This window comes from Diuraphis noxia, unplaced genomic scaffold, assembly GCF_037042655.1.
Source record: "Diuraphis noxia isolate RWA-SAM2 unplaced genomic scaffold, SU_Dnox_SAM2 contig0001, whole genome shotgun sequence".
NCBI lineage: Eukaryota > Metazoa > Arthropoda > Insecta > Hemiptera > Aphididae > Diuraphis > Diuraphis noxia.
The window spans coordinates 62,126,243-62,270,421 of NW_028301711.1; the positions used below are offsets into that span (position 1 = coordinate 62,126,243).

Consider the following 144,179-nt stretch of genomic DNA (forward strand, 5'->3'; position numbering starts at 1 on the left):
AATACAACACTAAGTTTTCCTTCAAGAAGCTAAAGAGAAAACTCCAAGCATCATTATAGGAAAAATTTTAAATGCGTTTGAATTTAAAATTTTTACGAAATAGCGTAACGATAACGATTTATCCTGAAACGATTTTAAATATTTGTTAATATTTAAAAAGTATAAGTCGTAGATACTTGAAAATTTTATCAGTTATTAAGATAGGCATTTTCTTTACATGATTTAATTTTTAAAATATTTTGACTTTTTTTGAGATATTTATAGACGACTGAAATTTTCAATTTCTCTGAAAACATTTTTTTAAGTGTCGATAAAATTTTTTTGGCCCTATCAAAATACTTGAAAATATAATACAAAGTTCCTCATAAGTTATTCTTATAGTGAATAAAAAATTATAAGAATACATAGTCACAATTATAGATTCTGAAGGAAGCGATGAATGTATTGATTTTACAATGATGTGGGGTTTTTTTTTTTTTATATTTGTTTTTGTGTCTGTGTACAGCATAACTAGTCGAAATGATGCTTCAATTTCAAACTTTGGGGGTGGTTTCCGATGTAAAAGTGAATATCCTTGGTGCATTATAGAGTCAAAAGTAAACATTTTCCAACAGTTTTCAAAAAAATCGAGAAAAACAAAAAAAAATGACATAAAAACGGGAATTTTTACGCAAAACCAGTTTTTGACCAAATAGATTTTTTTATATGGTTGTAATTCAAAAACTAATCACTGTAAATACTTGAAATTTTCACCAAATGTTAATGATAGTGTTATCTATATACAGTTTAATATTCAAAAATTTTCGACTTTTTTTGAGTTATTTATAGACCACTGAAATTTTCGATTTTTTTGAGAATTTTTTTTTGAAGTGTCGGTAAAAAAATGCTGGACAACCAAAAAAACATGAAAATTTAATACAAGTTTCCGTATGAGTTGTTCCAATTGTAACTAAAAAAAATTAAAAATCGTTAGAAATAATTTTTTTAGAAGCGTTTATAGTTAAAAAAAAAAACGAAATCTGTCGAAAACGCGAATATTTGCAAGTAATTTTTAAGTTGAAAAATCTTAAATTTTTTTTTGTTTATAGCTAAGAATTAAAAATACAACACTAAGTTTTCCATAAGTTTTCCTTCAAATAGCTACAGATAAAACTCGAAACTTCATTATAGGAAAAACTTTAAATGCGTTTGAATTTTAAATTTTTTCGAAATAGCGTAACGATAACGATTTATCGTCAAAAGAATTTAAATATTTGTTTTATTCAAAAAGTATAAGTCGTAGACACATGAAAATTTTACCACCTATTTAGATTGGCATTTTCTTTACATGATTAATTTTCAAAATATTTTGACTTTTTTCAGATATTTATAGACAACTGAAATTTTCGATTTTTTTGAGCATTTTTTTTTTGAAGTGTCGGTAAAAAAATGTTGGACAACCAAAAAAACGTGAAAATTTAATACAAGGTTCCTTATGAGTTGTTCTAATTGTAGCTAAAAAAAATTAAAAATCGATAGTCACAATTTTTTTTTATAAGCGTTCAAATTTTTACGAAATCTGTCGAAAACGCGAAGTTGAAAAATCATAATACTTTTGCGTTTGTTACTAAGGTTTGAAAATACAACACTAAGTTTTCCTTCAAGAAGCTAAAGAGAAAACTCCAAGCATCATTATAGGAAAAATTTTAAATGCGTTTGAATTTAAAATTTTTACGAAATAGCGTAACGATAACGATTTATCCTGAAACGATTTTAAATATTTGTTAATATTTAAAAAGTATAAGTCGTAGATACTTGAAAATTTTATCAGTTATTAAGATAGGCATTTTCTTTACATGATTTAATTTTTAAAATATTTTGACTTTTTTTGAGATATTTATAGACGACTGAAATTTTCAATTTCTCTGAAAACATTTTTTTAAGTGTCGATAAAATTTTTTTGGCCCTATCAAAATACTTGAAAATATAATACAAAGTTCCTCATAAGTTATTCTTATAGTGAATAAAAAATTATAAGAATACATAGTCACAATTATAGATTCTGAAGGAAGCGATGAATGTATTGATTTTACAATGATGTGGGGTTTTTTTTTTTTTATATTTGTTTTTGTGTCTGTGTACAGCATAACTAGTCGAAATGATGCTTCAATTTCAAACTTTGGGGGTGGTTTCCGATGTAAAAGTGAATATCCTTGGTGCATTATAGAGTCAAAAGTAAACATTTTCCAACAGTTTTCAAAAAAATCGAGAAAAACAAAAAAAAATGACATAAAAACGGGAATTTTTACGCAAAACCAGTTTTTGACCAAATAGATTTTTTTATATGGTTGTAATTCAAAAACTAATCACTGTAAATACTTGAAATTTTCACCAAATGTTAATGATAGTGTTATCTATATACACTTTAATATTCAAAAATTTTCGACTTTTTTTGAGTTATTTATAGACCACTGAAATTTTCGATTTTTTTTGAGAATTTTTTTTTTGAAGTGTCGGTAAAAAAATGCTGGACAACCAAAAAAACATGAAAATTTAATACAAGTTTCCGTATGAGTTGTTCTAATTGTAACTAAAAAAAATTAAAAATCGTTAGAAATAATTTTTTTTAGAAGCGTTTATAGTTAAAAAAAAAAACGAAATCTGTCGAAAACGCGAATATTTGCAAGTAATTTTTAAGTTGAAAAATCATAAAATTTTTTTTGTTTATAGCTAAGAATTAAAAATACAACACTAAGTTTTCCATAAGTTTTCCTTCAAATAGCTACAGATAAAACTCGAAACTTCATTATAGGAAAAACTTTAAATGCGTTTGAATTTTAAATTTTTTCGAAATAGCGTAACGATAACGATTTATCGTCAAAAGAATTTAAATATTTGTTTTATTCAAAAAGTATAAGTCGTAGACACATGAAAATTTTACCACCTATTTAGATTGGCATTTTCTTTACATGATTAATTTTCAAAATATTTTGACTTTTTTCAGATATTTATAGACAACTGAAATTTTCGATTTTTTTGAGCATTTTTTTTTTGAAGTGTCGGTAAAAAAATGTTGGACAACCAAAAAAACGTGAAAATTTAATACAAGGTTCCTTATGAGTTGTTCTAATTGTAGCTAAAAAAAATTAAAAATCGATAGTCACAATTTTTTTTTATAAGCGTTCAAATTTTTACGAAATCTGTCGAAAACGCGAAGTTGAAAAATCATAATACTTTTGCGTTTGTTACTAAGGTTTGAAAATACAACACTAAGTTTTCCTTCAAGAAGCTAAAGAGAAAACTCCAAGCATCATTATAGGAAAAATTTTAAATGCGTTTGAATTTAAAATTTTTACGAAATAGCGTAACGATAACGATTTATCCTGAAACGATTTTAAATATTTGTTAATATTTAAAAAGTATAAGTCGTAGATACTTGAAAATTTTATCAGTTATTAAGATAGGCATTTTCTTTACATGATTTAATTTTTAAAATATTTTGACTTTTTTTGAGATATTTATAGACGACTGAAATTTTCAATTTCTCTGAAAACATTTTTTTAAGTGTCGATAAAATTTTTTTGGCCCTATCAAAATACTTGAAAATATAATACAAAGTTCCTCATAAGTTATTCTTATAGTGAATAAAAAATTATAAGAATACATAGTCACAATTATAGATTCTGAAGGAAGCGATGAATGTATTGATTTTACAATGATGTGGGGTTTTTTTTTTTTTATATTTGTTTTTGTGTCTGTGTACAGCATAACTAGTCGAAATGATGCTTCAATTTCAAACTTTGGGGGTGGTTTCCGATGTAAAAGTGAATATCCTTGGTGCATTATAGAGTCAAAAGTAAACATTTTCCAACAGTTTTCAAAAAAATCGAGAAAAACAAAAAAAAATGACATAAAAACGGGAATTTTTACGCAAAACCAGTTTTTGACCAAATAGATTTTTTTATATGGTTGTAATTCAAAAACTAATCACTGTAAATACTTGAAATTTTCACCAAATGTTAATGATAGTGTTATCTATATACAGTTTAATATTCAAAAATTTTCGACTTTTTTTGAGTTATTTATAGACCACTGAAATTTTCGATTTTTTTGAGAATTTTTTTTTGAAGTGTCGGTAAAAAAATGCTGGACAACCAAAAAAACATGAAAATTTAATACAAGTTTCCGTATGAGTTGTTCCAATTGTAACTAAAAAAAATTAAAAATCGTTAGAAATAATTTTTTTAGAAGCGTTTATAGTTAAAAAAAAAAACGAAATCTGTCGAAAACGCGAATATTTGCAAGTAATTTTTAAGTTGAAAAATCTTAAATTTTTTTTTGTTTATAGCTAAGAATTAAAAATACAACACTAAGTTTTCCATAAGTTTTCCTTCAAATAGCTACAGATAAAACTCGAAACTTCATTATAGGAAAAACTTTAAATGCGTTTGAATTTTAAATTTTTTCGAAATAGCGTAACGATAACGATTTATCGTCAAAAGAATTTAAATATTTGTTTTATTCAAAAAGTATAAGTCGTAGACACATGAAAATTTTACCACCTATTTAGATTGGCATTTTCTTTACATGATTAATTTTCAAAATATTTTGACTTTTTTCAGATATTTATAGACAACTGAAATTTTCGATTTTTTTGAGCATTTTTTTTTTGAAGTGTCGGTAAAAAAATGTTGGACAACCAAAAAAACGTGAAAATTTAATACAAGGTTCCTTATGAGTTGTTCTAATTGTAGCTAAAAAAAATTAAAAATCGATAGTCACAATTTTTTTTTATAAGCGTTCAAATTTTTACGAAATCTGTCGAAAACGCGAAGTTGAAAAATCATAATACTTTTGCGTTTGTTACTAAGGTTTGAAAATACAACACTAAGTTTTCCTTCAAGAAGCTAAAGAGAAAACTCCAAGCATCATTATAGGAAAAATTTTAAATGCGTTTGAATTTAAAATTTTTACGAAATAGCGTAACGATAACGATTTATCCTGAAACGATTTTAAATATTTGTTAATATTTAAAAAGTATAAGTCGTAGATACTTGAAAATTTTATCAGTTATTAAGATAGGCATTTTCTTTACATGATTTAATTTTTAAAATATTTTGACTTTTTTTGAGATATTTATAGACGACTGAAATTTTCAATTTCTCTGAAAACATTTTTTTAAGTGTCGATAAAATTTTTTTGGCCCTATCAAAATACTTGAAAATATAATACAAAGTTCCTCATAAGTTATTCTTATAGTGAATAAAAAATTATAAGAATACATAGTCACAATTATAGATTCTGAAGGAAGCGATGAATGTATTGATTTTACAATGATGTGGGGTTTTTTTTTTTTTATATTTGTTTTTGTGTCTGTGTACAGCATAACTAGTCGAAATGATGCTTCAATTTCAAACTTTGGGGGTGGTTTCCGATGTAAAAGTGAATATCCTTGGTGCATTATAGAGTCAAAAGTAAACATTTTCCAACAGTTTTCAAAAAAATCGAGAAAAACAAAAAAAAATGACATAAAAACGGGAATTTTTACGCAAAACCAGTTTTTGACCAAATAGATTTTTTTATATGGTTGTAATTCAAAAACTAATCACTGTAAATACTTGAAATTTTCACCAAATGTTAATGATAGTGTTATCTATATACACTTTAATATTCAAAAATTTTCGACTTTTTTTGAGTTATTTATAGACCACTGAAATTTTCGATTTTTTTTGAGAATTTTTTTTTTGAAGTGTCGGTAAAAAAATGCTGGACAACCAAAAAAACATGAAAATTTAATACAAGTTTCCGTATGAGTTGTTCTAATTGTAACTAAAAAAAATTAAAAATCGTTAGAAATAATTTTTTTTAGAAGCGTTTATAGTTAAAAAAAAAAACGAAATCTGTCGAAAACGCGAATATTTGCAAGTAATTTTTAAGTTGAAAAATCATAAAATTTTTTTTGTTTATAGCTAAGAATTAAAAATACAACACTAAGTTTTCCATAAGTTTTCCTTCAAATAGCTACAGATAAAACTCGAAACTTCATTATAGGAAAAACTTTAAATGCGTTTGAATTTTAAATTTTTTCGAAATAGCGTAACGATAACGATTTATCGTCAAAAGAATTTAAATATTTGTTTTATTCAAAAAGTATAAGTCGTAGACACATGAAAATTTTACCACCTATTTAGATTGGCATTTTCTTTACATGATTAATTTTCAAAATATTTTGACTTTTTTCAGATATTTATAGACAACTGAAATTTTCGATTTTTTTGAGCATTTTTTTTTTGAAGTGTCGGTAAAAAAATGTTGGACAACCAAAAAAACGTGAAAATTTAATACAAGGTTCCTTATGAGTTGTTCTAATTGTAGCTAAAAAAAATTAAAAATCGATAGTCACAATTTTTTTTTATAAGCGTTCAAATTTTTACGAAATCTGTCGAAAACGCGAAGTTGAAAAATCATAATACTTTTGCGTTTGTTACTAAGGTTTGAAAATACAACACTAAGTTTTCCTTCAAGAAGCTAAAGAGAAAACTCCAAGCATCATTATAGGAAAAATTTTAAATGCGTTTGAATTTAAAATTTTTACGAAATAGCGTAACGATAACGATTTATCCTGAAACGATTTTAAATATTTGTTAATATTTAAAAAGTATAAGTCGTAGATACTTGAAAATTTTATCAGTTATTAAGATAGGCATTTTCTTTACATGATTTAATTTTTAAAATATTTTGACTTTTTTTGAGATATTTATAGACGACTGAAATTTTCAATTTCTCTGAAAACATTTTTTTAAGTGTCGATAAAATTTTTTTGGCCCTATCAAAATACTTGAAAATATAATACAAAGTTCCTCATAAGTTATTCTTATAGTGAATAAAAAATTATAAGAATACATAGTCACAATTATAGATTCTGAAGGAAGCGATGAATGTATTGATTTTACAATGATGTGGGGTTTTTTTTTTTTTATATTTGTTTTTGTGTCTGTGTACAGCATAACTAGTCGAAATGATGCTTCAATTTCAAACTTTGGGGGTGGTTTCCGATGTAAAAGTGAATATCCTTGGTGCATTATAGAGTCAAAAGTAAACATTTTCCAACAGTTTTCAAAAAAATCGAGAAAAACAAAAAAAAATGACATAAAAACGGGAATTTTTACGCAAAACCAGTTTTTGACCAAATAGATTTTTTTATATGGTTGTAATTCAAAAACTAATCACTGTAAATACTTGAAATTTTCACCAAATGTTAATGATAGTGTTATCTATATACAGTTTAATATTCAAAAATTTTCGACTTTTTTTGAGTTATTTATAGACCACTGAAATTTTCGATTTTTTTGAGAATTTTTTTTTGAAGTGTCGGTAAAAAAATGCTGGACAACCAAAAAAACATGAAAATTTAATACAAGTTTCCGTATGAGTTGTTCCAATTGTAACTAAAAAAAATTAAAAATCGTTAGAAATAATTTTTTTAGAAGCGTTTATAGTTAAAAAAAAAAACGAAATCTGTCGAAAACGCGAATATTTGCAAGTAATTTTTAAGTTGAAAAATCTTAAATTTTTTTTTGTTTATAGCTAAGAATTAAAAATACAACACTAAGTTTTCCATAAGTTTTCCTTCAAATAGCTACAGATAAAACTCGAAACTTCATTATAGGAAAAACTTTAAATGCGTTTGAATTTTAAATTTTTTCGAAATAGCGTAACGATAACGATTTATCGTCAAAAGAATTTAAATATTTGTTTTATTCAAAAAGTATAAGTCGTAGACACATGAAAATTTTACCACCTATTTAGATTGGCATTTTCTTTACATGATTAATTTTCAAAATATTTTGACTTTTTTCAGATATTTATAGACAACTGAAATTTTCGATTTTTTTGAGCATTTTTTTTTTGAAGTGTCGGTAAAAAAATGTTGGACAACCAAAAAAACGTGAAAATTTAATACAAGGTTCCTTATGAGTTGTTCTAATTGTAGCTAAAAAAAATTAAAAATCGATAGTCACAATTTTTTTTTATAAGCGTTCAAATTTTTACGAAATCTGTCGAAAACGCGAAGTTGAAAAATCATAATACTTTTGCGTTTGTTACTAAGGTTTGAAAATACAACACTAAGTTTTCCTTCAAGAAGCTAAAGAGAAAACTCCAAGCATCATTATAGGAAAAATTTTAAATGCGTTTGAATTTAAAATTTTTACGAAATAGCGTAACGATAACGATTTATCCTGAAACGATTTTAAATATTTGTTAATATTTAAAAAGTATAAGTCGTAGATACTTGAAAATTTTATCAGTTATTAAGATAGGCATTTTCTTTACATGATTTAATTTTTAAAATATTTTGACTTTTTTTGAGATATTTATAGACGACTGAAATTTTCAATTTCTCTGAAAACATTTTTTTAAGTGTCGATAAAATTTTTTTGGCCCTATCAAAATACTTGAAAATATAATACAAAGTTCCTCATAAGTTATTCTTATAGTGAATAAAAAATTATAAGAATACATAGTCACAATTATAGATTCTGAAGGAAGCGATGAATGTATTGATTTTACAATGATGTGGGGTTTTTTTTTTTTTATATTTGTTTTTGTGTCTGTGTACAGCATAACTAGTCGAAATGATGCTTCAATTTCAAACTTTGGGGGTGGTTTCCGATGTAAAAGTGAATATCCTTGGTGCATTATAGAGTCAAAAGTAAACATTTTCCAACAGTTTTCAAAAAAATCGAGAAAAACAAAAAAAAATGACATAAAAACGGGAATTTTTACGCAAAACCAGTTTTTGACCAAATAGATTTTTTTATATGGTTGTAATTCAAAAACTAATCACTGTAAATACTTGAAATTTTCACCAAATGTTAATGATAGTGTTATCTATATACAGTTTAATATTCAAAAATTTTCGACTTTTTTTGAGTTATTTATAGACCACTGAAATTTTCGATTTTTTTGAGAATTTTTTTTTGAAGTGTCGGTAAAAAAATGCTGGACAACCAAAAAAACATGAAAATTTAATACAAGTTTCCGTATGAGTTGTTCCAATTGTAACTAAAAAAAATTAAAAATCGTTAGAAATAATTTTTTTAGAAGCGTTTATAGTTAAAAAAAAAAACGAAATCTGTCGAAAACGCGAATATTTGCAAGTAATTTTTAAGTTGAAAAATCTTAAATTTTTTTTTGTTTATAGCTAAGAATTAAAAATACAACACTAAGTTTTCCATAAGTTTTCCTTCAAATAGCTACAGATAAAACTCGAAACTTCATTATAGGAAAAACTTTAAATGCGTTTGAATTTTAAATTTTTTCGAAATAGCGTAACGATAACGATTTATCGTCAAAAGAATTTAAATATTTGTTTTATTCAAAAAGTATAAGTCGTAGACACATGAAAATTTTACCACCTATTTAGATTGGCATTTTCTTTACATGATTAATTTTCAAAATATTTTGACTTTTTTCAGATATTTATAGACAACTGAAATTTTCGATTTTTTTGAGCATTTTTTTTTTGAAGTGTCGGTAAAAAAATGTTGGACAACCAAAAAAACGTGAAAATTTAATACAAGGTTCCTTATGAGTTGTTCTAATTGTAGCTAAAAAAAATTAAAAATCGATAGTCACAATTTTTTTTTATAAGCGTTCAAATTTTTACGAAATCTGTCGAAAACGCGAAGTTGAAAAATCATAATACTTTTGCGTTTGTTACTAAGGTTTGAAAATACAACACTAAGTTTTCCTTCAAGAAGCTAAAGAGAAAACTCCAAGCATCATTATAGGAAAAATTTTAAATGCGTTTGAATTTAAAATTTTTACGAAATAGCGTAACGATAACGATTTATCCTGAAACGATTTTAAATATTTGTTAATATTTAAAAAGTATAAGTCGTAGATACTTGAAAATTTTATCAGTTATTAAGATAGGCATTTTCTTTACATGATTTAATTTTTAAAATATTTTGACTTTTTTTGAGATATTTATAGACGACTGAAATTTTCAATTTCTCTGAAAACATTTTTTTAAGTGTCGATAAAATTTTTTTGGCCCTATCAAAATACTTGAAAATATAATACAAAGTTCCTCATAAGTTATTCTTATAGTGAATAAAAAATTATAAGAATACATAGTCACAATTATAGATTCTGAAGGAAGCGATGAATGTATTGATTTTACAATGATGTGGGGTTTTTTTTTTTTTATATTTGTTTTTGTGTCTGTGTACAGCATAACTAGTCGAAATGATGCTTCAATTTCAAACTTTGGGGGTGGTTTCCGATGTAAAAGTGAATATCCTTGGTGCATTATAGAGTCAAAAGTAAACATTTTCCAACAGTTTTCAAAAAAATCGAGAAAAACAAAAAAAAATGACATAAAAACGGGAATTTTTACGCAAAACCAGTTTTTGACCAAATAGATTTTTTTATATGGTTGTAATTCAAAAACTAATCACTGTAAATACTTGAAATTTTCACCAAATGTTAATGATAGTGTTATCTATATACACTTTAATATTCAAAAATTTTCGACTTTTTTTGAGTTATTTATAGACCACTGAAATTTTCGATTTTTTTTGAGAATTTTTTTTTTGAAGTGTCGGTAAAAAAATGCTGGACAACCAAAAAAACATGAAAATTTAATACAAGTTTCCGTATGAGTTGTTCTAATTGTAACTAAAAAAAATTAAAAATCGTTAGAAATAATTTTTTTTAGAAGCGTTTATAGTTAAAAAAAAAAACGAAATCTGTCGAAAACGCGAATATTTGCAAGTAATTTTTAAGTTGAAAAATCATAAAATTTTTTTTGTTTATAGCTAAGAATTAAAAATACAACACTAAGTTTTCCATAAGTTTTCCTTCAAATAGCTACAGATAAAACTCGAAACTTCATTATAGGAAAAACTTTAAATGCGTTTGAATTTTAAATTTTTTCGAAATAGCGTAACGATAACGATTTATCGTCAAAAGAATTTAAATATTTGTTTTATTCAAAAAGTATAAGTCGTAGACACATGAAAATTTTACCACCTATTTAGATTGGCATTTTCTTTACATGATTAATTTTCAAAATATTTTGACTTTTTTCAGATATTTATAGACAACTGAAATTTTCGATTTTTTTGAGCATTTTTTTTTTGAAGTGTCGGTAAAAAAATGTTGGACAACCAAAAAAACGTGAAAATTTAATACAAGGTTCCTTATGAGTTGTTCTAATTGTAGCTAAAAAAAATTAAAAATCGATAGTCACAATTTTTTTTTATAAGCGTTCAAATTTTTACGAAATCTGTCGAAAACGCGAAGTTGAAAAATCATAATACTTTTGCGTTTGTTACTAAGGTTTGAAAATACAACACTAAGTTTTCCTTCAAGAAGCTAAAGAGAAAACTCCAAGCATCATTATAGGAAAAATTTTAAATGCGTTTGAATTTAAAATTTTTACGAAATAGCGTAACGATAACGATTTATCCTGAAACGATTTTAAATATTTGTTAATATTTAAAAAGTATAAGTCGTAGATACTTGAAAATTTTATCAGTTATTAAGATAGGCATTTTCTTTACATGATTTAATTTTTAAAATATTTTGACTTTTTTTGAGATATTTATAGACGACTGAAATTTTCAATTTCTCTGAAAACATTTTTTTAAGTGTCGATAAAATTTTTTTGGCCCTATCAAAATACTTGAAAATATAATACAAAGTTCCTCATAAGTTATTCTTATAGTGAATAAAAAATTATAAGAATACATAGTCACAATTATAGATTCTGAAGGAAGCGATGAATGTATTGATTTTACAATGATGTGGGGTTTTTTTTTTTTTATATTTGTTTTTGTGTCTGTGTACAGCATAACTAGTCGAAATGATGCTTCAATTTCAAACTTTGGGGGTGGTTTCCGATGTAAAAGTGAATATCCTTGGTGCATTATAGAGTCAAAAGTAAACATTTTCCAACAGTTTTCAAAAAAATCGAGAAAAACAAAAAAAAATGACATAAAAACGGGAATTTTTACGCAAAACCAGTTTTTGACCAAATAGATTTTTTTATATGGTTGTAATTCAAAAACTAATCACTGTAAATACTTGAAATTTTCACCAAATGTTAATGATAGTGTTATCTATATACAGTTTAATATTCAAAAATTTTCGACTTTTTTTGAGTTATTTATAGACCACTGAAATTTTCGATTTTTTTGAGAATTTTTTTTTGAAGTGTCCGTATGAGTTGTTCTAATTGTAACTAAAAAAAATTAAAAATCGTTAGAAATAATTTTTTTTAGAAGCGTTTATAGTTAAAAAAAAAAAACGAAATCTGTCGAAAACGCGAATATTTGCAAGTAATTTTTAAGTTGAAAAATCATAAAATTTTTTTTGTTTATAGCTAAGAATTAAAAATACAACACTAAGTTTTCCATAAGTTTTCCTTCAAATAGCTACAGATAAAACTCGAAACTTCATTATAGGAAAAACTTTAAATGCGTTTGAATTTTAAATTTTTTCGAAATAGCGTAACGATAACGATTTATCGTCAAAAGAATTTAAATATTTGTTTTATTCAAAAAGTATAAGTCGTAGACACATGAAAATTTTACCACCTATTTAGATTGGCATTTTCTTTACATGATTAATTTTCAAAATATTTTGACTTTTTTTCAGATATTTATAGACCACTGAAATTTTCGATTTTTTTTGAAGTGTCGGTAAAAAAATGCTGGACAACTTGGAAAATTAAATTTTTATTAACATTTGAATTTCAAATATTGACAAAAATTCGTCAAAACCATGAATATTTGCAAATTATTTTGTAGTTCATAATTCATAAAATTGTTTGTATTTATACCAAACATTTCGATCGATTTATCCTCAAACGAGTCAAACAAATCATCTCCGTTCAAATTGTAGACATGCCAATCACTGAATATGAAAAAAAGTAGATTTTCTCAGTAAATTAAAGCTCACTTCAGAAGAAATCCATGTATTAGAAAGGAGAACTGTAGTAGACCAACCTAGTAGTGATGAATGGAGAAGACAACGTAAAATGCATCTCACAGCTTCTAATTTCGGAAAAATTGTAAAACTTAGAGCTACTTCCTCTCGGGCAAATACTGTCAAATATATATTGTATGAGCTATTTTCCGGCAATGTTGCTACTAGGTTATTTATTTTTTATTAAATTTATCAGTTATAAACACGAGTATACGTATAATATGGTAATAAATAAATAAGTTTAAATATTATTTACTTATAATTTACTTCTAAATAATAATTATTAATTGATATTTTTCGTTTAGATATGGAATTGAAAATGAGCCGATTGCGAAAAAAAAATATTCATGGTTTTGACGAATTTTTGTCAATATTTGATCTTCAAATGCTAATAAAAAAAATTGTGACTTTGTATTCTTATAATTTTTTATTCACTATAAGAATAACTTATGAGGAACTTTATATTAAACTTTCAAGTATTTTGATAGGGCCAAAAAAATTTTATCGACACTTAAAAAAATGTTTTCAGAAGAATTGAAAATTTCAGTTGTCTATAAATACCTCAAAAAAAGTCAAAATATTTTGAAAATTAAATCGTGTAAATAAAATGCCAATCTAAATAACTGGTACAATTTTTCAAGTATCTATGACTTATACTTTTTGAATAATAACAAATGTTTAAAATCATTTGAGGATAAATCGTTATCGTAACGCTATTTCGTAAAAATTTAAAATTCAAACGCACTTAAAATTTTTCCTATAATGATGCTTCGAATTTTCTCTATAGCTACTTGAAGGAAAACTTATGGAAAACTTAGTGTTGTATTTTTAATCCTTAGTTTTAAACGCAAAAAATTTTATGATTTTTTAACTTCAAAATTACTTGCAAATTTTCGCGTTTTTGACAGATTTCGTAAAAATTTGAACTATAAACGCTTATAAAAAAAATTGTAACTATCGATTTTTAATTTTTTTTAGCTACAATTAGAACAATTCATAAGGAACCTTGTATTAAATTTTCACGTTTTTTTGGTTGTCCAACATTTTTTTACCGACACTTCAAAATAAATGCTCAAAAAAATCGAAAATTTCAGTGGTCTATAAATAACTCAAAAAAAGTCGAAAATTTTTGAAAATTAAACTGTATATAGATATCACTATCATTAAAATTTGGTGAAAATTTCAAGTATTTACAGTGATTAGTTTTTGAATTACATTCATATAAAAATATCGATTTTTTTGAAAACTGTTGGAAAATGTTTACTTTTGATCTCACAGACACAAAAACACACATCATTGTAAAATCAATACATTCATCATTTTGTTCAGAATCTAAAATAACTATAAGTAATACAATGATATAAACATTTAATTATATAGTTGATGTGTACTGGGTAGTCAGATTATATGTAGGTATGTTTTTTTTTTTTTAAGTAACTAAAGTAAGTCCTTAGAAAACACAAATTTAAGAGAGACTCCTTTTCCTAACACTTGGAATGTGTATTCCCAATAATAAATAACAAAGTAAAATATAATGTGTTATAATAATAAATTAATAAGTAATACACGTCACAAGATAATTGTATAGTGCAGGATAGAAAAAGTATCGTCGAATAATTTATTATTATTAGGTGTACCTATATCGTAATAATTATTTACAAATAAAAGTTTCAAATGCATTAATTTTATTATCATTGGCAAAGAATGCTAGCGAAATCAGTTGATAGCGAATTCTATATTATTATAGTTTATGTATTTAATATTTTACGAGGATAAGAGGTGTAGAATTAACTGTATTAATTAAATATGTTTATAGTAAAATAGTATTTCCAACGTAATGGTACCAAGTATAATTATAAGATACATAAAATAAAATATAGTATTTTATAGAACACGACAAAATAATAAAAAAAAAACTTACAGTGTGATCACGATATTTGGTACTACTGGATATCTCAGCTGGGTAACTTTGTATTGAAATGGGATTTTCGGGAGGTGATAGGGAGTATTTAATTACATATTTTCAGATCAATTAAATATTTTTAACTCTCTCGATATACGCGCAGGGTTGGGCAGTATCTTCGATACCTACAAGTATCGTAGATACGTATCTTAGATTCAATTGTATCTTGTATCTTGTATCTCGATACAATTATATGAAGTGTCGAGTATCTTGCATCGCGATACATTTTTAGTCAATGTATCTAGTATTTCATAAAATAATTTATGATGCGATACCTACGAGATACACTACAATTCTGGTTTTATTATCAAAATTATAATTAATAAGAAATAATTATAATTATAATAATTAATGATCCAGAAATTAATATTTTTTATTTAATATTGAACCTAGGTTGTTAGAAATAATTTTTCAACCCAGTATCGATAAATCAAAAAATATAGTTATATGTGTGATGTATATTGTATGTATCTGTGACACACACACATTGAATAGGACTTTACGTCTGTACTTTATTAGTAGGGCTAGGATTTATATGCAATAATAAATTGTAAAATATGCATTTTATTTACCAAAATATGCAAAAACAAATTTTAATTATTATTTATTATAATTCACAATTTAATATTACCTACTTATTACTATTAGATTATATTATTACATTAAATTAGTTTAATTAGACGTAACTTGGCAATTTCACTTTGAACTTTCGGTATGCTGGACACTGTTATTAAAACCATTTAAATTATTAAGTATAAACGTCCGCGCATTTACGCAACACACGACGTACTAATACAATTATTCTATGCTGTCTCACTGTATAACAATGTGTAAGTAATTCTACCAGTCGTCCGACCAATGATAAGGTAACGAACGGATATTATCCGACCAGGGACGTAATTAAGGGGGGTGAGGGGGATATATCCCCCCCCCAGAGACTATATAATGTGTATATTTATATATTAATTTGAAGCTTATGGAATTATATGTTTTATCGTGCTGACATCACGACGAATTAAATATAATTAACATCAGGAAATCTATAAATTATTATTTAATTTAAAAGTAAATTTTAATTCTAATATATTCAAAATTTACCTACATTCTGAAGAAATTATTATAATATTGTATAGGTACTAAATTGTGTAGAATTTTAAAGCACATTTATTAATACATTTTGTGTACATATATATTATAGTTTAAGAATTTTTGATGAAATAGTTTTCCCAGATATTGTACTTGAAAATCTAAGTATTTTGTGTGGAAAAAAATGTTTATCCCCCCCTAAGACGAATTCCTAATTACGCCACTGTATCCGACCTAAGATAAAATAAGTAGTATTTATGCTATATATTTACGAAAATTCAACGGATAAACCATTTTTTTTTTTTTTTCGTTAGTATCGAGAACCGGAGGAGAACCGGTCTGTCGTGTGACAAACTTCCATAGAAGCCGTATGGCGTCCGGAAAAATGCTTCAACATGTGAATTATCATACAACGGATAAACCAAAAACTATCGGTTTCGTGAAGTACCATTTAAAATTAACAATAACTTATAAAAATTAAAAAATGTATATATATCAAATTCTAAAAAAAATTCGCGAATATGCAGTTATATGCATTATGTTAAAAATATGCAAAAAAAAATTGGTCCCATTTAAACGAGAATAAGCCAACTCGTGGACAAATCTGACAACCAATCAATTTGGACTTAAGGAAAAAAACATGCAAAAGCATATAAATCCTAGCCCTGCTTATTAGGTACCTATCCATAATTTTATATAATGGTGTACCTAATAGTTACTACGTTATAGTGTACCTTTCACGATAAAGTAGGTAATGAATACTATTGATTTGTTTTATTACTAATATGTATTATTATTACTGAATAAGTGTCAGTTTTAATTATTTTATTTGTCATTCTAGTTACTTAATGAAGTAGGTCCCCATAATTTTTAAAAATCCAGTGACTAATTTTATTTAAATGTATCGACTATCGAGTATCTAGTATCGCGATATTCCAAAGCCAAGTATCTAGTATCTTGTATCGCGATACTCCAAAGCAAAGTATCTTGTATCTAGTATCTCAATACTCCTTTTTGAGTATCTTGCCCAACCCTGTATACGCGCATGCACAATGCTACCTTAAATGGCAGCCCAATTTTTTTTTCTGAAGATTCGGGTATGGTATTTTTTTTAAACGTTTATTGTACAAAAAGTTTTTTCTATTTACAAAACCGACCAACGTAGAGCAAGTCAAAAATTGGATTTATGCATATTTCGTGTTTAAATAATATTTTCATTTATAACCATTGAAAATAATGTGAAATAAAAGTGTGAAATAATTAAACATTATTTTTAGTGTATATTCGTCAACATTATTAATTAAATGTACAAAAAAAAATAGTTATAACGATTATAGTAGTATTAATATTATAATAAAGAATAATATGTATCAAATAAATTTATTGTATGAATTGTTTGAAGTTTTTGCGATCATGTTCTGAACATGATTTCAGTCGTCTCAAAAATTCAATCGATGTTGACACCATTATTTGATCCTCAATTAAAATATCTACCTGTATTTTGTTCCATTTTATAGGTAAAACATACGTTTTCGAATTTCTAATGAAACATCATCCAACCGTCTTGGAAGTTCTTTGGTTAAAAAATTAAGATATCGTCTGCATTAAGCGTAACATCATAAAAGAACGGTCCTATTAGCTTTCTACCAATCTAACCACACCATAAAATAACAACCTTGACTGAATTTTTAAACGAATAGGTTTGATATTTCGCACTTATTTTATTATTTGCAGTGGTTATAAATTAAAATATCACTAAACAAGAATTATGCTTAAATCCAATTTTTGTCTGTCTCGATTTGGTCAGTTTTGAAAATAGAAAAAAACTTTTTACATACAATAAATGTTTAAAAAAATACTCTACCCGAATCTGGGGAAAAAAATTTGGGTTCCCATTTAAAAAAAGTAAGTTGTATTGCGCATGCGAGTATCGAGAGAACTCAACATTTGAAATTAATCTGAAAATATGTATTAAAGTATCACCTCCCGAAAACCCCATTTCAATACAAGGTTGCCCAGCTAAGATATTCAGTGGTACCTAATACCGTGATCACACTGTATACGTAAGTAGGTACCTAGCACTTTTACAATTTTGTGGTCAGTTGTCCGCTCGGACCAGTTACAACATGAACATTAAGTAACATTAAAATATATAAATTGGTATATTAAATTTTTTTTAAATTGTTTAGAAACAGTAAGAATATACCAATAAAAATAACAATTACAATGTATTTAAAACAGATAAGCAAGTAGATAGGTCGTACTTCCCGATTAATCGAATAAAATAATGTTATTGAACAAAGCGGCATTAATAACAATATTATAAACGATATTATATTTTTTGGTCCAACAACAAAATCATCAGAACAAAGTATCATAATAAATAAAATAAATCAACCACGATAGGCGAGGTGCTTTTCGCCATCTTGTTGTCACCACCGGAAATGGGTATAAAAGTTATTCGTCGCGGGGCATGTGAGCACCTGGTAACCGTTGTCACAATCGTCGTGGCCAGCCGCCGAGGTGTCATTGTCGTCCTGGTCGTCCTGTTGCCATATTTCACTCATCCGACGGTGCTGTTTGGCTTTCCAATTATTTTCGTCATCGCCGTGATGATGATCGTAATCGGCAGACGTCGGCTGTCGATATCGACGGTCAGAGGTCGTCAGGTCTTTAAAACCGTCATCATAATCGTGGAAGTTTTTCGACTTCATGACCTCGGCCTTAAACCTTCTACGGTTCATGGACTCAAACTGTTTGTCACTGTCACCATCGCCATCCCTGTTTCCGTTATGGTCGTCATCGATACTGGCGTCTTCATCGTCCTGCAGTTGATCGTCCGTCTGATAAATCGCCAGTGGTCGTGACGACGGCGGTGACGGTATAGGAGCCGGCGGTTGTAGCGAATCCATCGTCGGTGGTCTACCTGAGATTACGTCTGCAGCCGCTGTGGGTTTATGATGATCGTTTTTGAACTGCGGCCTTTGATCTTCGTGCGCTTGTTGAGTCCAATAGATGCTGCTCTCATCCACGGTGAAACTGTGACCACTTGCCGAGCTGCCGTTCTCTCCCGTCACGGAGTCTTTTACTGGGACGAAGAAAAAGTAAAAAAAAACGAAGTGAAAAAGAGTTTACATATATTTGTATGATTTTTTTAAATAGTTTTATTTATCACTTTATCAGTTATCACATCATAAATCTACCTACATTCTTAATGAAATTTCCTACTTTATACTTATATTAGGTGTAAACTTATAGAATGCTAAAACAAATTCAGGTACCAAAATATATTTAAAAAATATTGTCCATAAACAAGTATCATGCAATTAATGTTAGTTATAATATATAAATACATGTTATGCTTATTTGTTTTTAGGAAAATCTACATTTTATAGAATAAAAAAACTACGGTTAATTCGTTAAACTGACTTGCTAATACCGTCAATTTTAGCTTAAAAAAACATTGGGTAGAAAAATATGGGTAGTTTGTGTTTTCCGATTTAAATTATTCAAAATAATTCTAGAAATAAAAGATTTTAATTCATCACAAAAATATCTATAGTTCATACGGAACACTTTGAAAAATTCAATCTAACATAATTTTGAACTATACCTAGTTGAGAACTTGAAAACATGGTTCTAATAGAATCATTATTCAATTATTGAAAATAAAATAAAAATGGAAATTCTATAAGTAGACATTTTTCAGCTGAATTCAAATCATTTCTTAAGAAATAAAATCAGACAACGTTGAATCATTCATTTAAATCTTATCAAAATAATCAATATTTAGTATAGAGAATCTTATACAAATATGCGTCGAGTAATTGACATTTGCATATGCGTATGAGAGTGGAATTCATGGGAACACGCGACATCATTGATACCATGATATATGATTTAACCCACGTACGCAATATGGTCATTTACGAATAAAATATAGATACATACCGAGTGGTCACGTAAATGTTCTATTTGTTGCCCCTTAAATAAAAGGTATAGCGAGGCCCTTAAAGGCATAGCATATGTTCAGGAGTAATATTTAGGCAATCTATAAGACATGTAATTTGCGTTGTGTCAATGTTTCTCAGTAAATGGACATTTGTGTATGTAATCTATTATAACTTTAAACCGTGGCAATGTCAATATGTCGTGGAAGGTTAAATATATTCTTTGATTGCATAATTATAGAAACTATTTAAAGTAGTAGTAAATAAACATACTTCTGATTCAATTAAAATTTCGAAAAATAATTGAATTTATAAAATTCTATTTGGAAACAATTTTTCTATTTATAATATCAGATGACTAAAATTAATAAAAATGAAATGCAATTAGCTAACGAAATTTTAAAAATAATTTCTTAATTTTAACGTTCAAAAATTAATTTGCTCAAATAGCTTAGATATTTTTTCAAAGAATATATACATATATTTAAAAAAATAAATAAAATGGGACGTTGCAAATTATTTGTAATTGGTCAGTGGTCTAAAACGCATGAAAAATGCGTGTGCCGCAATCCACAAAAATCTATATCGACTGTTTCTAAGGAATTCAATACAGGCATTTTTCTAATTAATTGAGAGCGTGTCATGTAAAATATTATGCGCGTATTATAATGCACGCATAACTTAATAACACGCTGTCATATTAAACAATAATTTTGTACAACGCTTTAAGTGTGAAAAAAAAATGTTAGATTTTTTGCAACTAATCAAATAAGGAAAATTAATAATCAAATATTTAGAATATCATTAAATCTATAAGTGTAGTATGTTAAACAAATATTTTTGTTGTATCAAGAGGACGGACGTTTCACTGTAACATACAGAAGTAGAACTGTAGACATACAACGATCAACGTTTAAGAGGACGCCACGTCCGCATGTGTTGCTTCCGTCTTACAAGTGTGTAGCGCAATGGGAAATTTTACGCTCAGTAGTTCTAATTTAACTCCGTTAGTTTAAACTTTAGAGTGAATTGACCTCTAATAAAACTTAAAGGTGACATTGTTATCTAGATTATCATATAGGATTTTTATTATAATTACATTTTAAAGCGAGTTATGAGTATTTTTAAAATTGTAAATTGTATGTCTTTAAATACACCTAACTCACTTTAACATTTAAGTAGGTATAATATAAATCTTCGGTAATAACCTTGATAAAAATGTTACCTTTAAGTTATATAAGAAGTCGATTCACTCTAAATTTTAAGCTAACGGAGCTTAATTGGAAATGCTAATCGTTAAATTTGCTATGTTACGTACTTGTAAGACAGTGACGACACATGAGGGTGTGGCGTCCTCTTAAAAGATAGCGTTGTTACTTTGTTAGCTATATCGCCTCCGTCACGTCAGGCCGTAATTTTCTACGCGTAGAAAAAAATATAAAACCGCGGTTTTCTCATAAAACATACTTAGCACGTTAAGTAATATGGGTTACTAAGAGGTTTTATTGTAAAAACACCTATGAACAAAATTTAATAAATAATTCATATCTGGTTCTTTAAGTCCGATTTTTGATACCAGTAAAACTTTGTGTAATGTTTACTTCATGTTTAATCATGTCCGTTTTTTCGAAAGTTATATTTAAGACTTAAAATCAAAAAATTAAAAATCGAATCGGACTTCTTACGAAATTAGATATTAATCTCCTCTTAAATTTTATTAATAGGGGTTTTTACAATAATACCACTCGGTAACCTATATTCTTTGAACTCGCAAATGTGTTTTTAAAGGACATTTTTCGCAAACATATTTTGATGAGACATCCTCTTAAATTAAAAATTAATCGAAAGAATAAACAAAGATTAGAAAAATAATGGCTGAACATTCAATATGACTAAAACAAAGTATATGTTTATATTTGTAAATATATTTATATTTTCTATAAATTTTCTATATTTTCTATAAATTTTCTATAAATTTTCTATAAATTTGTGTGACACCGAAAGTGTCAACTATCACGTCATTTTGTGAGATGCTGGGAGGGTAAAATATTATTGTATTTTTCTGACCAATTTCACGTAATTGTTGACAAGACAATCAAACAATAACAAATATAACAACAATAACAATAAAATAAAACAATAACAATGATAAGATTAATGTTATTAACAAGGTGGATATATATATATATATATATATATATTTATCCACCTTGGTTATTAAGCTAGGTTAACCCTAGCAACAGACGATTAATAATAACAAAATTACTTTTCCATAACAACCTCATTATACTTTTTAGATTCTAAGCGTTACAATAATAATTCATGTTAAAATTATATTCATAACTTATTATTTCCTATATAAAACGAAACCAGTACCTAACCACAGAACATATACATGTACTGATGTATTTGTATGGAGTGTGAATACTCTCTCTTCTTTTTTTTTATACATACCTTGATTGATTGATTCTTTTTTTTTGCCAGCTTCCATTGACAATTTCATAAAGCGTTGGTATTTAGGCTGTTGACGATGCGACCAATGGTTTTTGTCAGCCATGTAACAACAGTGCAAAATTCCAGGATCTATAGGATGAGCCTCTAAATACATCATAAATATATATTTTATAAAAATTACAGAAAAAAAAAATTAATAGTACTAATTAAACTGAATGGTTACAATAACATAAACAAACCTATATAAATTAAACTTTCAACTAAAAACGAAATGTACAAACTCGTGTATTGATTGGATAACTGTAAAGGGTTTGTTAAATTTGAGATTAACAATAAATTATTGTAAACGGAAATACTATTCTGACCACAATATAAGGCTATCAAATAATTGAGCATACTTAAAAGTTAACAAACAACTCAAAATCTATCAACAAAAACTTATACTAATTAAACATGAAACTAGTATAACATTGGTACATAATTTATTTAGTAAGGGAAATTGTGTTTGACTTAGACAGAAGCACAAGTAAAAATTTATCAGTTGATAAAATAATTTTTATTCATATTTGAACATACAAACCAGGATGGTCAAGTTATTTCATTAGTTGTAAGTGATTACATATAACAGTAATGTTACAGATACAACAGTAGTCAGTAACTTAGTTATTGTTCAAAGTTGTTTAATTATTATTGTTTATTTCTTTAAGAAAATAATCACAGCACTAAATATTTATTTGAATGCACACTTAAAGAGCTCATGTAAGTTACATTTAAAAATAAAATTTAAAGCATTAATATTTAAATTTATTGAAACATTTGGTTGTACAATATAACAAAATGCAATTAACTAACAAGATGATATTACTTTTTCTCTTTTTATTTTATACATTTTTTTAAATTATTTAAAGTTATTATTGGGCATCCCATACTTTTGATTCCTTAACATATCATCTACAATATAGATCAAATTTTTTGCATGAATCACTTGTAATGTGTAAGATAAAATATTCTACTTCAAATTGAAATGACAGATGAAATAAAATAAAATTATAAATAATAATAAAACTATTACAATTCATACAGTATTATTGTCACTCCATTTAGAATCTAAAAAATAAGTTTAGCAATGTTATGAGACTAAGGAAGAAAGGTTTTTACCTGTGTTAAAAACGTATCCACCTGCGTCGACTATGCATTCTCGACCACCAGCTGTGTTCCAAACTTTACCATAACTCCCATCATTATGAATGAAGTTATCGGGGTCAAAAAGTAAATATAGGTACTTGGTTGTTTCTGAAAGAAAAAATGACTCCATTCTATTTTGAAGAGAATGTTTTTTGCAACTTTTAATCTAAAAACAAATTATTTTTAATTAATAAATTGAAGTTTTACAAAGTATCATTTTTACATTGATTTCATTAATACATTAGATATACTTAAATACATAATTTTGTTTTAGATTGAATATTCAATGTTAGTTTCCAACAGATTGCGATCGACTAGTCGATCTTAAGCAGTGGTCGTAGTGGGGGGGAGGAGATACAGTGGGATGGCATCCCTTCATTTTTTATAATTCACATTTTCCATCCTTCTACTTATTTTTTCCAAAATAATGTATCTTTACTATAATTATATACATATTTATATTTGATTTATATTGGAGTTTTTCATAAACATTTTATTTTATTACAATGATTTTTCAATTTGACTTACAATAACACAATGTCGTTTTTTTATATGAATTAAGTATTTTTACTTTCATATAATTTTATATAATTATATTATTTAATGTTTATTTTGTTAGTAAATAGCAATGTAAAAATGCAATAGGCATGTTTTTATGTATTTTGTTTCTGAGTTATTACACTTATAAGTTTTATTATATTGTTTTAATTTAGTACTATGTTTTGTAACATGATAATGTCATCAGTCATTAATCATTAATTTGAAAGCTATTAATCTATTATATAGGCTATAAACTACCTATACTTAATAGTAATGTATAAAATATTTAGTTACTTTTTTTGTTTAATACAATACATACTATTAAAACTTATATTGATGAACTGCACATAGATAAATTATATATACATGTAAATATGTTGCAAGTTTTAAATAAAAATATAATTATATGTATATAAAAATTTAAATATATCAATAATTAAGACACCAAACTCAAAAACCAAAAATGAATATTAATACATACAAAATCGTATAAAAATAAGGACATAAGGTATAGGAGTACAACTCATCTCTACCTTCAATCACTTAGTGTGTCTACACCAACTAAACCATAACAATTAAGAAAATTATGAAAATTTGGGCATCCCTCAACTTATTTTAAGCAATTTCGACCATTGATCTTTAGGAAAATATTGATCTAGTATATAAAAAATTTAAATTAATTTTAAAAACCAATATTGGTTGATCTCATACATAATCTTTAACACTATTTTGTGCTTTATAGTTTATATATAAAGTAAAGTAATTATAAGCAAAGCAAAAAAAATACTTTTCCAATATAAAGATAATAGAATAACATGAATTTATTATTGTCATGTATGTAATAAAATTAAAAATAAACTAAATAAAAAGTGTTCAATCAGCAGATACTTGAAATTTTCAAAGTAGCTCAATAGTTGGAAAAGGTTGGCGTCAACCACTGATATAGAATATATTGATATATAATATAGTAGTATAATAGATGTAAGTGACAGGCGTTACTTCTTAAAATATGTGTTTAGCTTAAAAGCTAGTAAAAACTTAACTAAAAATATACACACAATTAATAGTGATATCTAGAGTTAATTAAAGGCATGCATTTTGTCTGTCAGTATTTACTATTAGTTAGTTTTTATCATTTTGTTTAATCAAAAAACCCAAAAACATTTTTAAAACATATGATATAGGTACTACAATTTCATAATCCAAACCAAGATAATTTTCTGAGGATATGTTTATGTTAAATTTAGAACAAGAAATTAATTAGTTATTATTATTTAAAATTATATAAATAATATGTACTATTTAATGAATCATATCTGAGTTAATTTAAAATAAAGCCAACAATTCAAATATAAAAATAACTATCTATGCAGCTTTATATAAAAACATAAAATAATAATGTAAATAGTAATTTTTGTTAATTTTATTATTGAATTAACATTTTTAGCTTGATAAAAAATATCATAGGATTATTATAAATCTATTAAGAATAAGAGGTTATCAGAACCTCAACAATTACTCAAGATATAGTTTGTATTAGATTTATTAGTAACTTTTATAAAATAATTCTGTCACATAAATTTAGTATATTTGAAAAATAGATATATTCAAACAAATTAATTTTAAAGTCAGAAAAATAATACTTAAGTATTTTAGGAGTGGAAGTAACTTTTGAGCATTTACTTAGTACAACTGGTGTTTTTAATAGGAAAATAAATAGATTATATATAAAAAAAATAATACTTGTTTTTTTTTTAACAAAAATATGAAATATTACCGTAGCATATCCACATCTTGTGCGGCTACTGTGTTGAATGGAACGTAGAATGTCACTGCCTATATCTAGTAAATAAGGATCTCCATTAGTTGCCTTGTATAAATACATGGCAGACTCCACTAGTTCAGGTCGCAGTGGGAATGAATCTCTAGAAGCCTCTTGATTGACAACATTGTAAACTTCAGGAGTAAAACCGTATAGTTTGAGTACATCATGATAATTTGACATCGATTTCATGGCAATATCTATATCACCTAAAATAATAGCTTATATTAAAAATATAATACAATTTTAACATATAATAATTAAAATTATAAAATCAAAGCAAATCGATAGTAGGGATTATAAAATATAAAATATCCGAATTATTAATGATATTAAGGTATAATTACCTATTAAACTTAAAAGCCCTGGCCAATATGATTCTAATGATTGAAATATGGGCATTGTTACTTGGCCCTTTTGCATGTTCACCCAAAAATACCACCCTGTAGAAGTTGCTGAGTATTTATCAATAGGCTTTCTTAACTCATCAAACATGCTTCTTAGATGAGGTAGGTTTAATAGCAAAGAGCCTTTAACTAAGTACTCAAAATATGAATCAATCCCACCACCAATGCCTGAATCATGTGCAATCCATAATCCAGAGGCTACGTCCAAATGATTCCCCATTAATCCTATTTTAGATCTATGGTTGAACAACGAATGAAGAGCTTTTAAAGCTACCTATCAAATAATAAAATATCACTTACAGTTATAATGTTTAAAATAATCAAAAGAGACATTTTTAGATATTTAAGATTACTTTTTTAATCTGGAATGTTAGCCAAGTATGTTTTAATAATTAATACATAAAAACCGTTATAATTAGGGGTTTAAAATAAAAGAACATTAACAGTCTTAACAGTTTTTTCATTTTTAAAAATATAAATGTTCTTAATCATATCTTTTTGACATGTCACATGTATATTTCTTATAGCTGAAGTCATTCTATAAATTTGTGCAACACTGACAGAGTTACTATTACGTCATCGTGTTGAAACGGGAAGCGTAAAATATTACAGTATTTTTCTGACCAATTAATAGTTGCTATAATAACTTAATAATAACAATGATTAAATTAATGTTATAGATTATTTAAAGTTAGGGCCAGTTGTACCGTCTATGGTTAAACTTTGATTATGCTTAATTAGCTGATAACTAACTTTTTGGCGTGCAAATTTGGCTGATTAAACTCCGGTTAAGTAAAAAGATGGTACAACTTTTAATGTTCCAAGGTTGACGCTAGCAACCCATGATTAATAACAATAGAATTGTGTTACCATAGCAATCTCATCATACTTTTAGATTCTAAACGTAATAATAAAAATTTTTAATTTATAATCTTATTAATAATAATAACTTCCTATGTCAACTGAGATCAGTAGCTGCAAGATATATACATGTACCGAAGTAATTGCATGGAATGTGGATGGATACTCAACATTTTATTATTGTTAGCTGATAGCTACTCAATTAAAAATGTATTCTTTATTATTAAGGTACAATCATAGGATTATGATAAAAAGGTTTTCACTGAGATTTACAATCAAACTACTATTCCAACTAAGGGATGGAAATAAAAACTGTTAATTATTTTCATAATTATAAAATATATATATTATGTGGGTTCAAAGCCTCTTGAAGTGCTATCAAAAATCTACTGACCAATGGCAGCAGTGACGGTTCTAAAAAATAATATGAATTTTCAAACTGTCCTTAGGATAACATTATTATATAGCTAAAAATGTACACAGATAGTTATTAAAATGGGGTAATATCATTGTATACAAAAAATGATTCTGAGTGAAGACGGTTTGTAAGTCTAGGATATTTTATACTATATTTATTAATTTAAAAAAAAAAATGTAGGTTCCTATAAAATAAATTACAAATTAATCCAATCAGATTCATTATATGTACTTGACTAATTCAGTCATTCATAATATATACAATATACTATAAAATGTTCAATTAATTAAAGCCATTAACAACATAAAGTATTACAATCAAAATATAAAGTATACTTAAAAAAATTTTCAAGTACCCAAGAAAAATATTTTTATATTACAATATAACTAAAATTGTTATTCTTGGTTATTTAACATGTAATTTCATCCAAATTTAAATATAAAATAACTTTATAAAAAAAAAAAAACTATGTTTGTATAGACATTAGATTCTTGTTTCAGAATGAACTACTTATGTGAAACCTTGTTTTAAATTTTCAATTCTTATCTATAAAAGTTAAACGTTTTATTAATTTTTAATAACTAAATAGTTTGTAAATTTTCAATTGAATAAATTAAAAATATTTATAATCTGAAATCAATATTATAAACTATTTATTAGTATTCAATTTGCCATGAGTTTTTTTATATGATAATAATATCATAGGTAAATAACAAGGATTCAGAAGGTGATTTAGAGTTCATATTTGCTTACAAAATTAAGTTCTTAGCAACTTTGCCTTTTTTGTGACCTTAGGCAGTTTAATACTTGGACTCTTGTGTTTACTTGAAAATTAATGGGATATACATACCAAATTAACAAAACAATGAAATTTTTATTTACAATTAACCTATTATTTTATAAAATGATATCATATTGTCAACTCTGGACAAAAGAAAATTGGGTTGAAATGGTTTAATAATAGTAATAAAACATTTCTAATTTATTATGTAAAGTTATTCCTAAAATTAATGATTAATTTTTTTTAAAACATTAAATTTCTATTAAGTATTTTATACATAATATATAAATAAATTCCTTATTAAATAAAATGTATTTTAGATGTATCTATTTTATGAATTCTTTCATAATCTATAGCTTATAACTTTCACCATAATATATCCATCATACACATAATAAATCAATGGTATATTATATATTAAATCTTACTTATTATAGGTATCAATATTAGGCATTAAAAATAATATTGATGATTTTTGACACTAAGTAGTATTATATAATAAATTATTAAAAAAATGTATGCATAATTAAATACTCTGTTTATGTCCAGAAGTATTAAAATACCTATTATATACACTTACTTACATCGGATGTAAATTAATTTTTAGTTGACCTATAATGAACTTATCTATTATACATAAGATTTATTAGGGTATTACTTATGATAGAAAATAATTTATTATGTAGTAGTAGGATTATAATATGGTGTAATTTATATACAAAATCAGAATTAGAAGTTTAATCAAACTGCTAATACTTAATTAACATTAATCAAGATAAAAATTCTAAATGTAAAAATTCATTTTAAAAATAAATATTGAAAAATATATACAATGGTTTTAAAATTATACGTTCAACATTTAATGTCTTATCATTATGTGCTAAAAAACCTCGATTATTAAATAATATTTAAATGTTTAGTATGTTTCAAAATATCTTCAATTTAGATTTATAAAAATGGGAAATATTTTTTAAATTTATCTAAAATTTTAAAAAGCTTTTTCTGAAAAATAAATTTTAAATTAAATAATATCTTACTGTATTTGTCATTGTAAACACTTTTTTCTAACTATCTTTTAATATTATTATTTTACTATTTTTTGTACTGCAACCACAGAAATGAAATTATTAATTTATGATAAGGGTTTTCGACCTATGTTGTGGCTCCCAGGAGTGTCACCAGTAATCATCAAGAAAGCTGAGAACACTTTAAATAATTTAAATTTATTCATTTTATTAAAATTATTATCTATCATTATTTTAACTTTTTTCAGTTAAGAGTACGAGTACAGTAATTTCAAAAAAAAATAAGATACAATTAAAATTCATAATCAAACAAGTATTTAGTAGAAACTAATAATTTATCTTTACAATTTATGAAAAAATTAATTATACCAGTTTAAAAATCATTAAAACAATATAAAAATATAAATAATTTCCAAAAATGAGTTATTATATAAAATACTATAAATGGCAACAAATATTGTGGAACACCCTATTTATAAATTAATTTAATACTTAATATTTTATGATCCAAATATTTTTCTAAAACATTTGTATCTAAGATACACATTTAGAAGATAAAATTGACTTAAGTTTATTATGAATTTATATGAATAGGTTCTATATATTTCTTATTTAACTTATTATTTACCACTATACTTTTTAACAGTTCACTTAAATTGTAACTTCAACTGAATTCGATAAAAATCAATCATATTTTAAAATATTGCTGAATAATAATATTATGGTAAACTTAAATTACATATGGTTTACCTGTTCAAAAATAAAATCGCCAGTTAGTCGGGACAAAGTTCCAAATTCTAATATGAATGTACCAACTCCTGCTGTACAAGTTACAGTTGTTTCACCTTCGGGTACACCAGATCTAAGATTAACTGTTCCATAAGGCATACCAGTTGGAGTATCAAATGCTGGTAAAAGTCTTCTAGCTACATCTTCAGCCATACGTAACAGTGGTCCATTACACGGCCATCCAATTTCTAATTCAGTTGTGGCTCTACAAGCAAAGAACATAATTATTAATTAAAAATAGTAATAATTACAAATAGTTGTGTACTGTAATTGATTTTGAGTTTGAAAAATAAATATATCATACCTATGAGATAACATATGAGCACTTAGCAGTCCACCAACAACTCTGATGTTTGTCTCAAAAACTGATACATTTATATCAGCATCAAATGAAACATTGTATTTTATGTAATCAACCGCCTTATTAAATTCATCATGTAGTCCCATTACAACAAGAGTATCTAGGGCATCGATCAATGATAATGAATAGCTATAAATAAATCATAACATGCGTATTAATTATTATACAATATTAATTTTTAAAACGATTCTGAAGAAATGTTATACTATACACCTGCCCCAAGTGTCCACTCCATCACATGTCAATGGTCGTAACTCATCATAAGGATAAGCATATTTCATATAGCCGTAATATGCATGTTCAAACATTTCTTTCACTTCCGATCTTTATAACACAAAAAACAAATTTAATTTTTCTATTGGCTTGAATAAAAATTAGGAAATCCTAGAGACACACCTCAACTGTAAGAGACGGTGTCTATCATAATGACGTGAACACGAGCCGTATCGAATGAGCAGTAAAATCACCAATGAGAAATGAAACGAAAACTTCATTTTTTTGCTTTAAAAATATAACATTTAAAGGTTATGTGGTAGGACGTGTCAAATACATAAGACATTATAATCGTTACTCATTTCGGTGTCATCGAAACAGATTTGTGCAGTTGTCGTATGCAAATACGAGTGAGTGTATGACTAGATTAATAAACAACATCAAACGATAATACTTGTACTATACAAATAATAAATAAATTTTAAATTTTAATCGGTAAAATATAAAACTGTTATCAGCAAACATATACTATTTCATACGTAATGTCGTAATATCTATGGGATAGTAAAATAAATAAACAATAACAATAAATTATTATAATCAAACATTACTTCTGATAAGGCGTCTACTATATCATTTTTTGTACGTGTCTTTCTTACCGCCACAACGATAAGGAATACTGTTTGACGGCCGACTGATACCGTCCGTCGCGGCGTTTCATCACCGACAGCTCGTTCTGTTACTCGCCTCATTCGGAATTTCGTATAATATGGTTTTATCGATGTTTTAAGCACTCACCTTTTCACCTCGTAAACATTAACATGACGTGTAAGTGTTAACGGCGGGGATTGCGATAATAATAACTAAATTGCATCGGTTCGTCGACGATGTTTTGTATGTGTGGCTTGTTGTCACTCCCAGTGCAAGGAATTCTCGCCGTCATAGTGAGTAGTCGTGTTTTTCGTCCGTTCTCACATTTCAATATTCCACTCCGTGTTCCAGGTGCTGTTGATGACGTTAGTGTTCTGGATGTTGTACTTTAAGGACTCTCCTTATGCACGAAAACATAGGTCTGACGATGAAAAATACTTCATGGACGAAAATGCCAGACAAGTGCCGTTCCCCAGTCTGGAGGATGAATACTCTTTGGATTTGTCAATCATAGTGCCAGCGTACAACGAACAAGACAGGAGTATGAAAGATTTATCTACCTATCTATTTTGTTTGTTTTAAAATATTTGTGTTTAGTACGGCCTATGCTCGAATCATGCTTACATTTCTTGACTGATGTCGGTCGAAAATGGACGTTTGAAGTGATTGTTGTTAGTGATGGGAGTACCGATGGAACATGTGATATTGTCATGGAATATATGCAACAATATGGTTCTGATCGTATACGCCTTTTAAAATTATACAAAAATCGTGGAAAGGGAGGTGCCGTTTGCTTGGTAGTAGAATTATTGAATTTTTACTAATTAATGATATGACAAATATCAAATTATTATCAAATGTTCTCATACAGGGAATGCAAAGTGCACGTGGACGTATTTTGTTGTTTGCTGATGCTGATGGTGCTACAAAGTTTCAAGATATAGAAAAATTAGAAACAGCATTACACTTCTTGGCAACAAGTAATTATAAGAGATATTAGAGATATTTTGTACTTATATAAATATATATATATATAAATTTAGAAGTAATAAGTATGTGAATTAGGTTTATAAAAATTAAAATACTAATAGAAAAAGAAAGTCAAAAAACCAAATAACAAATCAAATATCTATGAAATATAGTATATATAATTATATTTTAGCGTCAAAGTATGAAATAGTAATATAAAATACACATGTAGTGTTGTCTCAGTTTCATACATTTTATGTAACATAACAGATACATTTAACTTTGTTAATTTAAAATTTAGAGTAAACTGATTTCTTATGAAATTAAAAATTAACATTTTTTTCTAGTCAATATCATATAGGCTTTTTATCATGTTTTTAAATTTTACTCGAGTATTTAAAGATGCACAAACAGTTTACAATGCTATGGACTAGCGTCCCACATTGTCTAGTTCACAGTCAACTAGGTACCAGTCGAACCAAACTAGGGTAGGGTGCGACCAACTTTGTAATTGTAGGGAAGAAAGCATTTCGTGGAAATCATTAACATAAGGAAAATACGAAATCATCTGGTCATACGACTATAAAAGATTATTAATAGGTGTGCACAGGACGTGGGGTTATGCGTTAGTACAAAAGTTACAAGAACCAATGTTCAAATGTAATATCATAATATATATTTTTACATAATAATAATATAAATTATCGAGGTCTGCAGCTGCACGGGATGCGCATTTAGCTCGTATGTGGGGGAGTGGCATTTCCGTTAGTTTAGATTATTATACCACATCCGTGAGAACAGCGACAAGAGCAAGTAGACTATTGGGAGTAGAGGGTAATACTATATAAGAGACCCCGAAACGGCCTGTATTCAGACTCGACTTGACCAGACTAGCCAGAGCATCTTCACGCCAGTCTGTTCTATAATTAATTAAATTGGACTTAGGCAAATTCTCGTAAAATAATATTCTGAACTTAGAAAATATTCGAGACAAACCAAATTTATTCCAGCCATTCAGAATACTTAATTTGTTAAATAAAATTCAGTTTTCATGTTTATAAACAAATATATGTTTTGTCAAAATAAATAATAAACCAGTCTAACTAAAAAGAATTAAACGCTGTTTAAATTAACTCAAGAGTCACCTTCCAACATCATCCTTGACTACTAATACCTGTAGGCGACGTGATCGCTACAACAATAATAAAATACTCATCAATCAATTTTAAATTAAAATATGATAAAAATTCTATGAGATTGACTAGATAATAAGCTTACTTTTAAATTTTATATGAAGTCAATTCACTCAATTACTAAGTTAAATATGATTTTTTGAGCATACAATTTGATATGTTACACACTTGTAAGGCCAAGACAACGCATGCTAATTGTCGCATTCTCTTAACATGTTGTGGCCAAACAAAAATTGGTTCTTCTGCGCATCAATGTAAATATACATTTTAACTACTACTTGAATTGAAAGTCATTGTCCCGAAAAATATGTATTATTTATTTAAATGCCTGATAATACTTTTTCTAATTATTCTTAATGTATTCACCCAAGTCTATAAGTAAATTAAATTTTTAATTATCATCACATAATACAAATATCTTGTCAAATTAACAAATTAAAAATGATTTGACTTTCAAATTCAAATCCAAAAAATACCATAAATATCAATAAATGCATAATAAAAATTAATTATTTAGAATATTTAGATTTGTATTGTATGTTGTTGAAACACTTTTAGTTATACAAGTTAACAACATTCAAACCCTAGTTATTAAGATATCATTATATTTTAGATATAAATTATATAAGATAGGTAATAATGTTATATGTTAGTTATAGTGATAACGGAGTATTGATAATAATGTGCACGGATCAGGGTGGTTTTGATCAGCTCGTACAACTATTAGAGGAAGTGTGTGTTGTCTCAATCTTACATGTCATGAAAGACACTATGGCATAAAAAAATTCTGTTCACCAGTTTCTATAGCAGTGGTTCTCAAGCTTTTTTGGTTCACGGCACATCATTATACATCACAAATTTTCGTGGCACACTCAACACAAATGTAATGAAATAAATTACTGTTTTCAATATTTTTACCAGCATAATTACAAATATCAGAAACTTCTCGCAATGCACCTAGTCGATCTCTCGGCACAGTATTGTGCCACGGCACACCGGTTGAGAACCACTGTTCTATAGTATGCTTATAGTTTTGATGTTTGAGTGAATTAACCTGTTATAAAATTAAAAGCTTAAATTATTATCTACAGCCCCAATTAGGCTTTTATTGATATTATTATTTTTTAATTAATTAATAATAATTTTAAAATTTAATCAAAATAGGTCAATTCACTTAATTTCAAAACCAATAGCACACTATTAAAACTGGTTAAATGAAAATTTGGCATGTCTAAGATGGAGGCAACCTATGCTGGTGCGACTTTGATAATAACAATGATGCACACAGTTAAGTAGTTCTTTAACTCTGTAAATATGAATTAATATGTGTAACATATGAAATCCATTTTGCTTTAATTTGCATCATAATACTATTATATTTTATTAAGACTACACTTCAAGGTTACTTATCCCCGGTCATTTATATTTTTATTGAAATTAAAAATGGAAATGATCAAGATTAAAAAAAAAATATATTAATACAAGAATGGTATAGAGCAGTGGTGCCCAACCCGCGGCCTGCGGGACACATGTGGCCCGCGAAGATATTCTGTGTGGCCCGTCACAAATTTTTAAATAAAACAAAATATTCTAAAAAAAATAAAATTATATTTATTTACTTTATAAAAGTAATAATAATAATAATAAAATCAAAATAAATGTTAAAACGTTTTAAACAAAATATTCAAAAAAAAGTAAAATTATATTTATATATTTATTTTGTTACAGTAAAAATAAAAATAAAACAAAAAAATGTTTAATGTGAAATTTGAACTTGAGTTTGCTTAACTAATAATGAAAAATCTGGTTCGAATTTAGTTGTTCCAATCCTCATAATTGAATGTAGGTGTTCATTCGTGAGTCACGATCGATGAACTGATTTAATTTGTTTCATTCGCAAAAATAATTGTTCACAAATACACGTCGAGCCAAATACAGTTGTCATTTTCATTATAACGTTTCTTAAAACAGAAATCTTCGTATGGAAGTTGAGAATAAAATTTTAAAATATCATTTTTTTTTCATTTTTTGAAGTTCATCACAACAAAATGAGTTTGTTTTCAACTCAATAAATTCAAGTTGAAGAGCTATATTGACATCATTTTCATCGATATTAAATGGATTTTCAAATAAACGCAACATTTTGTGATGTAGTTAAACGTCTGAAAATTGAGATTAAACTATATACTATAGAGTTTAATTTTATTCAAAATGCCATCAATGTCAATCTTGTAATAATCAGTAATATGTATTTCATGTTTAAAATGTATGTAATTTACAAATCAAAATATATCAAAAAAATTGTAATATTATATAAAAGTTATTATTATATCTATTATTTTCATGTATCTATACACAAATTGACAATTTTTTTTTTTATGGATTTTCGTTTTGTTCTATTTACATGTGAAACATATTTCAAACATACAATTTGTTATCGTTCCTGAATACTATTAATATTTTTATGAAATTTCTAGATATTGTATTATTTTATTTTAGTTTAATTTAAATCAGTATGTTAAATTATAAAATGAGAGCTTTCTTTTTAAATGATAACATATACATGCCTGATATTTTATATTTAGTTTATTGGTTATGGAACTTCTATCTTATCCAACAACTGATTTTCTGTTGGGTTATTAAATTGTACTTGTGTTAAATTAATTATTGTTGTTAATCTATCACAAATTACTACATTGTCTAATTTTTTATAAGAAATCTTTAAAATTCCCATTTAATTTTTTGTTTATTTTTTTGATCTAACTAGATGATATTGCTGAAAGTACTAAACCGGTTTATGCAGTTGTATGTGGCTCACGTGCCCACTTGGAAACAGAATCTAAGGCTCAAAGAAGTGTATTCCGTACTTTCTTGATGATGTGCTTTCATATGCATGTCTGGTTATTTGGAGTACGTACTATCAAAGACACACAATGTGGCTTTAAACTATTCACTCGGCCAGCTGCAAAAATTTTGTTTAATAATTTACATGTTGATGGATGGTAGATATAATTAATATTATAATATTTCTAATAAAACACGTAAACTACTAAATTTTATTGTTATTTTTAACTTACATTTGTTTTGTAATTTATAAGGGCTTTTGATGTGGAAATGTTGTACATAGCTGAAAAGTTGAAATTTAAATTAGCAGAAGTACCAGTTCATTGGACTGAAATTGAAGGTAATACAATATAATTAAGTGAAATCTAATTTTTATGATATTAATTCATTTATTTTATGCAGGCTCCAAAATAGTACCTGTTTGGAGTTGGCTGGAAATGGGTTGTGATGTATTAGCAATATGGCTTAGATACCGTACTGGATCATGGAAAATACACAAATAAAGAAGAAATAACCTTACATTTCTACATCATTTATTTTTTTCTCTAAAGTTATTAGAACAATATGTAAATTGCATACTTAGTTGTGTGTAAAAAGTTAACAAATAATTTATTATAAAGAATTTTCATAAGACTATATAACAAATATTTCTTCATCAGAGTACAATTGTGATAAATGAGAAAAAATGTATTAGAGACATTAAAAGACATAAAAAACTGAATATTATTAAGTTCAATTATTATTGCTTTTTACCTTGAAGACAATATAGCACACAGATTTGAACTCTAATTTAATTATTAGATTTTGGGAATAAGTTCCTTATAATATTATGTGAATTATGAAATAGAATTAAGCTTATTGTACAAAAAATATGGAAATAAATCTGATAAATTATGAATTCCGTCCAAAATGACGGATTAATATATTTCAAAATGCATTCCATTTGTTATACTTATATTACAAACATTTTGAAGTTAAAGAATTAAATATATAATAATAATGTTTCCTATTTAATTGTTAATATAATAATATATTATATTTACATTTGTTTATATAATACACATAAAAAAAAAATGAATTAGATAAATTAATACCCTAATATTATAAAAATCTATAAATGTTTAAAAGTATTAATTCTAAATATAATATAAATATATTTATATCTTATAATCTGTTATTTTATATAGGCCATAATGAAAATTATTCTATTAACAAAAAGACTAGGATGTTTGCAAACTACTTATTATTTTATTTTGCTGTTTTATTCTTTAGACTTGCTGCATATAGACTAACAACAGATAGGCGTTTTAAGAACTTAAATTATTCTATAGTATAAGTAATAACCATTTTACTTATTTTATTTTAAATGTACTTAATTTCTTGTACAAAAAAAATAACAATAGAATTATTATAATATATTTATTAGTACATAATTTTTATATGTATAGCAAAACCAAATCTAAACCACTATAATATGAAAGAAGTCTTATTACTAAATATTTCATGTTTAGGTTAGGTTTAGATTTAAAAATATTTTGTCAAATTCTAAATAATCTAAACTTCACTATTAAGATTATATGTTATAAACTTTGCCAAATAAATAAAATAATTCTATTGCTCTTTTTATTATACAAGTAGTAAATTACCATTCAATTAAAGTAAGTAAAATTATTAATAGGAATTAATATATAATAATTGAAGTTCTTAAAACGCTTAACTGCTGTTAGTCTGTACACAATAAGCCTAAAAAAAACAGCAGACCGTTTGGAAAAATAATAAGTGGTTTGCTAACAGGCTACCCCGTTGCAAAGAACCTAGTGTTTTCGCTTAAAAGCCAATTTTCCATTTGGCCTGCGACATATACACCATAAACTATATAGAATAAGCATCTTACACCTTTAAATATTAGATGGAAATAAATGTGATACATAAATTACTTAAAAGTTAGATTTTATTTTTATGTGCATAAATGCTATTGTACAAAACCATTTCTTATAATGTATACATTTGTTCAGGTCTAAAGATTATTTATATTATTTATTGTTTATAAATGTGTGTACTTACAAATAAGTTCTAATTCTAGTTCCACATTTACCAGTATTATTATTGCCGACCAATTTCATGTAGAATATTATTGGTATCTGTGGGGTTTTAATTCGATTTCATCAATTCAATCTCCAAATAATTTTATCTTTGATTGCCAATGATGATATAAGTATTTGTTTTATTTTCAATAAAATAGTTAAATATTATTATTTAAGTATTATGTAATAATATATTTTGAAATAATTATTGCTCCATGACTACAATTTCACCCAAAGAAAATATGACGTTACTAAATTATATTATTCAATAATTATAACATTTTGTATAATTTATGCAACGTGATGGTTATAATATATAAGTACAAAGCTAGTCAAAATTAATTGAATTTAAAAATAGCTGTTATTTTGAAGATTGATTTTTTTTTTTTTTTGGTTATGTATTGTAAAACCAATCTTATTGAATTCTTATAAAATATTTAGTATTATGGGTAAATTATGTTATTGTTGACATTATTTTATTTTAAAACTGACATTTTATGTTAATGATATTTTCTGAAATGAGAGTACCAGTATAATTTATATTATTTAATAATAACAAACTTATTAATTGTGCTTAAATAATGAAATATTTTTCAATGTATTTTAAAAATTCGTTCTTAAAGTTCTACAAGTAATTAAATTATATGCTAGAAACGATTAATTACCATTTAAAATTGTTTAAAAAATACCAAGTTCAAGGCGATTTTAAATGTACATTTTATGTTTTATTTCGTAATATTATATTCAACGATTATTTTATTTGATCATAAATGTTGTTTATTATTTAACAAAGAATAACATATTGCAATTAATATATTATTATTATTATTTGGTATATGACTGTTGTATAAGTTCCTTATAATTTTTAATTATTAAGGGTTTTACATCATACAGCATATTTCATGTTTTGTGTGTGTGTGTGTGTGGAGCGCACGCGTGCGTGTGTGTGAACATGTTCAACTTCAATACTAAACACTTAACAAACATTTTTAATGATTTATAATTATTTACTTTGATTGTTTTAATTTACTTATATGTGATTAAATTATCAGAAGCATCATATAATAATTAAATTGGAATTTATGAATGTTTCACAGATTTCAAAGGTATTAGGTTGGTGTTTGTTTTAAAACAGTCTTAATCAACAATAATAATAAGTAGGTGTTGATGAGATATTAATTATTCCTAAGGGAATTAAACAGCTAATTGATGAAAGTGCAGTTGTGGCGTTGTGCAGGTAGGTAGTAGGTACCTACTCTTTCTTCTGAATATGGTCACCGTCCAGTACATAATGGCAGACAGTGCCGTCCCAAAGGAAGGGCAAACTGGGCACACGCCCAGGGCCTCGCGCTTCCAATGGCTTCGTGTATATACAATAATATAATACATCGTGTGAATGAAATATTTCCAAATATTTTAGCATATAATATTGTTGTCCAGGGCCTCTCAAACCTTGCGAACGGCACTGGAAATTTGGGATGTTATTTTAATATCAAAGGTGAATATTGTAGGATTATACAATAAATTCTAAATCACCAAAATAGTATCGAGAGTTTTTATAATTAATTTGGGGAAAATACTTGATTAATAACCTGTCATGATTGATTAATAAGTAATTACTAATTTTTTGTGTATTATGAATAAAAATATTTTACTAGTTACAAAACATAATAATGTACACTTGGTATAAATTACGAGTGTTAGGTTATACGTGGATGTATATATTTGCCAGTAGGTTAGGGGCGTCATTTTTTTTTTGGTGGGAGGGGATTGCAGGGTGTACATTTGCACCAACTTTTTTTAAAACGCCTTCTTTAGCCTGCCAGCAATAAATTTAAGCGCCGACCTGATAGTGTTATATTATATTATATATTTTTTATATTTTTTCAGGTTATAAAAAAAATATATTGTAAGAACTAATGTGTTTTATTTCCAAAAGTTATCGATGTGGTATTGTGGACTGTGGTAGTGTGGTACTGTGGCACTGTGCTAGTCTGTGCATTTGTTCCACTGTGGTCCGACCATGATAGACCATAGGTCTATGGGTTCGACAATATTATAGTTGATAAAAAGATAACAAAACCGTAATATATCATAATAATATCACAGATTATAGTATAACCTAACCTATAATCTGTGATAATATATTGCTACTGGTATTCATTTCTTATCACACTCCGGTATCTCCCTACTCGTTATATTGTGATAATTAGAAGGAAACATAATTTATAATTCCCATCAAAAGGAGAAACATTGTCTAAAATCATTACTCAAAATTATTTTTGATATTATAATTTAATAATTTATTATATCTTTAAGATATACGGTTTAATATCTACAACCGTAATTTTCTACGCTGCAAAGATACTATATAGTGTGTGATCTTATATCATATACAATGGATGGAGCTAAGTGTATATTTCTCGTATATCGAGCTGTGTCCAACATAACCCCCCGCCATCTATTTAATTTCAGGGAACAACGAATTATTGCGCATGCGTCATGTTGGTTATCAATCATTATCCATTGATAAGATATAAAAATAACTAGATGAGTGGTAAATTTGAATATTAATTACTAACGTTCAAGTACCTCCTACAACTTTGGTCTTCGAGTTAATTACTTACTTATCATAATTCATAATTAAAAATGCGTCGGCGATGTTGTTGTTTTTATCAGGTCTCGGCATTGAAAGTGCCAGGGTTAATATTGCAAAGACTAACTAATAATAATAATACCACTTATTTTCCTTATATTTATTTATAATCTCCCCCTTATTTTAAATAGTTCAGTGAAAATTTTGATGTTAAAATTTACTGTAAAATCAAAAATGTTGCTGGCCAAAATTTATTGCAATCTAATTGAAATTAGCTTGTGTAACAAGCTAAAATATAGCCTATAAACTCATTATCTAAAATAAACATTAATATTGCTATGATTATTGCTAAATGCTATTGTTGGTGTAATAACAATTTTGCATAGGTTTAGTAATTTGATCACAAGCTCTTTACTTTGAGTGGTGTTATAAACTATTTAGTTCTACTAGGTATGCTAGTATTAATATACTTATGAATAGTGTATAAATATAATCTCCAGTCTTTTATGACAGCAACGAAATCTAAACATAAAATCCATACCTAACAACACAATGAATTATGTTTTAAACTTAATTTTAATTTTAATTTTCCAAATGACTTGGCACTTCGAAACATTTGGCTAACATGTTGTGGACATACCGAAGAAGAATTTTCACCAAATAATAAATTATGCTCCCTACACTTTGATGAAAATTCTTATAAACCCACTAAATCCAGAAAGATATTAAAAAAACAATGCCATTCCAACTAAATTAAAAAAAAATTCTAAAAACAAATTTGGTAAGGAGAGATAGGAATGATTCAAATGTCTCTTTTCTAATAGATTAACTTATTTTAATTTAATTTTAGCAGACTAATAGCAGTTGAATGAGAACAGTCTTGTTTAGAGGTGGCAATGAACATGTCTGTTGAGAACATTTTAGGTACCTACTAATACTGTTATTAATATGGAATAAGTTATTTTTTTATATATTTAATTAATTTAAATGTTTTATTTAAGAAACACCAAGACGTACTAAGAGACATTGCTATATTGGTGACATAGTCACTCCTGATTTGAGTATACCTAATAGAGCAAAAAAAAATTTTAAATGGCAAAATTTAAAATCTTGAAACAAAGAAGAAAAATTAAAACGTTAAAACAGCTAGTGTATCGGCTTCAAAAAAAATTATCAAGTTTATCTTCTTTATTTCAACATTTGAAAAAACAAAATTTGATCAGTGAAGCAGCTCATGACATAATTTTGGTAACAAATGTTGTTTATCATATGTGAATGTATTGTAGACTTAAATGTACTGAAACAAAATATTATGGGGAATTATTTTTATTGTATAGTGTATACTAATGTATCTTTTTACATAAAAGTCTTATATATCTATATCTATTCTATACTACTATATAAAATGAAGTCGCTTATTTTTATTCGGGATAAACTCCGAAACTACTTATTCAATCGTCGTGCAATTTTTTTTTAAATTAAAGAGGACATCACAGAGAAGGTTTAAGACAAAAATTTAGTCCGATTAAGTTAATAAACAATTAGTTATTATTAATTAAAATAAACGTGTAAATTGTATACCTATATATTGCACATATTGTATACTGCTAATAGTGCTAATAACCAAGGCAGGTATTGTGCGCTGCGTCGCCTGGCAAATATATAAACATTGTGGTTTAATTAATTGTTGATTGTTGGCTGGTTTAATCATTTAAAGGCGTAATTGATTGTACTACTTTCATTTTTAAAATGCCTAGACGAAAGTTAAACATGGGTCGATCTCAGAATGATGCCAAAAGAATGCGCGTAGTAGGTAGAGAACGATAGTCAAATAATGATGATATTGTTAACGACAGAGGTTCATGGTCGAGAAAAGATTATTCTGCTATGAACTATGAGTTAACGGTGGACCAAAAAAAAAGAATTTTCCGCGTGGCCTGGTAATGATTTGAATGGCCTGCAAAAATGTTGGCACCAACAATAAAAAAGTTGAAATGACGCCCCTGCAGTAGGTAGCTAATAGGTTTGATATCATAATATTTTTAATTGATTTGAAACTTTGAAAGCCAATAATATAAATCAACACAAATGCCGAATGCGTATATTATTATAAAAATACAAAAACTCGTTTGATGTCAAAACCTATTACGTGCAGTATCTACCTATACAATATATTATTATGATCATATTGATTACAATAACGTTATGGCGGTGTTGTACGTGAGATTGGAAGGTTCGCAGAAACAAGCAGACAAACAGAGTCGGCAGGTACTTACCGTTTCATCAGGTGACAGGAAAACGGAATAACCCTTCTGCCAACTGAATTGTGTGAGACGATAACGAAACGCTCAAAATCCCGAGACGGCGCGGCGAGGCGAGGTCAAACGACGTTTGTCATTGCCCCGGACCGGAGCCGATGCGATTCGAATTTCGCGCCGAGCAGACCGTTGTCCGTTCATTCCGTTTCGCGCCGTCGCTCCATGAACACCGTCGTTCGTTCGGTACAAATTGTTCGCCGCTAAGACTTTGCAGGGAACGTCGTGCGGCTGTTATTAGCTGCCATCACCAGCCATTTGCGCATCAAGTCCACTGATGGTCGAGGTGGTATAATTCGGGGACGAGACAACAGCAGGTTAGCTTGGTACATAATATTATGATACAATAGGTATATAGGCGCAGTGCTCGTGTTATGGGCAGAGGGAAAATTGTTAATTATATTTCCTGAAAGACTGTAGAAATCGTATTCCATGTCTTATGTCCATCGTTAGAAGAAAATATATATCTATACTTACATATAATATCTATACTCAGATCGTGGACGGTATACCTATATCATGAAATACATTTTGTAACAGTGAAAATGAAATTATTATCACTTGATTGTTTTTCGTAAACTAGAATGGAAAATTGTTGACATGGTACCTACGCCGATTTACCGTTAATACATTAACTTTTTTCTGAAAATTAAATTACAAGCCATTTTTCCTGTATAGTGTATATATAAAATATATAATATAATTCATGACATTGATTTATATTATCAGTTTATATTTGATTATAAAATTGAAAATTTTGGCAATATTTATTTGTTTGATAATAGATCAAAAATCTTAAAACTTTGAACAAGAATCGTCTTCAATATCAAAAATAATTTTTTAATTATTTCAACCCTTAATAGGTACCTATTAAATTATTAATATTTATTGACATCGAAACGTTTTCATTATCATTCACCTTCACCAGCTAGTCATAACAGAGTTATAATTATTCCCTGTCAAATTCGAACATTCTTTATGAAACTCATCCGCACTACCAGTCTTGTTAAATAATGCCTTAACAATTGAGATATATTATATAATGTATGTATAATGCATATATTATATTTGGTTTCCTATTATAAATTTATATTATAATTTAACGACGCACAACTTTGAGTCATTGCATATCTACAACATAGACGTGTATCGAAAAATATTAAAATATCATACTTACACAAAACTTTTATTTTTGGTAAATGCATGGCTTAAAAGGTTTTTATAAGAGGACATTTTTATATTCTTAAGTTACTGTTCAATGTTTTCGTCATCATTTCCAATCCTTAATAATGACCTATTTTTTAGGTAATTATAAATACGTATACCTATACTTAAAAAGTTAAATTTGTGAACCCACATAATAAATAGGTAGGTTAGGTTTTTACCGCTGACCCCCTAATACCATAAAAACCTTATGTAAATATTACGGCTGCATCCAGGTTGGGTTCCAAATTTAAAATTGCTTCAAAATTATATAATTATAAATTATAAATTCATAATTATATAATTTAAATACAAATAAAATAATATATTTGAAAAATCACACGTGTGTTGGTAAAAATGTATACGACATTAATTTTACAAAATCAAATCGATTGATTATTCCAGCAATTTTTTTATTATATATTATATTATATATTTTAATATTTAAAAAAAACTGTAAAAAACATTTTTAAACATACCTGTGGTCAAAATAGATTATAGACAGTCTGTTAAAATGGGAATGAAAATGTTAGTATAGTGTAGAACTTACCAAAAAATATTCAAGACTAGTGAAATACCTAAAATAATTCGGAACCCAACTAGTACAGCACCAATAAAAATCCGGAATCCAACTAGTATAGTAACTTTAAAAATCTGGGACCCAACTAGTATAGTACCTGCGATTAGCCCCTAGTGCTCGGGACCCAACTCGGATGCGCCGAATATTACCACTGTAATATTATAATATCTAGTAGGTACCTACTATATGTTATTAATTATTATAAAATAATAGGTACTTTTAATTTAATATATATCATTCCCTGTACAATTTATTAGAAAGAGCTACGTTTAAAACATATTAAACATATATTTTTTTTAAATTATTTTTAAATTTTTCAATTCGTTACAATAAACTGTAATAAAAAATAAATAATTTTGATATCTCTGATAAAAAATTATATATTTTATGGCATTTAAAAATATCTAAATGATACATATTTTACGCTCTATTCGTCCTATGTATAAAATTACATTAACATTTAATAGATACAATGCGACTGCAGCAATTATTTTAGTGCAAATAAATTTAATTTTATTAATTTTCAATGCGTTCCATTTAATTTATGCAATGACGAGAGAATATTTTAGATTTGTTCGAATATTCTAATAAATAAAAGCTTAAGCGTACAAATAAAAAAACCCGTGTGAATTTTGTTCATCCATATTCACACAAATAATAATAACTAGATACAAATTTATATTTTTAACTTCACCAACAAGCGTGAAAATATACTGTGGATAACTGGTCAGTGTTTATTAATTTCGACAAATAATATCGGAGCGACCAGTCTTCAAATTATTTATTATTTATTAAATGTAAACTAAAGTATTTATAGGCTAAACGAATATTTCTTTATAAATACATACAATTACATCTGCAAGCGTAAATACTTATGTAGGAAAACTAAAAAAAAAACTTTGTGTGAATAAAACGTGTCAAACGTATAAAGGTAATTGGTGCTTAGAACACAATTAGGGATCTCATTTGTTGAGGATGCTTGAATGTCAAATCCTACAACAATAAAAAATAAACATTATTTATCTACTTATGGATTCACAGAAATGTGAATTTTTTGATACTACTTAAAGTATACAGTTTGCATCCAATTTCCAATAATTTGATTTGCATATAGTGAGTCTTTTGAAGTACTTGGACTTATTTCTATTTTTCTTCTAAAAATCTAAATTCTTCGTTTAAAAAACAATATTATAATTATAATTAATTCTTCCTTTTGTTTTCATTTTGAATGCCATTTTTTCCATAAAATTATTTTAATTTCATACTTTACAGTTAACTTTGTTTAACTCATGTATGTTGTCCCACTAAAAATATATTTTGGAAGAATGATGATTTAAAAGTAAAATAGGTATTTGTATTTATCTAAATACATTATAAATATTTCAATTTTTGGGTGAAAAATTCTTTAAAATAATAGTATTTGGTAACCAAAATATTTGTTTGATATTTTGCGCGCAATTTACGATAGTCAGTGTTGAACTATTATATTAATGGATTGTATACAGGTTAGTTAATAGGTATAATTAGTATAATTATCTAAAAAAATTTAGAAAACTCGTTACATGTGTATTATATATATTTATATCACTCTAACATTAATTGATAATCATTTTTTAATAGATGATAGGTATAGAGATTTTTTGTTTTAATAGATACCGAATAAACGTAATCAATTTATAATTTTAAATAATCTAGATATTAACATTTAATCATCATTGATCGATGATTACATTATTCATTTATTTTAAACATGTGTCATACTGATAATAATTCAATGTATAACAGAATTAAATTCAAAATTTGCTTTTTTGGGATTATATTGATGGGCGTGATACTTAAAAAAAATTTTCATTTGTAGTATGATAAATACTTAACATTTGACGAACTAAATACTTCGATAAGTACTCTATGCATTAAACACTTACTCAAAAATGTACCTACTAACGACTAATCTAATGATTATTTCAATGAAGATTATTTTAAAATGTATATATTATAACTTTGGTGTACCTTCACCACATTTTATTTAAATACCTAGTCAAAATAAAATTAACATCAATTCACCTTCTGAATTTATCAATATGTAATTATCACAAAATTGAAGTGGCAATATTCTAAGTTCATGTCAAAAGTCAGGAACCCATATACCTAATAACCTATACCCTATACCTTTATAAAAATAAATTAATTATTATACTCTTCAAAGTAAAATATTAAAAATTAAGAGGTAATAATTTTATAAAAAATAAAAATATTTTCTTAGTAAAATAAAATAAAATGTTGGCAACAACATACAACAAGATTAACACCTAAATATTTTTAAATCTTAATTTCTGGCATTGTCATATTTCGGTGAATATAATTCAGAATATAATAACCAATACCCAATGAAACTAAAATTATAATGGTAAAAAAGCATTTTAGCTAGTCAATTATTATGTTAATAAATAATGCTAAATATCACTTTATAATATTTAACTAGATAATTATCTTGAAATCTTCATAGTTTAAAAGAATAATGTTACCAAAACAGAATTTCGTCTAGGTTGACAAGGATATTTTAAAAAAAGTAATCAAAAACCTTAACAGTATTTTACAACAGGTAGGTCAGTGTCGTTGCAAGGTGGGGGAGGGGGGCTTAATTATAGTTTATACCTGTATTTATTATTTATTAAGATCGGGGTTAACGTCTAAATATGCTATAAGGGCAAAAAACCAACGAAGATAAAAAAATATACAAAATAAAATTTCACATTCTAAACTATGTAGGTACTATTGTACCTTGAAATAAAGTTCTATGTAATCTGCTCATCTAGCACTAAATACAACTCAATAAGCAAATGCATGAACTTACGACTGAGTTACGAGCCCTGATTATGATTTATAAATACCACCAAAAAAAAAATAATAATGGAAGTATTGAACACAATAGGTGAGTTGATTCCCGAGAACTATTTTTGTATTAGTTGATTCCCAGGTCATTAAGAGGTAGGTACCTATGAGTTGATTCCCTATTGTTGTATAATCTCATTACACGCAGATGCCAATTTATAAAAACAATATGATAGACATTTTTACCAAATTACTAACATTTTTTATACTTTTTACTTTTTACTAAATTACAAATTGTTTTGTATTTTTTTTTTACCTAATTACTTAATGTTTTTATTATTTTTTTTAATGAATAATAAATATAATATAATATAATACAAAAAATAATTAATAAATAAAAATTGAATGATTTTCAAAATATGAAAAAACAACATTTTTGAGAAACTTGTCAGCCAACCTCCTCTTGGTGTTTCTTGAGTTATGCTAATAGGCTAAATATTTTACTAAACATTGAAAAAATATATATAATGACCCGAGAATCAACTAGTACATACTTCTTGATAACCCGGGAATCAACTCAACGGTATCGGTGCAGTTAAAAAGGCACCCTGGAATCAACTCTTACGCAGCCGTATTGAGGTACAAATACAAGATAATGTACTCTTGTCACTGCTTTACTGGTTATCCCCTGATAAATGACAAAGTATATTAATGTTTAGAAATTTTTTATAATAGTAAATCAATATAAGTCATAATTAACATAATATGTTGAATTGTTGACTTATTTAATTTAAGAAAAAATATGTTCTAGGGAAACTACATTTTTGGGCTCAAAAAGCCTATAGGTATTTCCTGATACATAATGTTATAGCATATGCATAGCTATAAATAGGGTTGCCTTATATCCCAGTTTGTTTATGACTATACTGGTGTTTTGAATATAATATAAAGCGTTCCGTCATCTTTTAAATGAGAGTTTCAAGGCGGTTGATTTTCCCAGAATAAAATTTCAATACATTTTTTTCTTTTACCAAAAATGTTCAGCAGTAAAACAATATTGTTTTGATAAATACTAAAATAATCAAGTTGATTAACTTAGAATAACTGAGATTGATTGACTGAAGAAATCTATTTTTTCAATTATTTTCCTGGCTTGGCGACGATCTATATCAGGGATGACAAACCTTTTTGTATCAGCGTGTCAAATAAAAATGTTGGTTGGATTTTGTTTTCCAACTAGTTTGATAACCCTTCTTTAAACTTAAAAATTCCTACATCTATGGTTTAATTGATTAAAAGTTAAAACACAAGTCAAATATTATATTATCAAACAATTTAAATATATTAGATACCAAAAGTATAAGTAAGACGTAAGTATGTAAAAAAATGTAATTTATAAAAAATAAAAAATATTGAAACGTTAAAAAATACAATTTTTATACATGCATTTTTAATGAGAACTTTGTTGCTGCATTTTATTGTCTAATGAATCAATTTTTGGACCGTAACTGGTTGATTTTAGTTGAACACACGCTTCACTTAAATCTGTTCCAAGATGATTCCTTACAGTTGACTTAATAAAATTCATTTTAGAAAAAAGCTGCTCACAGGCATTTGGATAAGTAGATCCAAACATTGTCAATAAAGAAAGAGCTAGTTTTTTCATAGATGCAAATGAATATGGAAGACTTTTCTACTCATTAACAATCAAATTTTCCGATTTAATATTCCTACCAATTTCACTATGATTATTTTCCAGCTCATTCAAATTAATAAATTTATTTCTCCAAATATTACTTCCCTGAAATTCTATTAACTCCATTTCTAAATTTTCAATACTTAACCACTCAAAAAAACTAAGTTCAAGTTTGTCAAATTTAATATTATGTGGATTTATTAAAAATTCTTAAGTTGAATCTAGTTGATGAAATTGGGAAAATCTGCTTGAAAATAATTCGTATGCATTTTTAAATATTTTTATATATTTTGTCATCATTAATTTCATATCAAGCTGATTATCTTTAAAATGTTTTGAATTTATTAATTGCTTTTTCAAATAAGGAAAATATTTCAAGTTTTCATTTTGTAGATCTTTACAAAAAACTTCAATTTTTTTTTCAAAAATTTTAATATTATCAAACATAGTTAAAAATGTTTGACCTCGGCCTTGGAGTTTATAATTTAAATCATTATAAATTGCATAAACCTATAGGTTTATTATAATAAAGTTCTTATCGAATAAGATTTTCTTATCGAAAAGTAATAAAATTAATAGTTGTTGAGTAGTGTAGATATTCAATTCAATGCGTTTAGGTATAATACCATAAATTATACATATCATTTTTGTAATCTCAATATATTTTAGTTTACGTCCTAAGACCAGTGGTTTTTGATGACAAACTTTTTACACAGTTTAGTGTGTCACTAAAATAGTGTGTGCGTGTCACTCTGTGACACGCATGTCATAGGTTCGCCATATCTTATCTATATGTTGCTATATTTGTTGTTTCTATGATGCTCTCCCTCGAAAATATTCGTATTGTTTGTAATCAATCATCGCTTATTAATCGGTTAAGCCGGATTCACAGCTACGTCGTGTGTCGTGTCGTGTTGGTCAAATCGTATTCTGATTGGACGTTTAACTTTTGGTAAGTTGGTATAACCAAGTTTAAACCGAGGATAGGTTCCTAGAATTGAATACATCTCAACTTTTGTCGTTACTGGTATAAGCGGTTAAAGAGTGGTTAAAGAGTGGTTATAGATTATTAATTTACTATCACTATTATTATTGAATATTGACTAAAATGACATGATTGTGATTACTGATAACAAATTAGTAATTTCAAAACAATATAGTGGTTAATATTGTAACCATAGTTACCATGCCCACTTCTTTACATCGCATGACACGACACACGACGTAGCTGTGAATGCGCCTTTACTCATTTCGATTTGAAACCACTAACCATGGTGAATGATATTCTAGTTACGAAAAATAGTTGGTATAAGAAGAAATATCTATGTTAATATTTTATTTTTGTTGAAGATGACGTTTTGCGTAACGCATGTTCGTGTCATCAAAACGCCAATTGGTGATTGTACTATACATAGATAATTGTAAATTGTAGTCAATATAAAATGTTCCCATCCATCTTGTGTGAACTAAATTGAATTGGTTTCATTGTATTTTACGCTATATTATCCGTAATGACATTAGGTTTAGTATTCTGCCCCACACCAAACGATTTTGCGGTAAGATTAGGTTAAGTGTAGGTTGCGCAAAATAACAATATTTATAAGTGGTAGGTACCGACATGGGATTACTCTTGAATTTATTATCAAATCGAATAACACATCTTTCAAGTTTTTGATTAATAATTTATTCTGGTTCGATATAAGTAATCTACACAAAATCCTTTAAAAATTGCTACGCTGCGTATTAGTTAAGTGTTAATGTATAGCTAGATATTATTAACGTTAACGTTTGACTGCTGCTGCAGCAGCAGTATTATAAAGACGTATTGGCACGAATTCTGTAGTTCTATACCATACGACACACCCATAATATAATAATAATCCCATACTATCATTGTAGATTGAATAAAATATCTAATTATATAAATTATTCAAGTTGAAAGTTTTAGCAGAAAATTAATCTAAAAGTATAAAGTTTAGATTGTTTACACATTTACTTAATCATATTTTAGTGTCATTGACAGATATGTTCAAATCAATCTCTGCAAGTCAATTTTATGCTGCACATTTATTACGCCATATACCTATAAATTATTATGATATTATCATTTATTATCAGTGATAATTTATCACATTTTTTTCTTACCTGCTTTTTAATTTGAATTTTGAAACAGCTATACCAACCAGAGTAGAGCTTTATAATATCTTTCTGTTACTCGATGACATGATTTTATTAGGATATATATATATATATATATATATATATATATATATATATTTAACAAAGCTTACCAATATGACTTTGCCCTCATAACCTCAAACGTATAAATTATAAATTATAATAGAGTACTTTATTTCATATCTTTCTATTTATGAAATTATTAACAGGTATATGGTTAGACTAATTGAAAAATTAAAAGTATTAAAGAAAATCTTATAAAAAACAACTCAAAAAGAACAAGAAAACAAATTGAAATGTATAATGCAAACTTGACAATTAGAACAAAATTTAATTTCTGTGGTAGAATATTTGAATGTAATAGGATAACAATTTCGTGTCACAAAAAAGTGATTGGTAAATTTCCTGATTTATTGAGTTATTTTATGTATTATAAAAAAACATAATAATTTGTATTTTTCGTGATTTTCGTAATTTTTTATATGTATTTATATTTGGACAAATCGTATAATGAAAAATGAAAAATGCATCAATAGTTTTAAGTAGTGTATACTTACATAAACTAATGTCTTATTTCTCAATAAGAAGAAATTTATAATCAAGCCAATAATTTTAGTGTATTGTCATTCTTAAGACCTAAGCTTTAATTTCATCATTTTGATAATTTTCCTGCTCAATTATACCAGTTACCCTAACCTCGAACTTTTAACATCAACTTTGAGTTCTCCACTCAGATTGTTTTTGAAATATTGTATACTGGTAGAAGGGAAAGACTTATATTATTAGTTATTACATATTTTATAGGTAAAAAGGTAAAACGGGCGCAATCGTGCTAATTTTCTGGGTGTAATTATGTTACTTTTTTTTGCGGGTAAAAAGGTAAAACGAGAACAATTATGATTCACCGGATTAAACCTAATCCGGACTGTGAGGGGCAAAATTGAAACCGATCTATTTATACGATCTGAGAGGATGCTATATTTAATTTAAAACTACGAAAAATATATAGGTTTTTGGAGAAATGTCATACTCAAAATGGGGACTCTATGAATGTTACTAAAAAACTAAAAAAAAGAAAAGTTATCCTTTCAATAGAATAAATTAACTCGGCGTACAAAAGTGAATGGTGATCCATACACAGTTTTTGAAATGTCAAACGCCGATTTTTTAAATATCAAACATTTGGTCGAGGACGCCCAGTTTAATTTGTTTACGGCTGATAACAAATTAAAAATGAGAGATTATAAAAGAAGTGCCCATGCCTTTAGAAACACCTTTTAAACTTGCTATTAAGAGGACGCTACATCCGCATGTGTTGCCTTTATCTTACAAATGCATAACATAACAAATTTTAGGCTCAGCAAATCATATTTAGCTCTGTTAGTTTAAAATTTAGAGTGAATTGACCTCTTACAAAAATTAAAGGTAATATTATTATCGAGGGCTTCTAATAGGTTTTTTTATTATATTTTAATTTTAAAGCGAGTTATGAGTATTTTAAAATTGTAAATTGTTTCTATATCTTAAAACTAATTGGAAGATTACTTCCAGGTATATTATTAAATATACATTACTTATAAACCCCCATTCTTAGATACTCTACCACTTTCACACAAACAAGCTATTCAAACAGAATCGATTGCTAAAGCCCGAATACGCGTTGAAAAGGCAATATAACGCATCAAATTTTAAGATATACTAAACTTTATTTCTATTATTAATAAAACAAGCTAATTCTATGTTTCAAGTAATCACAGCTTTAACAAATTTATAGCCAACTCTTTTACAAGAAATTAAAGATAAAATTTAAAAATTTAAATAACAAATAGTATGTATAAATTCATAAAATAAAATTGTCATCAATAATAAAATAAATTTATAATTTATACAGTTCAGCACTCTATCTTTATATGCTATGTATTTATTAACTTTTGAATATATTTACATATATTTTATTGTTCTAATATAATCAAAACTAAACAATTGATACCTACTGCACTTGAAATATTTGAAGGAACTTTCAAATCTTTTCAAGAACTTGATAATATTAAGTACCTATAATTAATATGAATTGATCTAATCTAGTTTATGTAAATAATAATAATCATAATGACAGAAATTAAATCAAATATTAGAATAACAAGTGTGAGATTTCGGTCTTTTAAGGGACTTACTTTCTACCAATGTGACCAGGGGAACACTGACCACATGGCCTATAAGCCGCATCGCGTGTTGACCCTAGAGTCAAGGCGACGGAACTTATAGGTTTTTTGTACACACAGTGGTTAATGAAAACCAAAGATTTATATAAAAGGGGGAAAACATATTGGAAATAATAAAAATAGAATCTTAAAGTAATCAGGCGATTATATTTTATACGGGGCGGAGTAGTGTATAATAACAATAATATAATAATCTAAAATGGCACATGGCAGGTGCACAATACAAGAGTAATAATTTTTTTGACACATGGCAATGATAAGATAAATAATATTTTGGCACATGGCAATTACAAGATAAAGGAAACAAAAAGGGATAAAGCATGTGAACTTGTTTGGTGAATAATAACGCTACGGCTCCGGTTAGCGGTTACCGAACAGTTAATATCGTCATAATAGTCATAATATGTCGGTATGACATTCCTATACGGGCTATACGTCATATAAGACGTCTTCCATTGGCGGATATCCATCGAAAAATGTGGGGGGGCTACAATTTTTTTTTATGAACCAAAGCCGCGGGGGTGGAGACTACGCCCCCACACCCCCTCGTTAATAATTTTAAACAAAATTTTAATTTAACATTGAAATAATTATACTGAACAACTGAACGAAATATTTTGAATGAAATGACTGTCTAATTATTTTTTTCATATTTAAAATTTAATACTATAATCTTACATAACAAATAATAACATAGTTTAGGTACTGTAGAAAATAAATAGGTACTATAAAATATTTGTCTTAAATGTTTTATTTTAAAACCATCATCCTTGAGGATTTAGAAAATTCATTTAAAATACATTCAGTATCCATATTTTTTGTTACATCTTTCTCTATATGTAGAATAGAAAGATTTGTAAATCGTTCTTGATACATAAAAGTTCTCACCCACGTCTTTATTCTTCGCATAGCCGAAAAAGACCGCTCGCAAGTTGAAGAGCTGACAGGTAAAGTAAGTGCTACTTGAAGCATTTTATAGACATTTGGAAAAATGTCTTTTTTTATTGATGTTTTCAAATCGTCAATAGTCAAATCATTGTTGATTTTATTTATAAAATTTCTGGCAACAGTCATTTCAGATTTAATGTTTAATTTGTTAATATCCAATAAATCCTAAAATATAAAATAATAAAATATTATTTTTGCATTTATGGTACTTTATACATTGTTTACATTTATTTCAAAATATATATAGCTAATATAAATATAAATATTAATGTGTTTAATATAAATAAGTATTAAATATAATATAAATAGTACCTTATAATGATCAATAAATATTAAGCTTCCTTCATATTGAAGTTGCATGAATTTATCCACAGAAACAGCCAATGTTAAACTATCTGGAGAAAATCTTTTTTTTAAATTTACAATTATTGAGTCTAATATTTTATAATAGATATTGGATCTATAAAAGTCATGCACAGACTCAATTGACTCGATTGGTTCAGCTGCTGCGCTTGTTGATGTAGTTAGTATGAAATTGTTAAGATGAATTGGCTCATTTCTTTTCCTCTTACCTCGTGCTTGGTATGGAATTTCAATTGTAACATTATTTTCATCTGCAAATTTTTGTATCGACTGCCAAAGATCAGTAAAATAATCTGGAGTACGAGAAGTTTCAAAACTTGTTATAACACTATTGATTATCTTTACTGCTTTTCCCAAGGTGGCATTTTTGTCTTGCATCATGTTACTCATGACATTAATGATGCTAAGTATTTCGCGTATAACAAACAAATTTACAATAAAAGAACCTTTTTGTAAATTAGTAAGTATTCCTGTTGAAGTAAAAGTTCTATTAGGATTTTTAAATACATTAAAATGAAATGTGTGTTACAATTTATAAATATTACCTAAAGCTTCATTTACATCTTTGTCATTGTCATTTTCAATTTCTTCTTGTAATACATGAATAATTGCTTGGTAACAGTCTAAGGCAGCATCACAATTTTTGTATCTGCAATTCCACCTTGTATCACTTATTCTTCCAATTGTTTTAATTTTTAACCCTAATTTTTTTTGCATATCAATGAGCTGTTGATTTTTTGTCGGATAAGAAAAATCATAGATACTTTCTAACGTATTAAATAAACATCTTGTATCCTTAAATAAAAAAGTTAAACACAAATTAAAATTTACACATTAGTTCATACTCTTATTACACTTACTTTTACAAATTTACACATGTCAACAACAACTAGATTAACACGGTGTGCCATACAATGGCTATATACTGCGTAAGGATATTTGTTTTGAATTTTGGCTTGAACGCCGTTAAATTTTCCAGCCATAACGGAAGCTCCATCATATGACTGACCAATAATTTGTGCTTTATCACTTAAATTACAAGCTTTGAAATAATCAAAAATATGTTGACTTAGAGCTTGGGCATCTTGTTTAACAGAACAATCTATATATCCTAAAAATCTCTCATGGATATTTAAATCTTTTGTGTACCTAACACATAAAGCCATTTGTTCTTCCTTATAACAACTGAAAAAATATTTATAGAACACATTTACAACACAATTTTTATTGTTTATTATAATTTTAAGTTATTAATAAATATTAGGTTAAGTACCAACCGTGCTTCATCACACATTACACCAAACACAACATCTCCTATTTCTTGTATAATTGTGTCTCTTACACTATCAGCACACAGACTAATAAGTTGTTCTTGTATTGAATGACTAGTATAGTTAATAGAACTTTTAAATTTTTCAGCAAATTCAGGTATATGTTTTGAAAATAAAATACAAGTTTCTATGAAATTCCCTAAAAAATTTTTTTAAACATTAGGGACTTGGGTAAGGGGGATAAGTCTAAACCTTATTTTTTATATTTACTGATAAAATTGTTTTGGTGTATCTACTATAAAGCAAAATGTCTTATGTCAAACGTTAAAATTATATTTTTTTAAATGCACATAATAAATATTATAGATATACCTCGATTTAATGATGTCTTGCTCTCATCATGACCTCTATATGCTAATCCTTGAGAAGCTATATGTATAACTATGTCTATTAGCATTTTAACATATTTTCTGTTAGATTCAACCACCAATTTATGATTTGACATCAATTGTGTATGAACACTACTATGTGATTTACCAGAACTATATGCAATCCATCGGGCCATAGATGTTAAATGAGCTTCAGTCCCATTATGTGCTTCTAGCTTTGTTAACTTTTTATCTTTTTTCCTCTGGATCCGCTCAACTATGAAATTAAGTATATTATTAAAATTTGCATAATAATATGACTAAATAATATTTTATAAAATACTTACTTTTTTCCAATTTCTGAATCCTATTGATGTAAATGAAGGTTCTACTGAGCCTGTCCCAAAAATTCGGCATGCATAACAAAATATGGCATCTTCAGAAACACTATATTCAACCCATTCAAATTTGTTATAGTATGATTCACTGAAGCTCCGGTTTTGCACTCCAAACTTGCTCAAAGGAAACTATTTTATTTAATAAGAAAAACATTATTAAGATATTTATTTTTTCTGCATTTACAATTATAACTAATATCAATAGAAAAAATATTCTTAAGGTGGCCATAGGTGGTGACCACCCTGGCACCCTATTAATAACAAAAATTTATTTATTTTATTTTAAAATTTTAGTTACCTTCATTTTTGGCTGAATAGGACCTGAATTTAGGTGTCCTAAATCATCGATAGTCTGTCTGGTATTTATAGTACTGACCACATCAATGGAGCAAGACGCAGAGCTAGACGTTTCTGCCTCGACGGGCTCGACGAGCTCGACGAGCTCGACAGCCTCGACGGGCAGCACTTTTTTTGTATGTTAAAAATACTAAACATATTTTTTAGTTTAAAGTAAATACTAAAAAAGGCAATAGCCTAATAATAACAATTAACAAACTAAATACTAATATGCCGTACGGCGTACACTGCAAACAGTTGTTTGAAATAACAACCGACAAGTTACGTTATTCAACACGACAACACGACGTACTATTTACAATTGACAAACAAAACATTGCTACCTCTCACACAGTTACAGGCAGCTACGGAAACAGGCCACTCGCCAACATAATTGACACAAAAGACGACAGTTTTGGATTTCCCTCATATTTATTTTTACACAAAAGATAAGAACACGGTGTCACGGACCACGGTACCTCAATAAACTGTTGCAAATAGTTAATAACAATTTAACGGAAATCATATCATCATTCAACAGTGCTATGTATGTGTTCTAAATTATTTATATACAGAGTGATCTAACAGGTGTCACCTTGTATAGGTATATAATATAATGAAAATTGTCTCAACATTTTTAACTGAAATGTACAATATATATTTAAAAAAATGTTTCTTAATATTTTTTACTGAACTGTACAATATTTTTATAATATGGCAAACATTTTAGAGGGGGCTTTGCGGCTATCAGGGGGGGCAAAGCCCACCCAAGCCCCCCCCGGATATCCGCCAATGATATAAAGTAAACGACCCACAGCTCCGCATGACGGTTACCGGGCTGTTCTCAAGAAAATCGGAGTGTTAGAAAAAAAAAGAAGCGATGGTGATACATAATCAAAATGAAAAAGGGGGGGGGGGGGTTGGGGAAAAGTGATACTTTACGACTTGAGCAGCAGGTGATGTATTGGTTCGAACGAGGTTAGGTTCGGCCACCAACGGGCCACAGTGTTAGTTTTAGCCAGTGATCCTCAACCTTTTTTGGTTCACGACACACTATTATACATCACAAGTTTTCACGGCACACTCACGCACTTGAAATCCACAACAACTTCGGCAAGTTAGGCTTTTCGGCACTAACAAACATAAAAAACAAAAAACGGGAGAAGCTTCTTTCCGTTGATCAGGAAATGCGTATCTGCTTGTCTTCATTGATTTTTTTATCTTCTAGTAAAAAGAGTAACATTGTTTGAAGAAAATCAAAAAAATTTCCAAAAAATCGAGTTAAAAGAGTAACAATCACTAAGTTAATGTCACATTATTATGCTTTACGTACGATATTGCCATATTGGTAACTTTCGATTCTATTTTGGAAACATTAAACCATATCAAAAAAAAAAAAAAAATGGAAGGCGAAAACTAAGGTAAAATCACAGGCATATTGCTGTGAATGCTGGAGGGCTTTTAAAATATTTTACTGTAAATCATTTGTACATTTAGTATTTTAAAAATCATCTCCCAACTTTTAATGAGTTCTGATTCTGATTTATTGCACGCTTTAACTATGATAGAAATATTTTTAATTCAATTTCTGAATTACATTCTATGCAGGCATTTGATAACATGATTGAAAAATTAAATGAATTTACTAACAAAAGTAAATTTGAATTTGAACTATTACCTGTGCAGCGTAGAGAACAATAAGCATTTGCTAGGGGAACGATACAATTATCATAAATCTAATAAAAAATTTTAAAATCATAACTTACTATACTTCGATTGACTGTATCCATACACAAATTATGGAACGGTTTATTAGTCGATCTTGTTTAAAAAATTTTAAGAATCCAGATAAAATAAATTTAGGGTTGCTTAAAGATATTGGACTTTTATCGAAAACATTTGAAAACGTTTTAAAAAAACAAGGTCTTCGCATTTGATGATTTTTGTAAATTTATATGAAAAGTATGTACGGTTTATTTTTTCAAATTATTGAATATATTATTACTTAGTCAGTACTCCAAACATCAGGAGGAAGCTTTATAACAGTATAATATTAATATTATTGTGTCTGATAACATTCCCCAGTAGGTACCTATACTTATACTAGTTATAACTTTATAAGTGCTTAAAATGTTGATGCTTTTAGTGTTTTCAAGTTTTTAGGTCGTATTTTGGTGTCTCATACCAAATTAGCTTTAGCTATCAATAAATGTTAATTATTACATTCGTTAATACTTAGTTTCCACTTTTTATAATAATATACTATAAATTGAATAATGTGTGATGTAAGTCGATACTGGAACAAATTAATAAAATATGTATTTATCAAATTAAAATCATTGTTTTACATAAATTAAAATATTTAGAAAGAGTATTTATTTAGTGTGGTAAGAGCGTGAGACTTAATAATAACATAATTTGTCCACCCTTCCGCTGGTGACTGGTCCATTCCACGGGGAAATTATTTGGATACGTGCCCACTGCCACTATATGGCGTTTGTGCGTTAATCCTTAAAAAGTTATGAGATTAAATCATGCCATTGATATAATACTATGTAGTGAAATTGAACTTATCATTGAAGTATAAGTCCTTGAATTATTACATAAGTATAATACGAATTACCCCACACAGAAATTTTATATTTTTAAATTCTTTTTAAAATATTTTACAGAAAATATATAAAATTTTAAAAATATAATTATATCGGAACAAAATGTCTTAATGATATTTTGAAAAGATTTTTTGTCGTCTTAAATACATCTTCAAAATATTTCAAAGACATTTTGAAAATATATTCTTAACTATTTTTAAAATATTTTCACTCGTAATTTATAATTTATAGTTAAAATATTTTTCAGAAAATATAATTATACAACATTAAAATGTTTTAATGACGTTTTATGAATTCTTTTGTTAAAACTATATTTTTTAATTATATTTTAAAAATATATTCTAAATTAGTTTTAAAATATTTTCCTTTATTATAATAATATGCTATATAGGTATATAAAATACATTTAATCTAACAAATTTCATTTTATTTTTATCGTATTTAACAAATTATATATATACTTTTACAAAATAAATAATTAATTCGGAATTATTTTATAAAAGGTTTATACCTATTATCATTGAATATACTAGCTATACTCAATGCTATTATTTAGAAATATTATAATATAATAAATCCATACAGCATATAATATGTATTGATATAATATTGATTTTGGATTAAGAGTTTGATGTTTTGATCTATTATATTAGGAATTGAGATGACTAAAACATTATACTTTGGTTACATATAACACATATTATAATAGTATTATACTCTTAAAAATAAAATAAAATTATTCATCTGAAATGAATAGGTAATGGAATAAAAAATCCAACCAATCAAATAAATTAAGTCTTTAAAAGGTTAATATGAATCAAAGAATTTAACCCAAACAATATAAAAATAAGGAAACATGTCTTTATTATAATAAATAATTCAATAAAATAATAATCATACAAGTATATTATATAAGAATTTTAAATAAGTCGTTATATTATATAATATCTTTATATTTTAATAAACAAGATCGGGAAACATTAAGTTTAATTAAGATTCAGTCGCACTGTCTACGCATTTAAAGCAATTAAGAACTTAATAAAGAGAATAAATTCAAAAGATTAAAATAAATGATACAAATAACAAAAGTAAAGTATTTATTTTCATAAATCAATTTTTATTTAAGTATACCATAGATATCAATAGTTAACTATACTTTTAACTTAATTAGAATTAAAAAATACTTATCAGTTTAGTTATAAAATCATGTATACTTTAACTGTAAATTTCTTTTAAATTTAAATTAAAATTTTTATTGTCTGTTTATTTTTTTATAACTTAAATTAAAAATGAAATTGTTTTACTTCATGTCTTCCTTGACAAATATATACTTTAACTTACATAGTCTTATATGTTTTTAATTCTATAGCTTAATAACAACAGTAGTATTTATATAGTTATGCATTAGAGATGGATTCGTGTTTTTGCTGCTTTTTTTCTTCACGGAATTTCGCATTAGCCATGAACATTTTTAATGGGCCAACAATTTCAAGATCAGTACAATTTCTACATTTTGGTATGCTTCTTATTATAGAAATATATGAAATATTAATTTTTTTAATTGTATAACTTCTAGAGAATAAGAATTATTTTAAAATAGTCTACCAAATATTAATGAACAAAAATTAAACACAGAAAACACATTTTTCTTTTGTCCAACATAAGAATGCACAGAGAGTATATTATTATGAAAAACTTTGGCCATTATTTGTCTAGTCATATCAGCGACCTTTGGACGTTCCAATCTGGATAGATAATTTATCTGAAAATGGTTCATGAATATTAATATTTAGTTCAATAAAATATATCATTAACTTGGTTGTTTTTTTAATGAATATTTTAGTCAGCTCTAAGGGTATTGAAACCTACTCCCATAAAATTATATTAAACAATGTAAAGTGATAATTTAAATACAACAAATGTTTAATGAAATGTAATTCGCTTTAGTTATAAAGCTGTAAAACTAATAATTTAAAAAATAATAAAACTGAATAAAAAAATCAATAAATTTTATTTAAAAAAAACAATGAAAGTATTTTATCGTTAAAGATCTTTACATCTCATCACTGTAACATAGCAAGAAATATACAATATATTCTCCCCCTTCCCCCACCCCATTCACTCTTCAATAAACTTATACTTTTACAAGATATATATTAAAATAATTATGATAATATACTTACCATTTGAAGTCGAAAAGTACTATCCAATAATTTGTCTTCAAATATACTTAATTCATTCAATGTTTTTATTGGAAAATCAAATATATCATCCGTGGTATTATCATTATATTCAACTATCTTCTTGTTTAAGCAGTTATTCATTATGGTTTGTTCCAGTCTTTCAATTTTAATACCATGTTCTCTCATTTTATATTTTAAATTAGTAACAGCTCGAAGAAGTAAATCTATTTTTTCTAAATAAATGTAATGCAATTAAGATTTAAAAACTATAATATAATACATATGTAAAGAATAATATTAATATTTACCATCAGATGTGTTTTTAACTTTTTTTTCATTAGATACCTCAAAAGAATCTAAAATGTAGATGTAAAATTTTATTAGGTATACTAACAGTAAATAAAATTACCAATATTCATATATTTAAATTTAAATATACTTGGATGAGTGTTCACTATTGAATTGAAATCTATACGTTTCTTACATCTCTTTGATTTCACCAAAAAATCACTAGTATCCTGAGTAACATTCCAATTTACTGATGGTGAACTCAAACAAGATACTAAATTTGTAACTTTGCCGGACTTTTTAGAAGAATCTATGATAGAAATTAAAAGTTTCATTAAGATATGCATTATAAAATATAAATGTTTTATTGTAATTCAGTAAATAACATTGTACCTGGAGTATTTTCTATAAAGCCCAATTGTTCATTAGAATTTTTTGTATGTATATTCGTTTGACTTGTATTTCGATTTTCTAATGGTGAACTCAACCAAGATTCAGAAGTGCTATCATAATAACTAAAGACCGGATTCCCGTGCAATTGCATCTTTTTATAGCGTGTTCTAAATTCAATAGAAACAAGCTACAAATCCAAATCAAGAGATGTAGATTAATTTAAAGAAAGTTTTATGTTGCACAAAATTGCACGTTTCGGGTTTTTTTTATAAAAATGTACTTTTGTACAAATATTTTTGTATTTTTGTATTATTTTTATCGTTGCTATATTATATTGTTATACAAAGTATTGGACTTTTATATCTAACAATATAATTATATATATATATGTTACGGTTAAAGTACGAATACCGGTTAAACCTAGAATTTACCGGTAAATCCTAGGTTTCGCCGACTACTGTTGGTAAATGTCCGAAATTCGGACATTTACCAATTGATTTCGGTAAAACCTAGGATATACAACATCGTTTGGTCAAACCCCGAATGATTTTTGTAGTTCGGACTTTTACAAACGAGATTTGGTAAATCTTAGGATAAACAATCAGTGTTAGTAAAAGTCCAAACATGTTTGCCAAAGTTATTAATTATTATTATTATTTAAGTATATTATAGGTAGCTACTATATCAATGACTAATATATTAGTTAGTATATTATTTTATTATTATTATTATTAAGTACTAATGCAAAAATTGACAAATTAAATTTATTAAGTACATTTATTGCTAGTATATTATTTGTATTATAATTTAATTATTTATTTGTGCAGGCTTGACTGCTGTGACATCTCGAGTTGCATAATAAATTTTTGGATCGGCATTTACATTCAAATTTCGAACTTTAAGCACTTATAAAAAAAAATTGTGACTAACGATTTCGGATTTTTTTTTATAAAAACCTTGTATTAAATTTTTCTATTAGATTTTATCGTTATTTTAAAAAAAAATACTAAAAAAAATTAAAAATTAAATTGTCTATAAATAGCTCAAGATACTTTGAAAATTTAACTGTGTATAGAAAACGCTAATATAAACATTTGGCGAAAATTTCAAGTATTTACATTGATTATTTTTTGAGTTGTAGCAAAATAAAAAATTCGATTTTGTCGAAAACGGTTTTCACAAAAAAAAAAAAAAACACATCATTGTAAAACTATCATAAGCTAAAACTTATTAGTTTTATCTTGTCAAATACCAATTTTAGTATAATACGTACCAGAATGAAAAGCTCCGTTCTTCATAGCTTGTACGAATCTTAAGGACTCTGACCATTTCGTCGTTTTATTTGTCTCCATCCACGTCGCAATCATACTTTCTATATCCTGATTGGCACGCTCCACAGAACCTTGAGACTGACTGTGGCGAGCTATTTTGATTCTTTAACTTCGTTCAATAATACATTATACTTTTCATTAGTTATGTATAGAGTGTTTTTATTATTTTTTGCTTCAACAACACCATTTAAAAGTTCATAAAACCGTATTTTAAGTGACATATTGAAAATCGTATACTTTTCGCGACAATTGTAAAACGAATACTGCACACAATATTATTTTCAATATGCCTATTTAATCGATAATCAATCTATTATCAAACCTGTTCCATATCATAAACTAAATTATATTGTATGTGCAACACAGTATAAAGTAGGAACAACTTTTATCATATATACCTAGAGTACCTTTTTGGCTAATTTATTGATTGTATTGTGATTCTATTGATAGTGATTTGATTGTATGAGTAGGTACACGTGTCAAGGTCTTCCAGTACCTATCATAATGTATATGAAAATTGAAATGAAAATTCCCAAAATGCATACTTAAATAATAATAATTATGATAGTCAAGATAAAATCCGATCGCAGTTTAGTTGTCATAATATATAATAAAAATAAAATAACTTTGGTAAAAATGTTTGTTTATTAAAAATGTATTATGCAACTCGAGATGTCACAGCAGTCAAGCCTGCACAAATAAATAATTAAATTATAATACAAATAATATACTAGCAATAAATGTACTTAATAAATTTAATTTGTCAATTTTTGCATTAGTACTTAATAATAATAATAATAATAATAATAAAATAATATACTAACTAATATATTAGTCATTGATATAGTACCTACCTATAATATACTTAAATAATAATAATAATTAATAACTTTGGCAAACATGTTTGGACTTTTACTAACACTGATTGTTTATCCTAATCTCGTTTGTAAAAGTCCGAACTACAAAAATCATTCGGGGTTTGACCAAACGATATGTTGTATATCCTAGGTTTTACCAACAGTAGTCGGCGAAACCTAGGATTTACCGGTAAATTCTAAGTTTAACCGGTATTCGTACTTTAACCGTAACATATATATATATAACGATATAATACGAAGTAATTAAGATAATGACTAAGGTACTACGATAGTCGATAGATTATCGATTACATATACACTATACAGTAGGTATACACAATATGTACAGTACTAGGTACAGTGTATCCGCAGCCGTCGTAGTCAACTCGTGTTTTATACAATTTTGTAGTTAATTATTACTTGATATTATTTAATTTAAAATGCCGAAAATTAGTAGTAGCCATTATTCTAAAATAAAGTGTTGGATCGAAAAATATCCAGAATTGAAAACAGAAGGCAAAATTATATTTTGCACGTCGTGCAATAAGGCTATTGGTTGTGAACGTAAATCACAAGTTGATGCACACTGTAATTCAAGTCAGTGGCGTGGTGAATGTGGTCTAGAGGAGCGTCCGCTCCTCCAAATTTTGGGTTGGTGGGTATTACAATTGATCATACATGCATATACTAGAAGTAATGATGTACCTACCTATGTCCTACTATAATATAAATAAGCAACAAGATTATCTGATTTTTTGTGTATTTGATAAAATATTGGATGGGTGGCTATACCTAGACTAGAATCTTTGCTCCTTGTGTTAAAATAGCTCGCCTCGCCACTGATTCAAGTACGTACCTACGGTAACACTAATTTTCTGCTGTAATCAATAATTATTAAAAAATTTTTATATTGTTTTTGTTGTTATTAGATGTGCATCAACAAATGACTGCTGCTAAAAAAAATAAGCGTAATCCGGTACAAATGTTAATACCTGAAACCACCTCAGCCATGGCTAGTCGAAATGAATTTTTAACAGACATGTGTTATGCCTTGGTAGCCACAAATATTCCTTTCAATAAACTTCAGTCGACCCCATTTAAAAATTTTTTACAAAAATATGTTAATCAGAATATTCCAAATGAAAGTACGTTACGAAAAAATTACTTAAAAATATGTTTTGAATCTACTCTTACAAAAATACGGGAAAAATTAACTAAACGATTTCATTTACATTATGGTAGACGAAACGACTGATTCTAGAGGGCTGTATATTTGTAGTTTAATTGTTGGGATACTTCATCCAGAAATAATGCCTACTTCATTCCTGATTTCTTGCAAAGAATTGAAAAAAACCAATTATGAAACGGTTTCTCGATTTGTGATTAATAGTTTAATGGAATTTTTTGGAGACACGTTATTATTATTATTATTATTATTATTATATTTCAAGACAAAATTCTGCTGTTTATTAGCGATGCGGCGCCATATATGATAAAAACTGGAGGAGCATTAAAAATATTTTATTCTAATATGATTCATATAACTTGTGTTGCCCATGGCTTAAACCGTGTGGCCGAAACAGTTAGAGACATTTTCCCGGGTGTAAATAAACTGGTAAATAATGGAAAAAAAAATGTTTTTAAAAGCACCTCATCGTATTACTGCTTATAAAAATTTTATGGACTGTCGCCTTCCTCCAGAACCTGTAATAACAAGGTGGGGAACATGGTTAGAAGCTGCTTTGTTTTACTCTGAAAATTTCAGTAAATTTAAAGAATTGGTATCTAATATAGAAGATGACGCACAATCTGTCCAAAAAGTAAAATTCATTTTGAGTACTACATCAATTATATCTGATTTAACATTTATTCGATCACATTTGTTACCAAATTCAATTACAAAACTGGAAAAATAAAATTCAACTTTAAATTATCAAATAAATGTTGTTGAAAGAGTAAGAGATGGACTTAAGACAATTGAAAATGAAAAGGGACAAATATTATATGAAAAATTTAAATCAGTATTTGATAAAAATCCTGGATACAATATTTTAAAACTGTACAACAATTCAATAAATGGAAATGATGTAGATTTAAAAGAAGATCCTGCTATTATAAGCTGCTACAAACAATGCCCGATAACAAGTGTCGACGTAGAACGTGTGTTTTCGCAGTTAAAACATATATTAAGTGACAGAAGACATAATTTTAAAGAAAAAAACTTGGAAGTGTACATGATTATAAATTTTAATAAAATATTGTAATCAGCATGTATTCATATGTAGAATCAGTTATTAGTTATTAGTAATAACTTATTACTTATTAAAATTAAAATTTGAAGAATAATGAAAATTTTGTTTTTGCACGTTTTTGCACATTTTAACATTTTAATTGCACATTTTTTAGATTTTAGCTGCACAAAAATCCGGTCTTTAAATTAATAACAATTCTCAGATATTTTAGATGAACCTATAATTTAAATGAAAAATTATTTAAAATAGGGAATATAAAATGAGTCTTGTATTTCAGTAAATAACATCATACTTGATGTATTTGCCATAGAGTTTAAGCAAAATTGTCTATCATTAGAATTTTTTGAAAGTACTTCCTTTTGACTTACGTTCAAATTTTCTGTTGATGAAGTCAAACCACTCACTAAATTCTTTTTTGGGGTTTTTGGTGAACCTATGCAATATAAAGAATTATTCAAACAAACAATGATTATATATACAACAATGGTCAGAGAAAAGTGTATGTAATTATTCATAGTCATAGTTCCATATCACTCAAATCAATTATCATGGATCTTTTATGTATAGAAATCAAAGTTAAATAACTCGCTTTGCTTGTCCAAATTTAGTTTAATATAGGTCAATATCTTCAAAAATTATCTACTCAACAATTTATAGTAAAAAAAAAATACCCTAAAATACTGTGGTACCTACGAAAAAACTTCAAGAATTTGAAAATATGGTCTTAAAGTATAGATTTTACTAACAATTATTTAAGAAAAAAGGGTCGAGAAAGCTTCCTTTACAAATCACCCTGGATATAATATATTATTTGAAATCATAAATAATCAAAGATTAAATCATACCTTCGTCAATGTTAACATTAGAGGGGGATTATCAAGAATTGAAAAACTTCTAAAATTTTTTTTCTGACTTAATCTATTGTTTTTTTCATGGATTTCATTACATGAGATTTCCTCACTGCTTGAATTCAGTTTTTTATGTCTGATTTTTCTGGATTCCTTATCATCATTAGCAGAGGATAGTTCGGATGTTTCTTCAGCAAGTTTAGCCTTTCTTCTGGCTTCAGACAAAGTATCTAAATAATAATTTTTTTTAATAAATAGTAATAATAATTGCAGAATAATTTATTGTACTAACCAATATTTTTTGATAATATTCTTGCTTTGAAGAAATCAAATTCCAGATTATTTGGATTATAACGACGTTCAATCATTTTTGTGTGGTTTTTTACAGTTCTGTTTGGCCAAGCACATACATTATTTTTATACCAAAAATTTGGTACACACTCCACTGTGTTATCATCATCAAAACTCACTACTATCCACATTTTGCAAAACCTATAAATGTAATGTTTATAGAATATGATACATAATTTTAAATGAGTTTATAATTTATAAAATCTATAGAATAATAACTTACATAAATATCTTTTATATTATTATTTAATATTTACAAATAAATAATTTTTTATTAATTTACATATTATATACAATCATTAAATACTTTATTTACAATTAACAATTATGTGAATGTAGTATAGGCACAGATATTTTTTGATCATTCAATTTTAAAAGCATAATTTTTCTTTTAATTTCATCTAAATTAATTAATGTTAATTCATCTAAAATTATCAACTTCATAAATATTAAAAATACTTGAATTAATAGGTGTTTCATAAAAAGGTTTTTTAGATAAAAAAACGTTGCCCAATATGACTATTTTGTCCATGTCATTAACATTTACTATGTTTTTTACTTGATAAATATTTTTGTTTTCACACAACACATAACAGTCTGCAATATTATTGGTTTTTATTGTAAAATTGTCCAAGTATAAAGTTTTGTACTGAGATCCTGTTAAGTCTTCTAATACCTAGTGGTCCTTCTGAATGTTGATTTTTACATATGGAAACATAAGTTTTGTTTTTATTATTATCATCTATATTACAATCTATTTTTTCATGGTGGCGTTTAATTACTTGCTGAAGTGGCAACTCATGTTTTCTAACCATTTTCTTTAACGTCTTCATATAATTTACGAACGGGAAAGCGCTTATATTGTCAAGAGGGCCAAAATGCTTAAAGTCATCAACTATATGTGTTAGAGCATGGACATTATGGGAAAGTGCTTACCATATAGCAATTCAAAGTTGACAACAAAATAATTTAGGAGTTCCTGAGAATAGTCTTCGTAGTTAGTGAAGTCATTACTCAATAGTATTCTCATAGCAATGCTTAACGTCATAAAATGTTTATAGCAGTCTTCACTTAAATAGTTTTTAAAACATATTTGACCGGTATAAATTAATAACTGTCGTAGCTCAGTAGCTTTGTATCTGCATAGTTCATTTAAACCCCTGGGTTTTCGTGCAAACTCACAAGGTATGAATGGTTTTAATGATAACAGAAATGCAGATAATTCTTTACAAACCAAACTTGGCATTCATACACTTAAGGGTCCCTTATTGATCCATAAACCAATCAACTTCTTCATAACCCCCAGACACGTCAAATGCATGTAATCCAATGCAAAATGTGTAACAATATTAATATTTGGTAGATTACACAAATTTGAAATGGACCTGCCAACATGATGCTCATCTTGTTTTCTTGTAATGTAATCATTGTGTGTTTGTTTGATTAAACTGGCAGATGTTAATGGAAAACAAGTTCGGTTTTGGAGGTATTCTCCTTCTTCTGTACAACGTGTACAAGAGTCAAATCCTGTATGACCTTTTATTTTTAATACAAAAGATTTAGCAGGAGCTTCAAGACAAAAAACATCTATTTGAACTTTAATTATAGTTGAATTTATATTAATTCCATTTAACAGCAATTCTCTAACTTCTAAAACAAATTGTTCAAGATAATCATTTGAGCATTTTGGTTTTTCATGGCTCCAATAAATCCCAATAGGAAAGACATTATTTATTTAAAGGACGTGTATAGCCCAGAATTGGCCAAAATTGACTTGAGCTGCTTTTTGAAATAGGCAGACCATCAATGCCAACAACTATTTTTACCAATTCTATATTATTTATTGGTGTTAAATTAAAATGTCTTCTAATAGCCAAACTTAAACCAAAATGATAGTATACACCAGGATCAACCATAGTTAGGTTAGAAGTTTCATTTATCTTTCTAGTTTTTAATACACTACGCGAATCCTTAGGAAGTTCAGTTAAACCGGGTACTTTTTTTTATTAATATCAATAATTCGTTTAAAGCATTACGCGGGATGTTGAAGTTAATTGCCCAACTTGTCAATTCATGTTTTAGTGTTTCAATTAAGCTTGATATATTGTTTGAATTTAAAGGAGAATTAGGTGTAAAATCTAATGACAATGCTGGACATTCATCTACAGCCTATTAAAAGAAACGAAAAATAATATTATTTCTTAAATGCCTACCCAAATATTAGGTATAGCACAAACAATTTTTAATTTTACCTGTTTTTAGAATAATTTAGTTCAAAATATTAGATAGGTAGGTAATGAGTAAGGCTTAGATTTTAATGTACATATACTAGTAATTGTCTAGTATACTACTAAGATATGTATTTATTCAACCAAAAAATGTACACAAATATGTGATAAAAACTCAAAATATATTGTTTAGTAATACAATTTATTTATCAAAGTTGTTGGCTGATGAGTTATGGGTAAATGTACTTACATTGAAAAATTCTATTAGAAACTGGTAGATTTCAGTAGGTGTCTTCGAAAATTAAAAAAATAAATATATTAGGTAGTTTAATATGAGTTGAGACTCACGATGAAACAAACGTAGACTAAACCATGAACCACATCAGTAATAAAAATTAATTTTAACTATCTATATAATAGTAAGTATATTGGTCTGTAATCGCAAAAATTGACAAAATATTAGAAAAACAGAATTATTGTAAAGAACATAAAAACATGTAATTAATATATTTGTAAAATACGACACATTTAATTGAAAATCGTGTGAAACAAATTTATCAAATCACAGGAAAAATATCTATTTAACATTTAAATCTGAGCCCTACTATATAAATTACATACAAGATATAGACATTCTAATTAATATACATGCATAGATAATATTACTATAAATTAAACTATGCCTAATATGATGAGTTTATATAATATTGTTTAACTGTTAATCATAAATACCCATGTATTCCACTTTTACATACATAATATAGGTATGCAATATAGAATAGATACATTGTTATTTGGTAAATGCAATTTTTAGAATATTTAAAACTGTTATAGGTACATTTAGTAAACTTTTGTATTATATAATCTAATTTAAAAATTAAAATAATTTTAATTAATTATACCTAAACTAAAAATAGGTTAAATTATTTTATTTCTGCAGTAGTTTTTGTTTTTGTTTTGACTGATCTTAGATCTTATCTGTTGGGGCTTAAGATCATAATTATTTAAAGGCAAACTATCTACTTCTAATAATTTTCCATTGACAGTGTTATTTACTCTAACAGGAGATTCATGTAATTGCTGAAAGTTGTATGAATCTAGTTCTTCCATTATTCTCCGTTGCTTAGTTCTGGTGCTTGTCATGGTTAATAATTTAATAGACAACTCTAGCTATTAATTATTTATTATAATACTTTACAATTTGTTCCTAAATAAAAAAGAATGTCGCTTAATTCAAGAGATATCTAAATTCATTTTCATACATCAGGAAGTGTGTGTACTAGCAACACAATTGGTTTTTATTTTATTATATAAAAATGTTAATAAATTTAATTCAACTAATAGGTACCTACTTACATTTTTTTTTAATAATGTGGTACATTAAAATATGCCTACTTACCTACCAAATGTATTCAGTACCTGCATTAAATTGATCTTATTTTGGATATAATAAGAATATAATCACTATTATACTAATATTATTATATTAATATATTAAGTAGGTAGACAATATATAATAATAGAGAAGGTATCTATATCTACACTTGGTGTTCAACTTCATATAATATTATATAGGTGCCTTTAGTAAATACAGAGTAAATACATCAGTATTTATCAGATAAAAAAGAGTACTTACTAATTTATTCTAGAATATTAAATTGAAAGTACAATTTAGAAACTATAATTGGTACTTGTAGGTTATCTTATACCAAGGAATAGGTATTCAAGAATAAAACATGTAAAATTAACACTTAGTAATATGACAGTAACTACTGAATATAGCCATATTATATAGATATAGCTTGATTTATTTTGTTGAAAAAACAGCTCTTACAAAAAAGATTAAGGAAAAGGGGTGAATATTATAGGCCCGATTCAGCGATCTTCACTGACATGTTCAAACTACTACTGTTTAGGTAAGTCGGTATTACTAGTATTACTACTCTACTAAAGCTTTTAGGCACTATGTTATTATTACTCTAATTTTTTACAACAATTAAATTCTTTCACCTTGAAATCTTAAATTTAATCATTTTAAGTTATTATTCTTGATTTAATTTTTATACCTACAGAAAAACACAAATCATCAAAATAACATATTTTTAATAATAAATAACTGTTCATTAAAATATTAATTATAGATAATACAACAGAATTAACTTTTTAGGAAAGAATATAATTTTAAAATTAACAAAGGTACACTTGAGTTAAATTATGTTAGTATATAAAATAAAAAATAACATGATATTAAATAATATAATGTTTTCAATAACAAACAACTGTTCATTAAAATATTAATTAATGACAATACAACAGAATTAATTTATAAAGAAAAAAATAACATAAAATTAAAATAACACATATTATTATTTATGACTGAAACAAAGTACTCGTATCAATGAAATCTTCATTCAAATTTTATTTGGTATATAAATTATCTGTATTCATTAATTTTAACATTTGTTTTGACGGTTTAAATGTAACACAGGTATTTTTATTGATTTTTGTACCGAATTGTCCATACTGAATACCTTCACTTGCCATAAGTATACTATAAACAGTTTTTTGAACGAGCTTATTTCTACCTTTGGTCTTAGTTCTATTTATTTTGCTAAATATGCGCTCACAATCAGCGTTTGAGTGAGGTAAAGAGAGAATAGAAAGTGCAAATTGAGCCAAGTCGCTAAATATAGTAGTATCGCTGTCATCTTTAAATAATAATAATGAAGACCAAAAATGGTCTGTTTCTTCAACTTCAGTGATATATTTAGGAAAATCATAAGTTACCAATAGTCGCCATTGGTCATCTAAAACTTGAATTTGGTCTTCTAAATTTGGATCAATAATCCTTGGCAAGTTAGATATTAGTTTTACAAGTGATGGTACTTTTTCATGAGTGGCATATGCCAATGAATTTGTAGGACTGAAGATGTAAAGGTGAGGTAGAATTTTATCCGAAAAATCATACCTTTTTTTTATTTGAATACAACCTTCTACAAGGAAATTTGAACATCGCTCATAAAAATCGGATAACAGATCTGGTCTTTTGGTAATCTCCGGTTTACTGATGAAATTAATCACTTTAACACCTTTATAAAATAAAAATGATCAATAAGTTTAAGTTTAATGTGTAATTTATATTTCTTACCTAAATATATATCCTTAGATTGAAGATAATATTTTCTATCAGTTATATTTATTTCTTCTGGAGGTGTGTGCATAATGTAAGAGCTTTGCATGAAACATAGTAGCAAATCTTTATAAGCAGCCATTATTTTTTCATGTAATTTATCCGATATGACTTTTTCAGATTGAAAATATTTATTTAGTAATGTGAATTTAGGCAAAACCCACTCCATGAATAGATAAAAAGCATTTGTAAATGGGTCATTAAGTTGCTCACAAATAATTCTAGTTGATGCTAATTTTTCACTCAACCATTTTTCATTAAAGAATAATCTAAGAGCATCCCATTGTTCTATGATTCTTATAACTACGGATAATAATGATAACCATCTTGTAGCTGAAGGATGCAATATTTTATGGTCTTGTAAGTCAAGAAATGGCTGAAATTGATATAATTGGCTTTGCCGTTTTGAGCTATGACTGAAAAAGTTATAGATTTGACGAACCAAGTCTTCACATATTGTAGGTAACTTTTTGCAGGCTTCACTACATGCAAGATGTAAACTATGACATACACATTTCATTAAATATACACCGGGAAAATTTAATTTAATTTTTTGTGACACAGAGTAATGAGCTCCGAACATAGTATTACAACCATCCGAACCAAATCCAATTATATTTCCAAGTGGTATGGTATGTTGAATAAATGTTTTAATACATGTATCAAATAAATTTTGTGCAGTTGCTCCTTTATCTTCAAAGTTGGTTTTGTCGTGTAATTGAACGAAGTCCCAAAAAACGACTAACAATTTCATTTTGATTAGGACAGTAATACCTCACAATTATACACATGGTAGACGAACAGGAAATATCTGTAGACTCATCTATCATCATAGAGAATTTTGTATTTTTTAAAGTGTCTATTAAACTATTTTTGGTAAATGGTGAAATAACATTAGTAACAACAGCAGTAGCTTTAGTTCGCTTAAGTTTAATGTTTTGACATATTTGTGATTCGGGAAAAATACTTTTAAGTAGACTGTCGAGATGTTCCGTGGCATTAAAAGCAATATTATGCTCTACCAAAAATGCGCACAATTTAATTTCAGCCGATTTTACATTGTAATCTAATAATGTAGATTCATTTCATAAAAATGATTCTTTAATAGTATTTCTAGTATCTCTAATATTTTGTTTATGTTTTTTTCCCTGGCTATGATTTTTTATAACTGTTAGTTCGGATATCATAATAACATTGCATTTCGAACAATAAGCTTTATATTCATCACTATTAGGTCTTAACCAATTTTTAAATTCTGGTTTAGTTTCCCAACTTTTTTTAAATTTTTGTTTTCGATGCTTTCATTTTTCTGCTCTTTTAAGTTCACCACGAATCGATCTTTTATACTTCGGAGTTGTACATCTAGCATTTTCTTCTTCCTCGTCAGAAATTGGAGTTGAATTATTTAAAATCTAAAAAATTAAAAAGTTTCAATGAAAAAATAAATATTCTAAATGTTGAAAATAGTTTTCATACTTGCTGAATTTCCAAAGTTTGGTCATCATCTGAACTTTCGATATTCGTTTTAGCATTTGATTTCTTAACAAAATATGAGAATACACTGATCAGCATTAATAATTTATAATTTGGTCGAATCTTATTTATATTAAAATAACTATACAATAAACAGTAAATACTTGCCAAAAGAAATCTATCCATGTTCAAAATTTCAAATGTTCTTAAAACAATAAAATAATTAAACACAAATTAATATTTATTACGAGTACGTCAAACACACACACACGAGTCCACATTACACGACACGCGTTTTAATGATATAAAATAAACCAACTATGTAGGTATTTAATATTTACATATATATTTATTTATATTAAGTACCAATGGCGAATAGCAATAGTGTTTATGATGTCATGTATGGTACTTGTAACCATAGACAAATATGAAAATATAAAGTCTGGGATTTATTTTTATTTTAAGAATATAAAAATTATCGTATTTTTACGTACGATACTGAAGTTGCTATCGTACATCGTATTTGACCTAAAATTATCGTACAAATACGATATATATCGTACGACTGGCAACACTAGTGCGAACACAATATTATAAATTATAATGCTGATAAGTGATAATAATATTCTGTTCATACGTGGTTCATACCATGGCTAAATAGACAGGCATGTCAGCAAGATAACCAAAATACACTATCAATACGCAGTTTTCTCCAGATGACGTCACATTCCCGCCGTTTTCAAATAAGCCATGATTACACATTCAACATTGCAAAATTAATTTTATTAACTTTACTTAGCCATAATATTATTTATAAAAAAAAAATACAATAATATTTCACATATTGTGACTCCCGAGTGGAAGATTCCAATATATAAAAAATATATTATATAAATATAGACTATATTATATAGTAAATACACCTAATTAAAAATAATTTCATAAAAAATTTATATTTTCACTCTACCAGGATCTTTGACCTTTGTATATTACTATAGTTTAATACTTTATTTTATGTTTGATTTTGATTAATACATGTCTTAAATTTCTTATGCAGATTATTCAAATTTGTAAATAATCTAAAAATAAAACTTATTTATATGATAACAATTCATACTGTAATTATCTTATGATTATTTCATTTATCCATCCGTTTTTTTGTCCTTACTCCTTAGTAATAGTGACTATCATTTTTAATTAAAATGCCTTATTATTGTGCTGTGTCTGGCTGTAACAGCCATAAAAAACAACTAATGTTAACATTAGGTACCACAGGTTTCCGACGTCCCCTGATTTACAAAAGAAATGGATAGAGTTTTGTCAGCAACCAGCTGGGAAAAAACAAAACATAAACAATGGTACGATATAATTACATTGTATTAGTATACACTATAAGCACAGTAACGTATTATATAAATATGAACGTTATTCGCCAGTTTATTAATTTATATTCCCTTTTTTTAAAAGCCCGTATTTGTTCATTACACTTTGTAAAAAGTGATTTCGAAAAACCATTAATTGAATTAATGTTGAACTATTCACCCAAGTGTAAAAGAAAATTAAAGAGTGATGCTATTCCAACTCAACGGGTAGTTATTTTAAACAATTCCAGTTTTGAGGCAAGTTTTAACAATTATTAAGATATTATAAAACAATAATATATTATAAGAATGAAATAGTTTTAACTTATTAGTTTTATGACTTAAAATAAATAAATATTTATTTATTAGAAATGTGATTCTTATCCTGAATGTAGTACAAAAGAAGTGTCTAGAAGCTTATTTACTACAGAGGATTCACATATTTTGCCAAAAAATAGAGAACAACATTTATTGGAACTTGTTAACAAGTATTTAAATATATACATGTATACATAATCGAACTAACGGTTTGATCGTAATACAATGTTAATTTTTGAATATGTTTTTGATAGATTACAAATAGAATTAAATTAAATAAAAAACAAACTTTTAAACGTTGAAAAGGAAAATAAATATTTGAAAACTGAATATTTTGAAAATAAAGTATGCGATATGTTTGGTCATATATTTACAAAAACTCAAATAAATCATTTTTTACGGCCTTATGTTCGAATACAAAAATGGGAAGTAGAAGACATCACTGCAGCTATTACACTGAGAAGTATTTCACCAAGTGCATATCGTTACTTGATAGATAAACTAAAGTATCCATTACCAGGTCTGAAAATAATTATATTAATAACTATTAAGTATAGGTCAGACGTAATCATATAGTAATATAATTTATAATTTATGCTTACAAGTAGTTTCTTCAAATAAATAATGTTCACTATAGGTCTTTCAACTCTCAGAACATGGGCAGGGAACTTATCCATTGAACCTGGTATTCTTAACGATGTAGTCAACATTATGAAATGTAAAAGTAAATAAACAAAAACCAATTAGTTAACATCCACTGTTGAGTGTTGGTTTATACCTTGGATCATATTATACATTAATTATAATTATAATATTGAAGGTGAACAATTAAGTGCAAAGGAGAAATTATGTGTATTGTCATTTGATGAATTGTATATTAGTCACGAAATTTGCTTTGACAAAAAAATGGAACAAGTGTTAGGGCCACATAAAACTGTTCAAGTTATGATTGTCAGAGGTTTGGTATCAAATTGGAAACAACCAGTTTACTATTCATATGACAGCCCAATGAAAGAAGAAGTGCTTCACAATGTTATTTCAATACTGTACGATAGTGGATATAATGTAGTTGCCATGATTAGTGACATGGGAAGTACAAATGTTGCTCTTTGGAAGACTTTGGGTGTCTCACACGAAAATCAATTTTTCATTCATTCCAAAACTGGACAGAAAATTCACATCTTTGCTGATGTTCCCCATTTAGTGAAACTAATTAGAAATAATTTTATAGATCACGGTTTCATTGTCAATTAAGGTATAATAGTTTAATTTCAATAAATAATAGTTATACAATAATAATCTTACCAAATTAAATGGTCTACTGAACACTGATCATAGTCAGTCTCATGGCCTAACAGTTGTCACCCATGATACTGATTTAAATTTTACCAATGTATCTATAGGTATATTTATTGGCAAACAAACAGTAGAAGAGGTGTTGAAACTATCTAGTGGTAATGATATGAAATTTTCTTACAAATTAACTTCAGCACATTTAGATGTAGCAGGACCACAGCGCCAGAAAGTTCGTCCTGCTGTTCAGTTGTTTTCAAAAAGTGTTTCAATGGCTATTGTACACTATGGAAATAAAAATAAAATTCAAACTCCAAATTGGAAAGAAGTAATAAATAAAAATGTATTAACTTTACTTATAGTCATTGTTGTATCTGATATTATAGGTCGCTGATGTTTTTCTTTTGGTAAATGACTGGTTTGATCTTTTAAATTCCATCAACTTGTATGGAAATAATACAACAGCATATGGGGAAGATATAAAAAAACAAAATGAGACATTAGATAAAATGGATCATTTTATTAAAGAGATGCGTGTTCATGGTAAAAGAAGTTTGATGGAGTTTCAAAAGGGCATTTTGTTGACAAACCAGTCATTGAGGAATTTATATCAAGATATGAAAGAAAATTTTGGTTTAACTTATATACTGACTCGTAGACTAAACCAAGATGTATTAGAAAATCTATTTAGTTTCTTGCGTGGGATGGGTGGAGCTAATGACCATCCAACACCTTTAGACTTCAAGTATAGGTTAATTGTTTATAGTCATTTTTATTTATTAATCTAAAATCTGGCATAAATAGTTATAGTTATTATCTATAATATTTACAGACTAAGGTGGTATTTATTGGGAAAATATTCTGCTGTTGTTTTTTCCCAAAACCGAAATACTGAAGAACAGTTAACAGAAGAATGCTTATTGAATATATCGGATTTATCCTCTTGTCAAAATATAACTGAAGACGTTTTTAGTACAGTTGAACTCTTCAATATTTCCAATTCTGCAGTACAAGACAATTTTTCAACTGAAAATCGTCAATTCAGTTCAAGTTTAATTGATTCGTTTGACTTAAATGTGTGTATCTATACAATTAAATTAACATAAGTTTTATAGTAATTAATAACATTATCATAATAGGAAACTGTTCAAAATACTTATGTTCCGAATGATGAGTATGAAGTAGAGAATATAGAGTACATAGCTGGTTCGATTGCTCATAAATTTAAAGCTAAATTTCCATTTTTGGCAAGTGTGGATTTTAATTCTGAAAAAGATGATTGGATAAATTGTGTTTCAAAAGGTAAATTTGCAACACATAATATAATAGGCACACTATACACTTTCCTACCTATGTTGTTAATTAATACCTATATATTTCTACAGGTTATTTAACTCGGCCATCCAATGATTTTGCTAATGTGATGAAAATATTAGGATCCATATTCATACAATTTCACGGTAATGAATCATTGTCCAAAGAACAAGGTATCATTAAACTTTTAATGATATTAGTGAAGAGTCAAATTCCACAAAATATTATTCCTGATGAAGTTCTTTCTTGTGCTATTCGCACAAGAACATATATACGTATCCGAGAAATGAACCGTAGAATAAGTTTTACTAGAAATAATACATTAAGTAAACAAAAGAAATTTAAAAAATTTATAAAATAACACATAGGTAAATATTAAAATGAATAAAATGTACATATTACATATAATATTAGGACAGTTCTATGGTAATTTAAAAAATAAAAATAAAAACAATTTTTAAAAGGTTAATATATTTTATAAATAATATAAATGTAAAGTAGGTATTACACATGTTTAATGTACCTATCCAATGACACACAATACCCAATGAAAAAAAATTAACGAGTCTATTAACAAATTAATTAAAAGTTAATTAAATATAAAATAGTAATGTGAATGAAAAAATTAGTTAAACATCAATAATTGAGTATAAATAGGTAAGTTTTGAAAAGTTTAAAATTATAATTCGGCATTTGCCAGTAAAAAAAATATTATACTTTGCGTTTGCAATATACGAATCATGGCCTGATACGAATTACGAATAATTCAAATTTGAGATTACGTTTTATTATATTTTATGCCATGAATTAATTTTTTATACCATGATTTACTCCACAATACGTCATAGCTTATGCGCCGTATTATCTTGCTGACATGCCTGTCTATTTAGCCATGGTTCATACCAAAGATATATTATATATTATATTGTGATATATAAATGGTTGAATAGTACATAATATTATACATAACACTATTGACAATACATTAAATACTAGCAAATACTGTACATAATTTACAGTATTTGATACTATTATTTGTAATCAAATATCGATGATAAAGCTGCATAAATCTAATTCCAATAATTCCATTAATCTGGGTTCTTCAAAAGAAAATTAACATTGTACTAGATTATATTATAGCAGGTAATTTGTTTATTGTTATATAACAATACATTTTCCACTCTGTATTTCACAGTTATTATTTAACTGTACCTACTATAAAATTCAATTATTTTAAATGTTATAAATTATAATATCGTATATATATGTAACAAAGAGAAAATCATTTTAGATGTATACGCATTTTCGTGAAGACAAATTTGAATTAATTTTCAAAATAGTCTTATAACAAAATCAGTATCATATATTAATAATATATAATAACTATAATACTATTATACGGCGGTATACACATAATATAATTAATTAGAGGGCGTATATAGTCTGGTAATCGTTCAATTCATATTTTAATTGGCAACATTTAATAAAATTTTGGTCGAAAAATACAATTATTGTACCAATTTAACTCCGCCACAGAGCTCAACAATAGTTCGCAATAAAGGCTAAGGAATTATAATTCCTACACCAAAAACCGAACATTGTTGTCAAGCAATTATTGAAATAAGAGACTATACATTTTAGATTTCGAGCTATATTTATTAGAAGCTGCCAATATACCCTTTGTCCCTCTCCCCAAAAAATAAATACAATATAGTATATTATTCATGATAATAATAATGTTTATGTTTTTTGATGTTCCTTTATATTAAAGTAATTTACTTTAATGTTCGTATATATAGCGGTAGGTTGATTCAAATATTTAATACAAAAATATTGAATTTATTATATTATTAAAATCTATATTTAAACGTTTTCGCCGATACTCGATTATACTACGCGCGTATTATTACCATAAAACATTGTGAAATATATATGAATAGGTATAGGTTCAAGGTTATAAATACATATAAAAATATACACGCGTAATATCTTAAGAATCAATAAATTTTAAATTAATGTAATTGAGTTTAGGTATAGTAAAATTTATCGTATTATATACTTAAACCTTTTTAAATCACCACGATGATTAATGTATTTGAATTATAACAAAATAGTTAATGTTGTGATGAGTATCAATGAATTTCAACATATTCATCATTAACGCGTAATATATAATAATAATTTCATCAAAATATAAACTTCAAATGCATAGGTATAAATAATAATAATATTACTCATTTAATACAGATGATATACAATAAAAACTATTATATAATTATGATTTGGGAATTGGGGATAGGTATTATATTCAATTTTCAACAATTTTGACCAAGGGAATAATTTTTTATCCACAATTATAGAAAAACACTAAAGTAAAATTCCTAAATCTATATCATGCCTAAATAACTCAAAACGAACCAAAATGTTTAGAAAATTATAACAAAATACGTGTAGGAAATGCTAACATATAAAATTAATACGTATGATTATTATGCTAAACATTTCAAGTAAAATTTAACTTTCAGTTAAACTTTTTTATAAATAGAAAAACTGTAAACATTTATCAAAAAATTTCAATTTTTAAATCAAATATATGTGTATATATATATATATATATATATATAATATAATAAAGAACATTATTATAAAGATATAGGGGGGCTAACGCCGAACTTAAAAACGGGAACGTTAAAAACGGCCAATTGGGGGGAGGGGGTAACCCCATAACCTTCCACCCCTTGTTCTCGCGCGATATCAGAATATTTAAAATAATATCTCCGTCAGAATGATAAAAAAAAATTTCTAAAATAAATTACTTAAAATATTTCCCTTGAAACTATTAGAAACTATTTTTAAAATAAATTAGTTAAAATATTTCCATTGAAACTATTAGAAACTATTTTTAAAATAAATTAGTCAGAATATTTTCATGTTTATGACGAGAGAATATTTTGAAAATATAATCATCGCCTAAATGCTGTGTGGTACACTGTAAATAAGTAATAATAGTTTTATTTTTGGCTTCAGAGGTATGTTGATGAAGATATTTGTTTAAAAAAATTATTACTCAATATAGATACTGCAGATGAGTAGTAACACGATAAAATATTATTCTAAGTATTATACCTATTGTAATCATTGATTATAAATTCTATAAATCCTATGTTTGTAAATAATTTAATTGTCCTGAAAACTAATTGAAACTAAAAAAAACGTTTAAACTTTAAAATCTGGGTGGCTATGGATAAAAGTATAAAACTCTAAGCCTTATAAACCTATATAAATCTATTTCAATAGGTAACGCGTATGGGCTTTTCATTAGCTAATATTTGAAAAATACATTATGAAATATATAGGAAAAAACTCTGTCAATTTCCACTATAATATATAGGATTATACAATAGGCATATTAATATTATTATTAAACAAATTTTCAATCTATTAAAAGATTGCATGAAATAGTTGTATTGTACGTATAGGTAACTATATTTTTAAAGTAAAATATAATGTTAATTGAATACCAACAAGTGTGTACTTTCATTGACTAACGACTGTTTACCAAATAAGTAAATTTTTATTAGTAAAATAAAATTATTTCAGTTATATTTATCAGACTAATTTGTAATGTTAATTGTAATGTAATGTACCAATGCTGTAATCAGTAATCAATATTTGCGTTTCGTACCATTTCAAATAACGTTGATAACAATTAATAACGACCGTTTTATCATTTATTGAATATACCATACTACCATGACCCGGGTAAGTTATCAAATAATTATATATTTGTTCAACATTTTATGCAACAGTGATGTACTTTATGAAACCGATAAAGATATTTATATAATGGTTTATCGACCCGTTAGCAAACCTAGAAAGTGCTGTTTTTAACGATTGTTTATGCAACCCGGCATAGGTCTAATAAAGCTTTGGTTAGGACCGAAACTTACCAAATCAGGTTAATTGAAGTGTATATTGAAAAATATTACCAACGCTAGGGTATCCAGATTAAGTTTTATGAAATCTGAGACAGACAACAAATTCCAACGAACTTGACCGTTGCATTACTTTATCTGACCATTTTCATAATTAATTTTATTAAAGGCGTTAATATTTGAATTATTGGGACATAATTATGTTAATGCCCATAATTCGTGCTTGTAATTACTCCAAATCTGATATCTCGAAGAACTTATTCAGCATATGAATTCCTTATCCAGCAGTAACGCCCTGAAAATCAGAAACGAATAACCACTAAATAATAAACACACGACTGATTTCGATTTAAAATTTTGAGCACTTTTTCACATTGTGACGAAATTCAGCAGTGTGAACTTCGCGTCATCGCTGTTTAAATTGGCTGCTTATATACATAAGTATACACAAATGGTTTCATCCAATTCCAGAGGAAATCAATTAATTTAACAATGATAAATATTATCAGATCCAAGTTGGTGTCGATGCAAAAGAATCCAATAATAATATTATTATTACGTATTTCAACTTTGAAGAGCATTCAATAATTCACCCCTACCTAAACATATATCCGAACGGTCAAACACAAACCGTTTGTGATTATATTATACGAAATTATAATGTCAATAATACAATTTGTTTCGGCTCAGTTTATAATACGATCAAAAATGAAAACTACATTAAGTGGACTGTATATTTATTGAACATAATTTTAATATTTGATAATTGATAATACAATATTTAATAGATATACGACCAGTATCGGATCTACAAATTATGCAACCCGAGGCACAACATAATATTAGCGCCCCTAAAAGTAACCAAATTATAAAAATGATGAGTTTAAAATTTGAAATTTGCGCCCCTCTATGATAAGCGCCTGGGGCATGGGCCCCGGATCGCCCTCCCCCCCCCCCTAGATCCGGTACTGTATACGACGCGATAATGACTCGGATTGTTTCCGACGTGACGTTGAGGGAGTACTGGCGACCAGTGCCTTTTCACACTACCTGACCCAAGGTGTACACATAATGTTATTATCTACGCGATAATATTTATCTCTTATACACTAAACATAGGGGCCACCTTGAAGTACAGTCTTCAAAATACAATTAATTAATACAGGTCACGGTCACCGAATAGAACGAAAATAACTTATTATAGATTTAATTGAACGATAATATAAAAAATTTAGCCCACAATCAAAAGGGGTACTGTAAATAATATAAATACTAATTGAAAAAATCACAATTTAGCTAAATAAACATTAAATATACGTTGAATAATTGTACAGAAAATTGCCTATGTTAACATAGTATTTTTACAATATCAAATAAATTAATATTAAGTTGAACTTAATTTTCACAAATAGATTTTTTTTTTTACTTATTATCATTTGGCTCTGTATTGTCATTGTCTTGAATTGGCAGCGGACATAACATTCTTACAGCTCTCTTCTTTGGCCCACTCGCTGTATTGACCGTTGCAACCCGCACCACACCATCTTTGTCCAGAAACACTTCGATTACGCAACCCAAGTGCCATTGTAACGGAGGTAGATTGGTATCCCTAATTATTACCGTTGAATCAATTTTTACCGTTGGGCCGCGAGATCCATTCCACTTTTTACGTTCCTGAAGTTGACTCAGGTATTCAGCACTCCAACGCTTCCAAATCTGCTGCGCGATGTTTTGAACCCTCTGCCACCGTGACAACAAGTTGTGTGGCAATTTACTTATGTCTGGTTCTGGTAGCGATACAAGTGAGTCTCCTATTAAAAAGTGACCAGGAGTAAGGACGGAAAGATAAAGGGGGTCAGTAGATAAGGGAGTAAGCGGTCGTGAGTTTAGGCATGCTTCGATTTGTACTAATAAGGTGTAAAACTCATCGTAAGTTAATTTTACGAGTGCCACGTTGCGGTTCAAATGGTTTTTTAAGCTACGTACGGCCGCCTCCCACAGGCCGCCAAAATGTTGGGCTCTAGGTGGAATAAAGTGCCAATTCATTTCATGACTGGTCATTACTTGATGAATGCGATCTTTATGACTTTCAGATGACATCAATTGTTTTAAATCGTTTAATTTATTATTCGTACCTACGAAGCAAGTGGCATTATCAGAGTATATGTTTTTGCACAGACCACGGCGAGATATAAATCTTGTTAACGCTGCGATGAATGCATCAGTGCGCAAATCGCACACTAACCCTAAATGCACCGCCTTTGTCGCAAAACATACAAAAACGCAAATATATGCCTTTTGAGTCGCGGCGTTCCGTCGGTTGCTGCATTTCAACATGAATGGACCTGCGTAATCAACACCACAGTTATCGAAGCACCTACTTGGGCGGTTAACTCTGAACGTTGGCAAATCACCCATAATTGGTGACACATTTTTTTGGTCGGGCTTTAAAACATATTACACACTGATGTATTACTTTTCTTATAAGTCTTCGACCAATGATTGGCCAATACTTCAGGCGTACCGCGGCAAGTGTTGCATGTGGTCCGGCATACATCAGTTTTTTGTGTTCGTGTAACATAATTAATTTTAAAAATGCCGTGTCGCTAGGTAATATGGTTGGGAAACGTTGATCAATGTTGATATCCGTTGCGTTTGTCAACCTACCACATACGCGCACAATTCCGTCGTTATCTAATAATGGGTTTAACTTCTTTATTTTACTTTTTATCGATATGTTACGATCATTTTTTAATTCTTCGATTTCCTTTGAAAAATGTACGCGTTGTATAAGTTTTATAATGCATCTGGTTGCCGTTGATACCTCGTTTATACTCAGTGGTCCGATGATTCGAGAGGTATTATTTCGTTTCGATAACGTATTATTTTTGAAACGCAATAAATATGAAACGACGTGTAATAATTTAGTCAGCGGCGAATATTTATTAATATCTAGCGACACATCGCTTTGTGAGGTGCACACAACCATTAGCGCAGTCTTTTCTTCACTTTGAACGTCACTAGCGTGTTTCGTGTTTTTTTATATACGAGGTTGAACATTCAAACGTATTACTCTTCAACCAGGACGGACCATGCCACCACTGCGAATTATATTTTAGTTCACTAGGCGTACACCCCCGCGACAACACGTCTGCTGGATTGTCAATTGAGGTCACATGCCTTCACTCATTGCGATCGGTCAGCGTATGAATTCGCCTACACGATTCGCAACAAACGTCTTCCACCTGCTCAAATCCGCGTATATCCAATTTAACGTAACAGTAAAGTTGAGTCCGTCCACAGATATCGTCGTGATATATTCAGCCGAAGTGCGGGCGTAATTACGTCTATTAGACGCGATAAGAGCAGCGCTGCACATAGTTCTAATCGGGGAATAGAAATGACCTTTATTGGCGTGATACGAGATTTCGCACACACTAATTGACAGGTAATATTATCGTCTTTATCTATCGTACGCAAATATACACACGCACCGTATGCCTTCATAGATGCATCTGCGAACCCATGCATCTCGATTATTTTATCTCTTTCGGATCTCGGCCAACGGGGTATGCTAAATGAATTGAGCTCATTAAGACAATTGTTGTATTTTTCCCAATCCAATTGTATGTGTCGTGGGACTGGACTGTCCCAATCGATTTTCTCACGTTGTTAAGAACCCCTGGTCATATTAGTTAGTATATAATATAGCTAGCGTATAATAATATTGTACAGCGGCGACTGTCTGGAAGGATTGCTGTGACAGCAATTCCAGGCAAGCGCTGGCTATAGGCACGGCTCGTATAGCAAGCCGTGGCAATTGGATTTTAGAATAGTAAGACAGAACATTGTTATTCTCTTCAGAACATTTTATTGTCAGACCATTTTCTAACTCATTATATTAATTCCATAAATTTATTGTAAGTTTTCTTTTCAAATTAAAATATAGAAAGTAATAATTAGTTCGGAAGTGTTTGTTCTTTAATTGTGTGCGGACATCTCAGGATCGTCCGTAACATTTTGGTGGCAGCGGTGGGATACGCCGATTACCAGTATATCGTTACTACAGACAATAATCGGACTAGACTTTCAGAAGTATATTGGAAGAAAAGTAAAACGAACAATCAGAAAAGTGGAGCCATCTGAAAACAGAACATTATACACAAATCGCGTAAGGTAACATTTAATAATATAAGATATTATAATTTTATAATATTTTATAAGGAGGCGTACATTGACATATATAGTATATACATCTATATGGTGTGTATATATATATGCATACTATAGCGTGTGAACGTGTCCCCGTAAACGCGCGATCAGCAAATTCCCGTTGTGGCGTATTACGTACATACGTCTAAAAAAAAAAAAAGATATATATATATTGACGACGGGCAGCCGCCGTGGAAGTGACCCTGGCGTACGTTCTGCCGCCGCCGTCGTAGTGGTGACATCAGTGTCGTCGCCGCCGACGTTTGAAAACTGACAACAACACAGTTACTACGATAATACGTTTATCAGAGCCGCCGTGCACCGACGTCGTTGTTTATAAACACGATAGCGCCGCCGTAACGACAGAACATCAAAATATTACGATATATTTACGTAATCTAATCACCGAAGTGAAACCCAATAATTAAAAAATTAGTTATTGGTCCCCGCGCCAGCAGTTTCGGGGCGTAGAACATCGTTCCGGAGCAGTTAAGGTGTCGAAGAGGAAATTCGACGTGTTATTGTTCCGAGATCAATTCGACGCCGTTATCAGAGCATTCAGAACCATACGCAGTCGGACATCGAACATTTCATTTCATTGCATTTCAAAAAAAAAAATTGTGGTGGTCGTGAGTATTTAGCAATAAGTTATTAGCTCTGTTTATAATTAAATATTTCTTTTTTTTTTACAAACATAGGATAGTTAGTATATACTGTATATTACGTAAGCCTATGGTAGGGAAGAAATTTTTTTTTGTGAACACATGTTTCTCAGTGTTTTATTATACTTATTTCTTTTTATTTTCTTCTCTCTCTTTGCGTTATTAGAGTAAACCTTTTATGAAGGTTTCAAGCCCATTTTAATGAGCACAAATTCGGGGAAGGATTCAACCACCAAGGGGGCAGATACGTCCATTTCTGACACCCCTACCCCTACACCAAGGGTGAGTTTGCCTGTAAGGTGCTCAAATCCCGACAATCCCGATTCCGAGCGTCAAGTACACGAACTTTCCGTCGACCATTTATTAATTAGGGAAGCGGATTTGACTGCAGCAACAGATAATCTGTTAGCTAAAGTTAATGAAGAAATTAGTGAAATAGATAAAAGTTTAATTCACGTCGCCCAAGATACCACTTCAACAGAAAATTCAGAAAATTCTCGAGATCCACAACATATTAAAATAAAAACTCAACGGACCAATCAAGAAAAACTTTTAGACTGGTCTGCAGACGACACAGTTGAACCGACCGACCAAGGAATTAAGTTATTTTTAAAACAAAAGCCATTGAAAATTATGGAGGACCAAAACCAACCAACCGTGAGTGGTGCACCTGGACCGCAGTTGATTTCAGACATTTCAAATAATCCAGATTTAAGCAAACTAATTGATCTCAAGATTCAGGAGATCATGAGGACAAGAGGTAGTGCCAGTTCGAGACAAGAAGATTCGATATCAAATAATCAAATAGGACTTCAAGATGCAATAAGGCTACTACCCAAATCATTTGATGGAAAAGATACAGAAAATTTAGAAATTTTCCTTGAAAAATGCGAATTTGTCGTGTCATGTGTAGTGGAATCGGCAATTCCACGATTACTTCAGGCAATCCAAACTAGATTAACAGGGAAAGCAAGGCAGGTAACAAAGTTCAAAACATTCGAGGCATGGGAAGAATTACGGGAAACACTTAAAACCAGTCTTGAACCCCAGCGAACCACACAGCATTTATTTTTAGAATTGTACGCCATCAAACAAAAAAATGGTGAAGATATTCTGACCTACTCGATGAGAGTAGAAGCTCTACAAAACCTTATCATCGAACAGGAAACTGCAGATTTTTCGCCAGAAATTGCTCAGGCGATGGAAATTTCTATTAAGAGACAGGTAATTCAAGTCTTTATGGAAGGCTTGGGGAACCTGAAAGACTACATCAAGGCCAGAAACCCTCTTACTCTAGATAAGGCCATACAAGCCACCAGAGAGGAAGAGCGGATTAGGATGTCATCTGAAGAAGCGAAGAAACTTTATAAAGGGAACTCGACGACAACAAAAAAGGTGACTGGTTCATGCAACATTTGCGGCAAACCAGGACATTGGGCCCGCGATTGTAGATCGAACAAAAGTAATAATACAAATCAATCAAAAAATTCGAGCACACCACACGGAACCTCAAAAGCCACAGTGAACACGATCACTTGCCAGTACTGTAAAAAACCGGGACATACAAAAGATGTATGCCGGAAATTAAAGTATGTTACCGAAAAAAGGAACGAAGCAGCAAAAGCCGAGACTTCGGAAAACCAAAATCAACCGGGCGCTTCCGGCGGACGCCCGGTAGGAAGCATAAAAAGCGCCGCCATAACATTCCCAGAATCTTTACATTAAAGTCAAATTTAACAGATAATACTTTTACATGCAGAACCTCTCAGACAATTAACCCTAATGCTAAATTTTTACTGGATTCAGGAAGTGATCTTAATCTAATCAAAATTGGTTCACTTTTGGATCAAGTAATGGTATATGAAGATACCGTTTACTATTTAAAAGGCATCAACGAACAGTTAGTACCAACCTTAGGACGGACGACTATCAGTATTCAAATTGGAGAGCGTATGATGCAAGCAGAATTTCAAGTAGTACATTCTAAGTTTCCCATTACACAAGATGGAATTTTAGGAAAACCCTTCATAATAGGGAACCAAACAATCATTAATTATCAAACTAACGAGTTAATAGTACCAGATACCAGTGACATGAAAATCCAAGCTCGTACAGAAACTTTAATCGCTATACCTGTCACAGAATATCAAGAAGGTGAAACATTTTTAATCCCAGCTCAAAAGATTGCAGAGTCTATCATATGTAGCAATACGGTCAACCAAGTGCACCAGAATCAAATATTAGTAGCGGTCATTAATCCCACGGAATCTTCAGTTGAACTTACTCAAGCACAAACGAAATCCATATCTATTTATAAGTTTGATGAAGTTAATGTTTATACAACTCAGAACCTCCCAGGAACTTCCAGTGGAAAAAACCGTTTAGAAGCCCTAAGAGAGAAACTAAATTTGGATCATCTAAACCAAGAAGAAAGGGAATCTCTTATGCCAATATGCGAGGAATACTCAAATATCTTCCAATTAGATGGAGATAAACTAACTTGCACCGACCAGATTTATCATGAAATTAAAACAAGTGGAGCCGCACAACCGATTAATGTACGTCCATATCGGTTGCCTTTTAAGCACAGACAAGAAATCGATAGACAAATTCAGAAACTTGAAGAGGACAATATTATTGCTCCAAGCAAAAGCCCTTGGAATGCACCATTACTCGTAGTTCCAAAGAAGCCCGATGAAAACGGTGTAGTGAAGTATCGCGTGTGCGTAGATTTCAGAAAATTAAACCAAATATCAACGGGAGACGCTTACCCTTTACCGAACATCACAGAAATCTTGGACCAATTAGGAAAGTCTAAGTACTATACTACGTTGGACTTGGCCCAAGGTTATCATCAAGTCAAAATGCACCCAGACCATTGCCATAAAACCGCCTTCTCTACGGACAAAGGTCATTTTGAATTTTTAAGAGTTCCATTCGGGTTGAAAGGGGCTCCAGCCACATTTCAACATCTAATGAATTCCGTATTAACGGGATTGAATGGGATCAAAGCATTTGTTTACTTGGACGACATCATAATCTATGCCCTTAACCTTGAAGACCATTCAAGGAAATTAAGAGAAGTATTCGACAGATTAAGAGAATCAAACCTCAAACTCCAACCATCCAAGTGTTCATTCATGCGAAAAGAAGTGAACTATTTAGGTCATGTCATAACCGACAAGGGAGTAAGGCCAAACCCACAGAAGATTGATTGCGTAGTAAAATTTCCAACGCCAACAAACGCTAAGGAAATCAAATCATTTTTGGGACTGTCCGGTTATTACCGACGTTTCGTTCCAAATTATGGGCAAATTGCAAAACCGCTTACGTCGTTATTGAAAAAGGATGTTCCATTTTATTGGTCGGACCTTTGCCAAGAAGCGTTTGACAAATTAAAAGCTATTCTTACAAAAGAACCTCTCATAAAATACCCTGATTTTGAACAACCATTTAACCTCACATGCGATGCCAGCAATTTTGCAATTGGCTGCATATTATCTCAAGGACCAATTGGGAATGATCCACCAATAGCCTATGCATCGCGTACTCTTAACAAAGCAGAGCAAAATTACAATACAACGGAGAAAGAACTTTGTGCAATAGTATGGGGAGTTAAACAATACCGACCGTACTTATATGGGCAGAAATTCAACATTATTACAGACCATCGAGCGTTAAGCTGGCTTTTCAACGTAAAGGACCCCGGGTCCCGACTAATCCGATGGAGGTTGAAATTGGAGGAATACGAGTATGAAATCCATTATAAGCCAGGCGCTAACAACACCAACGCGGACGCATTAAGTCGAATCAGAACTGTCACGACTAGATCCAAAACTAAGTCAGAACTTTTAAGACTAGACGATAGCTCAACGTCTACAAATGATTTCGACAGAATTGAAAACACAGAATCACCTGAAATCTCAAACCCTTCGGAACCTCTAAGCAATACAGAACCTTCAGATGATTACCAACTTTTTCTCAATACCGAAGCTAAACCTACTACCAATGTAATTGAGCTAACAGGAAATATCTTCGATTCAGAACCTACTACATCAATAGCACAATGTGTTTCCGCCGATTTCAGTATGTCTCGAGGTATCGCTCTTCAAATGAGACGGAAGTTTGGACATGTGAACCAATTGCGACAAGAACAAAAATCAGTTACGGAAGTAGCTGTAATTCAGTTAGAACAACGAACAATATTCTATTTAATAACGAAAGAGCATCACTGGCAAAAGTCTACATACAAATCAATCTATATTTGTTTACAGAAGCTCAAAGAATTGTGTATGGATTTAAAAATAACCAATCTCGCGTGTCCAAGAATGGGAAGTGAATCAGACGGACTACAATGGGAGATTATCCGAAACATGCTTCGAAATACCTTTAGGAATTCGAACATCAAAGTCTGTGTCTACACCAGAGAGCATTTAACAGAAGATCAGAAAATACAGAAAATAAGAGAATTACATGAAAACCCTCTAGGAGGACATCATGGATTAACCAGAACGTTCAATAAGTTGTATGAAGAACATAATTGGAAGGGTATGAGAAAACAAATCAAACAATTCATAAGACATTGTCCGGATTGCCAAACGAATAAAACAGCAACAAGAACACCAAAAGAGCCTATGGTGATTAACAGTACAGCTACCAGAGCCTTCGAAAAGATATTCCTAGATGTCGTCGGACCATTACCCCGTACACATAGTGGGAATTCTTTCATTTTAACGTTACAGGACGACCTCACTAAATTCGCATAGGCTTCCCCCATGGAGAATCATGAAGCAAATACGGTAGCACAACATTTTGTGACCAAATTCGTATGCTTACATGGAATACCGCAAAGTCTAGTGACAGACTGTGGTACGGAGTTCTTAAGCAACGTTTTTAAAGAGGTGTGTAAACTCCTCAAAATCCGGCAGACGTCGACTACACCTTATCACCCTCAGAGCAATGACAGTCTCGAAAGAAGTCATCGCTCTCTAGCAGAATATTTACGAAACTTTATCGGAAAGGATCAGCTAAACTGGGATACAAGAATCCCGTATGCGATGTTTTGCCACAACTCCACTGTTCATTCAGCTACGAAATTCCAGCCGTATCATTTGGTTTATGGAAATTCTGTAAAAATCCCCACATCTCTCACTAACGAACCAGAACCTCAATACAATTATAATGACTATCAATATGAAGTCAAAAGACAAATGCAAGAAGCTCAGGCTTTGGCAAGAAGCAATTTGCTGGAAGCAAAGAGTAAGTCAAAAGAACAGTATGACAAAACAGCGAAACATCAAAGTTTTGAAGTAGGACAGAAGGTTTTGCTGCAAGAAAAAGCCCCAAAGAACAAACTGGCCCCGAAGTGGTTAGGTCCGTATGAAATTTTGGATGTAAACCCCACAAATAAGAATGTAACCATAAAAAAAAGTAACAAGAAAAACCAGACCATTCATCAGAATTTACTGAAGTTATTTCATGAAAAAAAAAATAAACCAGAAAATTAATTTGTTCTAGGAAACTCATTATGGCGTTCTTTGGAGTTTTCAAGAAAAATACATCAATTCCGAAAATTATAATCCTGATAATGTAGATATGGGATAGTACATCAGAAGCTCAAGAAAATTATAACATAACTACCTTCCCGGACCACAAAGGACTCTATTACGAATCTCATGGAATGATCAAAACTTCTTACACTGCATGGAACTTGGTAACTCAAAGATAAAACAAGAGTTGTACAAGCAGAAATATTGGACGCGAACCATACTTTGCAGGAAGTCACAGAGCATCATCAGAAACTTGAAAATAACTTACGGTATTTACAAGGACTGACTAAGGAAAGTATCGTTAATATTAACAGATTAGAATTCAAAAATAAGCTGTTAGAACAAGCCTTTTTATTTGAGGTAACTCTAAATCAATATGCTTACGAAACACAGAATCTTATTGCCATTATAAATGCAGCACTAGATGGCAAAATCCACACTAGCGTAATTACCCCCAGAAAATTGATACAAGAATTAAAAGAAATTAAAATCAACTTACCCACGGGAAATAGCCTCCCTATAGAACTAATACCTGAGTCCATGCCAAACCTTTTCAAAATCTCTGAAAAAACGATTTTTGTGCAAGACGAGTACTTAATATTCTCTATTGAGATACCTTTAGTTGCAAGTAAAGTATTTAATGTGTATCGACTCATTTCATTACCAATTCTATATTCTACCAATACAGTAATTTTAATCGAACCAGAAGTTGAATATTTGGTAATTAACAATGATAACGAGGAATTTTTCACTATAACAGGGAAACAGTGGGAAGCATGTGTAAATTTAGGAACCAATAAATTATGTAAAGGTGGTCAAACATTTCACCGCCGCTCGAGATCAAACCTTTGTGAAGTAGCACTTTTAGCATATCAGACAATCCCAGAAACTTGTAAAATAAAATTGGTAACATTAACAACACCCATTTGGGATAAGTTAATAGATTCCAATGCATGGTTATTTTATACACAACCAACTTTAGTAACTATCAAGTGTGGAACCCCCACAAATAGTAACGTTAGAGATCTCAGGCGTAGGAAGGTTGACTACCTCCCAGGATTGTGAAATCCATACAGATTATTCCATTATATTTCCGACAAGTAGATCTAATAGAAGTATCTATACAGATTTAATCCCGGAGAATAAAAAACATGAAGTATTATTATCAGAAAGTCTTAAAAATATAATTCCTCAGAACCTAAAAGACATAAGTATCATACACGATTTCAATTCTATTGCCAAAAGGTTAGTAGAAATAAGTAAATTACAAAAGGTGACAACAGACCCGTTAATAATATTTCAAATGGAATTTCATATGGTACTTGTGTATATTTTAATAATAACTGTAATATCTGTAGCTAGTGGATTAGCTATTAAGTTTAGAAATAGAATAATTAGAATGTATTCTCCGGATATACCGAATATTTTAACATTGAATAATCAATAAGTAGATATTATAAGCATAAAATTTAGTTGTTAACACATATTGTACGGAACATTTGGAACCATTAGGTCCCTAAGTTCCATTTAAGTTGGGGGGTGTTAAGAACCCCTGGTCATATTAGTTAGTATATAATATAGCTAGCGTATAATAATATTGTACAGCGGCGACTGTCTGGAAGGATTGCTGTGACAGCAATTCCAGGCAAGCGCTGGCTATAGGCACGGCTCGTATAGCAAGCCGTGGCAGTTGGATTTTAGAATAGTAAGACAGAACATTGTTATTCTCTTCAGAACATTTTATTGTCAGACCATTTTCTAACTCATTATATTAATTCCATAAATTTATTGTAAGTTTTCTTTTCAAATTAAAATATAGAAAGTAATAATTAGTTCGGAAGTGTTTGTTCTTTAATTGTGTGCGGACATCTCAGGATCGTCCGTAACAACGTCATAAATTTTGTAACAATATTTTCTCCACTAATATTACCGGACCTACTAAACCTAATGGGTCAAATAACGTCGCTAACCCGGCAAGAATGTGGCTTTTCGTCACTTCAGTTTTTATTTTTGGTACTTGTACGACGTACGTGAAGAAACCACTATTTGGTTCCCAGTACAACCCTAAAGTTTTCACGTTCTCTCTATCCATCGGTACAGCTGTTGATTCGTTTTTATTATGCTTCGGAGATAAATCTGTATGATTCGTTGTCCATTTAGACAGTTCGGATCCCCCACCTCGCATAACTGAAATTAATTCGTCTCGTAATTCTATTGCTTCCTTCAATGTGTCTGCCCCAGTGAGACAATCGTCAACACAAAAATCGCTTTTAATTATCTCTTTTAATCTTGTATTAGTGGTCTCATCACCGATGTGATTGACGCAACTTATCGCCAAAAAACCTGCTGGCGCTAACCCGCAAGTAACAGTGCATAGTCGGTATACTTTTACTTCATTATTTAGATCTGATCTCCACAAGATACGTTGATAATCGCGATGATCTTCGTGTACTAACACCTGACGATACATTTTCGTAATGTCTGACGAAAATGCATATTTATGTGTTCTGAACCGTACCATGATATCTAATAAGTCTGGTTGTATTTTTGGTCCACTCATTAGTGTTTCATTTAATGACAAACCGCTACTAGTTTTTGCTGACCCGTCAAACACAACGCGTAACTTTGTCGTTCTACTACGATCGTTAATTACATATGAGTGCGGTAGATAAAAACATTTATTGTAATCGATTGACTGTTTATCGCTAACCGTATCATAAACGCGTTTCATATGATTAAGGCTTTCGTATTCACTCATAAACGTAGAGATAGATATAACGTAGAGATACGTTATAGATCGGGATTCTTTATTGACCGTTTTTCTAATGATAGAAATCTTCGTAAAGCTGAGGTGTATGAGTTACCCAGCAGGTGACAATTTCCCTTGAACTATAAGTCTACCAGCCTCATTTTGAGCGAGGTTCTCATTAAAATGTGTTATACACGATTTTTCTTCGTCGGTGAAATTGTGTTTCGACGGTAGTTCTTCCATTTTCCAAAATAATCTATTTTGTTGTCTAATAATTGATATTGATTTTGAGTTGTTAAAAAACACGACAATTAATTTTGTCGATGTTTTGCCTACGACTACCCACCCAAATAACGTCTTTTGCAAATACGGACCGTCTTCGGTTTTTATCTTCTCATTACACATTATGTCCCAATAAGTATCACCACCGATAAGAACGTCAATATTTCCCGGACAATTGAATGAAGGATCCGCCACATTAACGTTGTTGGGAATGCTTACAGAATAGGCGTATGGGGTAATGAACCTGTTATTTTTGATAACACTAGAAACTCAATTGTCGTTGCGTACGAATTATTTAACGATTGTACAACAGCTGTTACCTTGTACTTTATATTGTTCTTTGACTCGCTTATTCCACATATCGGCATATTTACTTTGTGACGTTCGAGTCCGAGTTTATGTACCAAGTTGTTCGTAATAAAATTACTTTGAGACCCGTTGTCTAGAAAGCCCAGCCGTGTATATATTTGCCAGCGGAACTTGATATCTTTATTATTGCCGTCGCCAATAGTACTTAATTATCGGCATCGGCGGCATCCATAGTATGCGCACACTACTGCATCGTTCGAAATGTTACTCTGTATGCTTCCTTCTTCCGAACTGACTTCTTTTTCATGATGTAAGAGTGAATTGTGTGGTTTTTGACATTTTCCACATTTTCTCGCGGGACATTGTTTTACCTGATGATCGGATTTCTTTAGGAAATTGCTGCACAATTTCAACTCATTGACCTTGTTTATTCTAGATGCTAGTATTAATGTTGGTGTTGTTGTTGTTGCTCATAGGTGCTGTGAGGTCATAGAAGACAGTACAGCAGTCGGTTTTGGTAAATCTTTAGCCGTTTAAAACGTTGCCGGGGTACACTACGTGGAAGCGATTTACCTTTGTACCCCCCCTAGAGGGGGCTTTAAAGCTAAATGGCTTTCTCTCTTCTTCTCCGATGTCCTCCATACGGGAAAACTACCGAAACTCTTTAAACAAACAAAAATTTTAGCAGTCTTAAAGCCAGGAAAACCAAAAAATGATGTAAGTAGCTATAGACCGATATCTCTATTAAGCGTATGCTACAAATTACTGGAAAGATTGATCTACAACCGCATTATTGATGACACTATTCCACTTGAACAGGCTGGGTTCCGCCCTAATAGGAGTTGCTGTGACCAGGTAATGGCACTTACTACCCACATAGAAAATGGGTATGATAGAAATGTTAAAACAGCAGTGGCATTCATAGACTTATCATCTGCCTATGATACTGTCTGGAGGAAAGGGCTCTTAACAAAATTCCTGGATGTGATTCCATGCAAAACATTATTAAAACTTCTCAATAATATGCTTAGTAACAGATTTTTTACTGTTTTTATTGGAGAGGAAAAAAGTAAAATAAAGATGCTAAATAATGGCCTCCCTCAAGGTTCTGTCTTGGAACCCCTTCTCTTCAACCTATATATCAAGGACCTACCAGCGACAACTGCAAGAAAATTTATATATGCCGATGACCTAGCACTAGCGTGCCAGAGTAAAGAATTCGAAGACCTAGAAAACATCCTGTCTGAAGACCTTGATACATTACATACGTTCTACAATCAATGGAGACTCAAACCCAATCCATCAAAAACGGAAGTCACCCTCTTCCATCTGAATAACAGAAGAGCAAATCAGGAGATTCAGGTGCAGTTTGGAGATCAGCTAGTAAAAAACAACCCCAACCCTAAGTACCTGGGTGTGGTATTAGACAGAACGCTCACTTTCAAGAACCATCTAGTCAAACTTTCAGCGAAAATAAAGACCCGTAATAGTATAATTGCCAAATTGAGCGGTACATCCTGGGGAGCTGATGCAAATACCTTACGAATCAACGCGCTAGCACTAGTATATTCAGCTGCAGAATACTGTGCCCCAGTATATGGATAAATAGTGCACATACTAATAAACTTGACATACAGCTCAACTCAGCAATGAGAATCATAGGGGGAACATTAAAAACTACCCCTTTAAAATGGCTCCCAGTACTTAGCAATATAGCTCCCCCTAAGATCCGAAGAGAACAAGCTCTCATCCGGGAATGGACTAAGATAAAAAATAACAAGAACCTTCCGATACACGCAGATGTAAGACTAAATGTGGATAGACTACGTCTTAAGTCACGCAAACCACCCTGGAAAACCGCAGAGATGCTACTACTGGAAAACACAGGGGAAAATACCAAATGGCTTGAGGATTGGATGGCGGAGAACCCTGATGGACAAAACATTGTTACCAACCCAACTTCCAAGCAGCCAGGCTTCGATCTGCCTAGAAAAATCTGGGTGACCCTAAATCGCATTAGGACCGGCCATGGAAGATGCAACCACATGATGTACAAATGGAAATTACACTCCACTGCTTCATGTGACTGTGGAAATGATATGCAAACAATCTCCCATATAGCAATTGAATGCCCGTTACGTGCATTCAAAGGCACTATAAATGATATCCATACAGCTAACATGGATGTGATTGATTGGATACAAAATCTGGACATGAATCTTTAGCTTATAGTTCCAAATTCATCTCAGCTATAATAGTTACCACTTGCCATTTTAGACATATTATTATTTTATTTTATTTTATATTATTTTATTTTATTATTATTATTTGTATCCTATCCCATATAGTTTGTTATTATTTACATGTTTAAATTTGGTGCTCTACTTTGTCATACGAAATATATATATATATATATTCTAGATGCTATATCAAGTGCTAAGAACACAGTACATTTATATATTGGGTGCGGTTGCTGACACATATAGCATTTCATTTTATTCGTTGTTAAAAATGTTGCCGCACCTTTTTTTGATGTTCCAAATTTTGAGTTTTTAGTTGACCAATAATTTTCTTCATTTTGCTTGAATGTTAATAATTTTGCGTTTTCAACTGACTCTAACATTTGAATTCTCTTAGCCAGGAACTCCATCATTAATTGTATACTCGGTAATTCGTCACTCGACACTTCCACTTCCCATTGACGTATAGAATTTATGTCGAGTTTTGTGTATATGACATAAGCAACGCACCCCAACTGTACGGATCGTGATTTAAAGCTTTTAAGGCTTGGATATGTGCATTTAGTGAATCAGTTAATTGTTTTAACTTAATGGCCGATTCTTTATTAATTGGCTCCAAATCGAAAATGCGTTTCGTATGTGTTTGGACCAACAGCCGAGTATTGTTGTATCTTTTAGTAACTATTTTCTATGCAATCTCATAATTCGATGAAGACGTTTCTAAATTTTTAATTAATGAACTAGCTTCGCCTTCTAGTGCATTTCTTAAATAACAAAATTTTTCGATATCTGTTATACATTTATTTGTGTGTACCAATGCGCAAAATATGTCTTGAAACGTAACCCAATCATCGAATTTTCCGTAAATGTAGGAATCTCTAATGGTTTAAGTTTTACTAATGGAAAATTATGATTTTTCGAGACTTCACTTTGAACACCCTGTATTAATTGTTGACCTTACGCAAGCTCATTAATTCCCATTAATCTATCATCGACTTGTGCCATTAATTCAAAGTATAATAGGTCTTCGAATGTGGACCGATATTGTACCTGTTCATTACTATCGTCTAATGTCTCTATATTGTTTTGTATAACATAAAATTCACTCCACGCTTCACAAATCTTTTCGGCCTGTAATCTTAATTGCGTACTGATGTTTGACTTTGGATCTTCCAGAAATGTTTGAAACCGAGTAAGTTGCCCTTTTATTTGTCCACGACGTAGAACGAAAACCGATAATTCGTTATTATCGATAGCCATTGTGATCGACCTATGCCGACTATCCACCGTTTTTAATGATTTAATGATATAATAAAATTGTGGATATAGACTCAAGTAATTTTGCTAACAGAATTATTTTCAGTCAAGGACGAAGTATAATAGGAGTAATATGACTATGGAAAAGACCACTTTTATTTAAATAGGTGTTGAATTGAGACTCACTTACCTGATGCTGTCTTCTTTCTTGAGTTGTACAGCTCCGTGTCGATCTTATACCACGAACTTGTAGGTCAAAATACTACAATGTGTGTAATAATATTGACGTGCGCAATTATATCCGGCTCGTCTGGACCATGTTTCGGCTCAGTTTATAATACGATAAAAAATGAAAACTACATTAAGTGGACTGTATATTTATTGAACATAATTTTAATATTTGATAATTGATAATACAATATTTAATAGATATACGACGCGGTAATGACTCGGATTGTACCCGACGCGATGTTGAGGGAGTACTGGCGACCAGCGCCTTTTCACGCTACCTGACCCAAGGTGTACACATAATGTTATTAATTTATTATATACGCGATAATATTTATCTCTTTTACACTAAACACAATGAATTGTAAGTTTAAACAATAATAATCACATTATTATGTATATTAATCTTAAATTATATTATTTATAGATGTTATATTAAGTTTAATAGGTTTCGATTATTTTCGTTGTTTTTTTAAAAATATTTTTCGTCTGTATAATATTTTACAAGAAAAAGTTTTGAATCTCTGCATGGCCGAATATAATATATAATACAATATATCAAATAAACGAAAACCATTAATGAGTCGTATAATTATTATTATTACTATATTACGCTCAACTCATTTAAGCTAAGAACGTTTATATTGCAGGTAGGTATATAGACGGGGTAGGTAAATTGACGATTTGAAACATAAAAAACAAATACTGCAGAAATGAAAATTAACATGATGTGTGGACTATGACCATTCTTTATTGTAAATTATAATGGAATGATTTTAACTTTTGAGTAAGTAATGGTTGTGATTGAGGAATTAACATTTTCCGATTCTCAGGGATACGAATGTACGTAGTAATAACTAACCTACTAAATAATGTGCTTGTAATTATGAAAACATATTTTTAAACAACTGTAGCCTAAGTATAATCAAATAAACATAACCATTGAAGACACGTGTCATGCATCATGACGTATTGTAGGCATGTTATTATATTAAATATCTATTATATTTTCACTACCGGTGGTCATTCTATTAATTAGGCGACCCTAAGGCCAACAAGCGAAGTTCACAAAAGTTTGACATTATATAATATACCTATGAAGTTGTAATACTATATTATGATGTTTAAAATGTTTTGAGCGTCCTATTTCATACACACTACCTAAACAATAATTATAAACTTTCAACTTCCAATTTGCAATTTTCTGTAATATAATACCACTGCAGTAGCAATCGGAAATTCAATTATAGACCCAATGGAAGAAAATTATATTCGTAAAAACATTATTCAGCTTTTTAACTAGTTAGAGCGATGATAATATTGATTTTACAATAATATGTATTTTTTTGTCTCTGTCTTCACATTATAGGTACTGTGTATTAAAATTTAACCAAATCTAATCTAACCGCGGCCGTTGGGTCAAAAAACTTGAAAATCTAATAAAAGGTTCCCCATAAAATAATATAGTAGCAGTTTGAAAATATTAAAAATTTATAGGCACGGTTTTTTTTACAAACAATTTGACAAAATGTATTTAATTTAAAATTTAAAGCAAAGTTTCTCGTAAGTATTTAATTCTGCTGCAAAATAATCTAAAAACTAGTTAACACAGTTTTTTTATGGTTATTTTAATTTCAAATTTGGATTAAATTACCAATTATTATAAATAATCAAAAATAACCATTTTAGCTATATTATTGTAATTTAAAAATATTATTAGTGGGTACTTTAAATTGTATATTCCTATCATATCTACTATGAATGACTTAGCGAGTTGGGTTATTGGGTACATATTGAATCTGATTTTATACGTATCTACATTTTTTTTCTTAAATAATAACAATATAATTAATATAGTATAACACAGCGGTTCTCAAACTTATGTTCGCGGAGCCCTTATGTTCCTAAAAAAAATTACGGAGCCCCAAAAATCAGAAATGTCTATTTGAGACAAGAATAATTCATAAAAACTGATGCCAATTGTAAATGATTTGCTTTTTATTTTTATTTTCTGTAAAATAAAAATATGTACAAATTATTTAATTTATTTAATAAGAAAAAAAGAACACAATATTTTAGTAATTAATACATTTTAATATTTAGTGATTTTAATGTGATAATTGTGATCATGATGTTAGCTTTTTTTATTGACCAGTATTTAAAAATTTGGCTTGATAGGCGAGAGTTGAATGTGCATATCTCTTTCAGCATCAAATTTATTGCGATATTTGGTTTTCGCTAATGTAAATGCTGAAAATCTGGTTTCACGTAGATATGTTGTTGTAAAAGGAAGAAGTGCTAAGGTAGCTTTTTTAACCAGAGATTGATATTCTTTAGTAATACTGCTACTGCACCAAAAATCTGTTAATGATATTTTATCAAAGAAAGTTTTTAAAGACGAAACAGTGGTAATTTCAATAAATTCTACATACTCTGTTATAGATAAATCTTCGGGCTTATCGTAGATTAAAAACAGATTTTTAACCCAATTATTTCGTTGGATAAATTCTATATCTTTACTTTCTGGAAAATATTTTTCTAATGACAGTAGTATTTTATTTAAATGTTGTTCAATTTCGCCATATATTTCTACAAAATCTTCAATATTACATCAATTGATTCTAAATATTCCTTTAACAAAGGAAAACTATCAACTTTTATGTTGAGAAAAACATATACACCCCAAAATTCAATTTTTTTTTTAAAAAGCTCGAATTTTGTCATTTGCTGTGAAAACGGTGGTAATTTTACCTTGTATTGATAAGTTCACTTAATTAAATTTTGTGAAAATATCAGCCAAGTAACCAAGTCGAAATAATCAAATTTTATCCGTAAATCTGAGCTGTAAATTAAATGGGCAATCGGTGAAAAAAACGTACAATTCATTGCGCAACTCAAGTAAGCGTTTTTCCCCGAGAAAGCTATCTTACTTCGGTATGGTAAAGTAGTGATTTGTGCATACTTCCCATATCTTCACACAAAATTTTGAACAGTCTTGTGCTCAATGGACGAGATTTTACGAAATTTATAATCTTCACTGACTCATCAAGTACATTTTTAGGAGGTATTGTTATCTTTTTAATAGCAAGTGTTTGACGATGAAGAATGCAATGACTATTACTACAAATGTTTGATACTTCTTTAATTCGCAAAACCACGCCATAAGTTTTTTCCAAACATTGCCTTCGCTCCATCTGTACAAGTATCAATACAATTATCCCAAGTCCAATCCTTCTATTTCGAAAAAATTGTTCAGCATATTGAAGATTTCATAACCAGTTGTATAAGTGGACAAAGGTTGACCATATAAGAGGTCTTCTTCAAGAGAAGTTTGATATTTATACCTAACGAATACAAGCAATACAGCTAATCCAGAAACGTCAGTGGATTCGTCCATTTGTAAAGAAAAATTATTACATTTAAGGCGAGATATTAATTCAGATTTTATGTGAGTTGATATATCGTTAATTCTACGCCTAACGGTATCGTTGGAAAGTGGAATAGTATTTATATTTTTGACTGCCTTTTCATCTAACATACAACTAACAATATTAGTCACGCAAGTTTTTATGAAATTTCGGCGATTGTATGAGCTTTACCAGCCTGAGCTATACGATAACTGACCAAATAAGATACCTCTGTGGCTTTTTAATTTGCTGTTTTTGATACTTTATTTATAAAGTTCTTATTTTTTAAAAGTTGATCACGCAATCGAATAAAATAATCAATAGGTTTATCTTTCACGTTTTTATGGTTAGTTTCCAGATGACGACGCAATTTGGTTGGCACCATTGAACTATTCGGAAAAACTTGAAACTGAACTTAATATAGCTGATGCAATCAAATTTAAGTCAAGTACTCTAGATTCATTAAACATAATTAATTCTGACGTAGATGGTATGGATAATCTTATAAATAGTTCAATTGTATTTTTGAAATCTTTTGATGTAGATTCTGAAAAATAGTTAATAGTTCGCTATAGATACCGACCTGTACCTAAGCAGCTTGATAATAATAGAGATAATGAAGCTAATATATTATTTAAAATATTTTATAGGAAAGAGTTTAAATCTGTGTTCGACGAGCATACGTCACTGGTAAAAATATTTTAGATAGTTGCATTGGTACAATTAAACCATTATACAATCTGTTCAATCCCCCTGTATCAAAGAATAACTTAACTGAAACGAATTCAAGATGCAATCATATTTTTACCCAAACAATGTGCTGTACACCCATTACATTTACTCGTTGAGTTAGAAGTACTGTACGACCAATGTAAAGAAGTGAAAACTTTCAGATATAGCTACTCGGAACAAATTAAAAAAATGCTTCCTATACCTACTTAATAAAATGTTTCATTTATTGTGTACAGCTCCAGTAACTGTTGCTGGAAATGAGCGTTCATTTAGCAAGTTAAAGTTGGTAAAGAATAAATTATTTGAAGATAACCCAGAGTGACTCCCGATTAAGCGATTTGACTTATCTAGAAAAAAGACATCATAGATTATATTAAGTTAGATGTTATTGGCAAACAATGATCAGTTTAAAAAAAAAAAAAAGTAGAATTTGTATCTAATAAATTTTTGTATATATTGCTTCATTTGTTGTGAGTTCATCCTCCAATAAACAATTTTATTTTTGATAAATAACAGTTCATTTTAATATTGACTGAAGAACATTGACAATATTGTACAATTAAAAATACAAGTTTTAAAAATAAAACATATTTTATATATGTATGCAATCTTTTTTTTAAGTCAGTCAGCCAAATGGACTTAGTTACCCCCCTAAAAAATTATTTCGCTACGCCCCTGATGATAAAGTATATAAATATTCCACTTACATTCGACGTTATAGAATTGTTTTTATCAATTTATCTATTATAAGTAATTATGGATCAGGTACAATCGGAGCTCATTGGGCAACCATTATATCTTTAAATGTGGTACTAAGTTATGATTTAAGCCAATTATCTAATAAATTCCACACATCTTCTAACTACATAAATGTAGACATTAAACAAGGCTATTTTGAAATTGACAGATTTAATAGTATTTAATGGTTTATTGGTATTCTTTATACAGGATAGAATTTCTATTCAAAGCTGGTTATGGCCTTTATTGAATTTACAAAACTTAACTTAGTTATAGTACAAAATATCAATACAATTTGGTAATAAACAAGTTTTGGAAAGTTTTTAAACTTTTAACAACAGTAAACTGTAAACTTATTTGAAGAAATTAATAACGTAATTTTTTTTTTGCATAGTTTTTTTTTCATCTTACATTACCATCACCATTTTATACTCAATTACTTATTAAAAGCAATAATACAGAAATCACTATAATAAAAGTCATACAATGCAATAATCAACTTGAGTTGTTGAATATTATTTTGTGGATATAAGATAAACAACCATGAAGTCATGACCAATTATTTATATTTTTGTTAAAATATTATATTTCTTTAAAGACTTACTGTTATTATTATCAATGAAAATCTTAAATAATAATAGGTACATCATACCTATTCACATTAAGTACCAAATATAAGTTCAGTTAGAAAGTTACTTTGTAACTAGTTACTATCCAGTTTTGGGTTAATTTAAGTATTTAAATGTTCTTTGTATCGATTACTTATTTATTTTACTTTTTTTCATTGTTTTCAATTTTTATTGCATTATAACATTTTTCAAAGACATTTTACAATAATTGTTTATGGATAGTAAATAATTAAATATAATAAGTAATAATAATAATTATTATAATTATAATATATATCAAAACAATAATATTATCTTGACGTAAATATAAATACAAATAGTTTTATTAATCAAAAAACATAGATACAAGTATTATATACACATAATTTAATCAATTTCCTGAATGTGACGCTTCATATATTTAAAATAATAATGATAATTATGATAATTACACAACTTTATGTATTTAAATTTCAATTCAACTCACAGATTAAACAATAAGACTAAAACGATATTATTTTATTAAATTATATCATACATTATAATAGACCCAAGGCAAACATACATAGCTCTTTCTGGCTATTTAACTATTAACAAATAAATAATCAGAAAAATATTCACAGTTTAATACTAGGATACATTTCTAAAAAAAGAAATAAAAATTCAAAATGCACCTTGTTTCGTTTATATATCATACACAATGTACATTTTTTCTTTTTAGTCAAAGTTAGTTAAGTCTTGGAATCAATAATGTCAGCTTGATGCAATAATAAAATACTCAAATTATTGATATAATATGCTGCTATGAAGAGCACATCATTACAATCAAATTATATTAAAATTATATTAGTATTTTACTATTTTTGTTTAAAAGATTAATAATATACACAAAACTAAGAAAATTATATGCATATATTTTAGGAAATCGTTAAATCTTAGCATCAGATAGTTATGGTTCTTTCAAGTTCATAATTCCACGAGCAATACATATTTGTAACTTGGACATCAACACTCTTAATAGGTAATGCAAGGGGATATCTTTTCTAAACCTCTTATATGTATCTAGTCTGAAATCAGATGAAATTATTTTAAAAAAAAATTATCATATAATATCTTAACTTAAACAAAATTAAGTATAGATTATAGTTACAACGTGAAAAATATATATTTATAATATGCATATTTGAAATGAATTGTACATACATCTTAAAAAAATAAATTAAAAATGAGATTTCAAATAGGGGTAATTTTCAGTGCTTCACATTGTTTATTTCTCAAAAATGTTTGTCTATATTATTAATCTTTGCTTTTTATTCAAATTTCATAAATACATAACATTAGCACAAACATAAAGAAAACTAATGAATGTATTCTTTAATCTTACTTAATTTATTTATTTTAAAAATAAGCATTGATTTTTCTACATAAATCATAGATTGTTTCAATTATTTATTTAACACATAAAAAATGACTAATATGTATGGAAATTAAAACTACAAATAATGAAAAGTGAACATTTATGAAATTCTAATTAAAAATGAATCAATTCATTTTTATGCATACAGATATAAATAAATATAATCGAATAATTTATAATTATGTTATTTTATTAAGTGCAAAATAATTTTTATTATTTCTGTATTCATAAAAACAAAAATTTCTTAAGTGACTTTTAGCAACAAAAAGATATGTTAGTTATGTGTAATCATTTTGGATTTTGCAGAAGTTATTATATTATATTATTTAATGATGATTGGTTGCCATTTTAATCCCCAAAAATTATAATTTTATACAAAGAATAGCTAAAATGTAGAATAACAAATATTTGAAAAAAAAAACAATTTTTAACAACATAACTATTGAAATAATACATTGATTGAATTAACACTAACAGAATTCACAAAAAAAAACTGGATATGCAAGACAAAAAACAATAACAAAATAAGACAATCTAATGAACCCTAAAACATTGACCAAATACACGCGCACACAAGATAAAAATAAGGAACGAAATTGAGCCAATTCACATCATAATATTAGTTGTATACAATTTGTGTGTTATCCTTTGGCACGTTTTGTTCTAAGCTTAAAATATGTCTTATAGATTTTACATATAGTACTGTAATATTAAAAACCATGTACATAGAATAATATTACAGTGCATGTATTATATTACTTCTATGATAGTCAAAAGAGGACTGGGAAAAATAATAATATAAATATTTATTATTCGTATTAAATAATGTATATAGGAATTGTATTAGAGATGTATAATGCATTGTTATTATGTATCAAACATAAAATTCAAAAAATAAATTGATAGGGATCATATATTCATAAAATTATAAAATTAAAATTCAATAATTATTAAAAAACAAACAAAAAATAATTGTAACATATTTTAAGTGCTATTGAAATAATTGGTATAATAATAATAATCATAATAATAAAAACAAATTAAATATAATTTTACTACAAGCAAATTATAATATCAAGTCTACTCTCATAAATGTTTCTTTAAATAATTATACATAAATATATAGTAAGTATGTATATATATTATATAAGTATAACAAAGAACAATGAAAGAATATAATAGGGATAGTTTTGTTATTTTCGCAAAATGGTAACAGAGAAAATAATAAATGAATAGAGATTAGAGAAGATTCAATTTGATGTTATTATAAATGTACATTGAATATTTTTTATCCTTCATTTAAGTTGACACAATAAAAATGGTTTAACAATTTTTATTTATATTTATTACATTTATTTCTAATTTAAACTAAAGATTTTATATCCATAAAAACAATGAAAACATTAATGAATGTTTTAATCATTTTAAATACATAAAACTGAAAAATTAATTTTTTTTTTTTTTTATCAATAGATTTGTAAATTTTAATTTGTAAATTCGCAATATTTAATTTAGATGAATTAAAGTTTTGAAGGGAAGTTGTTAAGTTTTCCACAGGGCAGTGATGAAATTTCTAAAGCCTTCTAAATACATCCATGTATCATCCTCTTATTTAAATTAATAACATTTTTTAGAAGTCATGAATTAATCGTTTTTAGATACAAACATTATGTTTTAACAAAATCCATCAAAGTTCAATAGAAATGGGTATTATTTTTAATTTTGGCAGATTTAAAATCAAATTATGTTCATTAAATAAACAAAATGTCTCCTCCATATAGATAGTATATATAATACTCTTACTATGCTATTATATTTTCTCCTTTTATGTTATTAATTAATTTCTATTTTATACTATACACTTAAAATTCTACTAATGGTGTAAACTAAACATAGAAATCGAATGAAAAAGTGTTAAATAAATAATAACTGACATACATGATCTATGCAGTTTCAGAATGCAAATATAGAACATTATTCTTATTAATAAAATTTAGATCTTAGAAGTTGTTATTTTCCTAAATTAATTAAATAATATAATTATAACAAAGTGTGATCGTTTTAGAGTTTCGTAATAATATTATCAGTTGAAATCGGATATTTAATGGGGTAAAATTATTAATGTGTTAGAATAAAATAATTCTTGTACATTTTAAAATTATTTAGAAGTAAAACAGTTGTGAAACACAGTGATTATTTTATCAAACCTTTATTATGATTTATTACATACATTTGTTAATAAGAAGTTCCATTTTATCTTTTTTTTTATGGAATGTCCAATCTAAGTCAAATTTAATAATTTGATGTATTTTATATATAAAACATTTTATTATTTATATATAGATTATACTATGAATTTGGCAGTTCTTGAACCAATATAATCTATATGAACAGGAGGTAACTGATTTAATTGCACAAACCCAGTCAAAATGTATATAATAATCACAATACTTTCGGACAAATAATAAATCAACTGATAGGAACCCACGAACCATTTGAACAAATAATATATCAATGTACACGAAAACAAAAAATACTTAGGAGGATAAATATTGGTAACGTGAAAATATTGTATTACTCTAATAATATAACAATAATATTGGTTGAGCAAAAAGATGACATTGAACAAATTCGAGTTAAAATCGTAAAATTACGATGTCGCCAAACAAATAGAGAATAGTTTTTTAACAGGTATTTATTTTTTTTAAGGTAGAATTTCCATAAAAAGAGAAAAATATAAATTTATTATAAGATTCTAATGTGCCATTGTATACGAAGTTAGTAAATTTAATACTCTGTGGTAACTTCGGCAAATTTTTTTTATTCAAATTTATTAAATAAAAATATTAAAGTTAAGTAAGAGTATTTACATTTTATTAAATCGAATTCAGGATATGAAAAAAATGTAATATGATTGGTAAAAGATAAATATCGTGAGAAATAATAACTCAAACTATTCTCATAGTTGCATACAAGTCGTCAATGAACCGTTCCCTGAATGTATAACCAAGTATTATAATATTTACAAATAATATTATTATAAACAATTGATAAAAGAGATTAATACAATGCGATGGTTGAAAAAATATCAGAGAAAATATCGCAGTCTTTTTACAGCGTTTCCGCGAATTTAATAGTTACCACCACCATATCCAATATCCATACGGTTTACAGACAAATATCCACCACTTGATTGGATATAAGGTGAAACCCCATTACCACTATTATTGTTGCCATAAGACATGGAGTTTTGAGGTGGATAAGGGAAATTTGGAGTTGGCATATGTATGTTATGTGTATTATGTGAATATCCATTTCCAGGTGGTCCTAATCCTCCGTTAAATTGCATTGAGCTGGCATACTGATTATTGTATGGCTGTTGGTACTGTTGTTGTAATCTATCCATGTCCATCATAACACCACCAGAATGATGATGATTATAATTTATTGAAGGTGGTGGCGGTGGATAAGATGAAGATGTAAGGTTGCTAACAGAGAATGTAGACGGCTGAGACATTGTTGCTTGTTGGTGATGATGATTTGCCCCATTTGTTAATGAGCTAACTGAAAAGTTGTTCATATTTCCTTGGGGTGCACAAGGCGATGATGAATAAGAATAATTTAAAGAGGGAGAACATGAGTAATCACTAGGCATGTAACCTGAATTTGATTCATCCATATATTGATGATGATGATGGTGATGTCCACTATGCTGTACATCACTATCATTCATGTTAGGAATTTGTTCAACCAAAGATTCTAAGCCTGACAAACTTTTTGCTGTAACATCTTGATTATTTGTTATTTTTTGTTGGTGTGGATGTTGTTGTTGTTGTTGCTGCTGCTGCTGTTGCTGTTGTTGTTGTTGAGGATATCCAGTTGGTGGTGGGGGATATACTGGAGATTCTGCTGGAGGATATGCCGGAGATCCTGCTACAGACTCTACATTACCTGAATATTCATCATATCCATGCGATTGAGAATAATGATGCATATCCATCTTAGTATTTGTTTTTTGTGGTTGCTGAGATGCACCAATTGAATTATTAAACTGACATTCCATTTGTGATGGTCTAGAGTGTTGATCAACACCAATTAGATCTTCTTTGGTTACACCACCACTATGTTGACTGCTGTGAGGACTATTATCTTCGGCCAGCAGACTAGCTGGTGGCTCAAAATCAGGAGGACCCAAACTAGGAGATGCTGGAGATCGTGATCCTAAATTATGTTCTGAAGAGATAGCTGCACTGATTTCTGACGATAAATCAGAATGTGTGAAGGATGGAGCTTGTGGTGACTGAGAATATCTATGTTGTTGCGATTGAATTGGCGAACGATGATGATGAAAATTTGCATTGTTATTTCCTCCACTGCTTCCTCCGCCACCACCACCACCACCACCACTATTAGATATAGGTGAATGTGAAGAGCTTTGGTTGTTATAAATATTATTTATAACATTGTTTCCTCCATATAACTGTGACAAATTCATCGGAGACTGAATTGGTGGAGAGAAACAATTTGATAATTGAGTTGATGGGTTACTGTGTTCACAAGACAAAACTGGTGGTACAACATTATTTGTTGGTGGTAACTGATTTGGGTCAGGTTTAATTTTTTTCGGCCTCCCTCTTTTCTTCTTAGGCATTCCTTCTCGGTCTTCCACTACTTGAGGTTTAGGACGTTTAACTTTCACTTCTTCAGGTATTCCATCTTTGGTTTTTATTTTCTTTGGTCGCCCTCGTTTTTTCTTTTGAACCACGGGTGGTTCATCTTTAACATCGGCAATATTTTCTATAGTTTCTTGATTTTCGACCACAGAATTATAATTATTGAAATACACAGATGGCACTTCATCTTTAGGTTCTTCTTTGATATCTGGCTCATAATAATTCTTTAACTTAGTAAATGAGAATACCACTTCACTATCATCTATTTCAGCCACCAGACCATTTAAATAATCTCGAAACTTCTTCAACGCAGCATAAAATGGTACTTTATCAGCTGCCCGTGGTAATTGTGCACATCGGGCACTAGATGATGGCATCACCCACATATACTATAAAAATGGTAAAAAAAAATATATTAATTTATGTATGACGTAAAACATTAGAAATACAAAATATGTTCAACTGTGGTGTAATTAAATTCTAAATTATTAGTTAACTTCATAATTAAATTTACAATCCTCATTGTGTGTAAATGTAATAACCGAGGTAAAAACATGACGTACAAAGTATTACAATACGATCTAAACACAAACTTAATACATAATCTAATAACAATGTGGACATCACCAATGCTAATATTTGTCCAGTACTGATGATGACGACATGCAAAGTTGCTGAAGTATGTTGAATCTATTATTTTGATTATTTTTAAACACTAGATTAGAATCATTTTTATAATACTTGTTAATACTATAAAAATAAACTGTTAACTTGTTACTTAAAATTAAAGATACATTCAAAATAGTTAGCAGTTATGATAAAAATATCAAGTATTAATAGTAAAATAAAATGTTACCGTATTTGTTCCATCTACAAGTTCTGGTTGACGACCAAATGTAAAATCTTTTTTCCCAGAAAACACTTCAAAAATAAGTTTTCCATTAAATACTGCAATTTTTGGTTTAAATCGTTGTAGCTTTTCAAGAAGAATTTGACTTCCTATTGTGAAAAAAAAAATTTAGTAATTGTTACAATTAAATTAATATTTCATCCTAGTATAGTTGCTGCTACTTGTTGTTTACAAAGTAAATAAGAACTACAAGGGTACATAAAAGTACATTAAAAAAAGTTAAATATAATATACAATTGTTGATCGATGGACATCATATTGATTGTCAAGTATGTTTCAACCACAATTTTTAACATTCAAAAGTAAATTAAAAGTATAAAACAATAAAAATAATTTAGTGGGGAAAGGATTCTAAATTGATCTGTAATATTTTCAAAAGATACTTATGAACATTAATTTTAATTTTATGCAATGATTAAATAATAGAAGATATTTTATGTTAATTAATATAATATTGATATAATAAAATCCGGCCTAGTCTCGATAATGAAGGGAGATAAAAAATCTCTTAAAGGTATTTATTATTTGAGATATTCGACACACTTAACTTAAATTTAACCTAACCTCAAGGGGAGTCAAAAAAATATGAACTGTCAATTTTTTTTTTTTTTTTGAGTTATCGTGACATAATAATATATAGCAATTGAAAATCTAAAATATTTTATATCTAGACAATTTAAAATGATACGTTATTAAATAGATTATAGAAAACAAACCTTCTTTAATTTCTTTCCTTGTGAGATCAGCACTACCTTTTGTAGCTCGTTCCACCATATTGGTAAACCCTATACCATTTTGAAGTAGTTTATAATCATCATCAGCAGTCATGGGTTCTGGTGTAAGACCAGATAGGTATAAACATTTCCCTATGAAAGTAAAATAAAACATGTTAGTAATATAAAATAAATATGTATATAAATTTCAATAAATTAAAAAAATCATCAAAAGCTTGTTGTGTAAAAAATTGAAATTATTAAGAATATTATGTATTTACTCACAAAAATGATTTCCAGGACCTGCATAATGATGACCTTTATAAGCAGCAAATAAACCAGGGTTGATACCAATCTGAAAATGTGCAACTCTAATTAAGTAATTTATTAATTATAATAGGTGGTTAATTTTATATTTTGTTCTTCTATGTAAGTTTTAAAATATATTTTATTTTTTATAACAATCAATTGAATTGATATAAAACACATCAGTAATACTTGAAATGTAAAAAGTTAAGTTAATATTATATTTATATACAGTTTTTATAGTCTAATTACAACATAAAAAAACTAGGTATCTCATCATACAAATCAAACACATTAAATAAATAACCTGCAAAAATATACTATACTTACAATCACAATATCCAAATTATTGGTTAGATGGTCAGGTAAAGTGCGCTTTGATACCTCTTCTTCAGGCATGCCATTAAAACGGTCATGTTTTTTTCTTTCCTTGTAAACCTTGGAAGGATTTGTCAATAGTTTATCTTTTGGCAACATATGTTGCATTAACCCAAATGCTTGATCAGGGTTTAAGCATTGCAAACTAAACATAATTTAAAATTGTATGTTATAATTATACATTAAATAACAAAAAATAACATTAATACAGATCATAGTTTATTTTACCTCATCTGATCCTCGGGTTTAAATTTTTTCTTCCTGCCTCGTTTTTTTGGCATATGTTGTAAAATCATTTCTTCAGTATATTGCAAGTTTTGTTGACCATGATGTTGCATTTCTTCATCAACAAAACTATATGGATCATCAGGCATTTCATACTTAATTTGGTGTTGTTGCATGTTGTTCATTTGATGATGATGATGAGCATGACCATGGTGATGTGGATGCATGTGTGTATTCATATGTTGTTGTTGATGATGATGCATTGGAGGTAACTGATTCATAATATTATTATGATGTTGAGCTGCTGCAGCTGCAGCAGTAGCTGCTGCAACGGCTACTGCGGCTGAATGTTTTGCTGCAGCTTGTTCAGCATCAGTACCACCACCACTTGTCTCATATCCATCATCCGCACAAGCAGATTCTTGTTTTACAGAAGATGTTGGCTGAGGTCCATTGTTAACAACATCACAATTACCATAATTGTTAGACCTGCAACAATTTTAAAACAAACCAATCAATTACAATAATCAATCTATTATGAATACATAAGTGGTAAAAATTACAATCAATCCTCTCGTTACTGTAATGTGTACTTGTCACTTAAGTACAATTATTAACTACAGAAAAACTAATTTGTTTAAGAAACATAATATATTTGTTAGTGTATTCAATATTTTCAAGTCATAGACAAATAAAAAAAAAACTGTTGTGTATGATATTTTTTAAAATTTGAATTATGACATATTACCTACATGTGTTATCATGTACTATTAACAAAAATTGTGTAATAAATACAAAAATTCAATTATTTTGTACCTATATCTAGAAATAGTTTTAATACATCGAGAATATCATGATTCATGAACTATGTTTAACCTAACAAATACAAATTAAAATTACTTACACTAATAATGTTATGTAAAACAGTTAACAGTATTTAACGACAATAACTAATAAAACGATAAGTTTGCATCGAATTCAATATTTCGTTATTAGAGAAATGATTTTAAAAAAAAGGTTGATATTGTCATCCAGATTCGAATATTAAATATTATTATTCAGTAACTACGTCAATACTACGGAAAATGTGTTTAAGAAATGGAATCGTTGTATTAAAAAGAGACTAATTAATTATTGAAAGGAAACTCGTTGAATAAATAATAAGACAAAGAAATACGGTCGATTTGAGCATAAAACGAGCATCGAGCACATTATTGCACGTAACATTCGTAACATTTCCGAGAACATTTTGACGGAAGAACGTAGGTAATATAATATACGAATTACTCCAACGCCCAGGGAACGTACCCAACAACGATAATCATAAACACGCATTAAATGTAGATTATTTTTATTTAAAAGTGTATACCGACAGTCGATTACATAGCATTAGTGGCTAAACGACCGTGGTCTTTGAGAAGCGATTGCTTCTCGATTTTTTTTAAGATTTAGGCCTGGGTGGGTGCCGTGGGTCGTGGGTGAAAATATGAAAGTGAATAACCATAACTAAGTACCTATTAATATTAGTATTTATAACAATTTATAGATATATTCAGGTATAGGTACTATGGGTAATAGCACTAATGGATGGGTGGGTGGGTGTGTAAATTGTAAGTTTGCTTAGGTTAGGTTCGTTTCGCCACTGTATAGCATTGAAAAACGAATGGACTCTACCCCAATAGTATTGTAACAGAATGATAGTTATCCGTTCACACGTCGATAGATAACTTTCGCGTAATAGGTGATGGGGAAAAAATGTTTTATTTATTGTATTAGTATTTCTCATCAGGCATCTGATTCATACTCGTAAAACTAAATGTATAACATAGAGTTCAAATTCGTGTATTAATATTTATTACCCAAATTACGAAATAAAATTCTGTGAATAGAATATAAAACAAGCCACCCAAATCGCGAACACGGTACTGCGGGTATAAGTACAGTATATATATATATATATATATATATATATATATTGGGTAAAACAAAATTATGTGAAAACCAACTTATACAATGTAATATAACCTCTATGGCTTATGTATATATATTTATAAATGTTAATACTTATATTTATTTATAATGTTAATAATGTTAATAATAATATTGTAATATTGTAATGCAATGTAGACCAATGGCCAGAGCCGCCGCGGTCTTTTGAGATTAATAAAAAAAAAAAAAAAAAAATTATGTGAGATTGGAAAGTTCCCGTTGGTGGCTTCGTTATATTAAAAACCATATTAGACACTGGACAGTATCGACTTAATTTAATCATTTGGTAATAACATGCATAAGTTACGGTGCAGGACGCAGGTACCTATCCCACTTAACAATCTGACAACAATAATACCATATTATCCTAATTCTATAATAGGACCGACCGACACGTTGGGTTTCGTTCTATCAAAACTTCGTACCGGTTCTGACGTTAAGAGAGTTTGGTTTTGCACACCCGAGACGTGTAATGTGGGAATGGTTAGGATATGAGGGGAAGAGTTGTATAGAAGTGGGGAGAGGAGTGGCGGCGTCGGGTATATGATGGGTCGTGTGGTAGGCGGGATCCTGGAGGGGAGGGGAATAAGAAAGAGGGAGATTAGTGAACTGGGTGGGCGGTAGCGGCGGCGCGCGGGGCAGGGTGTATTGATTTATGATTCCGGCCAACACACAACAGGCAACCTGGTCAGGATATGCGCACAGGGTTGCAGGAACAGAGGTCGTAGAGAACTGAACGCCACCGGGGTTTATGCAATGGTCGTTGAACTTATTATTATTTTGCAGGGTATGGGGCATTTCAAAAAAAAAAATTTATCGTTTACATTCCTTACGGTACACGCTCAAAAGCGAAATATTTCATTGCATTTCGTTGTCCGGCAATATAATAAAAAATAATGTGACGATATTTGAAAACGAAAATACAATTATTGAGTTTATTACGGTATTAATAATATAGACAAGACGCGCAATACATAATATTATACGTCAAATTGAAACAACCGTTAGAAATATTATAAAGAGTTTTATTGGTACACCGTGTTGCAGAAAAGTTTGCAAAGTGAAAAAGTTTTTAAATGTACCTATATAGATGTATAAACTATATTAAGTACCTCGAACTGTTGTATATACCACGCTGTCTTATTATTAATACCTACTGTACGTAAACTAACCAGACTAAACTTGTTACGGTTTTTAAATATCACACGTATTTAAGGGTGAATTAAATATTATGAAAAAACAAAATAGTTAAAACATCAATAATTTAATAGCAGACCCATTAAAAACTACCATCCTGAAAATATATTATATAATGTAATAAAATAAGTTCCTAATACTGAAAATTGTAAACTAACTATTCAAATAGAAGTTAATAAAAAAGATTACTTGAAAATGAATAAAACTTGAAACTTGAACCTGTACATAATTAAACACAAAATTAACATTACATTGAATTTTGTTTCTATTAGTAATAACGGTTAGCAATCATTATGAGCTAAGGACCATTGACCAACCATATTTTGTATAAATGTATTGGAAAAAACGGTTGTTCATTAATAATTAACACAGCGGAAACAATCAACACCAAGGGGTTTAATAGGTACCTACCTACAATAAATGTCTTATCACATATTTAGGACCTGCATAATCGGTACAATCAATCGCCTCAATTGACAGAAGGAAATATTAAATTTTTTTACCGTAATATAATATATTTTATTATAACCAAAAGCGCAATAAATGCTTACATGGCGAATGTTTAGAATAAATCATCCCTGCAGCTGGTGAAACGTTGTAGTGTGGTAGGGGTGTGGTGGTGTATAATCGAGGAAGTTTATTGATTAATTTTTTTTTTTTTTTGAAAGCTGTGTGTATATGATGGTGGTATCCTACGGCGTCCGGGAGCTCTTTTCGGTGGCGGGGTGATGGAGTTTCCATAGTCCCCGCCACTTGAAATCCGGAACACCGAGGGACATACGCACATCCTGTACAAGCATGTCGCGTTTCGTCGTCGACAAGAGATGCTGACATTTTTTACACACACCCAAAAACCTCATCGCGCGTTAAGAATATTTTCACATCGTCAACTTATTATTCCTATTATTAGACCTACACACGCGTCTCCTATAACACGCAGAATTCGTGACTGATCTTTACTGCTAATCGATTTTAAAATCAGCCGGCAAACTAGTGCGTTATGTTAGTGCGTTATGTTAGTACGGTAGAACAAATTTCTTCGAAGGGACAATGTACAACTACAACAACAACAACAATATAAACATTAGGTTAAGCCTTTACTTTGTACAGATAACGAGAAAGATGAAAGAGGGAGGGAGAGCACAGTTAAACAAAACGGAAGATAATGAAGATATTATTATTCTCTGAGCGGGATGACATAATAACAATAATAAATTATGTACATAGAGATGGGACGAAATATGCATAATAATAATATTATTATATCGTATAAGACGGGTCACCGCGTCTCGAGTACATGGCAATAATAATAATTATTCGACGACGGAAATCGGTAAAAAGAACGAATTACTATAATAATATTATAGGAAGCGGCGATGATGAAAATCAGACGAATAATATTTTGCTTTTGTTGTTTCCCCGTGAAGGAGTTCACTCCTGCCCGTTTTTTGAAACACAACTAGGGAACGTTGTCCGTATCATATCATATTGCCAACCGTTATTAGTAATAATACATGTTTTTAAAATCGTTGGTTTCTGTTCGTTTGGTAGCGAACCGTCGCAGAGAGAAATAGCGTCAAAATTAATGTTATGGCGATACCGCAGTCGTGTGACGTGTAAACGATAATAATTAGTGTGCGTGTGTGCTCGTGTGTATTCGCCGTAGTAGCCTCCAACTTGCGCCACACCATAGCGATGTGTTACGCGCACGCGCATGAACGTGCCGGTCGATGCGGGCACACCACATTCGATCGCACGAACATTTTTCAGGAACGCAATAGTGTTACATTATAATAGGTACTACTACTAGTACTATTATTATTATTATTATTTGGATGATAAAATAATATTATATTATTATGACTGTAGTGTATTGTGAACGCGATAAGAATTTCTAAAAAATGTAGAATTATTCACATATCAGATAGGTAGGTTTTTTTATTCGGCACGGAGTCCGCTCGAAAACTGAAAGTTGGAGCTATATTATACACACTTATAGTATCAATTCCGTTACACTACAACGCACCCCCCCCCCCCTTCTCTGATCATAACCAGAACCAGCAAGTCGACCCACCCCGTTTTGAAAAATAAGATGTAAAATATGGAACCCGTTTTTGAAACTCTAGTCGCACATGCACTTGGTATACACTCACACACACTAACATCGAAAAGTAAAGAAATTGAAACATTTAATGTTGACTATTTAATTTTTCACGTTGAAAAATCTATGATAACTCAAATTAAGTAGGTAAGGTATTTTTAAATACTTAACATCGAAATACAATAAACTTTTCCTTTTTTTCATACATAAATATATTATCGAATATCACCTATCAAGTATCAATTGAACATATAACGCAGTAGGCATTGACATCATTTTATATTATAAAAAATTTTGTAAATACTGAATTACACTGAATTAATTAAAATTAATATAGTTTAAATAACTATTCAAATGTAAATATATAAAAAATTACCATTTAAGTATATAATTTAAAATTATTTTAAAAGCTTTGTAATATAATGGCTACATTATTTTCAAACAGAGTACCTAACACAAAACTGAAAAAACCAAACAATCTTTTTAATACTCATAAAATCTAAATTAGTTATTAACAATAGATGGGTAGTAGCAAATAATAATCTTATTGGATTAATTTTTTTTTTTTTTTTTGATTATATTCTATTAATCCATTTAAACATAACACCAAATACAGGATTACATGCATATATATTTAATTTAAATTACTTCAAAAATGTATATATTCATACAATAACCTAACTTATTAATCATATTGTTTTTAAAATTGCTCTTTCTTCTTGTAAAGTTACCACTTGTATGTAATTTAGTTGACTTTATAATCTGAATGGATTGAGTTTTATATTGACTAGGTATAGAGGGAATTAGTCAATATCTCAATTAGGTACCTACATTAAAAACTAAATTTGTATTAAATGAATATAAATAATATTTTATCAAAGAACTTTGTAGTTCATTTTGTCAAAACATCTCAATATAAAGTGATTTTAAGTTACCTAACTTAGTTTTTTTCTAATTTAATTTAATTAAGTAGCATACAATTATCATTAACAATCCCAGCCTCGAGTACCTATTTGATTTAGTTCAGTATGCATTATAGGTACCAATATTTACACATGGAAGTTTTATATTTATTTATTCAATAAGACCATTTAAATAATTTTAATTAAATGAATATTTAAATACATAACTGCTAAGATTAATTTAAATAAAGCTGATTTTGTCAAATATACAAGTTTTTAGGTTCCACTACAACTTAAATTAATCATTTATATAAATTGATTATGATTAAAATGGGTGTTGGGGCAAAAAGTACTCAAAACTCATTAAAGTCAAATATTAATTTGGAATTTTTATTTAAAATTACCTATTTAAAATCTTTCATATTAATTTATAAGTACCTACTTAATCATTAGGAAAAATGAATTGTAATATTTTTAGAGTAACACCATACATTCAATCATTAAAAAAATTAATTATTTAATAACAACACAAGTGTATATATACATATAAATACAGCAGAAAAAGAAATATAATTAATATGCTTCATCTTGAATGAAATTTATCAACTATTTTAGGTTAATCTATTTTTTCAACTCAATAAACTGCAGTTAACATAATTATAAATTGTATAGATTATAGGGATAATTTGAATCCATTGATTCAGTCATTGAAATAAAGAATCATAATGAAATACAAGATTATTTATATATTTCCTGGCATGGATTGAGTAACTAATTAAATAGAATGATAAAAATGTAATTATAATCTTGTATAGGTGTATAGGTACATAATAATATGCTTATACCTAATAAATATTTTTGTTTGAATATAAAGTATAAAATAAAAACATTTTAAGAAAATGTACATATTTAAGTGAAAGAGAAGTGAAATATGTAAAAGTTACATTACATCAGAATGTGTCAAAAGTCTAAAATACTTAAAAATGTATAAAACAATATTTAACAAAATATGGTATAATTTATTCAAAACAAGAGAAATTTGAAAAAAGGTAAACATCCATTAATAGGTAAACAAAAAATTCAGCTCAAACTTTGAAGTTAAAAAAAAAACACCATTATATTATATTGAACAAACAAATTAAATAATATCAATATTTATATTTTCATTGCTAATAGACATCTCTTAAAAATGACATTATTAAACTTCATTAATTAATGGGGAATTTAATTAAAACAAATTATGATAATTGACAAATACCTAATCTATGTTTTCCAATTTAATTTCTATCTTGGTAGTTAATTGATATTAACTGGAAGAATTCTAACCAATTTAATTAATAAATAACATAATAGATGGCTAAATAATGTTTTTTTTTTAAAATTATTTTAATTTATTTAGGTATGCTGTTTATTATAGAAATAAAAATTTTAAAAAGTTGTACACAATAATCACACTAAATGATCTATCTACCAACATTAGAATAAGGGACATGCCACACGATATATTAAGTGGATTCTATTTGCTTAGTTTACTATCTAAGTTTTATAATAAATCATTCAATGGACATGTTAAACATCAGTACAATGTTTTCATTAAAAGATAAACATTAAGACTTCAATTCATTAATGTACTACTTACTAAAAAAACCCTATAGATTAGCAAAATGTAAATGTATATACTATTAGTTACTTTTCTTTCACAACTATGAATTAAAGATACCAAACTTATCGGTTATTTGAACAAATACTTAACTATGGATTTAGATTTTAATACTCATCATTAAAATAGACATAAACATGTTGACATTTACAATAATGCCAATCATATAATATCCACTTTCAAACCATAAATTTTTGTTGTAAAATAAATTAAATTGTTAACTATGTATAATATCAATTTACATTTCTAAAATTGTATCTAATAAATAGAACTAGAAATAGAAGCATTATGTTAAAATTAGAGAACCTAGTAAGAGACATGTTAGAATGTAATAGGCACCTACCTACCTATGTGTTTTATTAGTTGATGAGATATCAAAAACCTAGTCTAAATAAAATAATAGGGTTATAATTGATAAAAAAAATAAGAAAAATTGAGAAGTGTGTGAAATTTAAGTTCACAAATTTAATTTTTTATTGGGACATAAGGTAATAAAAATGATTATTTTATAAATGTATAAGTATTACACTACCTAGTATTGTTAACTAAAACAGTAAGTGTGAATAATATAGATTCTACCAATTACTTGTTACCTACAATAAAGGTTACTTTTGAAAATTCCAAGAATTAACTTGGACAATTTCAATCATAAAAATATTTGTAAATTTAGTTAGTAAGAGGCTTGTCGGTTTAATACATGTTAATTTAATATTACTCTTGACATAGGTATATACTGTTTATTGACAATGAATTAGATACAATCCTTAAATGATCTCAACTGAATTTAAATATTACTACTTAATGATTAAAAAAGATATAGGTACAGAAGTTATATCAAATTCATCTTCACACCTGAATACTTGATTGAATATTTCAAATATAATATAATCCCAACCACAAAATTAAAGTATTTTAGACTCATAGCAATGCCTATTCTTCCTATGTTTGATATATTGGTGTCATAAACATGATTAAAGTTCATAAGTACTTCATTCATTGTTGGATATGAATAAAACAAATAAATCTTTATCAGAGATTATTTTGGACTAATTACACATGTTAACCAAGCAGTTAAAGAATAGGGTAAGAATATGTTTAGAAAAAAAGGTATTATTAAAGTACCTACACCAAAATTAATATTTATTTATACTCTTTTAAACAAATAGTTAGATACTAAATCATTGATATAATGTTAAGTAAATATTAATTAATGATGGATTGTTGTATTAATCAATGTTAAAAAGCATCTAACCTATGAAGTTTATACTTTTATTAAATAAGACATTAACCATTTATTGTTTAACAGACAAAAAATGCATCCATAATCTAAACATAATATATTAACATGAACAGGTTGTATTAGTGTGCATGTACATTTGTATAATATAATATAACAGCTATGGTATAGTTATAATACTGATATATATTTTAAGCGCCTTCCAATACTAATAATAATATTGTTACACATAGTATAGGTAACCGATTTAGTAGGAATGGTGTGCTGAAATACATAAATAATTATTTATGAAGATAAGATACACCAATCTGACATAATATTTTTTACTGATAACGAAACATGAGTTTTTTTTAAATGGTTACCAAACACCGTAGTTAAAAAAAAAAAAAAGGTATAAAACGTATACCTACCGATATTTTGCAACATACACACGTACACGTAGGTAAAAGACAAATGGCGTGGCGCTAAGCCTACGCAAAGACAGCCGAGGATGACAAAGAGAGTTTCGCTTAGCTCAAAATAAAATACTAGACGTACTCGCAATATTTTACTGAAATCCGCGCTGAGTGTGCAAGTGGTTTTTGTAAGGAACCACTGCCGAAGCAAAAGCATAAGCACTCGATAATCGCGTTAACGCGGTGGCCAGCAACTGCCCAATTGCACCCAGACTGACGGACTACTAGTATACATATCACTTTAAACTGTACACTACAATATTGTAAAAGTACGTGTACACGACATTATTATAAGGTTACTTAGGTAAAATATTATTAATATGCGTATAAGTACTACCTGCCTCGGTGGGTCGTCGATTACGTGTGCGTGCGGGTAAATCGTAGGTAACCGTGTACATTATAATAGTCGTCGCGTTATATTTTTCACACACACACTAGTCGCTTACTTGAACACTCACTCACACATCGACAAACGGCCGTGTATAATCGGGCGGCTGGCGCGTGTGCTTTGCAGTTTGAACATTCACGTACACACACACACACGCACACGCACAAGGACTGACGGGCGCACACACACGTACTGTTCGCACGCACACACGACAAGCCGAAGAGCCGTATCCGGTGGGAACAAAAAATATGCACACAATATTATATTTGTAATATAATATTAAAAAACGGGCAAAAACGTCAACCACACACGCTACACGGACCGCACAACCATCGGTCTCAACTCACAAGTGCTCGCTAAACGCATGAACACAACACACACACACACACACACACACACACACCCGTTAAGAGTTCGATACCCCTCCACCAATAACAGACAAACGACGCACACACACCAACACTAGCCAGGAAAAATGGAAAACCGTGTAAGTAACCAGTCTTTGTCTTCGCCACAGCGTCCTCCACCACCTCCCACCCTAGGCGGGGGCGTGTAGAGAGTTGTTATAATAATATTAACGCGTATCACAACGATATCGTCCCCTCCCCACGGCACCGAGTGTGCGGTGATAATACAGCGATGGCGATGATAAAAATAATGATGATTGTTGACGACCGTGAGATGTGATTGATAATGGACGTGGAAAAAATTGGCAGGTAGATGATTTGGTGAACAAAACGACGAAATGTAAAAATCGAAAAAAAAAATTTTAAATCTCTGTGCTTACTGTTGTTGTTGTTGCTGCTGCTGCTGCTGTTGCTGTTGCTTCAGAGAGGGCGAATTGCTGTCCGTAGACGAACCGGGTTCCATAGCGGCACCGAGTAGATTAGCCGACTCGCGGAACAAAGTGGCCACCTGCATCTAACAGCAGCCGCTCCAATCTGCTGCTGCTGCCGCGGCGACCGTGTGGAGGTGCTGCTGCTGCACTGCCGCCGTCGTCGTTATTGTTATTACGTTATCCGGTACGCGCGATTGCTATATTATTATTGCGAGCGGCTCTCACCCAAGGCGCGTCGCGTCCGTACGAACGCCGCCGTCGCACACACACTCACACGCGCTCGCACACTGACTCAAACACACACACAAGCACACACCGGCGCGGGCGCACACCGACGGCGGCGCACACACACGCACGCACAATGCCTACGCGCGCGCAGCACGAGTACGCACGCACGCACACGCACAGGGCGCGGATGCACTACGACCGTCGCCGCTGCGGCGTTTCCACAACGGCGCCGTTCGTACGCGCCGACCACCGCGGCATTTTTTGCGATGATGATAAAATTATTAATATTTTTCGCCGGTGTCGAGAAACGGATGTCGCCTTTTCGTCGATGCAGGCTGTTCCGTCGTCGTCGTCGTCGTCCCAAGCGCCTCGGCTGGCGCACACACCGAACGTAGACGAGATTTAATACATATATTTATATTTATTTATTATTATATAATATTATTGTATTAATATTATATCACGGCCGCACGAAATTTTATTATACCTCAACACGAACGTTGTGGCCCGTGCGAAATTTTAATGAATTCTTTTTGTTTTTTTTTTTTTTTTATCACAATATATTGATATTATTATCATTAATCGTTAGCTGTTCTAGAAACGTGCGATGCGAACGTACCCGGCGCAGAATGGGCATTATATCGTATTATTGTTGCAGTCGTTTTGGTTGCGATTGCGCGTCTGCGTATGTGTACGGTTTTTTTTTTTTATTATTATTATTCTGATTACGTGCGCGCGTACGCGTTTTTCAAAAACGTAAAAAAAAATTGTTAACAAAACGACGCGTTATCGGCGTCCGCCACGGAGGAGTGCGCGATAAATTCCGCCGAGATCGGACGTGCGGTGCCTGCGCGCGCGTTCACTGACGTCGCACTACCCTCCCACCAACGGCAGCGCTCACGTTCGGCGAGAATGAGCGAGCGAGCGTGCGGTGTACGGCGGGCGGGTGGGCGGTCGGGCCGGCTTGTGAATGCCGGGGGACTGGATAGTGGATATAGCGAGAGCGAGAGGATACGGTCGCGCACACGCACGCAGAGAGCGAGCGAGCGGGGAGAAACGTGAACGCGCACTACAGTCTACAACAACACACGGTCGTCGTTGCCGTAACGCTCGCACACGCACACTGCCGCGCGTCGGTGCACTCACGCGCGCGCGCGCACGCACGGCCTCGCGGCGCGCTCAAGCGTTCGGTACGCGCACGCTCGGCACCGGTGTACGACGCGGCGGCGGCGTCTGTAGTGCGGTGACGAACGGCGAGCGTCGGGGAAAATGTCAGCTCATTGGTCGGGACGAAATATGACCTGGAAAATAATCAATATGGTACGCGGCGGCGGCGGCGACTGCAGCAGCGGCCAGCGATCCGCCGCCACGCGACAGTGTTGCCGGCTTACCGTAAAAATATACCGCCACCGCTGGTCTCGGAGATGCGGTTTCTACCGCGCACAGGTGCCCCCTAGCTTACCCCCTCCCACAAAAACACCTCATCTATGTGGATTTCTAAGCCAGACCATCAGCTGCTTCTGCAGCTCGTCGTAACCGCACCACCGAGAACCGACAATATCGTTAGTTTTACGATCGTATATGTAATAATATTGTCCGGGGCTAATGCGGTGCTATATTAAAATATTATTACTATTATATGCGAGAGCTGGTGGGGATGGCTAGGGTAGAAAACGCTTGCCGAACGACCCACCCCTCCCTCTCGAGGAAAAGTTTACATGCAAAAGTTTAGACGGGTCGGCGGGCAACTCCGCTTTTACGTTCACGGTAATAGTAATAACGATAATATTATTACGACATTAATATTGTGTTTTTACGATCGTCGTGATTATTATTGTCGTTGTTATTGTTGTTATTATTGTGGACAAAATCTTTGGCGTCACTAGGATTTACTGGTTTCGCTGGTTAGAGCCTACAGGGGCTAAATAAATCCAAAGTACAAAATAGAATCAAAAGCCCTCCTCGGCCTTGTCGATAAAAATCTTATGCAAATAATAAAATAAGTAAACCTAGCTAACCTAAGTGTGTAGGTACTTATTATTCTACAGTAAGCATATTTAATATTTTAAAATCGTAACTCGTAAATCTCTTTTTATTTTTAGCATAGTCTATTTTGTGACATGGTTGACGTAATGTATGTCATAATTTATTCTCCTCGCAGGTAGGTGCAGCAAAACATTAAGGCGCAGCAAAAAATGAATCAATTACATTATTACTTTATAATAATATCAGGCATCGCCATACGATTATTTCTGTGAAACCTAGAACAACCAACAACCTTATATATTTGTTATTTTACCCTATTCACGGTTTTTATTCATCCGATTGCAATTGATTATATATTTTTATTTTTTAGTCTTAGATTAATATTAATATATGCAATTTATTCAATACATACAATAAATTAATACGATTTCAATAATATTAATTAATGCTACATCGCTACCTACAAAATATGGTTTATGTGTCTTCTCGTTCTTTTGGTCATAATAGAGAACAACATCTAGTCGGGACACAATAAATTTGTGGCGGCGCCAGAATTTTAGTATCAGGTGGGCCAGGCTGAGGCCAACATTTTTTAAGGGGGACTTATATGTTAACTTGATACATATCAAAACAATAGTGATGCCATTCCATGCTCAATATTTTCATATATTCATATAAATCATGGTTCATGCCCACAATCATTCCACTTTTGCATGCATATCCGCTATTTTTTTTTACTTCTTCAATGGTTAATAATATTGGTGTGTTGTGTTCACAGTTACTGCATCTCTGTAACGCGTCGTTTCTAAAATAAAGTGACATGGCGTAAGATCGGGTGGCCTAGGAAGCTATAGGTGCCAAGCATCGGATAGTTCGTTTTGAATAACCCTGTGTGTAATAAACATTATTTATCAACAAATATTATCATAATATATTATAGTAGCCCATTGAACTGCACTGAACAAAGTTTTTAACCCCCCCCCCCCACCAGCACCACCAAAACCACTGTTAAATTTCAGGTTGTGAAGGGGTGAAAGCGGCAATTGGGGGGAGGGGGTGTAGAACGATAAGCATTTCCTCGTAGTATGCCGATGGTGTTTTCAGAGCTTTGCATTTTGGGACCATCATGGATTTCGTCGGAACTCGGTGCACCTATATAATATACATGACCGACTCGTATGCGCAACGTAGGCGGCGAGAAACTTCACGGACGTGGCGGCGGCGGCGACGGCAGCAGCCACTGAGCCGCCGCCGACACTAATTCGAACGTAGGTAATCAATAATAATATTATGCCGTCGTTACGACGTGTTATTTTTTTTTCTCACAATTTAACATTTTTCCCGCCAATAATTCCACCACACGCGATGGAAAAAAAATAATAACAAACAAATCTCGCCTTTTCATCGCAATAACAATAATATCGTGCCATGTAACGAGCACACGTTTTGAAATCGAATTACGGCCGCATAAAGTCGGCTGTTTCTACTGTTTCTGGTACACACGCCGACGATTAATGGAAGGTACTTACGACGTCGCGACGACGGACCATAAAATAACTCGACACATGTGTGCTTGTGTGCGTGTAAAATATATAAAACTCGTTATTTATTGTTATTCGAATTCCGCATGTATTGTCTATATTATTTACACGAGGCATAATATAGGTAATACTGATAATACTCAAAAGCAAAAAAAAAATAAACAGATAATTTTCCCGAAAAATTATTATTCATTTATATAAGACTGCAGGTACCTAACTAGAAACGTAAAAATTAACAAATATCAGAGAAATTAAATCATATATTATAATTACAATATATTATATTAATATATATACGTTTCATTTATCTTACTATTAAAAAACACTGGTTCCCCTTTTTTATGACCTTTATTCTTATTACCTATACGCTTATACAGTTATACATTAATTCTGTTGAGATTGTATGCCACTCGACTGAGATCATTATTTTTTTTCTAGTTCAATTAAGTATAAGCAACACAAAAAAAAAAGTAATTTATTTCAATTACGGAAAGAGTATTAGGAGTATTTATCTCTATTAAGGTAATTCCAGTTTTATTTTGGATAAAATGAACGGCTTGTGTCTCTGAAAATAATTTTCTGTAAATTTGTACCAATAAAAATTAAAATAAAGCTGTTGGCAAATTTTTACCTATTATTGTTTATATAATATCATGTCTTATGACTTATGTACGAATGAACGTATTCATTTTTCATTCTTATCTCCAATGTGATTGAATTGAAAAAAAAATCAGTCAGTATTAGATTTTAAGCACAGATACCTTAATTATATATATATATTATTTACAGGATCTTTATGAAAGTATTTAAAATAGATACGTCCAAGTAATTTTTTTTCTATTTGCATAGGCACAAATAGGAGGGGAGGGGGCTTGGTGGTATTAGCACCCCCAATTTTAAAATTAGCACCCTTAAATAATAATCGTGCATATCTATCAAAAACTTCTTTCAAAAAAAAAAAAACTAAAATGGAAAAATGCATAGCATAAGCACCCTTAGTTTTTTTTATTGAAATTGCGCCTACCTATGTCTATTTGTTATTTGAATTACTCAAACTGAATGCTTAAAATTAATTTAAATACTTTCACTCAAATAATTTATAAAACTGCACAATTTAATGATAAATTAAATTTTTTATCATAGGGGTATTAATATAGTAGTAGATTTGTAAATTTTACCTTTATTGAACTTTTGTTTTATTACACAATTTTTAACATCTCTGATATAACATATAACGTTTATCTCTATATCAAAATTGGTTTTGCGACAATGTTGAATATTATTATTATTATTTATAATAATAATACTAATCATTTGTCATTACCCACGAAATACCTACATTGCATTTAAATCATAAATTGCATTATTGTTAGAGGATTTTTCGGTACTGAAACTAAAATCGTTGCTTGAACAATAAACATTATTACACTATATTATTAGAAGTTTAATTCCACTTGTATCTTATTTGAAAGTTTCTCATCACAGACTAATATAGTATTTTTAATCCTAGAAAAATCTAAAATTTTAATATAATTGACTATAGTTGTATAAACTTTCAAGTGCCTAGGTGCATATAACTTGGCATATCAAAATATAAACGAATTTAAAGGAAAAGTAATATCAAAATTAGTCAAACACCTAAAATATAAACTGCAAAAAATAAGTAACATCTAGCACTGTATATTATTATTATGAATATTGTTAGTTTTATTAAAAAGTGTTTTCTCATAGAAACGTAATCTGTAGAATTTTACATATGGCTTCCCGCCCATTAAAATCATTAGATAATGTATTAGGCAGAATATAGTGAAACTTACTAATTGTGAATTCTTTTTCTAAAACTTAAAACTAAATAATTAATCCTAGATGCATAAAAGTTTTAATTAAAAAAATTATTAAACACAAATTAAATTGGTACTTAATGTTTCAAATGTCAGTATGTTTATTGGACAAATGTCAAACATATTAAACATGCACATAACTTTATATTAGATAATCGTACAATAATAAAAATAATCCATTTTGTTGTATAATAAAATACTAAAAATAAGTTGGTGCATTATGGTAAAAAAAATGTGAAGTTTCTATTGGCTTATTATTTTTTTGAACATTTAATATTTGATAATGTACCTAACTAAATAAGAGTATGTAGGACTATTCATATTGGTTATCGTAATTCGCTGTCTAGCTAGTTTTGAAAATTCGAATCAAATAACTTATGGATTAATCTTGAATAAAACATTTAAAGCACATTCAGAAAAAAAATACCAATAAGTACCACAGGTAGTGGTTTAAAAAAACGTAATACAATAATACTGCAGTATTATAATATACACGTCAATAAATTAATATTTAGTCGGCACATATTTTTACGAGCTGTATTAAGTTAATCTAAATTCTTAATCTAATATATAATCTACTTCGGTCTTCTACTATACTTGGTAACACAATTACGTAGATTATAGGCCTAAAACTTATTTTAAATTGGTGTTGTTTACATTATACTGGTTTATATATTCTAAACTTTTAGACCAACCTACATAAAAATTATATTTATAAATTATATATACATACAATACAAATATACATATAAGTATGTGTATTAAGTTATAAGTAAATAGGTATATGGACTTTAATGATATTTTTTTCACATGCTTATCACAATAAATGTGATTCATATAGGTAATAAGTTTTTTTTTAGACCAGTTTTAGTTTTTAGGTTTTATTTTTGAATATTTAATCACTTTAATCAATTTTAGTATACCTCTTACTTATTTAAAAATAATAATAAATACTTACGAGAATAGTAGATATTTTTGTTTTTAAATTTTTATGTATAATAATTGAATATTGAAATTGAACTTCACTGATGCATTAGTTGAAGTGGAACGTAGTTTTTCAAAATACAAACATATTTTACTGTCTGATCTTTAACTATAAGGCCTTTGAAAGCTTAAAAAAATGTATGGTTTAATGCAAGTCAGAAGATATAGACAAATTATTAAGTACTTATATATTATATATTATATATTAATATATTAGTACTACTATTATTTCATATATTTTATATTTAAATAGTTTACTAAATATGCAAATTAATCATTGAAAGAAAAATGACAGGAATATAATTTGTTTAATCATAAAATCAGCTTAAATTTATTTTAAATCCCGATCTTCTTATTGATATTTAAAATTTTATTTTTTTTAAAAGAATTTATAACTTATAATTTATTGTTTTATTTTAAATGCTTTTTTTTAATTGATTTTTAATTCTTCAAAATCCGTTTTCTAGTGTTATATTAACATCGTATAATTATATATTGCCACTTAAATTTCTTAAATATGTTCTTTTGTTTTGAGTATACCTACTAAGAACATCATCACAAAAACCTTTTTTTTATATATACCTAAATAAAATCGTTTCATTAATTGAATTTATCTTGTCCTAGAATTTCTCAATTCTTGTAAACATTGAGGTAGTCCAGTATTATTTTTTTATTCATTGTATTTGTTTACGGTACAAACGATAAACAAGCCGTAAAACTTTATCGTTAAAAGTTTACTCAAAGGACAGGCGTACCTATATAAAGCCGTAGACAGCGACAGCGTGCGGCCGACACGAATAACGCTCCCCTCCAGTCAAGTTTTATTTATATAGGTTTAAAGAAATTATTAACTTATTGCTCAATCGTATTCGAATTTGATTATAACTTTTATAATATAAAAGTTTTGTTTTGTATTTTACCGCTATTAACAGGTTTTAAGTAGAGAGAAAATATTATTTTAATAATAAATAATTAAATTGAAGTGTACCTGTACAAGTATACACCTATAGTAGCTAGTACACAAGTTTTAAAAAAAAATGTCTAAATATATAAATTTAATTACCTCCTCCTCCCTATCATAATATAAAATTATTAATTAGGTATAGCTTATAATAATATTCTATGATTTGTATATGTTTTAATTTGTTTTCCGTACGTTTCGTCGACGTACTTAAGTCTGAAATCAAATATAGATTTTTCTAGTTGCTTTGATTTTCGTTACCACTTGTCACTTTATGGCTACCAACGATTAAACTGCTCTATTATTCAACTTTTTCGACGATTGGTATATACATATTATACCTACGCTTGACGTGAATAAAAATAAGTTTTAAAGTTCAAATCAGGAAACAAAATATAAACGAAAACGTTGTTTATTTTTTTTACACAAAGCTGAAAGTTTGTGTTTGTTGTTAAACGTTGTATATCGACAAATCTACATTATATTACTTGCGCAGTAAGTTAGAGTTTAATAATGTATAGACATATACTAAATATAGTATCGTTATTAGTTTATATGGCTCAACACTTCAACAGTTATCGAAATTAAAACACACATCATTGTTGCGATGACGTTATATTATATAATGCATTAGGTTAACCACTTATTAAGTACATTATATAATTTACGATTTTGTTCATATTAATTGTCAACACTAAATATATGTTATAATATACCTACTAAATATATTGTCAAATCTACTTTTACATTGTGTCCTTGTATCATTGACGTATGTGTAACATTTTCTGAACTGAAAAATAAAATTATTTTAAAAATATGTCTCGGAAAATCGAAACATACACGCATGCACATAATATTTACATATCTATATAATATACTATGATATATATATATATATATATTATTTACATCGTCTATTGTGGTCTGTATACGAGTGTGATCATTCATGTTGTATAGCGTACAGTATTATTATTGTTAAAATAGATATTTTAATATATTCAAAATTTAATGGCAATAATATGGTTGACATATTACACGAATAATCAATATATTAATGTTATGCATATAAATCGCACCCAAGTTAAATTATTGAGATATGCAAAAATATGCATAATAATTCAATTTAGTTTTTGAACTCGTCATTAAATGATATTAATTTTTGACTTTACAGTTTGCATGTCTACTACAAATCGGAAAAATCAAAACAGAAGAATTATATACGAATTCCGAGGTATAAATTTATCAAAATATTTTTATTATCAATGTGTGATGATGACATTGTAACGTAAAAAATTTTAAGTTATAAAGTATGAGAGTGTTCTCTCATTTATATATATTTATGTTCCTAGTTAAAAGGGTTAAGAGAGTGTAAGTGGCGACGTGTCTGCAGAGCTACGCACATATAGTATATATTATTTATATATTATACAGGTATAAGAGGCGCACTCGAGTACACACATTATATTACACATATAGGTACCTACTGTTCGATAAATTTGCTCTTATTATTAAAATGTGAAAAATAAAATAAACACTCGTTTAAAAAAATCGTTTAAATTACAAATAGGTACAACATAATATTTTACAATATATATATATATATTATGACAATGCATAACGAGTTAGGTATTAAAGTATCTCTATATATGTATATATAATACAATCGCCGAAGCGATTTATTCGAATTTTGGTTTTTGAATATGAAGTGAGTAGGTAACGCATATCGGTTTTCATCTAATATGTTTTTCCTGTTTTACAGTTCTTAAGTATCACAATATTGTATTGCTTTAACGGTACCCATTTATTAATTGAAAATTGAGTGTAGGTGACACTTTGAATTGGTGGGTCGTAAGTTGTAGGTTTTTAGTTTTTCAAATATTCCTTCTGTATAGCTTTCTAAACGCGCAAACGTGAAAAATATCAACAACCGTGGAAAAGCTATACATTTAATCACGCGACTTGGCTACGATCATAATTTTTTTTTTTTTTTTTTTTTTTGACACAATAATATCAACACATTACTTCAGAATTTGTAATATAAATATAAAATAATACCTTTAATACTTTCCTTTGCTCAGACAAACAAAGTAAAGACTAGACCCGGTCTAGATTGATGCCGATGTGTTCATTTTTTAACAAATTTATGTACAATAGAGCATATTGAGTAATGAATATTTTAGCGATAATAATATATGGGTATATTGGGTATATAATATTTCATTATTAATTTTTATTAAACGTATAATGTTTTAAGTTTGAACACATTTTGTGGTTTTAGTAATGAATGTAAAATGTATTATAATCCAAATTGGATTATCCAATAACATTTAATTTGATTAGTATACTTGTTTAGAACTATGAAAATAATAGAAATGCGTACCTTTAAATAGTATAACCTTTGTGCGTTAAGGGCGTTGGTTCGTCTACTGTCTATGGGAGATCTCTATTTTGAAATTGCCATCATGGACATCATAGTCGTAATTAAGTGGGACTCGGATGAGGTGCTTATAGTTAGTATAAAACCACATTATCCTGAAATAATATGACCAATGACGAAAATTATAAAATTATTTTGAATGTTTTATGGAAATAGTTTTCATGTCTATCTGTATTTATGAAAACAAATTTTAAAATATTATTTAGCGTTTATAAATGCAGTATGTGGCAATCAAAAACAAACAAATAATAGATTTAAAAATGACAGTTATGAGTATTAATCTATAAAAAAATCTTAGATAAAATATTCGAAGGGGTTGGCGAACGCATAATGAATAAGAGGTGAAACCTGCTTAATATTAAATACTACAGCGACACTTCAGTAAAACAAACATACATTTAATGATATTTTGTGCTTAACGAAATATTTTTGAGAATCAGAATCAAAATAAAACCAAATATATTATGTGATTATTTTTGCTGTCCGTTAAACTTTGTAATATGGAAGTTTTACATATAATAATTTTACTTTTTGTCATAATTTACAAAAAAATTATATTTAATCATTTATTAATATTAAGTTGTAGTCATTCATATTTTTATATTCTCTCAAACTCCAACCATTATAATAATAATTGAACATTTTTTGTAGGATAATTATTAAAAACGCTTTTATTTTACATTTTACCTACATAACTTTACACACTATAATAGGTATATTAATGGACATCAGTCAATCAAACCATAAATTATATTATATTGTATTATATTTTTCTTATACTTTTATTTCATATTCAAATTTTTTTCTGGACAAAAAATAATCAATAAGGATACTGTTTCCAAAAATAAACGAAATGAAATCGTACCAGTTTTGTCCTTATTGTTAAATAAAATATTCATTATTCACCTATAGATTAACAATGGTAATTTTTCTGTCCTTTTGTAATGAAATAAATAATAAAACACATTTATTGAGTATAATTTATGTTTTCAGCTATTTTATTAATTTAGTTATATTGATATTCGTAATAATTATGTGTACCTCTGTAAAGTACACCTATTATAAAATGTAATTCGTTTCTTTTTTAATTAAGTTATATAGTTTTCTTTTTGATTTGTTTCCTCATTACAATTGTTTTTTTCGGGAACAATCGTTTGGATAGAATTTTCTCTCACCTTGAATATTTTTATACACAGTTATAAGTGGTGCCTATTTGAAATTAAAATGTTTTAAAAAATGTTAGTCGTTTGTACCGTAGAAGACTTACTAACAAGCGAGTTATAACTTATACTACTTATAGTAACTAGCGAATCGTAAAAATTCAGATAAAAGTATAAAACTATGACATATTCGGTAAATATTTAAAAGTAAAAAATATTTTTGGATGTGTTGGAAATTGGAATATGACTATTATATTATATTCTTTACATTTTTATATAATTCATAGTCATTTTGACATCGTTGACGGCCAATGGGGTATTATTATTTTTATCATTATTTATCTAATAATGTGAACCGCAATATTACCATAGTCTGTTAAATACGAGCATTTACATTAAACATATGGTGTTCTGAAATATTTCACAAATAATAATTTATTATTTTTATGATGAAAGAAGGCATCGGTTTACATCATTATGTGAGCGTATAGCACTGTATGTCGACGAGTTGGGTACCATTTGTTTTTAGGAGATCGGTTGATATAGAGATTAGAACACTGCCCGCATGTGGCATGTCCATAGCTTGTCATCTATATAATAATATGGTATGGGCTGAGATCGGTTCACTATCGTTTTATTTTTTTTCCAATGCCACCATGTAAATTACAATATTGTTATCGTTGCTTTTATAATATTTGTAAATATAATAATATACGACACCCAGTTATCGCGACATATGCTTATTATTGCGTCCCATCCAAAACGGTGGCCTACTTTATTATGTAGAGTGGTCTATCTATATCTACACTCTACTACCTACTGCAACAAAGGGCGCTCCAGTGAACGTCCCATCGTAAGCTACTGCGCGCTGATGATTTGGTGTGTGAGTGTGTGTGTGTGTGTTCGTGTGTGTGTGTGTGTGTGTGTGTGTGTGTGTGTGTGTGTGTGTGTGTGTGTGTGTGTGTGTGTGTGTGTGTGTGTGTGTGTGTGTGTGTGTGTGTGTGTGTGTGTGTGTGTGTGTGTGTGTGTGTGTGTGTGTGTGTGTGTGTGTGTGTGTGTGTGTGTGTGTGTGTGTGTGTGTGTGTGTGTGTGTGTGTGTGTGTGTGTGTGTGTGTGTGTGTGTGTGTGTGTGTGTGTGTGTGTGTGTGTGTGTGTGTGTGTGTTATACAGGGTGATTCACCAAGCATGCACACCCTCTTTTTATACTTCAAAAGTACACAGTTATTTAACACTTATTTTTCCGAGTTTTATATAATATGCTAAAAAGCTCATGTTTTCAATTTTTTTAGATTTTTTATGTTATATATTACGTTTGAAGGGTGGAGATAAAAACATCTGTTTTTCGAATAAAAATCTATATTTTATAGACAATAAATTATTTGGCAGATAATTTTTTTGAAAATGAATTGACGTATCGAAATAAAAATTCCAACGAGTAGCTTTTGAGACTTTGAGTTGATTAACTTTGTGTACTAAGAAGAATAGGTCCACGATAATGGGTTTGGAAGATGAGAGGTTATGGTAATTTGAAAATTCTAGTTGTTTATATTAATATTTATCGATATATATCAATATATCTATCATTTATAAAAACTACAGACCAAGCATGATAAATATTGGATCCGATTAAACATATTTTATTTTATATTTTTATAACAAAACCATTTTTAAGGACTATTTATAAGCTTTTTAATAGGTAATAACTTCTTTTTAAATTTTGTATTAGATTCGTTGTACTTACATCAATATTTTTAAAAATAAATAATTTTTTTTTAATTACCCATAATTTAATAATTTACTGCAGTAGACAGTAAAACAAATTGCGTGGGGTTACATTTTAAAATCTAAAGTTTGTAAATAAGTACTCTTTTACGAGAAATCTCTTAAAAATATTGGTTTTAATTGGTAGGGGTATATTTAAAAATTGCAAAAACCAGATTTTGAATAAATTCATTATTAATGATAAATTGATTAATGGAGGTGAGCATGCTTGATGAATTGCTTTATATATTATGTTATATATTTATCTTTCGTATTGTTTAAATTTTACGCAACTATACAGGTCTAAAATAATTTATTTTTTTGTGTTTATGCCCCCCTCCCGCCCAAGGCCGGCGCCAGTTTTTGGGAGACCCTAGGCAAAATATTCCTAAGGGGCCTGAAAAAAGTTTTTATATATGATCTTTGTTGTTGATGTTATACCCATTTTTTTTGCTTATCATTATCCAATCCGCTCAGAATATAAAAATTAACTTGTAACTTCAATAATTGTTGGAATCTAGTAATCTACCAGCTGATAAATTTATTGATACCACATCGCGGCTGTATGATAATACAGACGCATGCTCGATATAATAATATTGTTATGTTCACAAATAACAAGTAGAGAAGAGATCGATAACGTCTAATCTGAGTCTTATAATCTAATTATATATAAAAAAATGTATAATTATAATTATAATTTATAAAAAAAAATTCGAACAATATTGAATAACAGTTAGTCGATACAAATAGTGTGTGTGTGTGTGTTCATATATTTCACATTTATAAATTATATAAAAGTCTAAGTAATGATTTAAAATATTAGTGAAATTATTATAAGTACCAGAGACAAAGATTTATTATTATTTATGAATTGCACGTATCGAAAAGTTCATGAATCTAAAATGTCTTCATTACGATGGCATTACACCTACTATATCAGAACGGACACTGCAAAAGTATATACATCTTAAGAAAATATTGTAAATATTGCTGAAATTTTATACAAGAACATGTTTGAAGTTATACCCCCATTGACATAGCCCCTTTCCTAAACCTCAGACACTAAATTGTAAAGCTTTTTGTGTTCGAGGTACCAAATATATAAATGTTTATAATGAATAATTTTTTGATTGTTCTATATATAATATATATATATATATCCAAAAGCTATTATACCGTTTAAATAGCCCATGACTATATAGATAGGTGTTAAATCCTAGATACGTCCATGTCATGACTTACGCTTAAAATACTTTGGAAATTGAAAAAATCCACAAGTACCAATCTAATTCAGTGGTGGATTTAAGGGAAAAAATCCTTTTTAGCAAACATTGCAAAGGGCCCACTAAGTTCTTAATTTATTATTATCCATTATTCAAGGACAGGGAAAAATGTTTTAAGAAATACTTTGAATTAAATTAACATAATTATAATTTATAAATAACGATTAAGTACGAATTAATATGTACGAGCAGATACCATTCTATAAAATTCAACATTAAAATTTTAACACTAAGTAGCTTAATTTCAATTGAAATATTCATAATGTAATAAAACTTGTAGAAAACAATACGCAAATATGAATAAGACGATGTTTAAATACTATACTCGATTGTAAAGCTCTTTCTTCTTTCTTATTATTTTTCTGTCACTTGTAATATTTACATATACATAAAAAAAAAAATACATATGCATACATATTGTTTGCGATTGGTAAGTATATTATACGTGTTTGAGATGTAGTTATTATTTTAGTTAATATTATCAGACAAGTAGCTAAGATTTTTTGATGAATGTTTTAATTGTTTATCTAAATATATAACTTGTGGGGCTTTTACGTACATAATCCACTGTAGTCATACATTTTCATATTAATGATAATAAATATGAATTTGAATGTATAGAACTATAATATGACAATATATTTTTTAGAAATCTGTAGCACATATATAATATATAGTTAGTATATTTTTTGCATAAATACGACCATAGGGGTTGTTTCAATTAACAAAATACCCCCCCCCCCCCGGCTATACCACTGATTACTAAAGTCACATGACACATCATTTTTGGAATTATTAGATCGAATTAGTTTCCGTTCTGCTTTTGGTATGGTTAAAAAAAATTTTAATTGTGTCCAGTCAGCAAATGACCATGTTTGAATTTTGTTCTGTCAAATCTAGCTGCCCTGTTCATTAAAACGCTGTCCACTGCTAATATATGGTTCATATAATAGGTACCAATCGCAATATACATATGTTTATTTAAATCTATAATAGTATATAGATGACATTCAAATACATCCTATAGTATGAATATTTATCTATAGTAGATACCTACTATACCTATAATTCTCATAATGTGTATAAAAACTTCACAAAGTAAAACAAGGGTCGTTTTAAAACTTATTCATTTTTCTCTCGGCTTAGTATCAAAAAATAATTTTTAGAAACTTGTTGGCTATGAGCTGAGTGGCTGTTATATCAGAGTTTGTATATATACAGAGTAGGGTTCAAAAATTTCATGAAATTTATTTTTTTTTGAAATATTTTTAGTTTTTACATATCTAGTAGGTACATTATACAAATTACATACAATTCATATAAACATATTTAAAACAGTTTCAAAACACATGAACTGCCTATATAAATTTCTTAATTCATGTATATTAAATATTTTATAATTACTAATTAGATATAGTTATAACCAGGGTCTCTAATAATCTATAAGTTAAAACCTTATATAGTATTCCTATTTAAATTCAAATATAATTAAAAAAAAAAATATTTATTAAATCCTTAGTATAATAGTAGGTATTATTATAATTTATAATTTATAGCCTTTAGGGCTAATATAATATCATATTTTTATATTAAAATATTATGAATATAATCTTATATTAGTATTATCGATTATCATTAAAATGTATAAACATCAAAGTAAAACATAATCGTGAACCGATAATAACTAATCAACTATGAAATCAGTGTGATCATCTTTTGATGATTTTCTCAAACATACTAAAAGCAATAAATTAAAAAAAAAAATATTTTTTAATATTTCAAGAAGGCTGAAAGTTTCAATTTTTTAATATTTCAAAGTGAATATTTCATATACTCATAACAGTCATAACCCTACTGCATTAAAGATGGACTATTTTTGAATAAATTACACACGGTTTGACTACAACTGTCGCGTGCCTACTTTATTTACTTATATTTCATAACACAATAAGTAGGAATATCATTATTTAAAAGTTAAAATATATATATCTTTATCAACGACTATATATTGTATTTAACCTACAGAGCTTTATAATTATTTAATAATTGCATAATATATCAATATATTCAGTCATTAGAATCTGCCTTCGTAAATTTATATTAGAGATAGATGAGTAGTTACTAGGTAGTTACTTTTCAATATTTTAAAATTGTCTTTTTAGAAAAACAGCTAAATTTTAAAATTTACATGAATTGTTAACTATAAAAAATTAAAAACTCTCATTGGTAATAAAAGAGAACATAATATAAGTAAATAATATGCCAATATATAAGTTAAAAAAAAAATCTTTTGGCCAGAGAATCGAAAACAATCTTTGACCCATTTAGCTATAAGTTCATTGATAGCAGAATTAAAAAGAGATCTTTTTATTATTGTAAGAATGTAAAAAGAGATATAATGAGATGGACTTTTGAGTCTTTTGATGAGTATCTCTGTAGTCTATAACTTTATAATACCTAGACGTCGTGTTTTTTTGTATTTTGTATAGATGTTTTCTAGTATATCAATAATGTAGTAATATTTGCACATTATTAATTTTAGATTCTGAACGGAGTAATGAATGTATTGATTTTACAATGATGTGTGTTTTTTTGTGTCTGTGTATAGCATAACTAGTTGAAATAATGCTTCAATTTCAAACTTTGGTGGTGGTTTCCGATGGAAAAATGAATATCCTCGGTGCATTATATAGAGGTCAAAAGTGAACATTTTCCAACAGTTTTCAAAAAAATAGAGAAAAAAAAATGACAGAAAAACGGGAATTTTTACGCAAAACCAGTTTTCGACCAAATCGATTTTTTTATATGGTTGTAATTCAAAAACTAATCACTATAAACACTTAAAATTTTCGCCAAATGTTTATGTTAGTGTTATCTATATACACTTTAATTTTCAAATATTTTTTACATTTAGATTCTGAGCGGAGCGATGAATGTATTGATTTTACCATGATGTGTGTTCTTTATTTTTTTTTTTTTTGTGTCTGTCATCACGTTTTGGGGCAGTAAAAATGCTTCGATTTTTGACTTCAGTACCTCGTTCGATCAGAAAGTGAATCTAGTTGTCACTTTGGAGGGTTAAAAGTAAAAAATTCTTAATGCTTTTCTAAATAATTGAGAAAAACAAACTAAAAATTAAGGGAAAAACGGGAAATTTTACGCACACTCATTTTTCGACAAAATCGATTTTGGTTTTTGATGTAACTTTAAAACAAATGACCATAGATACATGAAATTTTCACCTAATGTTTATATAAGTATATTCTATCCACCATGCAATTTTCAAAAATTTTCGACTTAAGTTGAACTATTCATAGGCATTTCAAATTTTTGATCATTATTAGTTTTTTTAAAATTAATATCGATAAAAATTTACTTGTTAGGCAGAAAAGCTTGAAAATTTAATACAAGGCTCTTAACATATTGTCATAATAGCAGTTGAAAAATAAAATAAATTCATAGTCACAATTTTTTTTTATAAGCATTCAAAGTTTGAATTTTGATAAAATACGTAAAAATCACGAA

General features: G+C 28.8%; 6 protein-coding genes and 4 pseudogenes across 9 annotated transcripts; 1 reads left to right on the plus strand and 9 right to left on the minus strand.

The window, feature by feature from the left end:
* Positions 1–18,335: 18,335 nt before the first annotated feature.
* Positions 18,336–31,360, minus strand: Edem1 (ER degradation-enhancing alpha-mannosidase-like protein 2). 2 transcript variants are annotated; one of them, XM_015517321.2, is made up of 10 exons: positions 31,192–31,360; positions 31,017–31,121; positions 30,834–30,944; positions 30,564–30,749; positions 30,221–30,464; positions 26,326–26,659; positions 25,934–26,187; positions 23,590–23,782; positions 22,432–22,575; positions 18,336–19,115 (listed from the first exon to the last, which is right to left on the minus strand). In XM_015517321.2, exons 2-10 carry the CDS (start codon positions 31,112–31,114, stop codon positions 18,460–18,462), a joined length of 2,220 nt encoding a protein of 739 aa, XP_015372807.2. In that variant the 5' UTR covers positions 31,115–31,121; positions 31,192–31,360; the 3' UTR covers positions 18,336–18,459. The 2 variants fall into 2 exon arrangements, with proteins under 2 accessions (XP_015372807.2, XP_015372806.2); XM_015517320.2 differs by having other exon boundaries at positions 31,017–31,360.
* Positions 31,361–31,513: 153 nt separating this feature from the next.
* Positions 31,514–37,211, plus strand: wol (Dolichyl-phosphate beta-glucosyltransferase wollknaeuel). The gene is made up of 7 exons (XM_015517317.2): positions 31,514–31,777; positions 31,836–32,025; positions 32,082–32,281; positions 32,356–32,464; positions 36,414–36,648; positions 36,745–36,830; positions 36,893–37,211. The coding sequence occupies exons 1-7, from the start codon at positions 31,721–31,723 to the stop codon at positions 36,991–36,993; spliced, it is 978 nt and encodes a 325-aa protein (XP_015372803.1). The 5' UTR covers positions 31,514–31,720; the 3' UTR covers positions 36,994–37,211.
* Positions 37,212–54,946: 17,735 nt separating this feature from the next.
* LOC149061179 (zinc finger MYM-type protein 1-like) lies at positions 54,947–58,039 on the minus strand (annotated as a pseudogene).
* On the minus strand, positions 55,939–57,343 carry LOC149061180 (zinc finger MYM-type protein 1-like). The gene is made up of 5 exons (XM_089215437.1): positions 57,151–57,343; positions 56,785–56,977; positions 56,368–56,692; positions 56,053–56,302; positions 55,939–55,994 (listed from the first exon to the last, which is right to left on the minus strand). The coding sequence occupies exons 1-5, from the start codon at positions 57,341–57,343 to the stop codon at positions 55,939–55,941; spliced, it is 1,017 nt and encodes a 338-aa protein (XP_089071563.1).
* A 3,720-nt stretch (positions 58,040–61,759) lies between the features above and the next one.
* Positions 61,760–69,126, minus strand: LOC149061181 (uncharacterized; annotated as a pseudogene).
* A 187-nt stretch (positions 69,127–69,313) lies between these two features.
* LOC149061182 (uncharacterized) lies at positions 69,314–72,366 on the minus strand (annotated as a pseudogene).
* A 13,163-nt stretch (positions 72,367–85,529) lies between these two features.
* Positions 85,530–86,525, minus strand: LOC149061183 (uncharacterized). The gene has a single exon (XM_089230870.1). The coding sequence runs from the start codon at positions 86,523–86,525 to the stop codon at positions 85,530–85,532; it is 996 nt and encodes a 331-aa protein (XP_089086996.1).
* Positions 86,526–103,752: 17,227 nt separating this feature from the next.
* LOC149061184 (zinc finger BED domain-containing protein 5-like) lies at positions 103,753–104,923 on the minus strand (annotated as a pseudogene).
* Positions 104,810–105,133, minus strand: LOC149061185 (zinc finger BED domain-containing protein 5-like). The gene has a single exon (XM_089230871.1). The coding sequence runs from the start codon at positions 105,131–105,133 to the stop codon at positions 104,810–104,812; it is 324 nt and encodes a 107-aa protein (XP_089086997.1).
* Positions 105,134–107,021: 1,888 nt separating this feature from the next.
* Positions 107,022–127,808, minus strand: Tdg (Thymine DNA glycosylase). Of its 3 annotated transcripts, none has more exons than XM_089217858.1 (7): positions 126,419–127,808; positions 115,706–116,191; positions 115,430–115,622; positions 115,079–115,148; positions 114,797–114,946; positions 114,027–114,169; positions 107,022–113,559 (listed from the first exon to the last, which is right to left on the minus strand). In XM_089217858.1, the coding sequence occupies exons 1-7, from the start codon at positions 126,550–126,552 to the stop codon at positions 111,628–111,630; spliced, it is 3,108 nt and encodes a 1,035-aa protein (XP_089073984.1). In that variant the 5' UTR covers positions 126,553–127,808; the 3' UTR covers positions 107,022–111,627. The 3 variants fall into 3 exon arrangements, with proteins under 3 accessions (XP_089073984.1, XP_089073992.1, XP_089073988.1); XM_089217866.1 differs by lacking the exon at positions 126,419–127,808 and adding an exon at positions 125,585–126,095; XM_089217862.1 differs by lacking the exon at positions 126,419–127,808 and adding an exon at positions 125,581–126,095.
* Between the last annotated feature and the right edge of the window lie 16,371 nt (positions 127,809–144,179).

What these genes read in the sequence shown, in the direction of transcription:
- Edem1 (XM_015517321.2), bottom strand. Translation starts at nt 31,114, where the DNA reads ATGAAGTTTTCGTTTCATTTCTCATTGGTGATTTTACTGCTCATTCGA. An exon ending in GGAGTGGACACTTGGGGCAG is followed by an intron (nt 30,750 to 30,833) that starts GTGTATAGTATA and finishes ATTTATTTATAG; the next exon opens with CTATTCATTATCATTGATCG. An exon ending in CAAGATGTGGATATGCTACG is followed by an intron (nt 23,783 to 25,933) that starts GTAATATTTCAT and finishes ATTTGTTTTTAG; the next exon opens with ATTAAAAGTTGCAAAAAACA.
- wol (XM_015517317.2), top strand. Translation starts at nt 31,721, where the DNA reads ATGTTTTGTATGTGTGGCTTGTTGTCACTCCCAGTGCAAGGAATTCTC. An exon ending in GTACAACGAACAAGACAGGA is followed by an intron (nt 32,026 to 32,081) that starts GTATGAAAGATT and finishes ATTTGTGTTTAG; the next exon opens with TACGGCCTATGCTCGAATCA. An exon ending in AATTTACATGTTGATGGATG is followed by an intron (nt 36,649 to 36,744) that starts GTAGATATAATT and finishes GTAATTTATAAG; the next exon opens with GGCTTTTGATGTGGAAATGT.
- LOC149061180 (XM_089215437.1), bottom strand. Translation starts at nt 57,343, where the DNA reads ATGGCCCGATGGATTGCATATAGTTCTGGTAAATCACATAGTAGTGTT. An exon ending in CAAGACATCATTAAATCGAG is followed by an intron (nt 56,978 to 57,150) that starts GTATATCTATAA and finishes AAAATTTTTTAG; the next exon opens with GGAATTTCATAGAAACTTGT. An exon ending in GTAATGTGTGATGAAGCACG is followed by an intron (nt 56,693 to 56,784) that starts GTTGGTACTTAA and finishes ATATTTTTTCAG; the next exon opens with TTGTTATAAGGAAGAACAAA.
- LOC149061183 (XM_089230870.1), bottom strand. Translation starts at nt 86,525, where the DNA reads ATGGGTGATTTGCCAACGTTCAGAGTTAACCGCCCAAGTAGGTGCTTC.
- LOC149061185 (XM_089230871.1), bottom strand. Translation starts at nt 105,133, where the DNA reads ATGTTAGATGAAAAGGCAGTCAAAAATATAAATACTATTCCACTTTCC.
- Tdg (XM_089217858.1), bottom strand. Translation starts at nt 126,552, where the DNA reads ATGCAGGTGGCCACTTTGTTCCGCGAGTCGGCTAATCTACTCGGTGCC. An exon ending in CAGCAGCAACAACAACAACA is followed by an intron (nt 116,192 to 126,418) that starts GTAAGCACAGAG and finishes AAATTGTTGCAG; the next exon opens with GTCTAACAATTATGGTAATT. An exon ending in AAGGAAAGAAATTAAAGAAG is followed by an intron (nt 114,170 to 114,796) that starts GTTTGTTTTCTA and finishes TTTTCACAATAG; the next exon opens with GAAGTCAAATTCTTCTTGAA.